A 144,179-nucleotide genomic window follows, 5' to 3' on the forward strand; every position below is an offset into this window, starting at 1 on the left:
AAGGTTACGTGACAACAATTTTACCATGGAACTTTGAACCGTGCATTTATTTGATATCGATGGGTAATCTAATATAATCCTTTTTTTATCCAAGCTTCTGTCAATGTAAGGTTCTGGTGAAAAGTTGAACCACATTTGATCAATTAAGGGTGTCAAAAATTGACCTAGTCTGCCAACTCGACCCGACCCAACTTGAAAAAATCAAGTTAGGGTTGAACGGGTCGAGTTCGGGTTGGGAATTTTGAATTAACTTAAATTTGGGTCAGATTTTGTCGGGTTCAAATTGATATGGGTTGATTCAGATTTAGGATTTAAGAGATTTTTTTAGGGGTTAAATCAAATTTTATTTTAAAAATTATGATGTTTTATGTAATATTAATATGATAATGATAAAATATTGAGATAAAAGTGAAGAATTATCAAGAAAAATATTAAAAAAAAGTTTTTTTCAGGTTAGGTTTGGATTTAAGATTTCGGATTGATTTCGAATTTGAATTGGGTTCAGTTGAGTTTTTTTAATAATATTTTTATTTTAACTCGACTCGAACTCATCCGACCCATTCGAATTGACACTCCTATGATTAATTGTACCCTGTCTTATCTTGTATTGTAAGAGGTTATTTTCGTTCCTGGGGCATGGTTGAGTTGATTACTGTGGAGTAGATTTGTTACAATGGGCAAGAGTCGAATCTCGACGAAGCCGAGATAATACCCTTCTCATAGTGGCCAACTATATGACTTCACGATTTATCTTCTCACAGATAGTCGTGAGACCGCTGAATGATGAATTCTATATATTTTTCACTGCAGTACTATAGTAAAAAGTTATTTCCGCTATTTGAACTTATGATCATGAAATCACACGATAACAACTTTGACATGGGACTTCTAACCGTCCCATGGTCCCAAAATTTTTTTTTTCTAAAATATCAGAGAAAAAATTCAAAAAGAAATCTAAAAATCAACGTGAAAATTTTTAAGTTTGAAGCTTCAAATGGCAACAAGTCAAAATGGCTCTCTCTCTCTCTCTCTCCTATAAACACGATCATCTTCCATAGACCTTTCTCACAAGAGCAAGGCTAGCTACAATCCATGGCGGCCGGAGGAGGAGGCCGGTCGATGGAGCAGACTCCGACGTGGGCGATCGCCGTCGTGTGCTTGGTCCTTGTCGTCATCTCCATCCTCATTGAGCATGCCATCCACCTCCTTGCCATGGTAACTAAGCTCATCATGCATTCAAAGTCTAGAACAAGAAAGCAACCAACAACTTTGTGTTTTAATTTCATTCCAGTGGTTGAAGAAACACCACAAACGAGCACTCTACGAAGCACTCGAGAAGATCAAATCCGGTATATCATCGAATTCGATATCGTCTTCATCGTCTCCGGCGATGGACTAATGGATCGAGTTTTTGGTTTGGCCAGAACTGATGCTGATGGGCTTCATATCCTTTCTGTTGGCGGTCGGGCAAAGCACCATCTTGAAGATATGTGTGCCTATGAGTGTTGGGAACTCATGGCACCCCTGTGACCCCTCCGAAGAGGCCGACATCATCGACGAGGACGATGCCGGCGAGAACACCGGCGGCCGGCGAAGGCTTCTGCAATTCAGACGCAGTTTAGCTGCTGGGGGCTCATCAGATAATTGCGCAGACAAGGTACATATAAAAAAAAAGATATATTTCCGGGTGTTATCGAAATCAATTTCTGATTATTATCCTGGACTATTATTTTTGTCGTCAAATGCGTAGGGCAAAGTAGCCTTAATTTCGGGTGAGGCGATCAATCAGCTTCATATTTTTATCTTCGTCTTAGCCGTCTCCCAAGTCCTCTATTGTATTTGCACATTGGCGTTGGGTAGACTAAAGGTAAATCAAGTTTTATCCCACTAGATGAGATTGATTATATGAATCTTTCTACGTCATTAGAATCTATCCTCTACTATTATATCATTTATTGATTTGTATATTTGTCATAATTTCACATTCCTTAACTAATATTATATGAGAGGATCTATAACTCATGTTAAATCAATCAAGCGTACCTCGATCGATCACAACTCTTTTAAGCTTTTATGCAGATGAAGAAGTGGAAGGCTTGGGAATTGGAGACTAGAACAGCTGAATACCAATTCACTCATGGTGAGTAAGTTGTCTGAAAGTTAAGCAGATTGTAAATGTATCAATCAACAAATCTGATTGAATTAGCTGCAATTTTGTGCTAAAGATCCTGATAGGTTTCGATTCGCAAGGGATACATCGTTCGGTCACCGGCACTTGAACTTCTGGAGCACCTCGCCGTTCCTCATTTGGATTGTAAGATCGAGTTCATTTCATTCTACTGAATGCCACTCTCTAACTTGTTATACTTTTAAACAGCTCTGTTTCTTAAGGCAATTCGCGAGCTCGGTACCGAAAGTGGACTACTTGACGTTAAGGCACGGGTTCATCATCGTAAGTCGATCGATATCACAGTCGATGAGCTACCGATGATTCAGACTCACTCACTAATGAAATCTCTCAGGCACATTTGGCACCACAAAGCTCAAGCAAGTTTAATTTCCAAAAGTACATTAAGAGATCACTGGAAGAGGACTTCAAAGTAGTTGTTGGCATAAGGTGTGTATGCCTGCCTATGAACCTTGTGATTCAAGACTCTTTGTTGTCTGTTTGATCGCTTCATTTCTCGTTTATCGTAGCCCTACGATATGGTTCATCGCGGTCGTCTTCCTGCTATTCAACACTCATGGTAAGGAAGCTTGCAGTTCATCTTCCGAAACATCGTTTAGGACTAACTGACTATGTTTTCAGGGTGGCAATCCTACTTATGGCAGCCATTCATTCCTTTGATTGTAAGTGCCACAAATATGTTATCTCTTAGTTTACTAGCTAAATATCGACTTTGAACATCGAAAATGATCACATAATGACTGAAAAACTTGTAGATAATTCTCCTGGTTGGAACAAAACTTCAAGTGATCATAACAAAGATGGCAATACAGATCATGGAACGCGGAGATGTCGTTAAGGGTGTCCCGGTTGTTCGGCCTCAAGACAACCTCTTCTGGTTCAACCGGCCGAGCCTTCTCCTCTTTCTCATCCATTTCGTCCTATTTCAGGTGAACTTCCACAAGGTACATACACATCTAGTACTATAACTAATTTATCACTAAACTTCAATGAATTTCGCTATGCAGAATGCATTTCAGCTGGCCTTCTTTGCCTGGACTTGGGTGAGTGTACTAATTCATCTAAAAAAGTCGACTCAGCCACGAACAAAAATCTAAACTTTGTTGCTTGGACAATTGACAGTATGAATTCGGCTACCCTTCGTGCTTCCACAAGCGAATAGCCGACATTGTGATTCGCATATCCATGGGGTGAGTCCCTCAGATACAAAGCTCAAATGAATATCGGGGCGGTAGGATATTCGATAAGTGCTAGATTTTAACACTTACTCTTTTGTTCAGCATTCTCATACAGGTCTTGTGTAGCTATGTCACACTGCCTCTGTATGCATTGGTAACACAGGTATGAATGGTGACTAGTGTAGTCGATATGACCGCAAAACTCATCCAAGTTGCTATGTATTCACCGCAGATGGGGACGAATCTGAAGCCTACTATTTTCAGTGATAGAGTAGCCATTGCTCTGCGAAAATGGCACCGCACCGCGAGGAAGAACTTGAAAGAGAGCAGGAAGTCTGGAAGTGTGACACCTTCAACAAGCCGGCCGATGACTCCACTCCACGGCTCATCGCCGGTCCACCTCTTGCAATACTACCAAAATGAGGTAGACTATAGTGTCCAAAACTCCCCCAACAAGTACATTGTGGATGATGATGACCAATTTGATCCCGAAGGCTTGCAATCACCGTCCAACCACCTGAATGATGAATCCTTCTCGCACTACCGGAGTGCACCACCGAAGAGGCTTGCGGATGATAACGTAGAGGTGAAGATAGTCGCCGATGACGGTGAATTGGAGTTGCCAAGTAGGAATGAGAGTGATATTGGTCGTGTAAGTAGTGTAGTGTCTGTTGATTTTTCGTTCGACAAGAGGCAAAGATAGGATAGACATTAGACATAGCTGAGTAGAATATGAGAGTTTGCCCAGTCGACTACTTTTGCAAAGATGATGCATCTATTGTTTCCATGACTATGTATGTAGCTAAATTTGTACTTAATATTGCTCTCGATCGTCAATAAAATTGATACCTTGGATGATAATCCCTCGATAGCTTAGAAGGCTTAGCTTATATGATTCGATCGTGTCACCAAATAAGATAGAGCACACATGACATTAGACGAAGTTAGCTCCTAGAGTGTTTGGCAGCCTGAGCACCTCTGTTGAGAATGTCATCAAAATCTCATATTGAAAATACATAGACAAAATCATGGACTTATAAGATAGAAGATATCTCCATTTGTACGAAGCTTTTTGAGTAAAATTCAAAAATAAATTCATTAGGGGTTAGACTTAAAGTGGATAGTATCATATCATTGTTGAGATATGTAAATTTCATTGATGGTGACATGTGGGGAACCTTAGAAAAAAAACAGAGGTAGAGGAGGTTTGGACCATGAAAATAATGAAAAGGGGATTCTCAGTAAAATTTGTGATAAATTCTCAAGACAGATGGAGACCTCTCTTGTTTGGTATTAAGTTTTAATGGTTAGGATTAATCACAACCATTCAAACTTTACCTCTCTTTAAACCCGATTTGCTATCGTACTTGGTTCGGTTCGCTATAATAAACCCTAGGAACAAAAATCTGATTCAGCTTCTCCTCCCGATCGAGCTCCACGAGGGAAACAGAGATCGCGATCTTTCTTCTCCTTCAATCAATCACGATTTCGTTAGCTTGAAAATCGTGCCGGCAATCGTGCGCTCCCAATCGTGTGGTCGTCGTGTTCCATTGGCGGTGATATCTCTGATTGGAAGGGCTAGAAGCTTGTATCTTCTCCCGAAACCTTCCTAAATCGGCGGACCTTGCTGTCCAGCCACCGGAGCACTTGTGAAGGGCTGCTGCCGACCACTAGTGAAGGGGTGCTGTTGGAGTTGTTGTCGGAGCGCCCTCACCTGGCCCCCACAGCACGGGTCAGGCCAGGCCCACCGGATTGAACCGGGCCGGGCCGGGCCGGACCAAATCAACAGCAGCCCAGCCCGTTTTACACCCCGACAGCCCATGTGAAATAGTTTCACACTTTCACTGAAATAGTAGGGGGCCCGCGGCGGATCCAGCCCTGTCAGCATGGGGCCCACGGTGGATGGATTGCGTTTGGACGAGCTGATAAGAAGCAGCAAAAATGGGCGGCGGCGGCGTCAGAGAGCCAACGGCAGCGCGCCGAGGTCGAAGAAGAAGAAGAAGAAGAAGGCAGCAGCAGAATGGCGTCAGTGTGCCTTCCCACCGCCGGTTCCTCTATCGCGCACTCGCGCCTCTCCCACGGCTCGGCCCCGAAACCTCGGCCGCAATTCCGACTCCGAGCCCAATGCGCAGGTACTTGGATTCTTGGTCAAGAAATTGGTCCCATTTTCTGGTAATCAAGTAGAGTCCGCCTCCGCTAGCCAAACCATTGAGCAACGCTGTAGGATCAGATCTTTCTTATTAAGTAACCCTAGATTTTTATTCTGGTAAAGTTGCTGCTTTAAAATGGTGTTGGACTTGTTGATAGTGTTTTATCTTGTAATCGATGTGCTTTACTGACTATGGGAAGTGGAAAAATTCAAATGAGGTAGCTTTTACAGAATGCACAACACATTTATCAAGTTGACAAGTTCTACATTCCTTTTATAAGGAGGAGGAAAGCCATTTTACAATTGATTACCACCTCACTAGCTAGCTAGGGTATTCTAGTGGACTTGGGCATCAAACGTTGAAGCAATCTATTGTGTAAAGCTTGTTCTATTGGTGCTGCTGTGGACTAATGGTATTTGTCATATAAGAGAATACACTCATTGTTATTTAGTACCATTAGGTTCAGTAGGTGATTGTTTGGGACTTTGGGGTCATTGGGCGACTATGTTGCTTCATAATCCGATTAGTACTCGAGGAATGAATTTGTTCAATTTGATTTAACCAGACTAGGAAATAGTGTATAATTTCATCATGAGATTCCTTCCAAATCATCTGGTTTACAGTGTTCTGATACAAATAAATATCTTGCACTTATGAGATTCCTACTTTCTGTTGTATAAACTACAGTTTGAATTACAGAACTAGTTTTGTTGTTATGATTTCTAACTATACTAGGTGAGAACCCCTTTTACATATCTTTTTTTATGCCATAGAACTACAATATGGCTCTCCATATGCTGAACTTTGCTTCCTGTTGTATGATTGGACACACCATCTAATGCATTCTAGCTTTCTTCAGCAACTGAAGAGCCAACAGTAGTTACCAATGATTTTGACTCCTTGGGAAGAATGAAAAATCTTGCTTGTGGACTGCTTGCCGCCTTTGCAATAACTACTAGTTCTCCCGTTATTGCAGCGAGTCAGGTTAGGATACATATACTAGTTTCTTTACATAATAGCAGGGAGATTTTGGGACTGATTTTTTCCTTCTAGCATCGTTGCTTCTTTTTAATGCTGAACTTTCTTCTAATTAAACATGGTACCCAATAGTAGTTATTTAACATTTTAAATAACCATTAACGGTTTAGTAGAACTAAAGCATTAACTTATGTATAAAGGTGATTAAATATCCATTGTTTCTTTTCTTAAAATTATTATCCTTTGTATAAAACAAGTTAGTCGACTTCTACATTTTACCAGATCGTGGTTGAAAGATCTCAAGTACCTTAATTTTCTGAACTCATACAAGCTAGTAAACCTATGCTTGCTAAAAATTTTATATGTGGTCATTGGGGTGTTGGCATCTGACTGTGATTGTCGCAGCTAGTGTCAGACATTCGACATGGTTATTTGGGGATAGTTGAAGAAGAGTTAAGCGTATGAGTTAGTAATAAAAATGGGATTATCAGATGTTAGGATAGTCTTTTTATTGTGAACGCTAAAAGTAAGCTACTAGAGAGGTTTTAAGTTTGACTTAGGAAGGGGAAATGCTATAGTGTAGTTTAAGGCATTGCCTGGGATGTGCTCTTTATTAAGTGAAATAAGTTCGTCGTAAATATTCTCCTGTGATAAGGCTATAACCTGAAAGACATGCATTTCATGGCAGATTGGTTGGTTTCATTATGGCCTACAATCTACCTTTTTTTTAGCTAATCAAGACTCCAAATTCTTTTGTCTCAATTTACCTTATATGTGTATGTAGCTAGTTCAATTGGGAACCAATCTATTATATAAATAACATGCAAACAAAATTATCTCACACATCTTCTATAATTTAGATTAGTCAAATGCAATGTAGTGTCATGTGAATTGATAAGTCAAGATATTGTAGATGATAAACCATGTTTAGCTTCAAATTTTTGATCCACAATCTTTTTTGGAAATACTGATGTTTATATTTCTTGGTGCTCCTCTTTATATTTATTGTATTCTTTCTTCGTTATTAAAATTATTTACTAACACTAATTGTATTCTTTACATTAGTGTTTATAAATCATTGCAAGAATTCACTTTTTTCTTAAGTTTTATTCTCTGAAATATAGTTTTACAAAATGTTTTTTCTGTTTTATACAGTTTGCTAAAAGTTTTCCCTTCCTTTACAATTTGGGCCATCCTTTCTTATGCTGTCTCCTTCCTTGTTCATCGCAGAGGCTACCTCCTTTATCGACCGAGCCAGATCGTTGTGAACGCGCATTTGTCGGAAACACAATAGGCCAAGCAAATGGCGTATATGACAAGCCGCTCGACCTCCGTTTTTGCGACTACGAAAATGACAAATCACACCTCAAAGGGAAAACACTTTCAGCTGCTCTCATGTCGGGTGCTAAGTTTGACGGTGCCGATATGACAGAAGTCGTGATGTCTAAAGCATATGCTGTTGGTGCAAGCTTCAAAGGTAAGAAGGAAACAAATAGATAGATCCATAAATAGCAAATTAGGAATAACACCTACCTCAAAACTGTGTTCTAAAACTTCATGGAAATCCCAGTTAGAATATCCATACTGAAAACTATCGATCATTGCAGGTGTTGATTTTTCAAATGCGGTGCTCGATCGGGTTAACTTTGGAAAGGCAAATCTTCAGGGTGCCATTTTTAAGAACACAGTGCTATCAGGTTCTACTTTTGATGATGCTCAACTAGAAGATGCTGTGTTTGAAGACACCATAATCGGCTACATCGATCTCCAAAAGCTTTGCACAAACACAACATTAGGATCAGAGAGGAGGGCTGAGTTAGGATGCAAGTGATCGTACCTTCATTCCGATATGTATGTATATATGTACGTATTCATCTACTTTTTCCTTGTCGGATACCTTCTATCGCAGGTTGAGCTGGAAACACAAGGAGAACAAACAAAATACTAAAGGAAAATGTATGTTCACTGTGTTTTTCTTAGCCATGCTTGTCTTACATTTTTGGAGAAGTTATTAAGACCCATAATTTTTTTAATGCATGTTTGCCATCAATAAAGAGTAGAACTACTAATCCTGGCCTACTACAATTTCTACGCGATGTTATGTTGGTGTAGATAGCATCAGATAATTGAACTCTTATTTTGAAGTAATCTTACACACTTGCAAGTGATCAAATATAAGCATCTAAGTTAAAGCATGTCAAACATCAAGACAACTTGATGAAACACTTCCAACTAAACTAAACAAACATTAAAATCGTCCAAAACTTTTCAACTTTATATCTCTTGATCTGAACATTCTGTCGATACATCAGACCCTCAACTCAAAATTTCTTTGAGGTGACTAGCTTATGTTTTACAAAGGAAATTCAAGTTCAAATCACAATCTCTAAATAAACATAGAAGTAACTCATTAGCATAACCGCGAACAATATCACAAAAACAAGTAACATGACATTAACAAACTCATAGCCATTGGTAGTAGTATTGAAATAAAACATGACCTTAATAACATCGCACGAGAAATGATCATATGCATGTATGTACGTATGTATATAAATGACGAAACTAAAAACAATTTAGTAGATAGTTTGCAGTGGTGAACCCACAAGATATGGCATATCTTTGTCACAGTTTCCTTCGTAGCTCTACTATTAGGGCAGGTAGTCAAGCCGAATGAAGAGTACAACAAAATTGGATCCCTTCTATGCCCTTTTCCTTTCGGTATATGTTCCATCAAATCAGTTGATTTGGATGTCCAATATCCAGGGAATGATAACAAGGTGAGTGGAAAGAAAAGGTTGGTGAATTTGATTCTCGAAGCTTTGAATTTAAGTGTCCTGCATTGCATTTTTAAACATTTGAATGATGAGTCAATCATCGTGATCCTCGGAGCTAGAATCATCGACCATCTTCTTGGCTGATTCAATGGCATCTGTTTCGGAAAGTGTGTGAATGCGAAGAGTGTCTGCATCCTCACTGCAAGGAGCACAATAATATCAACAAATGTGGTAGTGAGCAAAGCAGATCTGCAGTGGAAAAGGATAAACAAGAGAAATAGTCAATACTCTGTGACCCCGAATATTTCCTTGACGATGAGAGAGCTGTCCCTTGAGCAAAATTCTGGAAGCTGAATAAAAATGCAAATTTTGGAGCGAAACAAGTCGAGCATCAAGTTTAACAATAACAAAGTTTGTGCAGCAAACTACATAAAGAAATAGCTAAGCATGCTGCCTGACCAAACATTACAAGTAATGTCTAGTAGTCAGACTCTTCAAATATTCCTTCATACTGTGGCACACTAACATTCTAAGTTAGACACCGACATCTTCATTCGGTTACTTGTACCAGAATGCCAGTAATATGGCCAATTGATAACTTATATCTTCACCGACCGAACCAATAAATATTTCTAGCAAGAACCTATGCGGGTCATCAGGTGAACCAGAAAAGAGATCAAAAAAGAAGGCAAGAGTTCATATATTTTGCTCCATGATTTACAACGCAAAAACATAAGTTGTCTAAGTTTGAGAATTGATTTTAACAAATTTGTAATTTTTGAATGCTTCTATTACATGGATGAATAATTTACCTCAGACAAGTAAAAGATCTTTCCAAATAACGCTTGGACAGCAAGTTTTCGTTTGAAACCCTTCTCTGTGAAACCTGACAGGTCCATCACCACAGGCCCTGGGAAAAATAAAGATTTACTAAAATTTGAGCACGACTATCATCGCTCACAAATTAAATCAACTGTACAAGTCGAGGGGCATCATTCTGAATTGAAAATACTACATGATTTATATGTAAAGGAAAAGTAAGAAACATAAGAAAGCTAGTGCGGTAAAGTTGATGAGTCCTGTCTTAAATTTCCACCAAGAGGAAAACATTCAGCTAACCAATCCTTTGACAAATATATGAAAATAAATCAAATGAAATCAAATAACAGAGCACCTGTGCAACTACACGCAGGGGTTAGGAGAAAAATATTTGCTTTGTAACCGTAGCTTATGCAATTAGTTCTTTTCTATGTGAAGGATAAGGCTGTTTTCTTTCCTTTCCTTTTTTTTTTTTGACCTCACCAAACCTCTAGCTTAGTGGGAGCCTTGCACAACGGCCTTTTTCTTAATCTAAAAGACAAATGCATTAGACTTTATCCATATTCAAGCAATTGGAATAAAGGATTAATACAACACACTTTTCAGGCCCCCAGTAAGCTTTTGACATGACACAAGGAAAAAATGTTGTTATAGTCATTAAATTAAAATCCTAATGTCTCAATTATTTAAACCAAACGTAAATTTACTTCTGCAATTTGAGGCTCTATCAAACATTTTGGGTCTTTTTGAGGGCATAACCGAATTTGCTGTGATACAGATTGGGTCCAGTTGAAGCTTGGGCTCGATTCAAGTCCGAATTGGGGCTGAATCAACTCATAACAAGTGAACCAACCTTTTCTTCCATCCCACACCTGCACCTTGTTCAGGCCAAGCAGATCGGACTAAATGTGTCAAAATAGCAAGTTTGATTTAACCATGAATTAATTGATTCTCTTCCATCCCACACCTGCACCCAATTGCTTCCCTCCATGCTCACGATTTTTTTTTCTGATGGTGCAGCCCCCTTCTTCCATGCCAGTGTCCATATCGACCACTCACCTTTTATCTTATTATACTAATATTTTTATCTTATCCTTTCTAATAACTTAACACATCAATCCTAACATTCTCACCTCTACTACATTACTTTCATGTTACTTCTTAATGGCTCAATACTTTGATCCATATAATAAGGTGGATTGTATCACAATGTTAAAAAGATGCAACAATCAGAGAAGGCTCGAGAAGTTCCTCTTTATATCGGTTACTCATTCTTTATTTTATTAATGATATTATCAAAACCTTCTCGTTGAATACCAGAGATTTTATATATATTCATCTTAATTATGTCATCATTTCTTGTTACTAAAACTATAATTCATATATTCTATTTTTATTATGCTTAAATAACTTTCATGATGCATTTGGTTCACTGAATGGAACAGACAAATAAAATGTTGTTCTTATGGAGTGGAATATATACAGCAAATAGAATATGAACAAATATTCTTTAATTTGGTTCATGAAATGACATAAACGTGAGATCAGTGTACTTATTTGGTTTGTATAAAATTGCTATAACTTATAATTCTCATAATTATAAAATATCCCCTACATGAATATATTATTTAGATCGTCTAATTTGTGCGACCTACATTGACCACTTGGACAAATTGCCTGATCCAGCTTGTTCATCCAACATGACCAATCTGTCTTACACGATCAATTTGTTTGACCTGCCTGACCAATGGATCAATTTGTAATCGACGAGCAAATTCCACAAGATAATTCATAAGGTGTTTCCTCTTCTTCTTCTTCCTCTTCTACTTCTCCTCTGCAATGCTTCTAACATTACATCAACACCCTTAGTATCATACCAACACATATCATTTCGGTCAAATACCACAACCCAAATCAATTTGAACCTCGGTTATAATTAGTTTCAAACTTCTAATTTAAAACCAAAGTATTTTTTAACTTGCAATACTAAAATTCCAACTAACTACTACCATATCTAATCAAACAATATTATAAGTAGAGTATAAAATTTCAAATTGGCACTTGAACTTGGAGCCCATAATTACTTAAAGTAGTTAACTAAAAGATGCATACTTAGAATAGAAATGAATAGATACAAATTCGTTAAAGGAATGCTATACCTTTCTCTTTGACAATTCGCCTCGAAACCTCATTCAATATTTCTGCAACTTGAGCATCTTCCAGAATTGATGATTTTCTTAGATGTATGAGATTCACAACCAAGTCAGGGTTGAAGGGTTTTTCATTCAAAGCATACCTAATGTACTTTCTTAGAATCTCTTCGATGTTGAAACCTGTCTGAGAGGGAGTCAAGTTTCTTTAGTATACAAATGATATAAATATAAATACTACAATTGAGAAAAATGAGCTGCTAAAACATTGGTGTTGTTGTCTTTCCTCAACAAATATATGAAAAATGGCATAACATATGCAAAAGGTTGCATATAATAAACTTTTTGTGCGCCAACAGTTTCCTACAATGATTTGTGTTGTTAAGTGACAGCTTTACTAGTGATAGCAAGTCCTATTGAGATAAAAATTCCAGAAGATTGACTAAAGATATTGCAATCTTTCTTTGAACGCAATTACTTATATGGATGTAGAGTAGGAGAGTGGTCAAACTTCATCTAATTATTGTTAAGGACCTGCGGACCAACCTTGAGAACCATTGATCACAAGAAAAACCCCTCACCTTCTTGCTGCTGTTGCACGTCACCTGCAAGAAAAAGCTCAAAGGCAAGGTAGGCTATATGTTCAGGAGGCTCCACTAGTTCTTATTTCAGCAGCACATAGGGAATAATACCAACAACAGTGTGTAGTAGGGGATTAATTGCAGGCCTTCATCTTCTCTAGGTATACTCTCCATTCTCTTGGCTTCTTTCTTCTTACCTCTTGACTCTTGATGTTTAAAATAGGAACGAGAAATGGTAAAGCATTTAGATTAGTATTTAGATCCTCTTTCGTTTAACTGTTCACTACTTGGTTTGGAACAAAATTAAGATATTTAGATCAGTATTTAATCAGTATGTTTGAAGTGCTAACCTCTTATTATACTGATCAAATACTGAGATGATCAGTAAATGATCTGGAACACAATTAAGTCCATTAAGGCGTTATTCTTTATTCGAGATGGCTTGCTCTATAAGAAATAATATACCATTTTAAAAAGTATTTGATCACATTACTCCCTTGTTAGTTTAAATTCATGTGATAACTGGTAAATCAATACAACAGTACCAATTAGAACATTTGGAGCGTGTTTAAAGATTCTATTCCTATTGGATAGCAATTAGAAAATAGACCAAGTAATATTAGATTTAGTACTTATAACTTTTGTATGTTAATCTATCAGGATAAACTTATAGTTCTAAATATTAAAAATATGATAGAAATTCCTCTGCCATCCATCTTAGCCATCCAGTTATCGATAAAAAAAAGCCGACCACAGCAAAAATTGAATTTTGTCAAGTGGTGAAAGTATATATTGACAAATTTCAGTCATATCATCTGATCAACCTTCATAGAATTACAGAAAGTGAAAACTTGTGTACAATACTATGCAACAATAATGTGGCATTGAAGGAGAAAAATATCTGTAGCAGTACCTTTTGCATAAGCTCTTTCAGAGCCGCATTATTTACTTCATCCCTTCCCTTCAGAAACAATTCATCTATTGATTTAAGTAAGAAAGCATTCTTATTGACCTGTAATAGAACATCCTATTGAGATAATCCAAGAGCAGGAGAAGCACTGGTTACAAAAATGAGGCGTTACCAATCTCTTGCGTTGTGCTCTGGGCGAAGTGAACTTCCTCACCGCCTTCACAAAGCCGATCACGAAGGAAAAGCCTACCCAAGCCAAAGGGACTGCCAGGAGCCACGGCAACTTGCTCTGCCCAACCCTAGGCCCCGGGACAGCTTGCGTCACCGTCCCGGTGAACTCGACCAGGTCGAGCGCCTTCTCGTGGATCCATGGAAGGTCCTCCTCCACCTCCTCTTCGGCTTGTGCAGTAGGAGCACTAGATTGTTTCTCCTTGGGACTCACGGCTTGCTGTGACCCAGGGTTCCCCCTCGTACCAGCCCTCGCGATGAGGGCTGAGGATTTAGAGAGGCGCATCTGACGAAATCCAGGAGACGCGGAGATCTGGCGGAGAGGGAGAGCCAGCCGCCAAGGTCCAGCGGTGCCGCCGGCGGAGACGGGCCGGACTAGGGAGGAGGAAGCCATTGGCGCCGCTACGCTACAACCTACAGCCTACAGCCGACTGTTTATCTACTACTTTAGGGAAAATTTTCTTTTGCCTCCATTTTTTATCTGAAATTTTAGAAATACCCTTTAAAATTTTACATTTGGTTTAATTTTTTTTTTCTATTTTTTGTTTTTCATTTTTCATTTTTATTTTTTTCTGATCTAATTTGTGGAAAACAGAATATATATTTAGTATGATATACTGTTTTCTATTTTTTAGAAAAAAAATAAAAAATATATTTGATTTATTTATGAAAAATTATAAATAAAATAATTTTTTTTAATAAAAAGACCATCATTCATGAAAAATAAAAAATCATACAAGAAATAAAATAAAAAATCATACAAGAAGGGGACTAAATCTAACATTCTAATATGCAATATAAGAAACTACTTTACCACCATTCACCTGTATTAGAGTTGTGCAATCAAAATTAGGACATGTGGCGTTACTGTAGTCGGAATTTTACGTTTTCTATTTGTCAATCATAGTTTTCATTCTCTATAAAAATGATATTTTATCATTTTTTATTTTCTTAGAAAATGATTTCTCATTTTTCAAAGAATGAGATTGGAAAATAAAAGTAAATAATAATTTTTAAAAATAAAAAAAATAAAAAAAAAAAAAATCAAACCAAACACTACCTAAAATCATTTAAATAACCTAAAAGCTCTAAATTATTTTACCATTTTACTATCAGCTCCTTGATAATATCAGCTATGCCACCTTATTTGGCCTAAACTATCATAATTTAAAATGATTTAGAATTATTCTAAAAAGAAATAGACTCCTAAATGAGAATTATTCTAAAGTATAAAATTGATAATTTGTCAAAAAAAAAATAAAAATAAAAAGACTTATTAAAGGCCACTTTCAAAATATCCTCACAATTCTATTAAATTATGATGCAATTTGATAATTGTTTTTTTAGTTCGATTTAATTAAAAATATTACACATAAAATACTTTTACAAAAAATTCTTAATTATTAATTTGATTAAAATTATTTAAATTTAATTAAAATAAGTTTAATATGGTCAAAATCATTGTAAAATTGTTGTAACAACTATTAGATACTTGCTACAATAATTTTAAAAAGATTTTGGCCACGTTGAAACAATTTCAATCAAGTTTAAGTAATTTTGATTTTTTTAAAAAAATATAAAAGTAGTGTTAAAGTTGAATCGATTAATTTTAACAAGTTCTAATAGCTACTCTATAATTATTTTCAAAATGAGAAATATGATAAGATGTTGATTTAATTTTTAAAAAAATATCTTAAAGGTGCTCTTTTAATTTTTAATCTAGATCAAAAGTCTTAGTGTTAAAGTAATTTTGATCAAATTAAAATAATTTTAATTAAGATGGAAAAAAAATATTTTGATGTAATAGTATTTCATGTTAAGTAATTTTTATCAAGTTAGGATAATTTTATTTTACATTGTAGTAATTTCGGCCAAAGTTACTATAATAATAGTATTGAAATAAAAACATTTTTGAGAAAAAAATGAAACATTGTTATAATATTTTTTAAAAATATAGGGCACTATTTCAATAATAATGAAAGTAAATTCCTTTTCACTTGGCAATGACTACTTTGCCACAAGAGGGCTTAATGTCACTTAGAAAAATTATACCACGAAGAAAACAAGCATTAGAGTGTTATTTGACAAGGATTTTATGTTAAGCCACAATTACATCACCCATAATAAACACATTGTAGAAACTTTCAACATGATATGATTTTAAGAAAAATTCAAACCTTATAACCGATTTGTTCTTGCAAGAAACTGAGCAGTTGAGAAATCTTCGAAACGGCAGGGTTCCTAATAAAAGGAATGCAACAAACTGAAGCTGAAACTGAATAGATAAAAAATTTGTAGAATTGAAGTTGATAAGAAAAAAATAAAATCTGAAGGTTGTATCTCATACCTATCATCATCATTCGATTCATTCAGCCTGATGCAAAATAAAAGAATCAGAAACAATTTAGAATCTCAATATTCACCAGGAATGAATTCAAACCAAATCAATAAGCATATGTATTGACAAAATTCTCTTCATTCACTACATTATGTCAAAATGATTGTTCTGATGACAAAAAGAAGGTGTAAACTATAATTCAAAATATAAAATGAAGACTCAAATTAAATGTTGGGATTACTAAAAGTATATCTATAATTTATGAAATAAGTTGCAATAGGGACTCACATCATTTTCAGTTATTCAGTATCAATTTTAACGATGTCATCTTCAGATTCTTGATTTGTAGGTTGATAGATCTGCATATGTTCAGCAGATCTATGGATCGACTCTTTGTGATCGCTGCAGCATGAAAAGAAACAACATGTCAATGAAGAGATATAGTACATGAAGTAAGTTGCAATAAAGACTCACATCATTTTCAGTTCTTCAATATCAATTTTAGCAATATCATCTCTAGATTCCTGATCAGTAGGCTCACAGATAGCCTTGGTAGATCTCTGGATCGACTCCTTGTATTCCCTGCAATATGAAAGAGATAACTTAAAAGGAATTAAATTTGTTTCTCCAATCATAAAATGAAATATATAATTAATGATAAATTCTATAAACATTTTTTTATCTTTAACTCTCTATGCCATTTTATCTATTGTAGTAATACATTCTTCATCTTTATTATTTTCTAGACAGTAAATTATGTTTATAAACTAAATTACTTATAATAATAAAAATAGTACAACAATATTAGAACAATTTCTTTGTCCATGTCAACAAATATGTCAATTGGAAGAGAACGACGTAATTAAAACAATGATGCTTAGGTAACTCACTTAATTGATTTGCTAAGTACAAGATTTTCAATTCTACTAAGACGGAGATGAGTAAATTAAACTAACTGGCAAAAAATAACTCACATCGATTTTATTCCAGAAGAATGAATTCTTAGAATATCATCTCTGCATTCTTCAGTCACAAGATGCATTTTGGGCAGATAAATAGCTTTAGTAGATCTATGGATTGGCTCCTTGTATTCCCTACAAGAGAAAATTCAAAAAAGATCATAGCAACTTCTAAAAAGAAGAAAATTTGACAACCCATAAACTATCAAATTCTAAAAAGAGAGAAAATTTGACAACCCATAAACTATCATCCTTTGCTCGAGTTTAGACATATGACCAATATAATATGATTTTTGAAGAGATCATCCATGTAATTTTTCAATATTCAAATTGAAGACATCTACTATTAATATTGATTTTTTCCATACATCCATTAATTTATCTTGTTTAACAATCATTAATTGGCCTTTGACTGATCCAATTGGAGTTGAAACAAGTACAATATTAAGATATATATGTGTAAGTCTCAGTTTCTATGACTCTAGCATCCCTCCTCTGGATCACTACTAAAGTTATGATTGGTGCTACGCACCTTCTCCTTCCCCCTCTTTTCATAGAGTTTCATCTCCTTGCACCACAATCAGTAGACAAAGTTAATGGATGAATCACGAAATTATGATTGATATTTTTCTGATCAAGACAAGCAAAGTGCTATTACATTAGCACTTACCGGTGTAACAAAGTATTAGTATGGATTGACAGCCAAAAGAATACATTTCAACCCTATTAATTGATACTAATTGACACTTGAAATCATATTACTGTTATTTTTATGGAAATGAAAGTATTAACATTAGGAAGACAACTAAAAACCATTGGCACTTTAGAAAACAAGCCTTAGCAACAAAAAAATAAAAGAGAAAATTTGTGTAAATGGTAAAAGAAATGCACAAGAAGTTGTTGTTTTCTTCTTATTTTTCATATGCTAATTGTGTGATATTTGTTTTCTTCTCGTTTTTTTTTTCAATTCTTCTCGAGAGAAGTGGTTGTTTATGATATTATGATAGTTTCTCATGATATTATGATAACATTTAGCATAGTCTCTTCTAAATCATAATTTGCTAGTACATTGAGGATGCGAGAAGTAGTTTACAAAATTGAAAAGGTAACAAAGTTACTGAAAATAATTACGATATATGATATAGAAACATACTCCTTTTTGCATGACCTATTTGAATTCAAGTGCCTTGAGAGAGGCATTTTGCCTTTAGAAGCTTCAGAACACTTCGATGCATTTCCATAATAACTTGAATTTGGAATCATATGTTTACCCTGAAATAAAAAAGAGAATGAAACATTGTTATAATATTTTTTTAATATTTGGCATCATTTCAACTATATTGAAAATAAAGACCTTTTCACTTGATAATGGCTACTTTGCCACACTAGGTCTAAATGTCATTTAGAAGATTTATACCATGGACAAAAAAGAGCATGCAGTTAAGGGTTGTCTTAATAATAACTTGTTTTAGAAGAAAGTTAATAACAAAGCTAAAATGATAATCAAGTTACCATTGAAACTTACTTTAACCATGTTTAGACCTTTCATTGCAAAACTAAAGGATCAACATTCAAAAAATTTGACTAAAAAAGTACCTCAAACTCAAATTTCATTTACACAAACCAAAGCCCAAATGTTCATATAAGAAAGTCGAACGACCCATCATTAGATTTAAAATGATGTTGCTCATCCTTGCAATAGATTTGACAAGGATTTTATGTTAAACCACAATTACATCACCCATAATAAAACATTGTTGAAACTAATTGGAATACTATTCCATCATGATATGATTTTAAGAAAAATTCAAACCTCATAACTGATTTGTTCATGCAAGAAGGTAAGCAGTTGGGAAATCTTCGAATTGGCAGGGTTCCTAATAAGTACAATGTAACAAAAATAGAAGTTGAATTGATAGAAAATCTATAGAATTGCAATTGATGAAAAAAAATTGAAAGTTGTATGTCATACCTATCAGCATCATTCAATTCATCCAGCCTGATTTAAAAAAGAAGAATTAGAAACAATTTACAATCTCAATGATCACAAAGAAAAATTCAAATCGAATCCATGTCTTCGAAAATCTTATTACTAAACAAATATTGTAAATGCTTTTAACTTGTAAATGTGTATCAACAACATATGTATCAACAGAATTCTTTTAATTCATAGAATTATGCCAAAATGATTGTTTCGATAACAAGAACAAGGGTGCAAATCACAATTCACAATACAATTTTAGAAAACTAAAGATTTCACTTGTGGAGGAACTTGATTCTAGTAGGAAAATGAAGACTTAAATTACCTGTTGGGATTACTGAAAGTATATATACTCTATGAAATAAGTTGCAATAAAGACTAACATCATTTTTAGTTCTTCAGTATCAATTTTAACGACGTCATCTCCAAATTCTTGATTCGTAGGTTGATTGATTTGCATAGCTTCTGTAGATCTTGGTATCAACTCTTTGTATTCCCTGTAGCATGAAAAATAAAAATAACATGCCAATGAAGAGACATAGTAGATGAAGAAAATTGTAATAAAGACTCACATCATTTTTGATTCTTCAGTATCAATTTTAGCCCTATCATCTCCAAATTTTAGCCCTATTTTTTCATATGCTAGCTAATTGTGTGATGTTTGTTTTCCTCTCATTTTTTTCATTACTTCTAGAGAGAAGTGGTTATTTGTGATATTATGATAGTTTCACATGATATTATGATAATATTCAATCTAATCTCTTCTAAATCATACGTCGCTAGTACACTGAGGATGCGAGAAATAGTTTACGGAATTGAAAAGGTAACAAAGTTACTGAAAATAAATATGATATATGACATAGAAACATACTCTTTTTTGCATGACCTATTTGAATTCAAGTGCCTTGAGAGAGGCATTTTGCCTTTAGAAGTTTCAGAATACTTGGATGCATTTCCATAATGACTTGAATTTGGAATCATATGTTTACCCTGAAACAAAGTGAAATAAGTCCAAATATCAAAACAAAATCCAAATCGAACCATTTACATTATCACAAAATTGATTGCCATAATTTCATATGACAAAGTTAGGACTACAATGACAATAATGTACCTTCTTCGGAGTTTCACTAATGTTTAGGCAGTCGAAGTTAAGGGAATCTGCATCACTTGGAGAACAACATGCTCTATCGATTGCTTTAGCAATGCTCTCATCCTCAGTAGCATTAAAAATGCAGCCACGAACCTTTGCATCTTGTACTATATTTGCCCATATCGATCGACTAATACTTAATGTAGGTTCATTACCCAATATCCAAAGGCAATATCTGAAATTCAAAAGTCTTACAAAACTGATTGGGAAAAAAATGAAACATAGGATCATACCTTGCTCTGGTCAGTGCAACATTTGTGCGATTAGGATTAGAGACAAACCCAATTGAACCATCAGCATTCGATCTCACTGTGCTAAGTATGATGACATCTTCCTCACTACCTTGAAACCCATCAACCGTGCTAACTTTAACAGACATGTTTGAACTCGATGGAAGCTTGTTCCTTACTTGCTTCTCAACAGCAACAACTTGTGCAGAGTAAGGACAAATAATGCCAACACTAATTCTGTTCTTACTTCTCATGGTTGCTGCAAAAGTTCAAACAAGAGGAGCCAAGTGCTTAACTAAGAAATTAAGGTCCCTTATACAGATAAATATGAAAAGGAAATATGAAACCACTGCTCATACCTGTATGAAGGCTTCTAAGAATTTGCAAGATAACAACAACTTCCATATCGTTTTTCTTACTGTGACTAAGGCTGTCAGAACTCTCGGTTCCATCTACAAGATTTATGAAAGAGTAGGATCCAAACATCTTTCCAGGAAGAAATCTTCTTGTGTAGTCCTTTTTAATGACATTTGGTCCATTGATTACTTTGGAGTTGTAGAATCTTTCAAGAGGAAACAAGCTGATAGATGGATGCATGCGATACTGCACATTCAGAAGGTGTTTCTTGAATCCTAATTTACTCAACCTTTCAAATAGACTCCTACCAAACATCGCATTTTCTGAGACCTGTATATCCATAAGTTAGTACAGAAATACACTAAATTACAGATGACAAACTAATTTGCACCTTGCTTTTGACAAGAGCAGGCAATTGACATTCATCACCAACAAGAACAACATGGCTTATAGAAGAGATCTGCATGGGTACTAATGATTCACATTCTTTTATCTGTGCAGCTTCATCAATAATAACAATCTTAAATGGTTCCTTTAAATCCAATTTGTGTAGATTGGCCGACGTTGATGCTGTACAGAAAACAAGGTTGGCTGTTTCCAAGCAGAAATTCTTGATGCTGAACTTGTCAGATAGTGAAGGTAGATGTAACGACTGCTGGAGTAATTTTATTTTGTAACAACAATGTCTTTTCATCTTCATTAGCTTGATAAAGGTATTGGTGTTGCTACGAAATAAGTTGTTATTTTCAGATAAAGACAGACTGGATCCAAATACTTTCTCAAGATTATTGCCTGCATCTTGCTTTGAGAGAAAAGTGCTAAAGCATTCAAGGGAACAAAGAAGATCCTTTATGTGTTTACAGCAAAAATTCGACAAAGCAGCTACTGGCATATGAACACACAAGTTATTGAAACACTCTCTGCATTTCCTTAAAAGAGATGCAAAATGTTGCCTAACAAATGATAGAAAAGTCACCTCACTGTTACTTGATGAATTCTCAGCATTTGTAGTTCTTCGAACCCCTTTGCTATCCTTTATATCATCTAAATTCTTGGCCTTCTCATCCTCAATTTTCTTTTCATCCAAAAACCTTTCGTACATAAATGTAGCATGTCCAAAGAAATTTAGTAATGATCCAAGGCAATATTTCCAGCCAGTTTGTAATCCAAAGCACCCTTTTAGCCTATCTGCTCTGTATTTGAGAAACACTTCTTGCAGATCAACACCAAATCTCAACCTTTCTTCATTGCCAAACAAAACCACATCTCCCAAGCGGCATGATCTGGTTCCAGAGGATTCTTTCAGTAGCTTCAAGAAGCGCGATGCGACTTGTGTTACAGCATTATTGGTAGTTGCACAAATAAGTGTTCTACATCTCAGTTGATCTAACAACCACACTAAACCACTGATTGTTTTGGTCTTTCCAGTACCAGGAGGCCCCCAAATAAGGCTTATGGAGTGATGATCATCGCGACATTCATTAGACGGTAAGCAACTCAGTATGGCATTGGTCTGAGACTCATTCAGTGACAATTTGCTTAAACTCACTCCAATATCAGGCTTGGAGGCAAATGAAACACTACCCTTGTCATCCTGCAATAAAAACAATTCAGGACAAATTAAACACTAACAAAAATTTAAAGAATATGAAGATTTCAAGATAAAACTACTGCTTTGCATACCTCTGGCTCAAAATCTAACACCTTGTGAATAAGATCAATATTCCTACTCTCTGCGAGCTTGAAATTCAACGCATTCCAGATGCGAGAGTATGTTGTCGTGGTCAACACACAAACCACAAAAAGGCTTTTTGTTTCTTTGCAATTAGTGCTATCTATTGAAGCCTCGATGTCCTCTGATGCTCTAACTATAGAACATTGAGGTTGCTGCAATTGAAATTCATCCCAAACTACCTCGAGAAGGCAATATGATCCCCGGTCCGTCATCGGAATATACCCATCTATTGGCCTACTCTTCGACAAGATAAGAATGTCACCATTGCACGGCTTATAGACATCAGCACTTGTTTCATCAGTCGGCTGTTCGACAACCATGAAGTATTTATGTTCTTTGTGATCTCTGCACTCGAGACGCTTTATTTTGACAAAAGGAGCACGAGATAGGGTTTGGAGGTTCGAGCACATTTCTTCGCGCAGTTCTTCCAAGAGTGGATAGGTAAAGGAGCTCAAATAGTTCTCGACAGTATCGAAGGTCATGGGAATCCTCTCCACCTAAACACGAAGCCGAAGGGGCTTGAAAAACTTGATTGTCAATTACGAGTGCGAGTAGAGAAAGAGTCAAATATTTTTACCTTGTCCTGGAAGAAATCAGGGTTGAGCACATCCTCCATGGACCATGAGAAGATTTGGTCCGCTAAGCTGCCATGGCCTTCTGAGTTGGACATCGCTTGCCTTGCAGCTCTTCAGCTCTGGACGTCGATCGATCGAGTTGGGGTGCAAGCAGAGGTGACAGAGAGTTCGTCCGTGCATGCAGCAGCAGATGGCGATGGCAGTGAGTAGGAGAGAGCGTAACGTAGATAGGGAATTGCATCCGATTATATTAATCTTGGGATGATGATTAGATAATAATTTTCTATTGACACAGAGTAAATCGGTATGAATAATTATGTTTTAGTTCGAATCCTGACGAAGTCAGGCAACACCCTCCTGCGTCATGATCAACTGCAGTTTTCTAATTTACCTCCTGACAAATGGTCAGGGGGAGGGCCGATCGTGTGGGGCGGCTGGATTCCACCTTTTGCAGAAGAATAATTATGTTTTCGTGTCTGCTACCCATTCGAAGAAGATCTTGTAAATTTACTAATTTGAAATGTTAACTATCTCTTTAACAAAGGTGAAATGTGCCACACAACTGTCTTATAGAATCGGTCTCGCGATCATAGTGAGAAGGTAAATTGAGAAACTCAGTTGATCACAATGGAAGAAGATATTATCTCGACTTCGTCGAGATTTGACTTTTATACACTTCAATAATTCTGTTCTATCATAACTAACTCAATTTTGTTCGAAGGTGAAATATTAACTATCTCACCATTGCAAGAGACTGCATGTAATTATTAAAACTATGGAAAAATTGAAAATGTTATTCTTAAGTTTTCGATATTATTTTAGACTTTGCAATCTTATAATTTTGGATTATTACTATTATCAAAATTTAGAATTAAAGAATTCATAATAAAAATTAAAAATATATAAATTCCGTACAACCTTTAGTAGTACGAGTGCTCGTCTAAGTCAATTTGCTTTGATTTGCTTTGCTTTACTTCACTACCAAGAATTGCTTTGCTTCCGAGATCGCTACGAAAGTTCAAAGATAGCAAAAAGCATTGTGACTAAAGTTCATAGAATCTTTAGTAGTACTAATGCTAGCCCCAGGGCATAGTATCGAGGTAGGCGTATAGTATTATTGGCGTAATGATCAAGGGTTGATTTTAAGAAATGATGATTTAATATCAATCCCGTCATGCGCTAGCTTAATACCTGTGTACCTGCATGAATATCTCTTCATATTTTTCGTGAGACCGGCTCTAGGAGGGTGTTGTTTTATAGAGTTCGAGTCATATCATTAGATCCAAATCTGATTCGATATTTTTTTTTGAATTAGATTGAGTTTGAATTGATCTAAATTTAAGATGGAGAAGTGATTTATTGTGTAATACTTATTTTATAAAAAAATTAAATTCTAAATAATTATTTCTTATATAGAATAATTAATAATTTAGAGAATTAAACACTTAAATTTAAATATTTAAACCTTTCAAATATAATTACCATATTTAAAGGAGATGAAATTTATTATTGTGTATTTAAATTAAAATATTATTATATATTTTAAAAGTTTATGTAATTATTTTATTAAAAAATAAAAGAATAATGTCGCATAGTAAAAAATCAAGTCGGGTTATTGAGTTGGATTATCCAGGTTCGGGTTTATAATTTTCAAATTGATTCACATTGAAAATTTTTTTTGAATACCTTTCAATCTGACCCGAACCTATCCGATCCATCCGAATTGACATGAGATGTGTTTGTATTTGAAGGATTGATTAGATATAGAGGAGCACCTATAAAAGCGAGGTGGGATCTAGATGAAGTCGGTCCAAGTGATATCGATATAGAGGAGCACTTTTGAAGTAAATGCACTAATTGAGCCCTAAATGGTTTGATCAAGTCTATACCATGTCCGACTTAGTCAATCCAATCCTGACCTCATGAACCATGTCTAGCACAGTCCATGATAGTTCATATCAAACTCGACGCATCACTTAAATGGCCTAATTGAGCCTCAAATGATCTAACCAATTCCAATCATGATCTCGCAAACCATGTTCTTCGCAATCCATGATAGTTCATAACCATGAAGGAAACAACTTAAAACACACAACAAACTACCCCAAACTCAAATTATCTTTACTTAGAACACACAACAGAAGTTCATATAATTCATACAAGAAAGTCGAATGACCGGTGTTTAGATCAGAAGTGCAGTTGCTCAGGCATGAACAACAAAATGTAAGATGTTCTGCACATCCGCATGCGTAGCAAAACTGGCTCATTCCTTCTTCAGACTTTCACTAAGTTATGGGTCGGTAGGACTCGGCTCGGAAAGTAAAGGTCCGGTCCAAATAGATGGCACGTCAGACTAAAAGTTGACTTGACCTCGTGCCCGACCCGGGGACTTCGACCTGACGTATAGATTAGGTTGGGATCCCGCATCTCTCCCAGTATCTAGTTCAGGTTGGAAGCCAAATCCCTACCCCTTTAAGAATCCGACTCCTATGCGATAGCCCACTCTGAGCTTTGATTCTAGGCTACTCTACCAGATCCACCTTGTTCGGCCGCTTCTACTTAGCTCCGGCGCCCGATTGCAACATGAAAGACAGCTCAGGTCAGGGTCCAATGCCCAACCCGGCAAGTAGGTTGCACTCGGGATCGAACAGTCGATCTCTATCTCGAAGTTGAGTCTATACCCGACTCCGAGTTCCGATTCTAAAGCTCCTCTCGGTCATATCCCGCCTCCAGCTTATCTAGCACCCTGCTTAATACTCAACCGACTCCACTTCTATCCCTTAGTCAACTAGGTCGTCGCCAGAAGGATATAGACAATCATGTGATCGGTTGGTTAACCTATCCCCATTAATGTGGCATAATGATGTAGTATAATGATGGATGACATGACTTTTTGCTATTACAACGACGATGAGACACTTTCCTTATTTAGATGGGACATTTCGTCTGATAGGACCTCTACGCAAGGATATTCTCTTTAATTAGGACAAGACAAGTTTTCCTTATTCTCTTACCATCTTTTATATAACCCCCACTCCTTGCAGGCACTGGTATGCATGATCTACACATACGCTCGATTAACTTTGTTACTCTACTCTTTCTTCCTCCTGGAGACGGGGGACTGACTTGAGCGTCGGAATGGTTGAGTCAAGGCACCCCTGACCTCCTTCGTCAGTTCTTGCAATGCTATGGAGCTCATCAGGATCGTAAGGCCCGTTGTCTTCCTCTCTTCTTCCTGCACGATCAGTTTGTTTGTCAGGTGGTTGGTGACACATTTGAAAGGCGATCTCAACAGGAACAATGTATCTGTCGAAGTTGAGAGAATTCGCATCACTTGGAGAACCACACACTCTATCGATTGCTTTAGCAATGTTCTTATCCTCAGTAGCATCGAAAAAACAGTCGCGAACCTTTGTGTCAAGTACTATTTTTGCCCATGCTGGTTGACTACTAGCTAGTTAATGTAGGTTCATTACTCAAATCCGAAGGCAATATCTGCAAGGCAAAGGTCTTCAAGAACTCATTGGGGAAAAAATGATACCTTGCTCTCGTCAATGCAATGAACCCAATCGATCCAGCACCATTCGATCTCACTTTTTTCTGTAAATCCCTTGGGCCCTCGGGCTAAAGCCCGAGTGAAATAATGGCTGGCTCCGCCCTTGCTACTAAGTATGATAACATCTCACTGGAGGGAGGTAGGTGGCTTTACAAATATGGAAGTAGGTTAATTTAGATACAGATATTAAGAATATGAATGTAGATTGTCACTATAGTTGTTAAACGGATCAACTAATGTGGGAAAAATTCATCATATGATAGGATGGGATGTGCCAACCCACCAACTTGATAGATTAAGAAATCTTCAACCCAACCTAATCCAACCCAAGACGGCTTACGGATTAAGTGGACCAATCCACGAGGTTGTCAACAAATTAAAAAATAATAAAAATATTAAAATTTTTAAGTTTAAATTACAATTTAAACGAATCGAGTTGAAATTTTAAAGTTTGGATTGCAATTTAAACGGATGAAATCCACTAGTTTATTAAAACTTTTACTTTAATTTTAAATTTTGAAGAAAAAAATCACTTTTCTATAAAATATATAGAAGCAAGTGAAGCGAAGGTTTTGATAATAAATAAAAAGAGAATTCCATTTGAATGATGCCCTTTTCGAATTTTGGCCTTTTAAAAAATTCAAAATTTACTAAAAATTATTGCTCAAATTCTATAAATTTCCAATTATATATATATTTTAAAAAGTTACATTTTCAAGATATTCTGAAAAAAATACTATATTTAAATCAGTCTTGTCTAGGCCAGACGAGTCCAATGATTCGATGCAGGCTCCCTCGAACTCATTCCGTTGGCGTGGTGTCTGTGCTCGGCCCCACCATCACTCAGCGGGCCCCTTCCCATCCCTTCATTCAATTTTGTCCTGGATCCCGATTCGCGCGCTAACGAACACTCACTCCCAGACACCCACGAGCCCACCCCCTCCCCCTCCCCCTCCCCCTCCCCCTCCCCCTCTAGTAAACAGCCAACGACCCAGTCCTAGTCACGCGCCTCTCTCTGCCCTTTCCCTTTTGCCTTTGCCTTTGTCTCTGCCTTTATAAGCCACCACCACCACCACCAGCGCACAGCGGCCTCCTCCACACACCAACCGACAGCCCTTTCGCGATGCGGCTCCTCCGTCTCCTCGCCACCGCCGCCGCCTTCCTCCATCTCGCGCTGATGGCCTCCGCCGCCGCCGCCGGATCGGAGCGGGAAGCCGATAGAGTGGCGGCGCTCCCCGGCCAGCCGCCGGTGGGCTTCGCGCACTACGCCGGCCATGTGAGGGTGAGCGACCACAAGGCGCTCTTCTACTGGTTTTTCGAGGCGAAGCAGAAGCCCCAGGCGAAGCCCCTCCTCCTCTGGCTCAATGGCGGTCAGTTCGATTCTTCATCACCCCAAAAACTACAGATCGGGTCTCCTCCATTTTTTTTCTCCTTCTTCTCTCATAGTACTGGCATTGCAATAACGAATTGCCGATGTTCATGCTATCAACCTTTATTATTGCAGTCGTGAAATGGAGTAGTTGTTAAAGCATACATACAACCCTCAAAACTTCTGCTACCCATTGACTCTTTGGCAAATGCCAGTTACTTTCCCCTAAAAAAGTGATCCCTTCTGGTAAAGATATGCACAATGCTGTTAGTTGAGGATTCCCCTTCTGGTGTTAAAAGAATATCACACTGATGATGACTACAGTGTCATCATGTCTCGAACCAGTTCTTTTTTTATTTTATTTTCAAAAGGGAACGAAATAGTTTTTTGACGAGAAAGGAAAGGATAGACGTTATCCAAGTGATAGAATGTTAGATATCATTTAGATTTAAGACTTTTTGATGTGTCTGAGATCTTAGTCTCCAACATCAATGTGTTTTTTTGCTGAATAATAAATTGTCAAAGCTGCAAATATAAGGAAATTATGCAAAATTATGAATGCACACAGGAAAATTGAGAAGAGTTTAGTAAATTTGGATTTGCAGGATGTTGTAGCTTACCTACTAGGTAGGCAAACATCTGAAGCCTGGAAGAGTGCCAGTGCCGTCCCTCAGGCTGTTCTTTTTATATTCTAGCAGCTACTATCCATGTGCTTGCAATTAGATTGGCAGAATGTAAGATTCTTAGTTGTCATCCAATCTATCTTTACAGCACAAGAAATCCTAGAGCAGATTGGTAGGGAATGTGCCTTTAAATGATGGCCAAATGATGACTCTTACCTCTGCTTCCCTTACCAGGGAGAATTGTACCGCCAGTAATAATAAATGTGCATGCATGCAGGCCAGCCAAACCATTCGGTGCCTTTGGCTTTACTTGTCATTTAAATGAGCTCAGTAGAATCTGCCAAACCCAGCTTCTCGTTTTGAATAGAGAACCATTCTAATTACATTTACTTGTCGCTTTATCGTATTGGTTGTAGCTCAATTTTTGGGTCATATGTGCAGGCTTTTTTTTTTTTTTTGCATTGTTTTCTGAGTGCTTGCCTGCTTTTGATTGAACCTTATCTTGGTCAAAGTTTTTTATTTGTCAGATAACAAAATGGGAACTGTGTCTTGCCTTTGAAAGACAAGATTGATATGCTGCCTTACTGTATGTTGCAGGACCAGGATGCTCATCTATTGCATATGGAGCTGCACAGGAGCTGGGCCCGTTCTTGGTTAGAAGCAATGCTCCCAACCTAACTCTCAATCCCTATTCATGGAATAGGGGTAAGAGCCTCAAATCTAGTTTCTCAAACTAATTAATCACTAATGGTCATAATCCTTTATTAACTCATTTGTTTTCTAAGTGGCTCTAACTACATGTACTTGTTATAGTTGCAAATCTTCTGTTCCTTGAAACTCCTGTGGGAGTAGGATTCTCTTACACCAATAGATCAAAGGACTTGGAGGAGCTCGGTGATCAAATTACCGCACACGACTCCCATATCTTTCTCCTGAACTGGTTCAAGAGGTTCCCTGACTTCAAGTACCATGATTTTTTCATTGCTGGAGAAAGCTATGCAGGTATAGCAATTCTCCTATTGAATGTGTATATGTGTTTTGGTTTTCAGAGGTTTAAAACAGTACTGGTCAACTCTAAGCTAGGTTCAATTAGGTCATTATGTTCCCCAGCTTGCAGAGCTCATCTATGAAGGAAACAAGAAAGCTGACAAGGATTCGTACATTAATCTGAGAGGTTTCATGGTAAGCAAAGCTTGGCGTTTACTCCATGCTTTAACATGCTACCCCACTGAATAAATAGCATGAAAGAAACAAATACGGCTGATGTTTATCAAGGCACGGACTTTAATTGCCCTTCTTTAAATTCACAGCGAACAAGGTGAAAGAAATAAAGAAGTCTGGTTGACAGTTTTGTTTGTCTCAAAACTTTATGAGCTTTTCTTTTGCAACAAAAAGAACCATGTAGAAGAAAACATGACTAGCTAGGCAATTTCCTTCTCTTGCTCAGCTTCATCAATCTGGAAAAAAAAAAGTCATAACGGTAAAAGGAAAAAGAAGAAAGTTATCTACTCCATTTCTTTCTTGCTACCTTCTTTGATCTGTTTTTCTCTCAGTAAATTTGATTATCAATCCATCAGTAGCTTGGACTTTAGAAATTACTGTTTCTTTTGACAAAAAGTTGGCTATGCTCATTATGCAGATTGGAAATGCAGTGCTTAACGATGCCACTGACCAACTAGGGATGGTAGAATATGCTTGGAGCCATGCCATAATCTCCGACGAGCTTTACTCCACCGTCCGTAAAGAATGCAACTCCTTCAAGGAAGAAGACGAGGGCGGTCACCCTAGCAAAGCCTGCTTGCCAGCTGTGAAGGCCTTCCTTCAGGCCTACGATGACATTGATATCTACAGCATCTACTCTCCCGTCTGTCTCTCCTCTCTCTCCAAATCTTCTTCCTCCACTAGCAAACTCGTCACTGCCCCCCACTACTTCTCCCAACATGTAACTCATTTCGATCGTACATATATTCGATGCAAGCACTGTTGTTGTTTTTTTTTCTTTTTTTCTTTTTTCATTTTGATTGGTTTTGATTCAGGAGAGATGGCATGAGATGAAGAAGATGCCGAGAGGGTACGATCCATGCACAGAAGACTACGTGGAGAAGTATTTCAACAGAGAAGATGTGCAAAAGGCATTGCACGCCAATGTCACACATCTCTCATATCCTTACTCCCCTTGCAGGTACTCTTCATGAACATCATCATCTGCATTATTCATCTGCCTTCTTTTATTTCTGTTTAGGGATAATAAATTCAGCATTTATGCACTTCTGATTGCAATAATTCATTGCACTGGACATCATAGTCTTTATGAAGCTCTCATTTTTTGCCTCCTACATTTACTACATTCTGCCTGCTTCCTGCACACTTTGAATTCTCTCCATCAGAAACCTCCAGTCCCTTCCATTTAATTACATCTTGTCGAAAATTTACAGCGTTATTGTAACAAGGTTTTTATAATAACTAATACAAATATTAACATCACACTTCCAAAAGGATCACTTACAATCAATGAATGTTGGTTTAGCCTTAGTTGCTTACTAGAATGCATTTATTTATTCTGATTTAAAATTTAAAGAGAAAATGACCATATAATAATTTTAGCCAAAATTAATTAGTTGATGAATCTAGTAGTTGGTATTAGTTGTGCTAAAATTTATCATTTTACTCTTCATTACTTTTCTAAAACTTTATATTTTGTGATATTTATTTAAATTAATAATTTATTGAGCAATTGTAATCAAAACTGTTAGATGTATTTGGTAGCTATGATCAAGTTAAATCAGTTAGATAATCAATTTAATTTTTTTGTGATGAATTTTAGTGGGTTTGATGGTATTCAGAGCTTTTTACAATCTTGATCATAAATGCTACTTTGATATTTTAGAAAAATAGGAGGGCTCTTTTGCATTAATTTTTTTTATTTCTATTTGCATTATTTAAGAAAAGGAGGGATGTACTTACCCTGCAATTTAATTTAATGCGATCTCAATAACTACCATTAATTAAATCAAAAGAGAGTCATGCACAATTTTTCAATTTTGTTTTCATATATGATTGTCTAGGGTGACAGATTTATCTTTTTTGCAGAAAAGAGAGTTATGCAAATTGCCCTCGGGGTGGTGGGATGGTTAGATCCGTCAACAATAGATTAGACATTTAGAGTTTGAAATTCGATTGTAATGAATTTGTATAGATTTTCTCTCCAATGTATAGATATAGACTCTAATGGTCATTGAAAAATTTTCATAGGATAGAACAAATGAACATAGGATTAATGGAGTTGATATTTTAGAAAGAGTAATGATATGCTGCATTAGTATGACAGACACATAGGGAGAGCTTACCTGCATGCAAGTTTCTCACTTCCATGCCTATGCCTGTCATGCTATCTCTTCATGTAGCATATCATTAATCTTTTAGAAAAATAGGAGAGCTTGTTTGTTAATTTTTCTTTTCTATTTGCATTATCTAAGAAAAGGGGGATGCTTTTACCACAATTTAATTTAATATTATCTCAATAACTACCATTAATTAATTCAAAAGAAAGTTAAAATTGCTCTCAGGTATAACTGAGTTGGTTACGATAGAACAGAGTTGAGGGCAAGGGTTTGAATCTCGACAAAGCTTAATACCCTCCTCCGTCATGATCAACTGTAGCTTTTCTATTTATCTCCTTACAAATTTATTATCATGTGTTTCCAAAAGAAAGAGTTAAAATTAGTAATAGTGAGATGATTAGGTTTGTCAACGATAGATATTTAAATAGCGGATCCGAGAACATTAGTTGTTGGATTGGATAATCATCTTCACTTTCTAGATTTATCCTGATGATAGATAGGAATAAAAAATTATGCATCCTTTAATTATCATTAATTAATTTAATCCATCAACAATGGTCAATTAGCTATTAGTTTATCTTGCTTGGCTTTGGTGATTGATTTGTCTAACACAAAATGGCTATTTAATTTCCATCTTGCCACCAGCGAAATAATACACAACTGGAACGACTCGCCGGCGACCGTTCTACCAACCTTGACGAAGCTGATGAAAGAAGGCCTTCGGATCTGGGTCTACAGGTGCCGTACAGCTAAACCTACTCCCCCATGTTAGATTAGATTGAACTCGTGAGCTTAAACAGTTGATCCGCGCGCAGCGGCGACACCGACGGGCGGGTGCCGGTGACGTCGACGAGGTACAGCATCAACGCCATGAGGCTCCGGGAGAAGAAGCAGGGGGCGGCGGGGCGGAGGAGTTGGGGAGGGTGGAGGGCGTGGTACCACAAGGAGCAGGTGGCGGGGTGGGTGGTGGAGTACGAGGAGGGGCTGACTTTGGTGACCGTGAGGGGCGCCGGCCACCAAGTGCCGGTGTTCGCACCGGACCGGTCCCTCTCCTTGCTCTCGCACTTCCTCCACGGCCAGTCTCCGCCTCCTTCTCGCGCCGGCCACCGCCAGTAGCACTGGTAGTTACGTACGTTGTGGGTGCAATAAGGACTGGAAGCTGTCTTAATTTTGTATGGCATTTATCGTTATTGGTTCTTAGTCACCTGACTTAACAACGATACGACGCGCACCGTGCTCAGCAACTGTCTACTTCCCAACAGATCACTCGGTGGATGGTTAATTCTGTGTTTACTCTGAGGTATTGATGAGGAAGGAAAGAAATATCCATACGTCGGGAAATGCTACCCGTGTGCGCTGCGCGACAATCCGTGCGCGATCCGTGCGTGACTCTCTGGTCCACCGCCGCTGCCGTTGCCCTCGCTGAGCCGTTCGGCCACCGCCTCAGTCGCGATCGACGCATTGTTCACCGGCGCTTCGTCCGGTGTTAGATTCCGCCGGATAGTGGTCGGAATTCGGCCAGAAACAGGGTTGGCAGTGGCAGCGCTGTTTCCAGCTCGCACGTCGGTCCTTCCTCGGTCGGTCTTCGACCGCGATTTGATCGGAATTCGATCACGATTTGGTCGAAATCCGATCGCGATTTGGTCGGAAATGACGCGGCCACTGTCGACGGCGATCAGGTTGGATTCCGACCGAATCGCGATCAGAGACCGTCGAGGAAGGTTCGACGCCCGTCGACAGTGGGCGCGCAGTGGGGGGCGGTTGTTTCCGGTCAAATTCGTCAGATTCCGGATTCCGGCCGAAATTCGGTGTTGATCGAAACGCTGGCGAGTGGCGCGTCGATCACGGCGCCGAGGGGTGGCGGCGGCGACAGCGGCGGTGGATCAGAGAGTCGCACACGGGTCGCACAAAGGGTTATCGTACAGCATAGCAATCTCGTCCATACGTCTATTCATTATTTTATAACTAATAAATAACAGAAAGAATAAGTAATTCATCTTTTTTATGAAATAAATATTTTAAAAAAATTGTCTTAATTTTTATTTCTATCCTCTCAAGTAAACAGAGGATAAGACTAACACTCTCGTATCTGGCTGGTTGGTCTTTTTCAAACTGGACCAGTGTCCGATTTTTTTTTTCAAACCGGACCAGTCAGGTTCGATGATCTTTAAGCCGGGGCTCGCTTCTATAAATTGGTATTGTAGTGCTCCGGCCGTTTGAGGTGGTGGTTGCTGCCGGTGAGGCAGGGCAAGTGCGTCGGTTGTGCGTGTGACCGGTGGCGGCCTTGCTGCCGCCACCGGCAGGGCAGCACTTTCAGATTCCGCAGCCCGGTGGGTGCGAAAACACAGAGACACAGGAAGAAGAACAGAGAAACAAGTTAAGAACCTCTGTCCAACCCAAGCTAGCACAGGCTACACGGAACCGAATTATCGAACTGTTTAACTAATCCAGGTCCATTCGCGACAAGATGAATATATTACAAAAACATCATAATAAACTTTTAGTAACCTGATGATGTACCTAGCTTGAGAAATGTTGATCCTCAACAAAGAACTTCAAACTAATATTTGCTGATGAATAGATTTGAGTGATAGGCAGGACATATACATGAAGAAATTCTTGACAACTTTCTCTTCCCAGATGATTGTAAAGTAGTTTGATACTCAAACGACAGTAAATACTACTATTATTCGTCGTCATCTTCGATCTCGTGCACGGCCTGAAGGGGACCAGTTGCCGAAAAGAAGCCGGTCTCTGATGTATTCGCCGGACCACTTCCAAAGAGGCATATCTGCGGCTCAATCCTATTCATCCTGTTCCATTCCTCATCCGTCAGACACCAGCTGAAGATGTCTATGTTTTTCCTGATCCTCTCGGGATTTAGGCTGCAAGGCAACACACTGGTACCCCTCTGTAGCCCCCATCTTAGAATCACCTGTTAAAAAGGTCCATCGAAAAGCCGTCCATCAAGAGCTCGAACGAAAAGCTTGTGAAACAGATTGAACGAGTTACCTGTTCTGGTGTCTTATTATGGCGTTCAGCTATGTCTGCGACCACGGAAAGCTTCATCATTGGTCCGTGCACTGATCGTGATCTTCGGAATGTTAACCTAGGAGTTCCGACTTCGTCCTCTGATCCACTGTCAGAAAAACCAGGACTGGCAGTTGGGCACCCGCGAGAGGTGGGTACTCCGAGCGGTGTGTGGGCAGATACATGGATGCCTTTCTCTTGACAGAATTGCACGAGTTCCTCCTGTCTCCAGAAAGGATGCAATTCCACCTACAAATCCATGTTCCATCAGGTACAAATACAAAACTTAAAAGAGTAGAAAATCTTGTGTAGATTATACAAATACATATTTTGTCGAAAAATATGAATGAATGAACAAGATGCTAGAAAAAAACAGATAGATAAATAAAACCCCTTTACATTGCCATGGGCAATTGCATTCAGAATTATTTTATATAACTACATAATTACTCATTTTAATAGTCCTTCAACTTCCTTTCTTTAAGATATTTGGCTGATATTTGATGAAGTTCAAAGGAAGGTACAGAACAACAGTCATTTCATTTCCACTACTAAAATAAAATTGAGCATGAATCATCTACTACGACATTAATCATTTTGAACTTCGACTCTTATTATGTTGACTACTCAAATTATTAATTGTGCTCTACAACATCTACAAAAAGAAATGAAAGGCCAGCATGAATCAAATTCATTGTGACTATTCATCTTTATGTCCAGGATGAAATACCATTACAGTGCTCAAAACATGGTTTCCTGAATGTATTACAACCCAATTGAGCGAAACTATAATCAGATATCAATTGTAAGACAACAACAAAAAACATAAATTTTGATGACTTGACAAAAAGGAGCACCGCATATTAGCAACAATTACTTAGTAGGCCTGTCCCGGTGTATGACCTTTCTGTCAATGGTTCATAGAGCCTAGTGGTTGCGGTGGTGGTAGTAGCAAGTAAACAAAATAGATTTCACTAGGAATGGGTGTTTGGTGTCAACTACTTAAAGAATAACAATGATATGGGAATTTCATCACAAGTTTATGCAGCAATTCATGTAATTTGAACTTTAATCAAAACCCATATCAAGTTTTCAATTTGAGATGATGACTCTGCAACATAGTAATCAGTTTGGAAGAATTTAATTATCTTTTCTTGCATTTTCTAGATCTAATGGACTCGTGTCATCAACAAAAATTCATTAACTTATGTGTGTTGTTAGTGCAATTATGCGCTAAGAGATCATGTTCAAGTGATGTCTAGTAAAAGGTTTAAGTTAGACCACATATGTGTTTAGTATATGCATTAATATGTGCAGTAACTTGGCAAGATGTATATGGAGCTCACAAAGCTTGTGACTCAACAAGGTCTCACAATTCGATGAGTTCAAGTGTAGATGATGATTTGGCACGGCTAAGGCAACACGTCTGATGGTTTGGAGGTTCAATAGAGTTCGGAGAAGATTGCATGAGACATTTGAGGGGCCACAGGACAAGAAACATTAAAGTTGGAGTAACTCATGAAGCTTAACTTAGCGTGATCAAGTTGGCTCAGTGGCTCAAAATCCTCCGAAATCAAGAAAGATGAAATGAGACATATAAGAGACTGTGGAACAAAGAGCCAAGAGGCGCAAAGTTGATAGTAGTTTGAAGGAGAAAAATTACATAGATGAAGCGTAAAGGATAACATGTAGAGCAAGTCTACTAGTGAACTGAGTAGACTACCATGCTTGGTGCTTCGCGAACATAATATTTCTATTCAGATCCTAGTCGACTTGCTTGTGGACTAATTGAGGTCAGTCATCGTATGTTAGAATCCCATCAACTAATGACTCAGTGAGAAAGCTAAAAGTAGTCATGGATCTTGACATATTAAAGTTGCAACGGGTGGATGACCTAGGATGTATTGAAGACAACTGATGATGAAAGCTATCCAACTAACTAACTATTGACAGAGTGAAGACTGTAGCGATCAGGAAAGCAATCGACTGATGGTGGATCTAGTTGATTGATCGGCAGTAGAATAGTAAAATGGAAACTAAAAGTTTATATGTTGGAGGCTATAAAAGAGGGACCAAGAGTAGCATTCAAAAACTTACAATATATTGATCATCTAATCTCTTGAGTCTCTCTCTTGTACTCATAGTCTAGATCTTATTAGTTTCACTTTGTGTAAATCTTGTAAGAAAATTGCTATAAAGGTTCCTCCTCCTCCAAAAGATTTCTATAGCTCGTGAAGTAGGAATGAGGGTTTTAAACCATATTAAGTCGATGCGTTAGCGATTGGTATGTATTGATTGTTTGATTATGGTTTTTCGCTGCGCATAATCTGTGGGTGACCTTGCTAAGGCATTAGCAAGAGTAGAATTTTATTTGCAAGACAATCACTATCCACTTACCTTCTAGCTATCCAGCCACTATACCTACCTCACAGTCCTAACATGTATATGATCTTGCAGCCAACTAATTGACTCCTACAAATGGTGTTTCTAATCAAAGATCCTACAAATGCAGAGAGATTAGGATATGGAGATTTAAATAGTCAACCTGAACAGAATGACAACCAAAACAAAGTCATGTAAATAGAGCTCCAACTACTTCAATGTCGAGTTTCTTTATCTACTGCAGGAGAATGGAAGAATTAAAGATCACATATACCATAGATTATCGACACCTGAATAGCAGATGAGGAAGATACTGGTCAAAATAAGCTTCCATATTCAGACAACCAACAACATTGAAAGAGCAAAACTCAGGTTAGCTTGCAGGGTACTTTAATAACAACAAGAAGATGTTGATAGTTTATTTCAAACCATCACAATTACTATGATTTCATGGAATTCCCTGGTACTGATGCATGCTATTATAATCCTAGGTTTGCACCAACAACAAAAAAAACTCAATGTTCTGATCCTCAAAGACAACCAATTATCTACTTGCCATTAACTAGTGTTGACATAATTAGAACAGGCACAATGGATCAGCTTTAAGGTTAGTTCCCTATTCATATGTTGGTTGTCCTGATCTGGTAATTGTTTCTTTCTTGCTTTAAAGTTGTAAATTTGGTGTCTTCCATGGTACATAGATTTTGTGTATCACAGATTTTATAACAAAAAAAAAGATATTTGCAAGTGAAATAAATTGTCACAAAAAATATTACTAAATTCAGTGAATCAACAGATCTATAGTAGATCAGTCCAAACTAAACTGTGTACCCTAATCCATGGCAGAACAACAGTAGCTTAGAGAATCAATAGAGAAGCAAATTCAGCAAAAGCAAACAAGGTCAATAACAAAGAAACATTGAAACATTTGAATTGAAGAATGACTGAGAAGTTCATGTATACAGACTGAATATGTCATTCATTAAATATAATTTCTTATGCAATTATCAGACAAGTCAATTTGATAAATATGTCATCAGATTGGAAATAAATTCTTAAACACATAGTGGCATACGACATATTCCAAAGGTTAAATATGAAGGATTAGTAAAATATGAGGTTTATCATTAAATGACTAATCCAAACCAAAACCATTTTGTAACTTACTAGAAAACATCATCCAATGCAAAGCCACAAACGCTCACCTGATTGACTGCTGGCATGATCTTCGCAAACTGAAGTAATTCACTAATTTGCTGAATATTGAAGTTGCTAACACCAATTGCACGAACAATCCCCATCCTTACAAGACTTTCCATGGCCTCCCAGGTTGGCTTTAACCTCTGTGAGAACTGCCTATACTCACTGGCTGATTTCCAAGAAGGATCAGTTGCATCTCCAAAAGATGAGCACTCAGGCCAATGCACTAGATACAGATCCAAGTAGGAGATTCCGAGGCTTTTCAAAGAAACTCTTACAGAATTCTCAACTCTCTTATGTGAATTAGTAGCACAGTACAATTTTGAGGTCAAGAACAAGTCCTCCCTCTTGATCCCACTTTCAAAAGCCTTGGACAGAGCCTTCCCAACCTCGACCTCATTCCCGTAAAGATGGGCGCAGTCAATGTGGCAATAACCAACTGTCAACGCTGCCGCCACAGCATCGACACAGAAGTCATCTTCGTATTGCCATGTTCCAATCCCAATGGCAGGAATCTTAGCCCCGGTATTTAGAACAAAGTAGTTCTTAGCTGTTGCTCCTCCCTTCCCTCGCATTCTTCCAATCTGTTCAGCAAGAAAACATAAAAGATCCACCTTCCGATCAATTGTCAACGTTTAAGGAGAGTATCAACCCACCCCACCAAATCAGCAGATGAAAAATAAAGCAACAAGAACTAGCAAGATCAACTTGTATCCAGCGCAAATTCTACGCGTAAATCACGGGAACGATTTTTCAAAACTTTTTTGGATTACTAAAGCCCCAAAGAAAATCATAAACAATTCGATTCAACAAAGAACCGCATCAAACAAAGAAACAAAAAGGGGAAACGTATAAGGAAGAAGCGAAACAAACCAGCTAGAGGAAATTCACAAGGCACAAACTGAACTGCACAGATGCAGATAAATCAACTAACTAAAAAAGGGGAAGAGCTAAGAGCGGCGAGTTGAAGGGCGACAGTGGAGAAAAGGCGAGATTTTGAATAGAGGCAAGGCAATCCAAGCCCACACATCCATCCCCTATCGCAATCAATCAATGAAGAGAGAGAAAGATAAAGCATTTACCTTGGTCGTTTATGAGAGAGGGCAGTGAAGGTAGAGTAGGAGGAGAAGATTGCGACCCGCAACACCCAACAACCTCCACCTACCGGATGCCTTTGATCTGCAATGAGTTATCCGGATAGGAAACGACTGGGTCTGCTCTTTGCTGCTCTTCTTCCTTCGTCGATGCTTCGGGCTTAACGTGAGAGAAGCGACAGATTTGGATCGGCGGCGGCGAGGAAGAGAAGGAGGCGGCGAATTTACGAATTGACTGCGTCAAGAAGAGTTGCCTTGCGAGAGAGAACCGACAAAGAATCAACGGCGCCGTCGATGCTTTTGGAGAAGGGCCGGCCAGTGGCGTGGCGGGCCGGGCCGGCCCGCGATGCTGGGACATCCCAACTCAGCCCAGTGGGTTGCCAGTTAGACGGTTTAATTTATCAAAAAAATAAAAAAATATATAATTTTTTAAATTCATTAAATTTAAATTTTTATAAATAAATATTATAGGGAATAAATATTTTAAAGTTCGAGCGTGCATAAATTGTCATTTCAAATTTATCTAATAGAATCAAATAGGATTTATCATTAAATTTAGAATAAGATCAAAATTTTGTTTTAGATCGTTCTCACTCAAAATCGAATTTTGATTTAGATTATTGACATGAAATTTCCTCGTACACATTGTTCAGTTGAGGTGTCCTTGTACCCTAAGGCATGGCTAAGGTGGAAATCATATAGTAAGTTTGTCACATTAGCAAGGATGGATTCCTTGACGAAGTAAGGGAATTACCGTTTCACATAGGACTAACTTCAACTTTATGATTTACCTTTTTACATGTAGTTACAAAGCACTAGGGTCAACGTATGATCTTTTATCACATTTGAGATATCCATGTCCAATTGTAACTTTTCGATTTATCTCTTCACATATAATCATGAGACTGCGTGGAACTGTTGAGATGTCAAATTCACTTTTTATTGAAGTTGATGAAAAAATAAAGTACTTTTTCTTAAACAATCATTATTCAAAATTCATACAACTTATTCTATATATATATATATATATATATATATATATATATATATATATATATATATATATATATATATATATATATATATATATATATATATATATATATATATATATATATATATATATATATATATAATATTTTAATATCCCACATGTTTTATAATGCATAATTCGTTTTATAATGCGTAATTCGTCCACGATAGAATATTTGAAGTGTCTAAAGGGTTTCAAACACTAGAAACATGAACAATGATATTTTTTATTTTTATTATTTATTTTTTAAATTTATAATTAAGTTATTTAAAAATTTTTCTTTAGAATTTATAAGTTGGATTACATAAAAATTTTTAAAATAAAAAAAAAATTAAATTGAAAAAAATGGAATGTGCTAGATTGCTATCTTATACTTCTCATCCATCAGTACATGAGATCCCATGGATAACTAATTTTTTATTTCCAAAATTTTTTTATATTTGATACTATAATTAAATTTTTAAATATTTAAAAAAAATTAAATGACTTAATAGAAAAATATAAATAGCAAAGTGGTTTTCCAAATCTTTGCAAGAACTGCGCGGAGATTTTTTTGAATCGTTTCCAAAGCTGCGTATCTTCCCGTTTCCACTCCACTGCTCTCGATCGGCGTCATGTCCCCTCCTTCGCCTTCGCTCGGTGGAGCTCGAAGTCCGAAGAGAACAACCCTCAGCTTTTCCCTGCGCGCGCCACGAATTCCACCACCACCACCTCCTCCTCCTTCATCGCCTCTGCTTGCATCCCAGCACGACCGACACACCATAACTCTCTATCGACGTTTACGCTCAATCCTCATCTGCATGCATGCGCGCACGAACTCGTTACCGGATCCCATCGCTCAGAGATTGATCCGGCTTTACTCAGTGGAGTGCGAAGCCCGAAGCTAGCGCCTTTAATTCTCCTGCATGCATGTGGAAATGGAATCGCCATTTCTTCAAACTCATGGTGACACTACCTCGCTCCTCCCACAAAAAGAACTCGTCGTCTCCTACTCTGGCACCTCCAGAGCTGAAAACTGCAAGGCAAGCAATGTCTGACTCAGAAGGCCATGGCAGCTTAGCTGACCAAATCTTCTCATGGTCCATGGAGGATGTGCTCAACCCTGATTTCTTCAAGCACAAGGTAAAAATAGACTCTTTCTCTACTTGCACTCGTTGACAATCGAGTTTTTCAAGCCCTTTCCGCTTCATGTTTAGGTAGAGAGAATTCCGATGACCTTCGATACTGTCAGGAACTATTTGAGCTCCTTTACCTATCCACTCTTGGAAGAACTACGCGAAGAAATGTGCTCCAACCTGAAAGCCATATCCCGTGCTCCTTTTGTCAAAATAGAGCAATACGACTGCAAGAATCACAAGGAGCGTGTATATATCATGGATGTTGAACGTCCGGCTGATCGAGGCAAACTTCATGGTAGCGAAGCCAATGCACGCAAAGGAGGTGACAAAATGCCTGTCCGGAATTTCTCAAATAGAGGAAGAACTAGCTTTGCTAGACCACGAAAAGACGTTATTGGACCTCGGAGTTCCTCAGATGGAGGCAGAAGTGCTAGTTCCTATAGGCCACGCACCGGTGACATTCTTATCATGTCACAAAGTAGGCCATCAGATGGTTGTGTTACGATGATGGGTCAGGAATCATATATCTTACTTGAGGTAGTTGAGGATGAATCTCTAGGACTTCCACAGGGAAGTTTTCAAGTGAGAGCATCAAGAGATATTGATCTTTCAAGAGGTGGATATGAGCGCAAAGAAAAAAGTGGCTTTTTTGTGGTTTATCTATTGAACACGACAACGTACTCTAGAATCTGGAAGGCAATGAATATTGAGCTTGCAGAGAAGAGAAGTTTAGGTCTTATTTTCAAGGTGGTAGATGTTGACCAAAAGGTATGCAAATGATAGTTTCATCTTTGTAAATATATGTTGTTTTTGTTTGTATTTACTTTGTGGCAAATTGTCTTTTTGATAGGATGATATGGATGACATTTTGTTTGCATCAGAGTCTGATGTTGGTAGCATTCAAAACATTGAGATTGGATTGAATTTAACCAAGTTGTCACTCAATGAGTCTCAGACCAATGCAATACTGAGTTGCATATCGGAGAGAGAGAGTCAAAATGATACATCAATTAGCCTTATTTGGGGACCTCCTGGTACTGGAAAGACGAAGACAATCAGTGGTTTAGTGTGGCTATTAGATCAACTGAAATGCCGAACACTTATTTGTGCACCGACCAACAATGCTGTAAAAGAAATTGCATCACGCTTGTTGAAGCTACTGAAAGAATCCTCTGGGATCAGTCCATGTCGGTTGGGAGATGTTATTTTGTTTGGCAACGAAGAAAGATTGAAATTTGGTGATGATCTGAGAGATGTGTTTCTTGAGCACCGAGCAGATAGCTTAAAACGGTGCTTTGGAATTGGATTACAAACTGGCTGGAAGAATTGTCTTAGTTCATTACTAGAGTTATTTGAACATGGTGCAGTTTTGTACAAAACATTTTTACATAAAGAGAAGATGAAGGATGACGAGAATGACTACTATTTTGAGAATCAATCAAATCAGAGTGAGGAGACATTTCTATCGTTTGTTAGGAAAAAATTTGTATCTCTTTCAAAGGAATGCAGGGAGTGTTTCAATACTCTGTATGTACATATGCCCGCAGCTGCTTTGTCGGAAGTTTGCTGTAAACAAATTAAGGATCTTCTTGGTTCCCTTGAATGCTTTAACACTTTTCTCTTCAAGAAAGATGCAGGGAATGATCTGGAGAGAGTATTTAGATTCAGTTTGGAAGAACAAGACGAGTCTCTACTTGAATGTATCGATTTTGTTGGAAGCAACATCAATACATTTACCAACCTATTGAACTGGAAAATAGTTTGTTGTGGCAAAGCAAAATTACTTGAGCAGTCATTACATCTACCTTCATTTTCTGACAAGCTTAGCATCATGGATTTCTGCTTGCAAATGTCTAACCTTGTTATCTGTACAACATCAACTTCTGCAGGGTTATATAGATTGCCATTACCAAAGCCATTTGAGGTGGTGGTTATTGATGAAGCTGCACAGTTGAAAGAATGTGAATCTCTAATACCCTTGCAGGTCTCATCCATAAGCCATGCTGTCCTTGTCGGCGATGAATGTCAATTGCCTGCTCTTGTCAAAAGCAAGGTGCAAAGTAACTCTCATTTTCTATAATCTTGATAGCATTCACTTTATATCAAAATGGTCTGTAATTTAGTATATTTTCTGTACTATGTTCTGGCAATAGATTAACTTGTATATCTCTAATCATGTTGAATTTATGTTTTATCTTATTAGGTCTCAGAAAATGCAATGTTTGGTAGGAGTCTATTTGAAAGGTTAAGTCAATTAGGAAGCAAGAAACACCTTCTGAAAGTGCAGTATCGAATGTGTCCATCTATTAGTTTGTTTCCTCTCAAAAACTTTTATAACGCCAAGGTTTTCAATGGACCGAATGTCATCAAGGAGGACTACATAAAAAGATATCTTCCAGGAGAGATGTTTGGATCCTACTCTTTCATAAATATCACAGATGGAACCGAGAGTACTGACAACAATGGTCACAGTACGAAAAATGACTTGGAAGTTGTTGTTATCTTGGAAATTCTTAGAAGCCTTCATAGAGGTATGCATGTATTCTATAAGTCATAATGTTTACAGTTGTTTAATCAATCTCCAAATTCAACAAACTGCTAAACTTATATGCTTTTACCTTGAAAATAATGTAACTTGTTTTGTCTTTTCTCCCTACATTTCTCATGATTCATCGTTGTTTGTATTATTCACTGATCAATTAACTAATATATGGGTACAAGTGACCTTTTCATTAAACATTATGAGCTGCTGCCTTACAGAGACTTGCACCTATAATTTTTTAATATTTTTCTTTACATATGATACACTCATTTTGTCGCATAAATCCATCATAGCTATGTAATATAGCTATCATTTGTCTCACTAAATTCTACCAGACAACTCATAGTTTTGTATAGTAAAACTTTTTTACTTGTGTTCATTAAGTTTCTTCTGTTGTGTTCTGTTCTCATACTAAAATGAAGTTTTACTTTGTGAAGTTTATGATTGACTATTATGATGTTCTTTCAATGCTTAATGCACCAAGCCACTCTTTTCCGCAAACCTTTACACTGGACCAGCATTGGTGTTCTCAGTATTTCCCATACATTCGACAAACTTTAGTGTATATAACCTTCTATAACTGTATGCTAACTTTAACCATGTCTGTGAGTGAAACTTCTGATATTGTTGAATCCTCACTCCTTTAGCGAAGATGGATGATATGAAAGTTAGTGATACTATGACTTTCTTTGTGCACATCTTTGTTTTCATGGCAGAAAAGATCTATCTGTACTTTAGTGACAATTCTTTTTGCTACCTTTGAACTTTTGTAGCAACCTTGGAAACAATGCAAAGCTTTAGTGTTGGTGTCATCTGCCTTTACTCTGCACAAATTGTTGCTATTCAGAAGCAGTTAAGAAACATGAATCTGTCGAACTCGAACATGTCTCTTAAAATTAGCACAGTTGATGGGTTTCAAGGTAGCGAGGAAGATGTTATCATACTTAGCACAGTGAGATCCAATGCTGCTGGATCGATTGGGTTCATTGCTAATTCCAATCGAACAAACGTCGCATTGACAAGAGCAAGGTGTGTTCCTATGTTTCATTTTTTTTTTCAGTCATTGTTTCCCCAATGAGTTCTTTGAGACCTTTGTCTTGCAGATATTGCCTTTGGATATTGGGTAATGAACCTACATTAACTAGTAGTCAATCAGTATGGGCAAAAATAGTACTTGACGCAAAGGTTCGCGACTGCTTTTTCGATGCTACTGAGGATAAGAACATTGCAAAAGCAATCGATAGAGCGCGTGGTTTGCCAAGTGCTGTGGATTCTCTGAACTTCAACCGCCTTTGCATTAGTGAAAGTCTGAAGAAGGAATGAGCTAGTTTAATTTGCTACGCATGAGGATGTTCAAAACATCTTACCTTTTGTTGTTCATGCCTTAGCAACTGCACTTTTGATCTAAAGACTGGTTATTCGACTTTTTCTTATGAATTATATGAACTACTGCTGTGTGTTCTAAGTAAAGATAGTTTGAGTTTGTGGTAGTTTGTTGTGTGTTTTAACTTGTTTTCTTGAACTATATGGTTATGAACTATCATGGATTGTGACAAATGGATATGGTTTGCGAGATCATTAGCTTCTTCCTTATCAAAAGAAAAAGGGGCTCACTCAGGGATGACAATGGATCAGGTCTTGATCAGATTCAATATCCCAATGGATTGCGTCTCTCCATCCCCGTGCCATGCTTTGCTCTGCGAGGTTACGCATCGATGCCTGAAGTTAAGTTTTCCGCCGTCGCCATCGCCTTCAGTCGGCGACACGCCGCCATGAAGTCATTGTTAAGATTTAGGACAAACCGTGTTTTCTTTGCTTGCTTTTGCATCCATTTCGTTCAAGTGTTCGCTGCTTGTCCTAAATCTTAACAATGACTTCTTGGCGGCGTGTCGCCGACTGAAGGCGAAAAACCTAACTTCGGGCGCCAACGTGTAACCTCGCAGAGCAAAGCTTGGCGCGGGGACGGAGAGATGCAATTTTGGATTGGGGTTGGAAGGCTTAGGATAGGCGACGACGGCAACAATCTCTCTTGCAACTCTGTGAGATGGGGACGGGGAGGTGATGACAGCGGCGACGAACTCTCTCGTGGAGCTACGAGATCGGAACGGGGAGAGGCGACGGCGACGACGAGGTCTCTGAGATTGGGATCGAGACGGGGAGCTGACGAGAGGGGCAGGCTATGAGAGGGAGAGATCGAGATTAGGAGGTTAGGGTTAGGATTAGGATCGTGTTCACGGATTTAGATCAGAATTGGTTGCCACGGTCATGCAAATATAAGCACACAAGAGATCAAAACTATATATATATATATATAGAAATGCTATCCTGAGCATCCGCTTCCTACGCACCTGTGCGCACCTGCATCTCCACCGTCCATTTCATCGCGCGATAAACCGGAGCCGTTAAAAAATCGCGATTTGCACAGTATTTCTCCTCAGACCTTCGCTGCTTCCCGCCGCCCGTTCATCGCCGTCCGACCACCGATGGCCGCCGGACCGGACCCGTTGGAACCGCAACTCGCCGGCGGTCCGGCGGGTGCCGGATTCCGGCCCCGGTCGATGCGCCGGCGCCGGGCGCGTCGACCGCGGCCGGTCTCCGGCCCCGGTCGATGCGCCGGCGCCGGGCGCGTCGACCGCGGCCGGTCTCCGGCCCCGATTCGGCCGGAATCCGGTCGGATTCCGGCCGACAGTGGTGCCAGGCACTGTTGCCCTGGTTTCGGCCGGAATTCCGGCCGGATTCCGGCCCAATCCGGCCGGAATCCGATGCCGGAATGTGCGCCGGCGAGTCGCGATTCCAACGGATCCGGTCCGGCGGTCGTCGGTGGTCGGACGGCGATGAATGGCCGGCGGAAGCGCGTGGAGGTCGGCGGTCGGTGCGCACGGGTGCGTAGGAATCGGGTGCTCAGGATAGCCGTTCTCTCTCTATATATATATATATATAGAGAGAGAGAGCAGCTATCCTGAGCGACGGGTTATTACGCACCCCGTGCGCACTCCTCCGACGTTCGCGCGCTTCCGCCACCCGTTCATCGCCGTCCGACCACCGTCGGCCGCCGGACCAGATTCGTTGGAACCGCAACTCGACGGCGCACATCCCAGCATCGAATTTCGGCCGGATTGGGCCGGAATCCGACCGGAACTCCGGCCGAAACACGGCAGCAGTGGCTGGCGCCGCTGTCGCCCAGAATTCGGCCGGTGGCTGGCGCCGCTGTCCCCAGAATTCGGCCGGATTCTGGCCGAAATCCGGCCGGATTCCGACCAAATCGCGGCCGGAATCCGGCCACCTCAGGACCACCGGCGAGTTGCGGTTCCAACGGGCCCGGTCTGGAAGCTAACGGTGGTCGGACGGCGATGAACGGGCGGCGGGAAGCGGCGGAGGTCCGAGGAGAAACACTGTGCAATCGTGATTTTTTGGACGGCTGAGATTGAGCGCACGATCGGATGAACGGCCGGGATGGAAGTGCTCAGGAAATCGGTGCTCAGCATAGCACTCTTATATATATATATATATATATATATATATAGAGAGAGAACTGATCTCCTGCGCTCCGCTCACCTGCGCTACCCGTGCGCGACAGCCGACCTCCTTCCGTTCATCGCCGCCGTTCTTCGTCGTCCGATCACCGTTGGCCGCAATCCCGGACTCGTTGGAAGCGCAACTCGACGGCGCACACATCGGCACCGGATTCCGGCCGGATTGGGCCGGAATCCGGCCGGAATTCCGGCCGAAACAGGGCAGACACGGTGGCGCCCGCTTTCGCCGGAAATCGGCCGGATTCCGGCCGAATCACGGCCGGAGACCGGCCGCGGTCGACGCGCCGGCGCCGGGCGCGTCGACCGCGGCCGGTCTCCGGCCGTGATTCGGCCGGAATCCGGTCGATTTCGGCCGGAATCGGCCAACAGTAGCTGTTGCCCGATTCCGGCCGAAATTCGGCCGGATTCAGGCCGAATTTGGCCGGAATCCGACCACCGGACCCGGCGCCGGTGAGTTGCGCATCCATCGGCTCCGGTCCGGTGGCCGGAGATGGCCGGACGCCGGTGAACAGCTGCGGTGAAGGAGCAAACGTCCGAGAAGAAACACTGTGCGTCGATCGGAGAAACGGACGGTCTCGATTGTTTCGCGCACGAGGAGCGCAGGATAGCGGAGCGCAGGAGATCAATTTCCTATATATATATATATATATATAGAGAGAGAGAGAGAGAGAGAGAGAGAGAGATAGAGAGAGAGTTTTGCTATGCTGGCGATGATTGTCGACGGCGTGGAGCGGATGACGGCGATTTTGGAATCTCGAATCGGTTTGGAGCAGACGACAGGGAGGGAAACTATTTTAGGAGAAGGCGGGATTTTGTTTCGTTGCCACGGTAGATGCACGCGAACGGAGAAATCCCAACCACATCAGCGCGTCGCGGACGAGTCGCGCACAGCTCGTTGCGCATGCAGCATAGCAACTCTAATATATATATAATTTTATTGATGAATATAATTTATAAATATTATTCACGGATTAATAAATTAAACATATTTATTTAAATTTATTTATTTAATTTAATAAATTATATATTCAAACTCGATCACGGCAATGGTCTTATGCATGCATGTAGGAAATCATAAACGTATCTCCATCCCCACTCACCTGTGGGAATGATCCAGGTTTGCTCAGTGGAGTTCGCGAAGTCCGAAGCGACGACTCTGCTTCTTCTCCTTGACCTTGCATGTGAAATAATGGATCGAATCGCCATTTCTTCAACTTCACGATGACACTCACCTCTAACACAATCACCAGAGCTGAACAGGTGGTCGCTGCACCTTCAATGGCCGACGTAGAATGCCATCGTAGCCTAGAGGACACAATTCTCTCATGGTCCATGGAGGACGTGCTAAACCCTCATTTCTTAAAGAACAAGGTAATTAAACAGTCTCTCTAAGTCAGTAAGTCTACTCGCCCCTCCTTCCTTCATGCATGTTAATGATCGAACAGTCTCCTTCATGTTCAGGTGGAGACTATTCCCATGGCCTTCGACGCCGTCGAGAACTACTTGAGCTCGTTTACTTATCCATTATTGGAAGAACTACGCACAGAAATGTGCTCTAACCTGCGAGCCATATCCCGTGCTCCTTTTGCCAAAGTACATAAACTACTCAAGTGCGCAAATCGCAAACAACACACATATCTCATATCGCCGAGCATAGATGGAGGCAGAAGTAGCAGTTTTTATACGCCCCGTAGAGGCGATATTGTTGCATTATCAAAAGGTCGGCCATCACATGGTTCTGTTCGGATGGGGATGCCGGGTTGGGAATTCAGTTGCCTTCTTGAAGTAGTCGAGGGTAAGAATTTTGAAGTCAGAGCATCAGAAGACATCGATGTCTCTAGCGATGGCAATGACTGCAAAGAAACAAGTAGCTATTTTGTGTTTTTTCTACTGAACACGATAGCATACTCTCGAATCTGGAATGCAATGAATTCTAAGCTCGCATAGGATGGAAACTTTGGTCTTCTTCACAAGGTGTTGGATTTTGTCCCAGAGGTATATATGCTAATAGTATGTAACATATTCTTTTTGTTTGCATTTAATTTGTTGTGAATTGTTTTGGGGGCAGGATGACAAGGGTAATGTTTCATCTGCATCCGATTCTGCCATTGGCAACATCCAAAACATCGATATCCGATCGAGTTTAGCCAAATTGTCACTGAATGATTCTCAGACCAATGCGATAGTGAGTTGCATATCGGCAAGAGAATGCCATGATAAACAACAATCCATCAGCCTTGTTTGGGGACCTCCTGGAACTGGAAAGACCAAAACGATCAGTGGTTTAGTGTGGCTATTAGATCAGTTGAGATGTAAAAGGAGTTGTGTCGAGCTTGCTGAAGCTACTGAAAGAATCCTCTGGGATCGATCCATGTCGCTTAGGAGATGTGGTTTTGTTTGGCAATGAAGGAAGGATGAAGATTGGTCATGATCTGCGAGATGTGTTTCTTCAGCACCGAGCAAATACGCTAAAATGGTGCTTACAAACTGGATGGGAGTCTTGTCTTAGATCATTACTGAATTTCTTCGAACATGATACAATTCTGTACAAAAAGAAATTGGATAAGAATCCATCAAGTCATAGAGAGGCGATTTTTCTGTCATTTGTTAGGCAAAAATTTGCATCTCTTTTAAAGGAATGCAGAGGGTGTTTCAATAGCTTGTGTGTTCATATGCCAGCAGCTGCTTTGTCGAACGTTGGCTGCGAACACATGAAGGACCTTCTTTGTTCGCTCGAACGCTTTAACACTCTTCTCTCAAAGAAAGATGCAGCAAATAATCTTGAGTATGTATTTGGATCCAGTTACCAAGAACAAGAGCTGTCTTTGTCTGAATTTGGTAGCAACACCAGTACCTTTATCATGCTACTTGAGACGAGAACAGTTTGTGTTAACAATATAAAATTACTCGAGCAATCTTTATGCCTACCTTCATTCTCTAACAAACTTGCCATCATGGATTTCTGCCTGGAATCGGCCAACCTCGTTTTCTGCACAGCATCAATGTCTGCCAAGATATTGAATTTAAAGAAACCATTTGAGATGGTGGTAATTGATGAAGCTGCTCAGATAAAAGAATGTGAATCTTTAATACCCTTGCAGATCTCTTCTATAAGCCATGCTGTTCTTGTTGGTGATGAATGTCAATTGCCTCCTCTTGTCAAAAGCAAGGTGCGAATTTCCATGTCTCTATCCAAAAGTATCTGCTTATGGCTATACATTAACTTGTATATCAATCAGGTTGCAGAAAATGCGATGTTTGGTAGGAGTCTATTTGAAAGGTTGAGTAAATTAGGATTCAAGAAACACCTTCTGAATGTGCAGTATCGCATGCATCCATCTATCAGCTTGTTTCCTCTTGAAAGATTCTATAACTCCAAAGTAATCAATGGACCAAATGTCATTAAAAAGGATTACACAAGAAGATTTCTTCCTGGAGAGATGTTTGGATCCTACTCTTTCATAAATATTGTAGATGGAACCGAGAGTTCTGACAGCCTTTGTCACAGGAAGAAAAACGACATGGAAGTTGTTGTTATCTTGCAAATTCTTAGAAGCCTTCATTCAGGTATGTGTTGTGGTTTCATATTACTGACTATCAATCAATCAGCTAGCTTTATATATACTTCCTAGTGTTTACAGTAGCTTAATAAATCTGATAAACTGCTAACTTTTGTAGCAACCTTGAAAAGTATGAACAGAATTAGCGTCGGTGTTATCTGTCCTTACTCTGCACAAGTTGTTGCAGTCGAGGAGCAAGTAAGGAAAAAGCTTCCATTGAGCTCAAACATGCCTGTTAAAGTTAGCACAGTCGATGGGTTTCAAGGTAGTGAGGAAGATGTTATCATACTCAGCACAGTGAGATCCAATGCTGGTGGTTCAATTGGGTTTGTTTCTGATCCTAATCGCACAAATGTTGCACTGACCAGAGCAAGGTATGATCCTATGTTTCATTTTTTTCCCAATGTGTTTTGTAAGACTTTTGAATTTCAGATACTGCCTCTGGATATTGGGTAATGAACCTACATTAAGTAGAAGTCATTCGATATGGGCAAAAATAGTACAAGATGCAAAAGATCGTCGCTGCTTTTTTAATGCTACTGAGGACGAGAACATCGCTAAAAGAAATCAACAGAACATGTTGTTCCTCAAGCGCTATAGATCCTCTCAACTTCGACGGCCTACGCATTTAGTGAAAGTCCAAAGAAGGTACATATACACTGTCATATGAAATTATGACAATCAATTTTGTGATAATGTGAATGATTCAGTTTGCATTTTGTTATCATATTTATACTTATTTCACTTTGTTTTTGGATGAACATATGATTCCAAACTCTAGTCGTTATGGAAATGCTTTGAAATATTCTGAAGTTTCTAAAGGCAAAATGCCTTTCTCAAGACACATGATTATTTCAAATAGTTCATTCAACAAAAAGTCTGATTCTGTGTTCTTGTAGTTGTTGTCTATTTATGTTGTTGTTGATGATATGATTTTAAGTGTTGAATAATATCAATTGACATGGTTGAAATGTATTCTTTTGGCCATCAATCAATACCGATACTTTGTTCGCACTTGAAAGTGTTAATGTGATAACACTTTGCTTGCCTTGATCGGAAAAACATCAACCATATTTTTGTGATGCATCCTTCGACTTTGTCTACTGATTATGCAAGGAGATAAAATTTTATGAAAATAGAGGGAAGGAGAAGGTGGGTAGCACCAATTGTTGCTTTAATAGTGATCTAGAGGAGGGATGCTAGAGTCATAAAAACATACTTATACATAAATATCTTAATATTGTAATTGTTTCAACTCTAGTTGGGTCAGTCTAAGGTCAATTAACAATTGTTAAACAATAAGATAATGGATGTATGGAGAAATCAATATTAATACTAGATGTCTTCCATTGGATATTGGAAAATTACATCGATGATCTCTTCGAGGTTCTACAACAGCCACCACTTCCATTTGATTTAGGATACTAATTTTGGTTGTAGTAAGATATCATCATGAGTTAAGATGTTAGTAGTATTTTGCAACTTATTAAGTGTTAAATAATTTTAGGATTAGAACTCATTTGATATTTTAAGAATTTTAACGTGAGTTGTTTTTTGTTAGTTAGCCTTACCCATCTCTATGTAGTCTTGACGCAATGGTAAAATTGTCAGCATGTGATCTTGTGGTCATGGTTTGTGTCGTATAAACAATCTTTTTCAAAATGCAAAGTAAAGTTGCGTATAATAGACCCAATGTTATCTGACCCTTCATGGAGGCCCCGTACTGATGGAAGCTTCATGCATCGAGCTGCCCTTAGTCTTACCCATCTCCATCTTAGTAGGATTAAAAATGTTGTACTTAGTATATCAATTAAATGAGTTTCCTATGCACTATTGTTTTGCTTGCATTGTTCTCTTAGTAGGAATTGTCTTTAAAATGGTTCAAATATTATTGTACTATTTCTATAAGTAATTTAGTTTAGAAATATAATTTATGTTTAGAAACTAATAAAGATGAAGAATGTACTACTAGAATGGATAAAAATGGCAATAAAGAGTTGGAGATAAAAAATCTATTTCATTTTAAGATTGCAATCCAATCTATGTAGAAGAAATAATCCATAAGCCTTATCCCCACGTCGTTATTTATTCGTTTATCTTTTGATAATTTTTATCCTACAACGTAACGTTAGTGGTTTATCATTTCCTAGTTTATAGCTTACGTGGCATTTAGTTTGTGGCTTAAGTGACGTGGATTCTTATCTCTTTTGGTGTATAAATACACCTCCGAAGGCTGTAACTTTTCATTCATTGAAATAAAGCATTTCCTCTTTTCGTTGCTTTCGTTATTCCTCGCTGCCTTCTTCTTTTCGGTGTTTTTTTTCTTTGTGCTGCTGTGGTTTTGTAGATTCTGAGCCAACAATTGGTATCAGAGCCTTGAATCCACGATTCTACAAACATGTCGGGCATCCCACAAGCTGCTGCGAAGGAGAACGGCGGAGTGCCATTTCTCTATCCGATGCTAAGCCCTCACAATTACACTGTGTGGGCAATCAAGACAGAGGCGATTCTTGATGCCCAGGGAGTCTGGGAGGCGGTAGAGCCAGCAGAAGGAGCCCAAGTAGATGCAAAGAAGGACAAAAAGGCACGTGCATATATCTTGCAGTGTGTCCCCGAAGACATCCTTCTCCAAATCGCAAATAAGAAGACGGCGAAGGAAGTCTGGGATAGCCTCAAGACGAGGTATCTTGGTAGTGATCGGGTGAAGAAGGCACGCGTACAAACGTTGAAGAGCGAATTTGACGCCCTCCGGATGAAGGAGAACGAGACGATTGATGAGTTTGCTGGGAAACTCAGTGCCATGAGCAGCAAATTCTCCACCCTTGGTGCCACACTTGAAGATTCCTCTCTGGTAAAGAAGTTACTCGATTCTGTCCCTGACAAATTCTTCCCTATTGTTGCCGGTATTGAGCAGTTCCACGACCTTGAGACTATGCCGTTCGAGGAGGCTATAGGGCGATTGAAGGCGTATGAGGAACGAACACTACGATTACATGGCAACACCAACAACACTGAAGGTGAGCTCCTACTTACTCATGCCGAATGGCAAATGCGACAGAAGGGGAGAAATGTGGACACTTCATCAGGAGGCAAGGGGCGTGGATCCAGCAATCCCAGTCGTGGCAATTGGCGTGGGCGTGGGCGAGGGCGCGGACGTGGCCGTGGTACGCAGCGCCAAGACAGTGCAGAAGGCACTAGCGGCAACAACAGTGGCGCTCGTGACAAGAAACATATAAAATGTTTCAATTGTGAGAAAATGGGGCATTATGCGTCTGAATGCTACAACAAGCGTCGTGATGAAGCTCACCTCACTTGTGCCACCGATGAAGAGCCAGCACTGATGATGACCGTGTCCCACGAGGAGTCTCACACAAGGCGTGAGCGGCAGGATATCATTCTACTCAGCGAAGAAAGGTTTCTACCGGATATGTATCGTAGCGAAACAAAAGGAGAAGATAAAGACGTCTGGTATCTTGACAACGGTGCCAGCAACCACATGACCGGCCATCGCGAGAAGTTTCAAGAATTAGATGAAACCATCACCGGGAGGGTGAGATTTGGCGATGGATCAACCATTGAGATAATGGGCAAGGGAACGGTTGTGTTCGAATGCAAGAATGGCGATCAGAAGGCTCTCCACGAGGTATACTACATTCCAAAACTTTGTAGTAATATTATGAGTCTTGGTCAATTGACAGAAACTGGGAACGAGGTGCACATGGAAGGAGATACCATGAAGGTGATTGATAGGAGCGGGAAGCTCTTGATGCGGGTAAAGCGAACACAAAATCGCTTGTACAAGATAACCTTGAAGACATTCAAGCAAGTATGTCTCATAGCAAGCCTAGAAGACCCAACCTGGTTATGGCATGCAAGACTCGGACATGTCAATTTTCAGGACTTGAAGCTTTTGGGGGAGAAGAAATTGGCAGTTGGTGTGCCACTATTGCCCCAGCCAAACAAGCTTTGCGAGGTGTGTGTGATGGCCAAGCATGCAAGGTCACCATTCCCGTACCAAGCAAATTTTAGAGCAGAGAAGCCGTTAGAACTCCTCCATGCTGATATTTGCGGGCCAATCTCGCCATGTACACTCGCCGGTAACAAGTATTTATTTCTGATTGTTGATGATTTCACAAGGTGGATGTGGGTGTTTCTATTGGCAGCAAAGAATGATGCATTCCAAGCATTCAAGAAGTTCAAAGTCTTAACGGAGAACAAGACTGGATACAAGATCAGAACACTTCGAACAGACCGAGGCGGCGAGTTTCTATCCACGGAGTTCACTCAGTTCTGTGAAAATGAAGGAATCGAGCGGCATCTTACGGCTCCCTACACACCCCAACAGAATGGTGTTGTGGAGCGCCGTAATCGCACCGTGATGGCCATGGCAAGATCGCTCCTCAAGGGTACACATATGCCGGCAAGGTTCTGGGGAGAGGCGGTTAGGCATGCTGTCTATCTGCTAAACCGTCTCCCAACTAAGGCGCTAGGAGACCGTACCCCATTTGAAGCTTGGATGGGGATGAAGCCACATCTTGCCCACTTGAGGGTGTTCGGTTGTGTTGCATATGTGAAAAACACAACCCCTCACCTTAAGAAACTTGACGACAGAAGTTCACCCATGGTATACTTGGGTGTCGAGGAAGGCTGCAAAGCTCATCGGCTATTTGATCCAAGGCGTGGCAAGCTACAAGTAAGTAGAGATGTTATATTTCAAGAAAATTGTGAATGGACATGGAATGCAGGTGCTAACAATGAAGAAAATTTGCCGGAGTTTATTATGTTGGATGCATCCTATTCCGACGAGCCGATTGTTGCAGCAGATGCTGAGGCAGGAGTGGAAGAGGTCGCACCAACACCAGAAGCCGTGGTGCCCATGACAAGTGTGTCAAGTCCATCTACACCATCATCGAACGCCGATGCAGCTACCTCATCTTCGGAATCAAATACACCCGAGTCTTATGAAGGACCAGTCCGTTATAGATCCCTTGCCGATATCTACGCCAACACTGAGGAAATTGTTGGTATTAATGAAGAGGTGATGATGGTGCTGTCTGAAGAGCCGACATGTTACCAAGAGGCTGCAACCGAGGCTTGCTGGTACAAAGCAATGGAGGAGGAACTGAAGTCTATCAAGATGAACAAGACTTGGACCCTAACTGAACTCCCATTAGGCCACAAACCTATCGGCCTAAAGTGGGTGTTCAAACTGAAGAAAGATGCAGATGGGAAAGTCATTAAGCATAAAGCAAGGTTAGTGGCGAAAGGCTATGTACAAAGACACGGCATCGACTTTGAAGAGGTATTTGCACCTGTCGCTAGACTTGATACTGTTCGAGTAATTCTTGCGCTTGCAGCAAATCAAAGCTGGGAGGTACACCATCTAGATGTGAAGTCAGCATTTCTCAACGGAGAGTTAAAAGAAGAAATATATGTCACTCAACCGGAAGGGTTTGAGGTACCAAATCAAAAGGATAAGGTGTACAGATTGTCCAAGGCCCTCTATGGACTGCGGCAAGCTCCACGAGCCTGGAACATGCGACTGAACAGGAGCCTAGAAGAGCTTGGCTTCAAAAAATGTACGCAAGAACATGCAGTATATACAAGGCGTAAAGGAGAAGTAAGTATACTTGTTGGAGTATATGTCGATGATCTCATCGTGACAGGAAGTAGCACAGAAAACATCAACAAGTTCAAACAACAAATGATGGCAGAATTTGAGATGAGTGATTTGGGTCTTCTCTCCTACTACTTAGGGATTGAAGTGGAGCAACAGAAGAGCCGGATTTTACTTAGACAATCAGCTTATGCCAAGAAAATTCTATCTCATTTCAAGATGGCAGACTGCAACGCTACAAAGCATCCAATGGAACCCAAGACACAGCTGCATAAGGACTTGGAAGGGACTCCAGTTGACGCCACGGAGTATAGACGCCTCATTGGTTGCTTGAGATATTTGTTACACACACGGCCGGACCTGTCATATTCTGTCGGAATGGCGAGCAGATACATGGAGAAGCCTACAATCATGCATCATAAGGCGGTCAAACAAATTCTCAGGTATTTAAAAGGTACAATTTATTTTGGGCTTGTTTACATAAAAGGACCTCAGGAATTTGGTATATTCGGCTACTCGGATAGTGATTTAGCCGGGATCTCGATGGAAGGAAAAGCACAAGTGGAATGACTTTCTATTTTAATGAAAGTCTGGTATCCTGGAATTCACAAAAGCAGAAGACAGTGGCACTTTCATCTTGCGAAGCAGAGTTCATGGCAGCCACAACTGCGGCCTGCCATGCTTTATGGTTAAGGAGCCTTGTCAGCGAACTAACTGGTGTAGAGCCGAAGCCGGTAACATTATTTGTTGATAACAAATCTGCCATAGCTCTTATGAAGAATCCGGTATTCCATGGTCGAAGCAAGCATATAGATACAAGATTCCACTTTATCAGAGAATGTGTTGAAAAGAGGCAGATTGAGGTTGAGTTTATTAATACCGGAGAACAGCGAGCCGATGTATTAACTAAAGCATTGTCAGGAGTGAAGTTAGCTGCGATGCGACAATTACTCGGCGTCCGTGATTTACAACCATGTCAGGATTAGGGGGAGTAATGTGAGAAATAATCCTGATATGATAAGCCTTATCCCCACGTCGTTATTTATTCGTTTATCTTTTGATAATTTTTATCCTACAACGTAACGTTAGTGGTTTATCATTTCCTAGTTTATAGCTTACGTGGCATTTAGTTTGTGGCTTAAGTGACGTGGATTCTTATCTCTTTTGGTGTATAAATACACCTCCGAAGGCTGTAACTTTTCATTCATTGAAATAAAGCATTTCCTCTTTTCGTTGCTTTCGTTATTCCTCGCTGCCTTCTTCTTTTCGGTGTTTTTTTTCTTTGTGCTGCTGTGGTTTTGTAGATTCTGAGCCAACAAGCAAAGAAAGATGCAGCAAATAATCTTGAGTATGTATTTGGATCCAGTTACCAAGAACAAGATCAGCTGTCTTTGTCTGAATTTGGAAGCAACACCAATACCTTTATCATGCTACTTGAGACGAGAACAGTTTGTGTTGACAACATAAAATTGCTCGAGCAATCTTTATGCCTACCTTCATTCTCTAACAAACTTGCCGTCATGGATTTCTGCCTGGAATCGGCCAACCTCGTTTTCTGCACAGCATCAATGTCTGCCAAGATATTGAATTTAAAGAAACCATTTGAGATTGTGGTAATTGATGAAGCTGCTCAGATAAAAGAATGTGAATCTTTAATACCCTTGCAGATCTCTTCTATAAGCCATGCTGTTCTTGTTGGTGATGAATGTCAATTGCCTCCTCTTGTCAAAAGCAAGGTGCGAATTTGTTTGTCTTCTATAATCTTAATAATATTCACTCTCTATCAAAAAGTATCTGTAGTTATGGCTATGCATTAACTTGTATATCAATCAGGTTTCAGAAAATGCGATGTTTGGTAGGAGTCTATTTGAAAGGTTGAGTAAATTAGGATTCAAGAAACACCTTCTGAATGTGCAGTATCGCATGCATCCATCTATCAGCTTGTTTCCTCTTGAACGATTCTACAACTCCAAAGTAATGAATGGACCAAATGTCATTAAGGAGGACTACACAAGAAGATTTCTTCCTGGAGAGATGTTTGGATCCTACTCTTTCATAAATATTGTAGATGGAACCGAGAGTTCTGACAGCCTGTCACAGGAAGAAAAACGACATGGAAGTTGTCGTTATCTTGCAAATTCTTAGAAGCCTTCATTCAGGTATGTGTTGTGGTTTCATATTACTGACTATCAATCAATCAGCTAGCTTTATATATACTTCCTAGTGTTTACAGTAGCTCTTGTTTGAACTTTTGTAGCAACCATGAAAAGTATGAACAGAATTAGCGTCGGTGTTATCTGTCCTTACTCTGCACAAGTTGTTGCAGTCGAGGAGCAAGTAAGGAAAAAGCTTCCATTGAGTTCAAACATGCCTGTTAAAGTTAGCACAGTCGATGGGTTTCAAGGTAGTGAGGAAGATGTTATCATACTCAGCACAGTGAGATCCAATGCTGGTGGTTCAATTGGGTTTGTTTCTGATCCTAATCGCACAAATGTTGCACTGACCAGAGCAAGGTATGATCCTATGTTTCATTTTTTTCCCAATGTGTTTTGTAAGACTTTTGAATTTCAGATACTGCCTCTGGATATTAGGTAATGAACCTACATTAAGTATTAGTCAATCGATATGGGCAAATATAGTACAAGATGCAAAAGATCGTCGCTGCTTTTTTAATGCTACTGAGGACGAGAACATTGCTAAAAGTTCATCGCTGTTGTTCAAACGCTATAGATTCTCTCAACTTCGACGGCCTACACATTTAGTGAAAGTCCAAAGAAGGTAGGTACATTATATATTGTGTAGTTACCAACTGCAAATCCATTATATACTTTGTCATATGAAATTATGAGAATCAATTTTGTGATGATGTAAATGATTCAGTTTGTATTTTGTTATCATATTTACACTTATTTCACTTTAATTTGTTTTAGGATGAACATATGATTCCAAACTCTAGTCATTATGGAAATACTTCCAAATATTCTGAAGCTTCTAAAGGCAAAATGCCTTTCTGGAGACACATGATTTCAAATAGTTCATGCAACAAAGAGTATGATTCTGCACAATATCAGTCATTTAAATTAATTCTGTCATCCTCAGTACATCTGACTTATGATTTAGAAGATACTACATTGTATATGTATTGTGTTCTTGTACTTGTTGTCTATTTATGTTGTTGTGGATGATATGATTGAAATGTGTTCTTTTGGCCATCGATCAATACCAATACTTTGTTTGCACTTGAAAGTGTTAATGTAATAACACTTTGCTTGCCTCGATTGGAAAACATCAACCATATTTTTGTGATGCATCCTTCAACTTTGTCTACTGATTATGCGAGGAGATAAAACTTTATGAAAAGAGAGGGAAGGAGAAGGTGGGTTGCATTAATAGTGATCTAGAGGAGGGGGGATGTTAGAGTCATAGATTTATATATACATATCTTAATATTGCATATTATTAAACAATATAAGTTAATGGATGTATGGAGAAATCAATATTAACACTAGATATCTTCCATTTGGATATTGGAAAATTACATCAATGATCTCTTCTTCAAGGTTCTACAAGAGCCACTGCTTCCATTTGATTTAGGATAGTAAATTTGGTCGTAGTAAGATATCATCATGAGTTAAGATGTTTGTTGTATTTTGCAACTTATTAAGTGTTAAATAATTTTAGGATTAGAACTAATTTGATATTCTAAGAATTTTAATGTGAGTTGTTTTTTGTTAGTTAGCCTTACTCATCTACATGTAGTCTTGACGCAATGGTAAAGTTGTTATCATGTGACCTTGCGATCATGGTTTGTGTTGTAGAAACAATCTTTTTCAAAATGCAAAATAAGGTTACATATAATAGATCTAATGTTATCTGACCCTCCCCAAGGCCCCGCACTGACGGAAGTTTCGTGCACCGAGCTGCCCTGGTCTTACCCATCTCCATCTTAGTAGGATTAAAAATGTTGTACTTCACATATCAATTAAATGAGTTTACTATGCACTATTGTTTTGCTTGTATTGTTCTCTTAGTAGGAATTGTCTTTAAAATTGTTCCAATATTATTGTACTATTTCTGTAAGTAATTTAGTTTAGAAATATAATTTATGTTTATAAACTAATAAAGATGAAGAATGTACTATTACAATGGATAAAAATGAAAATAAAGAGTTGGAGATAAAAAAGAATTTTTATAGAATTCGTAATCAATTTTCTATTTCATTTTAAGATTGCAATCCAATCAAGGGAGAAACAAATTTAATTTCTTTTTGGGTATCTCTTTGAGATTGCAATGAATACAAGGAGTGAATCAGGAATTTATAGATGATATGGCTAAAATTAAAATAGTATTCTACCTAGTTTCTAGAATGTTTTCTTATGGGTGATATTATTGTGGCTTAACATAAAATCCTTGTCGAATCTACCTACTTTCTTATATGAACATTTGGATAAAATTGAAATTGCAATAAATTAAAGGACTAAATGTGGTTAAAGTAAGTTTCAATTGTGACTTGATGATCATGGAACTAACGCCCTGTATTAAAAAAATATTATAACAATGTTCCATTGTATTTTTTTTCTCATTTTTTATTGCAACTAGTATTTCACGTGCAATGCACGTGACGTTATTTTATATAATTAACAATTAAAATTAGTAAGTATGAGTGTTTGAATAAATAATTAAAATATAAATAAGTTAAATTGGCTATAGATTGTATAATTAGAAAAAAAATTTATAAATTTTGAAAAACCTCCTTAAATACAAGGTTTGTTGTTGAATTTTTCTGTTTGCTGTCACTATCACATATCAAAATTTTTAGACCCATGGGATTCGTAACTCTGGATAAGACTTGAATTCATAAATCATCGATGGAAATGTATCATCAAAAATTTCACATACATGAGTTTTTGTAATAAAATTAATCTTGTATTTATTTGTTGTTGTTTTATACTTCATTCGATTCTCTACAACAATGATATTTTTTATGGCAAATACATGACCTTCTTTGAGAATGAGTTTCACTCTCTTCATGATCTGACGTTTTATTGTTCCATGTATGGGTTCATCCTACAAATATATAGAAAGAGTAAATATTTGTATTTTCTAACAGTAATCAATTATATACGTAAAAAAAATATACAACATCTTTATCATGAAAGACACACTCCAAGCTAAAATATCCGTTGTTTCTATATGCAGGTAGATCATAACAATTAACTAATCGGAGTTTCAACGCCCATTGCATTTTCGAAGGGTTAACCTCTCGAATGAGATTAAACAGAGGAGCTATTTTTTTATTTCAGCCTAAAGTGAGTGAGTGAAGATATTGCAATCCTAATTTATAGAGTGTATGCAACCTCACTCTCATTTGTAATATGTGGTATTTATAGCATCAAAGTTATTCAATATGTTTTGAAATATGTGGTATTTGATAGGATCTTTAAATTATTCAATATATTTAGGAATATGTGTTTTACCATTTAATTAATAATAACAAATCGAGCATTAAAGTTTATGCTTAATATGGATTAAAATGCATTTAAAGATCTATGGTATTAATATAGATTAATATGGATGAAAAGTTGTATTATTAATCAATTATAGCTGTGTAAGTTTGTTTCCGTATAAATAAATATGTCTATTTATAGAAATGATATTTAGGCGGGAAATTTTTAGACAGACAACTCAGTTTTTATATATATATAGATATTATATATATTATACTTTGGCCAAAATTGCTATAATATAAACAAAATTATCCTAACTTGATAAAAAAATATTGAAACATTGTTATATCAAAATATTTTTTTCCACCTCAATCAAAATTATTTTAATTTGATCAAAATTACACTAACATTAGTACTTTTGATCAAGGTTAAAAATTAAAAGGACACCATTTAATCATGTTCGTCAAAAGATATCTCTCTTTTGAGCATGGTGATAGAGTAGTTAATCGAATAGTTAAAAATAACATACAATCAATAGTTATAAATATACATCTAATAGTTATAAATATACATTATAATAACATACATATTAAACATATAATCATATGAATTATATTTTAAATTTTTATATAATTTAAAATAATTAACATGTTAAATTTGAGAAAAACATTTATATATTTTACTACAACAATCTATTAATCTATGGAAAAAGATTAGTATGCTTGGAGGGGTAAAGGATGACACATTAGAGCAAACTTAGAAGGTTCGGTGCATCTGAGGGAGTAACAGTCTAACATAAGGTGGATTTAAGGATAACAAAGATAAAAACTGAAGGCATAAAAGCTACGAAAAATATAAGAGCAAAGTGAAATTTTGGTTTGACTATTGGGGAGGAAGAGTGATGATTTCTTACTCTTTGTAAGTGCATTTTGGTCTTTTTATTCCTTTTTTTTTGTCTCTCCCTCATGTCTAGATTTTCAATGAGCTTCTTCTTTATCAAACAAGGAGAGGCTAACTTAGGGATGACAATGAGTCGGGTTTGATAAGATTCAATATCCTTCGTTTCTATCCTCATCGGGTATTCAACTTTCATCTCCATCATCATCTCTATCGGATATTCATCCTCATACCCATCAGAGGATCGAATATCCATCCTCATACCTATTAGAGAATCGAATATCCTCTATATTGTAGGTAAAATTATAGGTCCAAATGATTTTCTATGGTATTGGATTTCAAATATAAAAAAGAGAGGCTAACTTAGGGATGACAATGAGTCGGGTTTCAATCAGATTCAATATCCTTTGTTCTCATCCTCATCAGGTATTCAACTTTCATCTCCATCCCCATTTATATCGGATATTCAATTTTCATCCTAAACCCACCGAAGGATATCTTTAATACCCATCAGAGGATCGGATATCCATCCACATACCCATCAGAGGATTAAATATCCTCTATATTGTAGGTAAAATTTTAGGTCTGAATGATTTTCTATGGTGATGGATTTCAAAATCCAGCACCACAATTGGTATTGATTTTCAAATATCAACACCACTTATATATATATATATATATATATATATATATATATATATATATATATATATTATTTAATCGAGTATTCGGGTAGGATATAAGTAGAATTTTATCAAATCCACCTTTATACCCAAATCTGAAAATTTAATCAGTTCTAAAAATTCCTGCATATCCTCCTCCATTTGGGTTCGATATAAGATCCTCCATCGAATTCAGAGAAAATTATCATCCCTACCCTAGGTTAACGGATTCCACTTCTCGCTTGCTTGCCTTCATTGGCAAGGTAAATAAAAAAGTGTGTAACACCGATTTGCTCAACTCTCTCTTCCTCCTCCTTCGAGAAGGGCAGATAATGAATAGTGCCGATCGAGACCCTCTTCCTTGCCGCCTCACAGAGAAAGTATGTAAAGGGTGTAAAAGAGCATCCAAATCCACGTAACAAACCAACCAACAAAAGGAGAAGCATAAAAGATCTCACTTTACAAAGCAAGTGATCATCATCATCATCATCTATCTCAAGGGAGATGATGTATTTATATTTGTAAAAGTATATCAATGATATATAATTCTTTAATATTAATTTTGAAGGGATATGATTAATAAAAGATTTTTTTGAAAAAAATATATTAAAAAATCAGAAAATATTGGAAATTTTAAGAAATTAGGAAAAAAATAAAAGGAAAAAAAATTAAAATAAACAAATGGATAATCAATCTAATTTTTAATCAAATATTTATTTTTAAATATAAATTTAAGGCAATTTATATATGTATATTATATTAATTTTAAATAAAAATATTTATATTTGTAATTTAAAAACTTTTTGGTGTTCTTCTATGGTTGTCTTCTATCTTATATTACCTTATTGCGATGGTGAGCCCTTTAATATTCGAGATTCCACACTAGTACTACTAAAGGCCTATGAACTTTAGTGACAATGCTTTTTGCTATCTTCCAACTTTAGTAGCAACCTTGGAAGCCAAGCAAAGCATTGGTCTTTTTCACAACCTTGGAAGCGAAGCAAAAAAATTTAATTGAATTAGACGAGCACTAATATTATAAAAAAAAACAAACTTAATATTCGAGCTAAGCTCCACTGAATTGAATTAGACAAACACTAGCAATACTAAAGATCGTATGAACTTTAGCAAAGCAAAGCATATGACTTTTTCACAATCTTGGAAGCGAAGCAGAGCACTAGCACTAACACTCACTGCAAAAATAACCTCAAATAGTGATGAATTTAACAATCAAATTTATATCGACCATTAATTTTGCAATTAATATTGTATTTCAATCGTTAAATAATGATCGAATATATTTCAATCGCTATTTTAGCTACCGACCTAGATACGATCACAAAATAGCAACCAAATCTAGATTCGGTCATTAAATTAGTGATCTGAATCTAAATTCGATCTCTACATTACTGAATCTAAATTTCATCGCTAAATTTGGATTTGAGCGGGATGGATCAGGGTTTAGGGTATGATGAATTGAAATTTAATGATCGAAACAGGTTTGGTCGTTGTTTTAGCAACCGAATCACGGTTCGATCGCTATTTTTAGCCATCGAACCTGTTTCAATCGCTAATTTTAGTGATTGAACCCGATTCGGTTGTCAATTCTAGCGATCGAACTGGGTTCGATTGCTACTTACTAGGGTTTGGGAGAAGAAATGGGGGGGGGGGGGGGGGGGGGGGAAGGGGGGGGGTGCGCGTGATATGCTTTTAGGGAAATATTAGCGATTGGACCTTGGTTCGATCGCTAATTTTAGCGACCAAACCTTGGTTCGGTCGCTAATATTTCCCTAAAAGCATATCAAGCGCACCACCCCTCGATTTCTTCTCCCAAATCCTAAAAATTTCTCCTAATCTCCGATCTTGTCTCCGACGTGATATTTCTGACGGGATTTCTCTGTAGCGTTGCAGGGTGGGGTGGCAGCTACTTTACTTTGATGGCGGTGGCAGTAAGCTTCTTTACTTTGATTTTGTTTTTTTGTCAGTGGAGCGCGACAGGGGTTGTCATTGGGTGACGTCAAGCTGGTGCTGTGGTCGAGGTGGTGACACGATTTGGGTGGGATGGATATAGAGAAAGTCTCTTATACAATCAATGTCTTCTGAGTAAATCCCTTGGCAACAAGACGAGACATATTTATACTTTTCAACATTGCCTTCATCAAATTTTTGAATGGGACACCTACTTGGTTTTAAATATCCATTTACAACCAACATTGAGAAATACAATTTTTATTTCTGATGTACTCTCAAAATGGGCAATTCGACAGGTGAGAAAGTTCTCAAATGTCATTGTCTGCCATAGACTTCAACTCTTCTTGCCATATAACGTTAATCCACCATTCAGAATTAGAGCATCGTTTGACTTTTTTGAAAGATGCAAGATCATTTTCCAACCCAATATCAAACTTGTGCTCTTGAAGATAAATATAATCATGAGAAATCATGGATATCTGTTCCCTCGTAGATCACCTTAAAGGTACTTATTCTTGAGGTGATATATTGAGGTACTTGCTCATCAATATGCGACAATATCTCACTTTAAGTGGAGAGACCCTACAACTACATTGGAGATGTTATGAGAATATCTTGGTTCATTATTCCTTCTAGATGTGCAATATCCATGATGTGCGGTATAATAACTATATCGCTAATGATTGCACTAATAGTGATCATAGGAGGATTGCTTACACTTTCCTAAAAAATATTTTCCTAACTTTATCACTCCTACTGCCCTCAATAAATTTGACATTTTCCGTTTCAAAGAAGGATCTGTTAGAAGGATCATAAAATTTATACCCTCTAGACTTTTCAGAATAATCCACAAAATTACAGCTCATAGTTTATGAGCCCAGTTTCTTTTCATTAGGCTTGTAAGGCCTAGCCTTAGTTGGACACCCCTAGACGTGTAAATGTCTAATACTAGGCTTTCTACCCGATCCTCAACAAAATGGTCTGCTAATTGGCTAAGGAAACTTCTAGCATCTTCTCCTTCAGTAATAGAGCCTTTAATTAGTGCCGATATAGAAAGCTTCATTATACTTAGACACATGCGGTTTGATCACTCTCACTTTTCAAATTCAAACCTCTGCTCTATGGTGTTAGTATTAGTCAGGGTGCAAGACATTCATATATCAATACATAGTCCAACTCCATACAACCCAAGACTACGATAACGTGCTCTTTTCATTCAACAAAATTAGAATCAATTAAATGTTATTAAGATTAGCAGTTATTGATTGCACTGAAATAATAAAAGAGAAAAAATAATGTAAGCTCACGATTTAATTAATACTAAGAATATATATATATAAAATATGCAAATAATGCATATGAGCTATTTATGAGATATCAAATACAACATTATATTTTATTCCTTGGACTAAAATGCAGTTTATTAGTAGTACTCTCTAATATAACTCAAACTTTTGTTGGCTACATAATGAGTCTTCCTTTGGGCCGACTCATTATGCACATAATTCGACATTTTATATGAGTTATATATTGGTCTATAACTTACATCAACCATAATTAGCCACGCAATATGTCTTTCTTTGGGCCGACATATTTTGTGCACGATCTGAACAAAATAAATTTGTTCTATAGTTGTAAGCTACCTTGAATATATATCTGGCATAAAAGTAATTTTTCTTTGTGTCAATTTCTTTTAGCATAGATATATGTCTATCGACACAAAATGCACTAAATCTATCTAATGTGTCTTTCTTTGGGTCGATATAATAGTTCAATTTAGTAACACGTGTGTAGATAAACCCAAGAATACCCAAAGAACTTTAACCGAACACTTGATCAACCTTTATAGCTCAAAACATTAGACTTATCAATCGATTAATACCCTATGACAATCGATTGATATCACTCAATCGATTTGGAAGTCTACCGTATGCGACTTCAAAATCATCAATCGATTGATGATGAATATCAATTAATTGGTGTCAACCAATCGATCTCGCTAATTGATCACAAACCCTTATGTGTTCGACATCTAACTCATCAATCGATTGCTGATTCATGATAATCAATTGGGGTTACCAATAAATCACTGAAATTGATTATTAAAAGCAATCAAGTCAAGTAACCGATTAAAATCGACACACCATCCAAGTTTTCCAACCAACGGTGGATGAGTGCTCAAACTTGTTCCAGGACAAACAGATTGTAGCATTAGATAACCATAAGATCCTCTTCTTCTGCAAAAAGGTGGATCTGCCACCTTAGCGGCCCCACGATCGGCCCCACGACCATCTGTGAGGAGGTAAATCGAGAAAGTGCAATTGATTACGACGCAGGAGGGTATTGTCTGGCTTCGCCAGGATTCGAACCCTTGCTCTCTTCTGCAAGTCTGCTGCGTCGTAACCAACTCACCTATGCCCCGGGGGGAACCATAAGATCCTCAGTGTTATTATTGGACAGCAATCCCATTATCTCATTTATCAAACATCAAAACACGTTTGGTCGTTAAATTAATTTAACGACTGATTAGCGATCAAAATTTTGACTAGTTATTTTTTAGCCACTTCGATTCTTTTTTTGCTATCTTTTGACTTTCAAAGCAAAGCATAGCAGAGCTTGAGCGTTTGAGTGCTAGTGTGAAAGCTTAATTGAGACTTATACACTAATGAGAATTGTCCATATCACAAACAAAAAAAAAATGATAATCCCAGTTAGTCGCATTGACTCAATTCTTAGAGGATGATAGGTCCGGTCCTACGGAAGTTTCCCAGTCGGCCACTAGAGTAAATCGGGAAGCACACACAGCGGCCAACCCAGATGCCCCAGCATCCTTTGATTGCGATCCCCATTTGGAGGAAAATTCCTGCAAATACGTCTTAGCAACAAAAATGATAAATCCCAATTAGTCCCATTGACTATCTCTGGGGTGACCGGCCCAACCCCACAGAAGTTTCCCACCGGCCACCAGGGTAAATTGGGAAGTGCACGCAGCGGCCAGCCCAGACGTCCAGCATCCTTTGATTGCACTCCCCATTTGGAGAAAAATTCCTGCAAATACGCCGTAGCTAGGGATCGAATCGTAGATGTCTGGGTGACAACCTGGATGTTCTACCGCGACACCATTGCCCCGGGGACAAAAACTGTAGTGGGTAAACTTTTTATAGTGACCGATCCCGACCATCGAAATGACCTTGTATCAGAAAACCCCCTAAGAGATTTTTTGAAGGCATGATACTACTAGGTTGATAAGAGCATACTGCCTCAATAGCACCTCAGCCAACAAATACATATTCCTAAGACTTGAATCGCACAATACCTCAATCAGCAAATACATATTGCTATGAGGATTCAAACTTAAAACCTCAAGCAACACATGTCTCCTTACTTAATTTTGATAAATTAATATGTCTAACTCATTATAGTTTTCTAAATTAATTTTGATAAATCTAATTTTAAGATTCGAGATTCACTTAGATTGAATTAGACATGCACTAGTTTAATATTCGATGCCTTTTTGCTATCTTCTGACTTTCGTAGCAACCTTAAGCAAAGCAGAGTATCTGCCTTTTTCACAACCATGGAAGCGAAGCAAAGCAGAGCTTGAGCGTTTGAGTGCTAGTGTGAAAGCTTAATTGAGTTCGAAGACCGAAGCGCCTTTAATTCTCCTGCATGTGGCCATTTCTTTAAATTCATGGTGACACTACCTCGCTCTCCTACTCTGTCACCTCTGCTTGCACACCAACTCGATCGACGTCCAGAGCTGAAGAGCTGCAAGGCAAGCGATGTCCGACTCAGAAGGCCATGGCAGGCTACGGACCAAATCTTCTCATGGTCCATGAAGGATGTGCTCAACCCAGATTTCTTCAAGCACAAGGTAAAATTAAATAGACTCTTTCTCTACTCGCACTCGTTAACAATCGAGTTTTTTCAAACCCCTTCGGCTTCATGTTAATTTAGGTGGAGAGGATTCCCATGACCTTCGATACTGTCGAGAACTATTTGAGCTCGTTTACTTTTCCACTGCTGGAAGAACTACGCGCAGAAATGTGCTCTAACCTGAAAGCCATATCCCTTGCTCCTTTTGCCAAAATAGAGCAACACTACTGCATGAATCACAAAGAGCGTGTATATCTCATGAATGTTGAACGTCCGGCTGATCGAGGCAAAGCTCATGGTAGGGAAGCCAATGCATGCAAAGATGGCGACAAAATGCCTGTTTTGAATTTCTCAGGTAGAGGAAGAAGTAGCATTGCTAGACCACGCAAAGATGTTATTGGACCTCGGAGTTCCTCGGATGGAGGCAGAAGTGCAAGTGCCAATGCATGCAAAGATGGCGACAAAATGCCTGTTCGGAATTTCTCAAGTAGAGGAAGAAGTAGCATTGATAGACCACGCAAAGATGTTATTGGACCTCGGAGTTCCTCTGATGGAGGCACAAGTGCAAGTGCCTATACGCCACGCCTGGGTGACATTCTTATCTTGTCACATAGTAGGCCATCAGATGGTTATGTTCCGATGATGGGTCAGGAATCATATTGCCTTCTTAAGGTAGTTGAGGATGAATCTCTTGGACTTCCACAAGGAAGTTTTGCAGTGAAAGCATCAAGAGATATTGATGTTTCAAGAGGTGAATCTGAGTGCAAAGAAAAAAGTGGCTTTTTTGTGGTTTATCTATTGAACACGACAACGTACTCTAGAATCTGGAAGGCAATGAATTTTGAGCTTGCACAGAAGAGAAGTTTAGGTCTTATTTACAAGGTGGTAGATGTTGACCAAAAGGTATGCAAATGGTAGATTCATCTTTGTAAATATATGTTGTTTTTGTTTGTATTTACTTTGTGGCAAATTGTCTTTTTGATAGGATGACATGGGTGACATTTCGTTTGCATCCAACTCCGATGTTGGTAGCATTCAAAACATTGACATTGGATTGAATTTAACCAAGTTGTCACTCAATGAGTCCCAGACCAATGCGATACTGAGTTGCATATCAGCGAGAGAGAGTCGCAATGATACGGCCATTAGCCTTATTTGGGGACCTCCTGGTACTGGAAAGACGAAGACAATCAGTGGTTTAGTGTGGCTATTAGATCAACTGAAATGCCGAACACTTATTTGTGCACCGACCAACAATGCTGTAAAAGAAATTGCATCGCGCTTGTTGAAGCTACTGAAAGAATCCTCTGGGATCAGTCCATGTCGGTTGGGAGATGTTATTTTGTTTGGCAACGAAGAAAGATTGAAAATTGGTGATGATCTGAGAGATGTGTTTCTTGAGCACCGAGCAGATAGCTTAAAACGGTGCTTTGGAATTGGATTACAAACTGGCTGGAAGAATTGTCTTAGTTCATTACTAGAGTTATTTGAACATGGTGCAGTTTTGTACAAGACATTTTTACATAAAGAGAAGATTAAGGATGACAAGAAGGACTACAATGTTGAGAATCCATCAAGTCAGAGCAAGGAGACTTTTCTATCATTTGTTAGGAAAAAATTTGCATCTCTTTTAAAGGAATGCAAGGAGTGTTTCAATACTCTGTATGTTCACATGCCGGCAGCTGCTTTGTCGGAAGTTTGCTGTAAACAAATTAAGGATCTTCTTGGTTCCCTTGAATGCTTTAACACTTTTCTCTTCAAGAAAGATGCAGGGAATGATCTGGAGAAAGTATTTAGATTCAGTTTGGAAGAACAAGAGGAGTCTCTACCTGAATGCATCGATTTTGTCGGTACCAACATCAATACCTTTACCATGCTACTGAAGTTGAAAATAGTTTGTTGTCGCAATGTAAAATTGCTCCAGCAGTCGTTACATCTACCTTCATTTTCTGACAAGATTAGCATCATGGACTTCTGCTTGCAAATGGCTAACCTCGTTTTCTGTACAGCATCAACTACTGACTGGTTATACAGATTGCAATTAGACAAGCCGTTCGAGGTTGTGGTTATTGATGAAGCTGCACAGTTAAAAGAATGTGAATCTCTAATACCCTTGCAGGTCTCATCCATAAGTCATGCAGTCCTTGTTGGCGATGAATGTCAATTGCCTGCTCTTGTCAAAAGCAAGGTGCCAATTAACAACCATTTTCTATAATCTTAATAACTTTAACTTTGTATTGAAATAGTTTGTAATTTAGTATATTTTCTGTACTATGTTCTGGCAATACATTAATTTGTATATCTTTAATCATGTTGAATTTATGTTCATCTTATCAGGTCTCGAAAAATGCAATGTTTGGTAGGAGTCTATTTGAAAGGTTGAGTCAATTAGGATGCAAGAAACACCTTCTGAAAGTGCAGTATCGCATGTGTCCATCTATTAGTTCTTTTCCTCTCAAAAACTTCTATGACTCCAAGGTTTTCAATGGACCAAATGTCATCAAGGAGGACTACAGAAAAAAATATCTTCCAGGAGAGATGTTTGGATCCTACTCTTTCATAAATATCACAGATGGAACCGAGAGTGATGACAGCCTCAGTCACAGTACGAAAAATGACATGGAAGTTGTTGTTATCTTGGAAATTCTTAGAAGCCTTCATACAGGTATGTATTGTGGTTTCATAGTGCTGGCTATTAATTTGCTAGCTCTATGAGTCATAATGTTTACAATAGTTTAATAAATCTTCCAAACACAACAAACTGCTAAATTTATGATAGACTATTATGATGTTCTTTTGAGGTATAATCCATTACAGTGGCCTGACATTGGTGTTCATTAGTACTTCCCATACATTTTACAAACATTAGTATTATAAACTTTTATAACTGCAGGCTAACTTTAATGATGTCTGTGAGTTAAGCTATCGATATTGTCAAATCCTCATTCCTTCGGCAAAGATGGATCATATGAAAGTTACTGATACTATGACTTTCTTTCTGTACATCTTTTTCTCATGGCAAAAAAGACTATCTGTACTTGAGGCCTCGTTTAGATAGTAATTATTTTGCTATGCTTTAGTGACAATTCTTTTTGCTACCTTTGAACTTCTGTAGCAACCTTGGAAACAAAGCAAAGCCTTAGTGTTGGTGTCATCTGCCTTTACTCTGCACAAATTGTTGCTATTCAGAATCAGTTAAAAAACATGAATCTGTCAGACTCGAACATGTCTCTTAAAATTAGCACAGTCGATGGGTTTCAAGGTGGTGAGGAAGATGTTATCATACTTAGCACAGTGAGATCCAATGCTGGTGGTTCAATTGGGTTTGTTTCTGATCGTAATCGTACGAATGTTGCACTGACCAGAGCAAGGTGTGTTCCTATGGTTCATATTTGCAGTTATTTTTTTCTGGTATGAATTTTTTAAGATTTTTTTTTATTTTCAGATATTGCCTTTGGATATTGGGTAATGGACCTACATTAAGTAGCAGGCAATCAGTATGGGCAAAAATAGTACAAGATGCAAAAGTTCGTCGGTGTTTTTTTAATGCTACTGAGGACGAGAACATTGCTAAAGCAATCAACAGAACATATAGTTCCTCAAGCACTATAGATTCTCTCAACCTCGATGGACTACACATTAGTGAAAGTCCAAAGAAGGTACATTATTGTCTGATCCTAATTGTAGTTAGCAACTACAAATCCATTATATACTTTGTCATATGAAATTATGACAATCAATTTTGTGATAATGTAAATGATTCAGTTTGCATTTTGTTATCATATTTATACTTATTTCACTTTGTTTTAGGATGAACATACGATTCCAAACTCTAGTCATTGTGGAAATGAATCGAAATATTCTGAAGCTTCTAAAGACAAAATGCCTTTCTCGAGACACATGATTTCAGATAGTTCCTGCAACGAAGAGTATGATTCTGTGCCATATCAAATTTATTTTTAGTAATTTTGTTACTTTTTCAATTATTTAAACTGATTCTGTTAGAAGAGACTACATTGTTTTTGCAATGATGTGAACATTTACTATAACCCATGAGAAACTATCATAATATCATAAACAACCACTTCTCTTGAGAAGAAATTAAAAAAATAAACAACACACATTTAATATATGAAAAATAAGAACACTTGCATTTCTTTTACCATTTATACAAACTTTATCTTTATTTTATTTTTTATGTTGCTACTTCTTGTTTTCTAAAATAACATTGTTATGCATTGTGTTCTTGTACTTGTTGTCTATTTATGTTGTTGTTGATATGATTTTAAGTGCTGACTAATATCAGTTGACATGGTTGAAATGTATTCTTTTGGCCGTCGATCAATACCAATACTTTGTTGGCACCCAAAAAGTGTCAATGTAATAACACTTTGCTTGCCTTGATTAGAAAATTATCAACCATATTTTTGTGACTCGTCCAGTCATCCTTCAACTTTGTCCATTGATTATCATGCAAGGAGATAAAACTCTATGAAAAGAGAGGGAAGGAGAAGGTGGGTAGCACCAATCGTAGCTTTAACATCAACCTAGAGGAGGGATGCTAGAGTCATAGAAACATAGACTTATTCATACATACCTTAATATTGTAATCGTTTCAACTCCAGTTGGTAATGAATGTATGGAGAGATCAATATTAATACTAGATGTCTTCAATTTGAATATTGGAAAATTACATCGATGATCTTTTCGAGATTCTACAAGAGTCCATGCTTTGATTTGATATAGGATACTAATTTTGGTAGTAGTAAGGTATCATCATGAGTTAAGATGTTTGTTATATTTTGCAACTTGATAAGTGTTAAATAGTTTTAGGATTAGAACTAATTTGAATTGATCATCAAACACTTTGAAATATGTGTAGTGTTGGTATTAAAATCATACTATTTTGGCCATATGTCTAAACTCAAGCAAAGAATAACAATGTTATAGAGTCTTCAACGTTAATCTCCAATTAGCCTCCAACGTTAACAAGCCATGCATGACCAATTAAAAGCCTCCAACGTAATTGGTTCCAACATGCACCAATAAAAAGCTCCAACGTTATGCATGGCTTAATTAAAAGTAGTCATGCACCTCTAATCGTTAATAAGCCATGCACCTTTAATTAAGCCATGCACAAACGTGGCCAAGCTTGATCTTATAAGTCAAATGTTGACTTGGTAAAAGTCAACTTAGTTGACTTTTTGTAGGTAGATCGGTTGGGTGATTTCTGGCCAACCAGAGTTAGGCTCACCCGAACCCGACTCCGGCCTTTCGCCCCTCGAGCATGCTTCCTCCCGGCTTCTCGTCCCTCGGACATCGCGCATGTCCTTCTCGCTCCACCGGCGTACTCTTCCGTAGCTTCCGCGTCCCTCGGATTGCACCGAGCCCGTCGGCTCACTTCCCCGCGCATCCCTTCTCGTCCGCTACGTCTTACGCTCGACTTCCTCCGTACCTAAGTTCCTGCGCACTTAGCAAAGGGATTAGAATAACACAGGACCTAACTTAACTCGGTTGATCACATCAAAACTAACCGAGGCACCAACAAGAATGAAAGTTTATGCCTTGCTTAGCAATACCACAAACAAAAAAAACTTTTGAAGAACCAAAAAGTAACAACAAATTGTTGTGTTGCTTCCAATAAAGGCCTTGCCAATTTTTATTTCAAATTTAGATAGTATTGAAAACCACACGAGGACACAAATATTGTATGATTTATTTATTATTTAATGGCAATAATTTGTCTATTTGTTAGACGTTCCTCTAATCCTCGAAGTCCTTTGTGAATTTTCTCATGCAGTGGATATGCAGAGTCAGTCCATGGATATGCTAAATCTATTTATCAGCCCAAAATACATCTTGTGAATGAAGAATGCAGTGATGATATTCTAAGAATTCGTTATTCTAGAGAAAAATTGATGTGAGTTGTTTTTTTCAGTTAGCCTTATCCATCTCAGTCTTAGTAGGATTGAAAATCTTATACTTCGCATATCAATTGAGTTTCTTAAGTACTATTATTTTACTCACATCGTTCTCTTAGTAGGAATTGCCTCTTAAATCATTCCAATATTGTTGTTATATTTATATTAAGTAATTTAGTTTAGAAACATAATTTACTTCTTGAAAACAACAAAGATGAAGAATGTACTACTACAATAGATAAAATTGCATAGGGAGTTCATTTTATGATGGTCATACAAACTATGGAGAAATAGATTTAATTCTTTTAAGGTATCTCTTTCGTATTGCAACGAATACAAGGAGTCAATCCAGAGATCTGCAAAAGCTATCTGTCTACCTATTGATCAGGAATTTAGAGATGATATGGCTAAAATTGACATTGAAGAATTGAAAATGATGTGAGACTTTATTGCAATTTTCTTCATCTACTGTGTTTCTTCATTGGCATGTTGTTTTTATTTTTCATGCTACAGGGAATACAAAGAGTTGATACCAAAAACTGTAGAAGCTATGCAAATCTATCAACCTATGAATCAAGAATCTGGAGATGACTTTGTTAAAATTGATACTGAAGAATTGAAAATGATGTGAGTCTTTATTGCAACTTATTTCATAGAGTATATATACTTTCAGTAATCCCAACAGTTAATTTGAGTCTTCGTTTTCCTACTGGGATCGAGTTCCTCTGTACATGGAATCTTTACTTTTCTAAAGTTGTATTGTGAATTGTGATTTGCACCCTTATTCTTGTCATCACAAAAACCATTTTGGCATAATACTGTGAATTAAGGGAATTATGTTGATACATATGTTGTTGATACACATTAACAAGTTAGAAACATTTACAATATTCGTTTAGTGATAAGATTTTTGAAGACATGGATTCAGTTTGAATTTGTTCCTTGTGAATATTGAGATTGTAAATTTGTTCTAATTATTCTTTTTTGAATCAGGCTAAATGAATTAAATGATACTGATAGGTATGAGATACAACTTTCAATTTTTTTTATCAACTTCAATTCTATAGATTTTCTATCTATTCAACCTTAGTTTTTGTTGCATTGCCCTTATTAGGAACCCTGCCGATACGAAGATATCCTAATTGCTCACCTTCTTGCAGGAACAAATCGATCATAAGGTTTGAATTTTTTAAAAATCATATCATGTCGAAATAGTATTCAAATTAGTTTCTACAATGTTTTATTTTGGGTGATGTAATTGTGGCTTAACATAAAATCCTTGTCAAATCTATTTACAGAGATGAGCAACTGCACTTTAAATCTAATGATGGATCGTTCAACTTTCTTATATGAACATTTGGTCTTTGTTCTGAGTAAATGTAATTTGAATTTGGGGTAGTTTTTAAGTTAATTTTTCTGAATGCTGATCCTTTTAGTTTTGAATGAAAGGTCAGTAAGTTTCAATGGTGACTTGATTATCATTTTCGCTTTGTTATTAGCTTTGTTCTTAAAAAAAAAAGTCGGCCACCTCAGCAACCTCTTAGAGTCAAGTAGGGAGGTAAATTTAAGTATATAGACAAAAGACGCATAGTGAGGTGAAGTCCAAGCAAGTCATGAGTTCCAACAAGATTTGACCTTTATTTATTATATCAAAAATATCATGCGCCTATCGTATACGTACTACGCCTTAGGGATAGTTTTGTTCTAAAACAAGTTATTATCAAGACGACCCCTAACTGCATGTATGTGTGTTTTTTTTTTCTCATGATATAAATCTTCTAAATGACATTTGTACTTAATAGCCATTATTATGTGAAAATGTCTTTATTTTCATTATCTTTGAAATGATGTCATATATTAAAAATATATATTATAACAACGTTTCATTCTATTTTTTTCTCAAAAATATTTTTATTTCAATGCTATGGTAGTAATTTTATTTAAAATTGGCATAATGTAAAACAAAATTATCCTAATTTGATAAAAATTACTATATATGAAACATTGTTATATTAAAACTCTAGCATGTCAAAGTTAATTGGATGCTAGATAATGAGGAAGTCTCCGACAGGTTAAGATTGATAGGATATCGAGCAAAAGAAGTCTTAATAGGTTAAGTTCAAATGGATAGTAAAAATGTAAAAATTCAGCTTTGTTAAAATTGAAACATAATTATTAGCCAATTGATAGAGTATATCAATCGACTAATGAGTATAAACCCTCAAAAATAGAGTTGATACAATAATTGTGCTACAATATTTTGCTGCAGTACTCTGAACATTAGCTTGCTAGTACCAATTGACTGATGTATCTGATTAGTCAACTATGGCTTTAAAAATCGAACAGAAACTAATTGGTTGAATTGATTTGGCTAATTGAGAGATAGTTGACATCAATCAATTGATGTCAATTAGAAATAGAATAAAAGTTGACGTTCGACTCGACTAATAACATTAGTGGATTGATATTTAATATCAATTGATTGATGTGAATCAGGAGTTGAACAGAAATAAATTGATTTGACTATGAGACTTGACTAATTGTTATTAATTGATTGCTAGATGAATTAATCAATTGATATTAAAATAATCAATAAAATCATATTTCAGAAGGTTTAGAGACTATTCAATTGTAGAAATAATGTCGGAGACTATATTAATCGACTGATGGATAAGATCAAGTAATTGATAGATGAAAATCAATCCCGATCTACAGGCTTTAAAAGAGACATTTCAAGACGATTTTCAAGGTTGGATCTTGTGGAGTTGGAGACGAAGTGTTGCTGTATTTTCCATCATCAAGAGGCAATTCAAAACAATAAACAAACATTTAAAGTAAAATTTATCAATTGTAAAATGTCTTCGCTTTCATTTCTATTTATATTTTATATATCTTGTATTTGCTTATAACAATTAATATTATAAGAAACTTCTCCGCCTCTAGAATGTATCCAAGAAGGAAACTGTTATAATGATAATAGATCACTAGGACTATGCTTTGAAGTAGTCTTGGGAGACGGTATTAAATCAAATAAAATTAGTTTGTCTTTGCTTGTCTTTTCTTTTATTGTATATTTTATTTTCATTGTGCATTAATATTTTATAGACAAGCATGAAATCATGATGGAACGATCAAAGTTATTCACCCCTTCCTTTCTAATTTATACAAGTGTGAACACCATATTATATATATATATATATATATATATATATATATATATATATATATATATATATATATATATATATATATATATATATATAGTAAACGAATAAAAGAGAAAGTATAAGATACCATAAAAATGAGATATTTAAGAAAAATGTATGATAAAAAATTAATGATTTTAAATGTAAAAAAATTATGCCCTTTATTATATACCTTTTTTGTGGACTCTTATAATATATACTATTTTATATCATGTATTTTTTTATACTAATTTTTGGAATTTTTAACCTCTAGGTTATATTTACTCGTCCACTTAACTAATTATAGTGCCATCTGACTATATTTCATAATATTGACTGTAAATAAAATTTAGAATTGATTGTTCTAGTGTTCTTGCGTTCTTTCGGTCGCCGAATCGTATCTGCATGCATGTACGCAATCATTAACGTAACTGCATCCCCACTCGGCCACTCACCTGTGGGAATGATCCAGGTTTGCTCAGTGGAGTTCAAAGTCCGAAGCGATTCTACTTCTCCTCTCTGCATGTGGAAATGGAATCGTCATTTCTTCAAATTCATGGTCAAAAAGAACTCCATCTCCAACTCTGTCACCTCTGCGCTCTGCTTGCACCCCAACTCGATCGACCTCCAGAGCTGAAGAGCTGCAAGGCAAGCAATGTTCGACTCAGAATCAGAAGGCCATGGCAGCTTGGCGGATAAAATCTTCTCATGGTCCATGGAGGATGTGCTCAACCCTGATTTCTTCAGGGACAAGGTAATTAACAGGATTTGACTCTTTCTCTACTCGCACTTGTAATTGACAATCAAGTTCATGTTTAGGTGGAGAGGATTCCCATGACCTTCGATACTGTCAAGAACTATTTTAGCTCCTTTACCTATCCACTCTTGGAAGAACTACGCGAAGAAATGTGCTCCAACCTCCAAACCCTATCGCGTGCTCCTTTTGTCAAAATAGAGCGTCTCGAGTGCAGAGATCACAAAGAACATACATACTTCATGGTTGCCGAACAGCCGGCTGATGAAACAACTGCTGATGTCTATAAGCCCTGCAGTGGTGACATTCTTATCTTATCGAACAGTAGGCCAATAGATGGGTATATTCCGATGACGGACCGGGGATCATATTGCCTTCTCGAGGTAGTTAGGGATGAATTTCAATTGGAGGAACCTCAATGTTCTATAGTTAGAGCCTCAGAGGACATCGAGGCTTCAATAGATAGCAATAATTGCAAAGAAACAAAAAGCCTTTTTGTGGTTTGTGTGTTGACCACGATAACATACTCTCGAATCTGGAATGCGTTGAATTTTAAGTTCGCACAGATAAGGAATATCGGTCTTATTCACAAGGTGTTAGATTTTGAGCCAGAGGTATGCAAAGCAGTAGTTTTATCTTGAAATCTTCATATTCTTTAAATTTTTGTTAGTATTTAATTTGTCCTGAATTGTTTTTTTTGCAGGATGACATGGGTAGTGTTTCATTTGCCTCCAAGCCTGATATTGGAGTGAGTTTAAGTAAATTGTCACTGAATGAGTCTCAGACCAATGCCATACTGAGTTGCTTACCATCTAATGAATGTCGCGATGATCTTCACTCCAACAAGCCTGATATTGGAGTGAGTTTAAGCAAATTGTCACTGAATGAGTCTCAGACCAATGCCATATTGAGTTGCTTACCGTCTAATGAATGTCGCAATGATCATCTATCCATAAGCCTTATTTGGGGGCCTCCTGGTACTGGAAAGACCAAAACAATCAGTGGTTTAGTGTGGTTGTTAGATCAACTGAGATGTAGAACACTTATTTGCGCAACTACCAATAATGCTGTAACACAAGTCGCATCACGCTTCTTGAAGCTACTGAAAGAATCCTCTGGTACCAGATCATGCCGCTTGGGAGATGTGGTTTTGTTTGGCAATGAAGAAAGGTTGAGATTTGGTGTTGATCTGCAAGAAGTGTTTCTCAAATACAGAGCAGATAGGCTAAAAGGGTGCTTTAGATTACAAACTGGCTGGAAATATTGCCTTGGATCATTACTAAATTTCTTAGAACATGCTACATTTTTGTACGAAAGGTTTTTGGATGAAAAGAAAATTGAGGATGAGAAGGCCAAGAATTTAGATGATATAAAGGATAGCAAAGGGGTTCGAAGAATTACAAATGCTGAGAATTCATCAAGTAACAGTGAGGTGACTTTTCTATCATTTGTTAGGCAACATTTTGCATCTCTTTTAAGGATATGCAGAGAGTGTTTCAATAACTTGTGTGTTCATATGCCAGTAGCTGCTTTGTCGAATTTTTGCTGTAAACACATAAAGGATCTTCTTCGTTCGCTTGAATGCTTTAGCACTTTTCTCTCAAAGAAAGATGCAGGCAATAATCTTGAGAAAGTATTTGGATCCAGTCTGTCTTTATCTGAAAATAACAACTTATTTCGTAGCAACACCAATACCTTTATCAAGCTAATGAAGATGAAAAGACATTGTTGTGACAAAATCAAATTACTTCAGCGGTCGATACGTCTACCTTCACTATCTGACAAATTCAGCATCATGAATTTCTGCTTGGAAAGAGCCAACCTCGTTTTCTGTACAGCATCAACGTCAGCCAAGATACACAAATTGGATTTAAAGAAACCATTTAAAATTGTTATTATTGATGAAGCTGCACAAATAAAAGAATGCGAATCATTGGTACCCATGCAGATCTCTTCTATAAGCCATGTTGTTCTTGTTGGTGACGAATGTCAATTGCCTGCTCTTGTCAAAAGCAAGGTGCAATTTAGTTTGTCTTCTGCAATCTTAATAATATTCACTCTATCAAAAAGTATCTATAATTTAGTTTATTTCTGTACTAACTTATGGCTATACATTAACTTGTATATCAGGTCTCAGAAAATGCAATGTTTGGTAGGAGTCTATTTGAAAGGTTGAGTAAATTAGGATTCAAGAAACACCTTCTGAATGTGCAATATCGCATGCATCCATCTATCAGCTTGTTTCCTCTTGAAAGATTCTACAACTCCAAAGTAATCAATGGACCAAATGTCATTAAAAAGGACTACACAAGAAGATTTCTTCGTGGAGAGATGTTTGGATCCTACTCTTTCATAAATATTGTAGATGGAACCGAGAGTTCTGACAGCCTTAGTCACAGTAAGAAAAACGACATGGAAGTTGTCGTTATCTTTCAAATTCTTAGAAGTCTTCATACAGGTATGTGTTGTGGTTTCATATTACTGACTATCAATCAGCTAGCTTTATACTTCATAGTGTTTACAGTAGCTTAATAAATCTCGAAATTACTTTTTACATTCCTTTTTGTATTTATCTGTGTAAGGGACCTTATTTTCTTAGTTAAGCACTTGTCTCCACTTGTTTGAACTTTTGTAGCAACCATGAGAAGTAAGAACGGAATTAGTGTTGGCATTATTTGTCCTTACTCTGCACAAGTTGTTTCTGTTGAGAAGCTAGTACGGAAAAAGCATCTGTTGAGTTCAAAAATGCCTGTTAAAGTTAGCACGGTCGATGGGTTTCAAGGTAGTGAGGAAGATGTTATCATACTTAGCACAGTGAGATCGAATGCTGATGGTTCAATTGGGTTTGTTTCTAATCCTAATCGCACAAATGTTGCACTGACCAGAGCAAGGTATGATCCTATGTTTCATTTTTTTTCCCAATGTGTTTTGTAAGACTTTTGAATTTCAGATACTGCCTCTGGATATTGGGTAATGAACCCACATTAAGTAGTAGTCGATCAATATGGGCAAATATAGTACAAGATGCAAAGGTTCGTGGCTGCTTTTTTAATGCTACTGAGGATGAGAGCATTGCTACAGCAATCGATAGAGAGTGTTGTTCCCCAAGTGATGTCGATTCCCTTAACTTTGACTGCCTAAACATTAGCCAAAGTCCGAAGAAGGTACATTATTGTCTAGTCCTAACTTTGTCATATGAAATTATGACAATCAATTTTGTGATAATGTAAATGGTTCAATTTGCATTTTGTTCTGATATTTGTACTTATTTCACTGTGTTTCAGGGTAAACATATGATTCCAAATTCAAGTCATTATGGAAATGCATCGAAATATTCTGAAGCTTCTAAAGGCAAAATGCCTCTCTCAAGGCACTTGAATTCAAATAGTTCATGCAAAAAAGAGTATGTTTCTATATTATATATCATATTTATTTTTAATAATTTTGTTATCTTTTCAATTCCCAAAACTAATTCTCGCATTCTCAGTGTACAGACTTATGATTTAGAAGAGACTACATTGAATGTTATCATAATATCATGTGAAACTATCATAATATCACATACAACCACTTCTCTCTAGAAGTTATGAAAAAAAATGATAGGAAAACAAAAATCACACAATTAGCAATGAAAAATAAGAAGAAAATAACAACTTCTTGTGCATTTCTTTTACCATTTATACAAATTTTATCTCTCCTTTTTTTTTACTAAGGTCCGTTTTCTAAATTGCTAATGGTGCTTATTTGTCTTTGTAATGTTAATACTTCCATTCCCATATAAATACATTAATATTATTTCAAGTGTCATTAGTTTTAGTTGATAGTGTACTTGAAATGTATTCTTTTGGCTGTCGATCGATGCTAATACTTTGTTGGCACCAGCAATTATCAATGTAATAAAATATTGCTTGTTTTAGTCAGAAATACATCAATCATTTTATTGTGACTCATCCTTCAACTTTGTCTACTGATTATAGTGCAAGGAGATGAAACAATATGAAAAGAGAAGGAAAGAGATGACGTTGTTAAAACTGATACTGAGGAACTGAAAATTATATGAATCTCTGTTGCAATTTACTTCATGTACGGTATCTCTTAATTGTCATGTTGTTTCTTTTTATGATGCAGTGAATACAAAAAGTTGATCCAGAGACCTACAAAAGCCATGCAGATCTATCAGCCTACAAATCAAGAATCTGGAGATGGTATAGTTAAAATTGGTACTGAAGAATTGAAAATGATGTGAGTCACTATTGTAATTTATTTCATAGAATTATATATACTTTCAGTAATCCTAACATTTAATTTGAGTCTTCATTTTCCTACTAGGATCAAGTTCCTATGTATGTCGAATCATTAGTTTTCTAAAATTGTATTCCCAATTGTGAGTTGCACCCTTGTTCTTGTCCTCAAAAAAATTATTTGGCATAACACCCAAAATTAAGATTATCTCGTTGTTACATATGTTGTCGACACACATTTACAAGTTAGAAGCATTTACAATCTCATTACAGTCTTCGTTTAGTAATGAGATTTCGAATTTGTTCCTTGTGGATATTGAAATTTTAAATTGTTTCTAATTCTTTTTTGAATCAGGTTGGATGAATTAAATGATGCTGATAGGTATGCCATACAACTTTCATATTTTTTTTTATCAACTACAATTCTACAGATTCTGTCGATTCAGCTTCAATTTTTGCTTCATTCCCTTTATTAGTAACCCTGCGGATACGAAAATTTCTCAACTGCTCGACTTCTTGCGGGAACAAATTGGTCATAAGGTCATCTTGCTGTAGTAGTATTGCACCTAATTTCTACAATGTTTTATTATGGGTGCCGTAATTGTAATTAGTTTAACATAAAATCCTTGTCAAATCTTTGCAGGGATGATCAAATCTTTGCAGGGATGAGCAACTGCACTTTCGATATAATGACAGATCAGTCGACTTTCTTATATGAACTTTTGGTGCTGTAATTTTGGTCTGGTCTGGTTATTCTACACAACAACATTTACATTCAGTAACAAGCTAAGAGGGTAGATTATAGTAAAGTGTTAGCAGCAGTTATGAATGAGCATGGTGAAACATTTGAAGCTAGCTCTCATCTTTCACTGACATCATAACACCTCAGTTTCGATAAGCACCAACGAAGAAATATTCACTACAAAAATAACCAGTATTAGCGACGGAATATTTCATCGCTAAAATGCGTTAACGACGGAATTTTTCCGTCGCTTTTTTTATCGCTGACGTCATCATTGCAATGGAAATTTAATTTCCGTCTCTAATTAGCACCGGAATTTTAGCGACGGATTTTTTTAATCGTCACTAAGATTAGCGATTGAATTTTAATTTCTGTTGCAAAATTTAGCGACGGAAGATTATATTTCCGTTGCTAATTAGCGACGGAAATTAAAATTTAGTCGCTAAAATTACAACCAAAATTACTATTCCTTCAATGTTTTTGTGATGGAAAATTATAATTCCATCACTAAGTAGCAATGGAATTATAATTTTCCGTCGCTAAATTAACTATTAGCGTTGGAAATAATAATTTCGTCGCTAATATTAGCGATGGAATAAACTTCTATCATTAATTCCGTAGCTAGCTATTTCAGGATTTTCTTGTGGTGATATTGTTCAGGTGTTGTTTAACATACATACAGTATGGTCGATGCAAGTAAACAAGGCTTCACAAGATGGTTGTGCTTGTGAGACCACCTCGCTTTCCCTTTGCATCTTCCTTTGAGACCTTTTTTAAGCTTTCAAAGTCTAGTTCCTACTTCAGCAATCTCCATTGCATCTTCCTTTATTTAATTCTTAAATTTTGTTTCATTTACTTGCCTTTTTATATTCCTTGATTTAATCCCATTATATAGATGTAATTTTGTTCTTAAATTAATGATTTTATTCTCTATCAAAAGCATTGAAGAAGCACTAATCATATATATTCCACTAAACAAGTTCATTGCATTTCCAAAGTGAATGAGCAACACATGTAAACATAAAAGCGACCGAATCAAAATGAATAATTAAGGAATACATGTGTATCAATTAATGCTTTAAACTTGGTTATTATCGTTTAAAGCAAAATAAAAGGGACCGACTCCAAAGGCCCCTCCTTGTCGTGGACGCTAAATCCGATTAACGACCGATTAACGACCGAAAAAAAATCGTAAAAAAATTCATCGTAAACTGATTTAGCGACCGAAATCGGATTCGGTCGCTAATTAGCGACCGAATTTGATTTCGGTCGCTAAAATTACTGACCAAATTTGATTTCGGTCGCTAATTTTAACGACCCAAATCAAAATCGGTCGCTAATTAACGACCGAATCCGATTTCATTCGCTAATATTGGCTGTCCGATTTCGGTCGCTAACACCGCGGTGAGATGGTTGCGGTGGTCTGCGCCCGCTGCCACATACTGGTGATGATGAGTAAGCCGGCCGGCCTTGTCTTTCCCATGCTTCTCCACGGCGATCAAGCCAGCGGTAAAGATTTTGTGCTGCAAGTATTAATAAAGTTGCTTGCTATGTTATCCATATGCTATTCCTCGCAATTCAATCTATAAAGCTGACACCTTTAGATTGATTGAGGACTTCATGCTAGTGTGAGCATTGCAAGTAGAATAGCCCTGTTTGATAGCTTTATATTGCATGCAGATGCATAGTTACGTTGTAGGCCCAATCTAATCTATGTGCTTGTAACTATAACGCTTTATTCGAAAAAATGATAATCCCAGTTAGCCTTATTGACTATCTCTGGAGGTGACCAATCCAGTCCCACGGAAGTTTCCCACTGGCTACTAGGTAAATTGGGAAGCGCACGCAGTGGCCAACCCAGACGGCCAGTATCCTTTGATTACGCTCCCCATTTAAAGGAAATTTCTTGCAAATACGCTCTAGCCGGGGATCGCACCGCAGGTGCCTGGGTGACGACCTGAATGTCCTACCGCGGCACCATTGCCCCAGGGACTATAATGCTTTATTAAGGTGAAAAAAGGAGAGAGGGAAAGATAAATAAGAGAACGGAGAATTTTTACTCTTATTTGGGATGAAATAAGTTAAAGAGGGAAAAGGGAGAGAAGGGAAAGATAAGTTCTACCTTTTTCATATTTTAGAATTTTTTTACATTCTGATTTAGAATATAAAAAGGAGAATGGAATTTAAAAATATTTTATTCTAATTTTATTTTTATTTTAAAATATTAATTCTTAAATTAACTCATCTATTTAGATATCTTATTTTTGTGTCATCGTTACGTTCCTTACACAAAGTGCGTCATCACCATCCAGTGTTTAACCGCTCACATTCCACGATGTCGTAAATATCATCGTCGATTGACAATGAAATAATTATTTATCGCTAAGTTTGTTGCATATTTGTAATGAATTATTTTCATCGTTAAAATTTGTCACTAATCAACTAATTTTGTATAGTGATCGTGTATCGAACAAAGGAAATTCTAATAGATTGAGATAACTGAAAATGTGAAAATTCAATTTTGATAAGATTGAAATAGAATTATTAACTGATTGATAGAGTGTATCAATCCACTAATGGACATAAACTCCCAAAAATAGGATTGATATAAGTGATTGTACTATAGTATTTTGCTATAGTACTCTTGAAAATTAGCTAGATAGTACTAGTCGACTGATGTATCCGATCAGTCGATTGATAGTTTTAAAAATCAAACAGAAGCTAATCGGTTGAATCGATTTGGCTAATTGATTGATAGTTGACATTAGTTGATTGATGTCGATTAAAAATCGAATAAAAGTTAATTGATTCAACCGTTCAACTCGACTGATAATATCAATTGATTGATATTTAATATGAATTGATTGATGTTGATTATAAGTTGAACAGAAATAGATTGATTTGGTTGTAAGACTCGACTGATTGTTATTAATTTATTGCTAGAAATCAATCAATTGATATTCAAATTATCGATAAAATCAGATAAATTTTAGAAGGTTAAAAGGTCGTTCGTTCAATTGTAGGAATAGTGTCAGAGACCATATCAATCGATTCATAGGGAAGATCAGATGATTGATAGGCGAACATCAACTCCAACCTATTTGCTTTAAAAGAGACATTTCGAGGAGATTTTCAAGGTTGGATCTTGAGGAGTTAGACATGAAGTGTTGTTATATTTTCCACTATCAAGAAGTAATCCAAAGCGACAAGCAAACATCCAAAGCAAAGTTTATTAATTGTAAAGTGTATTCGTTTTTCATTTCTATTTGTATTTTATATTGCTTGTATTTGCTTATAATAACGGGTGATATACAAGACTTCTTTATCTATAGAATATATTCGAAAAGGAGAAGATTATAAGGGTGGTAGATCACTAAGACTATACTTTAGAGTAGTCGTCTTGGGAGGCGGCACCAAACTAAATAAAATTTGATTTATTTTGTGTTTGTATTTTTTTATTATGTATTTTATTTCTTCTGCACATTAATAATATTTTATAGATGAGTATGAAATCGAGACTAAGCGAACCAAATTATTCCTTTCTAACTTGTACAGATCTAAACATCATATTTTTTTTTATCTATATATATATTATTAGATAGATTGAGTATCTATTATATATATTATAATATATTTGTAGATTGATTGATAGTTTAAATTATGAATATTGATAAACGAATAAAAGAGAAAGTATCAGAGAGATGTTTAAGAAAAAATTATGATAAAAATTTATGATTTTAAATGTAAAAAATTATGACCTTTATTATCTATCTAGTTTGGACTCTTATAATATATACTATTTTATATCATGTATTCTTATTTATACTCACTTTATACTTTATACTAACTTTTAAAAATTTTTACATCTAGATTATGGTTAATTATATGTGCATATTAACTCCTCTGACGGATCTACTAATTAATTATAGTGCCATCTGACTATATTTCATAATATTTACTGTAAATAAAATATAGAATTGATTGTTCTGGAGTTCTTTCTGCATGCATGTACGCAATCATTAACGTATCCCCATCCCCACTCGATCACCTGTGGGAATGATCCAGGTTTCCTCAGTGGAGTTCGAAGTCCGAGGCGATTCTACTTCTCCTCTCTGCATGTGGAAATGGAATCGTCATTTCTTCAAATTCATGGTAAAAGAAGAACTCCATCTCCAACTCTGTCACCTCTGCGCTCACTTTGCACCCCAACTCGATCGACCTCCAGAGCTGAAGAGCTGCAAGGCAAGCGATGTCCGACTCAGAATCAGAAGGCCATGGCAGCTTGGCGGACCAAATCTTCTCATGGTCCATGGAGGATGTGCTCAACCCTGATTTCTTCCGGGACAAGGTAACAGGATTTGACTCTTTCTCTACTCGCACTTGTAATTGACAATCAAGTTTTCAAGTCCCTTCGGCTTCGTGTTTAGGTGGAGAGGATTCCCATGACCTTCGATACCGTCGAGAACTATTTGAGCTCCTTTACCTATCCACTCTTGGAAGAACTACGCGAAGAAATGTGCTCCAACCTCCAAACCCTATCGCGTGCTCCTTTTGTCAAAATAGAGCATCTCGAGTGCAGAGATCACGCAGAACATAAATACTTCATGGTTGTCGAACAGCCGGCTGATAAAACAAGTGCTGATGTCTATAAGCCGTGCAATGGTGACATTCTTATCTTATCGAACAATAGGCCGATAGATGGGTATATTCCGATGACGGACCGGGGATCATATTGCCTTCTCGAGGTAGTTTTTCAATTGCAGGAACCTCACTGTTCTATAGTTAGAGCATCAGAGGACATCGAGGCTTCAATAGATAGCAATTATCGCAAAGAAACAAAAAGCCTTTTTGTGGTTTGTGTGTTGACCACGACAACATACTCTCGAATCTGGAATGCGTTGAATTTTAAGTTCGCACAGAGTAGGAATATCGGTCTTATTCACAAGGTGTTAGATTTTGAGCAAGAGGTATGCAAAGCAGTAGTTTTATCTTGAAATCTTCATATTCTTTGAATTTTTGTTAGTATTTAATTTGTCCTGAATTGTTTTTATTGCAGGATGACATGGGTAGTGTTTCATTTGCCACCAAGCCTGATATTGGAGTGAGTTTAAGCAAATTGTCACTGAATGAGTCTCAGACCAATGCCATACTGAGTTGCTTACCATCTAATGAATGTCGAGATGATGATCACTCCACCAAGCCTGATATTGGAGTGAGTTTAAGCAAATTGTCACTGAATGAGTCTCAGACCAATGCCATACTGAGTTGCTTACCATCTAATGAATGTCGAGATGATGATCACTCCACCAAGCCTGATATTGAAGTGAGTTTAAGCAAATTGTCACTGAATGAGTCTCAGACCAATGCCTTACTGAGTTGCTTACCATCTAATGAATGTCGAGATGATGATCACTCCACCAAGCCTGATATTGAAGTGAGTTTAAGCAAATTGTCACTGAATGAGTCTCAGACCAATGCCATACTGAGTTGCTTACCATCTGATGAATGTCGCGATGATGATCACTCCACCAAGCCTGATATTGGAGTGAGTTTAAGCAAATTGTCACTGAATGAGTCTCAGACCAATGCCATACTGAGTTGCTTACCATCTAATGAATGTCGCGATGATCATCACTCCACCAAGCCTGATATTGGTGTGAGTTTAAGCAAATTGTCACTGAATGAGTCTCAGACCAATGCCATACTGAGTTGCTTACCGTCTAATGAATGTCACGATGATCATCAATCCATAAGCCTTATTTGGGGGCCTCCTGGTACTGGAAAGACCAAAACAATCAGTGGTTTAGTGTGGTTATTAGATCAACTGAGATGTAGAACACTTATTTGCGCAACTACCAATAATGCTGTAACACAAGTCGCATCGCGCTTCTTCAAGCTACTGAAAGAAACCTCTGGGACCAGATCAAGTCGCTTGGGAGATGTGGTTTTGTTTGGCAATGAAGAAAGGTTGAGATTTGGTGATGATCTCCGAGAAGTGTTTCTCAAATACAGAGCAGATAGGCTAAAAGGGTGCTTTGGATTACAAACTGGCTGGAAATATTGCCTTGGATCATTACTAAATTTCTTTGAACATGCTACATTTTTGTACAAAAGGTTTTTGGATGAAAAGAAAATTGAGGATGAGAAGGCCAAGAATTTAGATGATATAAAGCATAGCAAAGGGGTTCGAAGAATTACAAATGCTGAGAATTCATCATGTAACAGTGAGGTGACTTTTCTATCATTTGTTAGGCAACATTTTGTATCTCTTTTAAGGAAATGCAGAGAGTGTTTCAATAACTTGTGTGTTCATATGCCAGTAGCTGCTTTGTCGAATTTTTGCTGTAAACACATAAAGGATCTTCTTCGTTCGCTTGAATGCTTTAGCACTTTTCTCTCAAAGCAAGATGCAGGCAATAATCTTGAGAAAGTATTTGGATATTGAAAATAACAACGTAGCAACACCAATACCTTTATCAAGCTAATGAAGATGAAAAGACATTGTTGTGACAAAATAAAATTACTCCAGCGGTCGATACATCTACCTTCACTATCCGACAAGTTCAGCATCATGAATTTCTGCTTGGAAAGAGCCAACCTCGTTTTCTGTACAGCATCAACGTCGGCCAAGATACACAAATTGGATTTAAAGAAACCATTTAAGATTGTTATTATTGATGAAGCTGCACAAATAAAAGAATGTGAATCATTAGTACCCATGCAGATCTCTTCTATAAGCCATGTTGTTCTTGTTGGTGATGAATGTCAATTGCCTGCTCTTGTCAAAAGCAAGGTGCAAATTAGTTTGTCATCTGCAATCTTAATACTATCCACTCACTATAAAAAAGCATCTATAGTTTAGTGTATTTCTGTACTAACTTATGGCTATACATTAACTTGTATATCAGGTTGCAGAAAATGCAATGTTTGGTAGAAGTCTATTTGAAAGGTTGAGTAAATTAGGATTCAAGAAACACCTTCTGAATGTACAGTATCGCATGCATCCATCTATCAGCTTGTTTCCACTTGAAAGATTCTATAACTCCAAAGTAATCAATGGACCAAATGTCATTAAAAAGGATTACACAAGAAGATTTCTTCCTGGAGAGATGTTTGGATCCTACTCTTTCATAAATATTGTAGATGGAACCGAGAGTTCTGACAGCCTTAGTCACAGTAAGAAAAACGACATGGAAGTTGTCATTATCTTGCAAATTCTTAGAAGTCTTCATGCAGGTATGTGTTGTGGTTTCATATTACTGACTATCAATCAGCTAGCTTTATACTTCATAGTGTTTACAGTAGCTTAATAAATCTCGAAATTACTTTTTACATTCCTTTTCGTATTTATCTGTCTAAGGGACCGTAATTTCTTAGTTAAGCACTTGTCTCCTCTTGTTTGAACTTTTGTAGCAACCATGAGAAGTAAGAACAGAATTAGTGTTGGCATTATTTGTCCTTACTCTGCACAAGTTGTTTCTGTTGAGAAGCAAGTACGGAAACAACATCTGTTGAGTTCAAACATGCCTGTTAAAGTTAGCACGGTCGATGGGTTTCAAGGTAGTGAGGAAGATGTTATCATACTTAGCACAGTGAGATCGAATGCTGATGGTTCAATTGGGTTTGTTTCTAATCCTAATCGTACAAATGTTGCACTGACCAGAGCAAGGTATGATCCAATGTTTCATTTTTTTCCCAGTGTGTTTTGTAAGACTTTTGAATTTCAGATACTGCCTCTGGATATTGGGTAATGAACCTACATTAAGTAGTAGTCGATCGATATGGGCAAATATAGTACAAGATGCAAAGGTTCGTGGTTGCATTTTTAATGCTACTGAGGATGAGAGCATTGCTAAAGCAATCGATAGAGCCTGTTGTTCCCCAAGTGATGCAGATTCCCTTAACTTCAACTGCCTAAACATTAGTGAAAATCCGAAGAAGGTACATTATTGTCTAGTCCTAACTTTGTCATATGAAATTTTGGCAATCATTTTTGTGATAATGTAAATGGTTCGATTTGGATTTTGTTCTGATATTTATACTTATTTCACTTTGTTTCAGGGTAAACATATGATTCCAAATTCAAGTCATTATGGAAATGCATCGAAATATTCTGAAGCTTCTAAAGGCAAAATGCCTCTCTCAAGGCACTTGAATTCAAATAGGTCATGCAAAAAAGAGTATGTTTATATGTCATATATCATATTTATTTTCAATAACTTTGTTACCTTGTCAATTCCTAAAACTAATTCTTGCATCCTCAGTGTGCTAGCAACTTATGATTTAGAAGAGACTACAGTGAATGTTATCATAATATCATGAGAAACTATTATAATATCACAAACAACCACTTCTCTCTAGAAGAATTGAAAAAAAAATGAGAAGAAAACAAACATCACACAATTAGCATATGAAAAATAAGAAGAAAACAACTTCTTGTGCATTTCTTTTACCATTTACACAAATTTTCTCTTTTTTTTTTGTTGCTAAGGTTTGTTTTCTAAAGTGCCAATGGTGTTTAGTTGTCTTCCTAATGTTAATACTATATGATTTCAAGTGTCGATTAGTATCAATTGATAGGGTTGAAATGTATTCTTTCTGCAAAAAGGTGGATCCGCTCGGCCCACACGGTCGGCTCGATACCAATACTTTGTTACACCGGTAAGTGTCGATGTAATAGCACTTTGCTCTCAATCCATACCAATACTTTGTTACACCGGTAAAAGTGTCGATGTAATAGCACTTTGCTTAATCAGAAAAATATCAATCTTAATTTCATGACTCATCCTTCAACTTTTTCTACTGATTATGGTGCGAGGAGATGAAACTCTATGAATAGAGAGGGAAGGAGAAGGTGCATAGCACCAATCATAGTTTTAGTAGTGATCTAGAAGAGGGATTGCTAGAGTCATAGAAACTGAGACTTACACATCGATATCTTAATATTGTACTTGTTTCAACTCCAATTGGATCAGTCAAAGGCCAATTACAATTGTTAAACAAGATATATTAATGGATGTATGGAAAAATCAATATTAATAATAGATGTATTCAATTTGGATATTGGAAATTACATGGATGATCTCTTCAAGATTCTACAAGAAATAATGCTTCCATTTGATATTGGGTACTGATTTTTGAGTAGTAGTAAGGTGTCATCATAAGTCTTTTTAGGATTAGAACTCTTTTGAATTGATCATCTAGCACTTTGAGATGTGTTTAGTGGTGGTATTAAAATCATATTTTGTTGGCCATATATCTAAATTCGAGCAAAGAATGATAGTTTATGCGTTGCCAAATTTTCTCTGTTTTTGGAAGTTTCTCTGATCCTTTGTGAATTTTCTCCTATAGGGAATACAAGGAGTCAGTCCATAGATCTACTAAAGCTATCTATCAGCCCAAAATGCATCTTGTGACTGAAGAATGCAGAGATAATATGCTAAGCATTCATTCTTCTAGAGTAAAATCGATGTGAGTTATTTTTTGTCAGTTAGTTTTACCCATCTCTGTCTTAGTAGGATTGAAAATCTTGTACTTAGCAAATCAATTAAGTGAGTTTCTTAAGCATCGTTGTTTTAATCACTTCATTCTTTTCCAATTGATATATTTGTTGACATAGACAAAGAAATTGTCTCTAAAATTATTCTAATATTATTGTACTAATTCTCTGATCCTTTGTGAATTTTCTCTTGTAGGGAATACAAGGAGTCAATCCATAATAGATTTGCTAAAACTATGTATGGGTCCAAAATGCATCATGAGGTTGAAGAATGCAAAGATGTAAGAGAATGTTGTTGATACACATTTACAAGTTAGAAGCATTTACAATTACATTACAATCTTCGTTTAGTAATAAGATTCGAAGACATGAATTGGCTTTGAATTTGTTCCTTGTGTTATTCTTTTTTTTGCATCAAGCTAGATTTGTTATTTATTTTTACCCATCTCCGTCAAAGTAAGATTGAAAATCTTCCTTGTTCTCCATGCTCCAGCAACTGCACTTTCTATATATAATGACGGATCATTCGACTTTCTTATATGAACTTTTGGTGTTTGTTTTGTGCAAATGAATTTTGAAATTTGACTTTCATATCCATCTGTGCATCCGAGACCATCTTTTTTAATTAAGCTTCCAAAGTTTAGTTCCTACTTCAGCAATCTCCATCGCATGATCCTTTAATCCCAATATTCAGATTTTGTTCTTAAATTTTGTTTCTATTACTTGCCTTTCTTATATTACTTTAATCCCATTATATAGATTTAATTTGCTTAGGCATGTATGTTGTTTATAAATTTTTATGCTGTATTTAGATATTTGTGGATACATTTTTAAGTGAAGTTGATCAAACATGTCTTAAGGTCAAACATATATCAAGTTTGAACTTGTGAATTTTATTTGTTGGTTTAACACTTTATTTACGTCAATGAAAGGTGAATTTCATTTTCAATTTTATAGATATTTATGATATATTAATTTAATTTTTATAAAATAAAAAATATTTTATTACATCATAATACAAAAATTGTGAAGTCATATAAATAATTTACTTTGTCAATCAATATAACATATGAAGTCATATATGATCAACTATTTCAGTAGAAAAAGTAAAAGAGTCTTTTTATTTTAAAATCAATTCAGTTTCAATCGGTTTGGACTTGACATAGACTTCGGTAATTATTTAGTGAAGTAAAAATTGACCATTTTATTTCAAGTGCGATGTAAGTTTACATCAATAATAATTATTTACTTTTTACTTTGTTGAATTTCAGAAACCTATATCTGATTTTCACATAGTGAGCGAAGGAGGGATGACTGAATAGATTTAGATGAGTGAAAATTTCAATCTAATGTGGAATTGACTTACGGTGTAATGTTTGATCTCTCTAGATCTAATGGATAAATAATTTATATTTTTAATTATATGTTTATTATTTTTAATTTAAATTTAACACAATTTATATAAGTATATGATATTTTAAATAAAAATATTTATGTTTGTAATCTTTTTTTTTTGGTGTTCTTGTAGGATTGTCCTTGTAATTTCTTTGAAATAATCAAGATCAATGTAATTCTATCTTATATTTACTCTAGTGAGACGATGAGCCCAACCAAAACGGTGAGTATGAGTGAAAGGTGCATGGGACATTCTTAGTTTAGTCCTACTAATAACATCATGGGTGTAAATAAGTCAAAAAGAGCCAAACTTGGGATGTTCAAATTTGTTTGATAAGATTATCGAGCTAAGTCGAGTCTAAAATGAATCAAGTCATTGAAATAATTATTAAAATTTAGCTTAATTTATTTTTTATGAGCATGGTTCAAGTTTGCCATGAGTTTGGTTCATTTAAATATTATCGAACTCTCAATTCAAACTTATTTTATTGTTTGAAATTTTTGTTTATTTGATTAGTTAATGAGTTTGATAATTCAAATAAAATTATTTATTTATTTAATATATTAATAAGAGTTTTATTAATGAACATGGTTCATGAATATTATTCACAAATAAACATGGTTCATGAATTTTTGTTTAAGTTTGTTTACTTTAATGAATTGCTCAAATTTTTTAAATTTATCAATTTTTAGTATCACAAACAAACAATAATGGCTAGTTTTTTTTTTATCAAACCAATATGTCTAATTCATTATAGTTAATTTTCTAAATAAATTTAATATTGGAGGTAGGCTAGCTCCACTTGATTGAATTAGACAAACAGTACTAGCACTACTAAAGGTCGCATGAACTTTAGAAAAGCAAAGCAAATTACTTTTTCACAATCTTGGAAGCGAAGCAAAAAAAACTGAATTGATTTAGACTAAAGGTGGGTTGTATGTATGTATGTATGTATGGAATATGTTATGTGGGACTGTTGGATAGCAGATTTTATTTTATTTTTCAAAAGAATATGTTCATTATTCTCGACTGTTCACAGTAACATGGTCCATGAGCATAACTCGATGGTAATGGAATATATATATTTTTTATTTTTTATTATGGATTTTTAATTCTAAATATTTATTAATTATATATGGTAATTGAATATGTTCCTTCCTCTCTCCTCCTAAAGTACCCCGGGGCAATGGTGTAACGATAGGATATCCGAGTTGTGACCCAGGGACCCGCAGTTCGATCCTCAGTTACGACGTATTTGTACGAATTTTCTTTCAAATGGAGAATGCAATCAAAGGATGCTGGGCATCTGGATTGACCGCTGTATGCGCTTCCCGATTTACCCTGGTGGTCGGTGGGAAACTTTCGTAGGACCGGACCAGCCACCCCCAGAGATTGAGTCCATGAGACTGACTGAGATTTATCATAATGGATAAACAATTTATATTTTTAATTATATGTTTATTATTTTTAATTTAAATTTAACATAATTTATATAAGTATATGATATTTTAAATAAAAATATTTATATATGTTTGTAATCTAATTTTTTTTTTGTTTGGTGTTCTTGTAGGATTGTCTTTGTAATTTCCTTTTTAAATCATCAAGATCAACTTAATTCTATCTTATATTTACTCTACTGAGACGGTGAACCCAACCGATACGATGAGGATGAGTCAAAGGTGCATGGGACATTCTTAGTATATAGTCCCACTAATAATATCAGGATTGTAAATAAATCAAATCAAATCAAATTTTGGAGTATTCAAGCTTATTTGATAAGGTCATCGAGTCGAGCCAAGTCAAGTCCAAAATGAACCAAATCATTGAAATGATTATTCAAGTTTAGCTTAGTTTATTTTTTATGAGCATGGTTCAAGTTTGACATGAATTTGATTCGTTTAAATATTATCGAACTCTCAATTCAAACTTATTTATTTTATTTATTGTTTGAACCTTTCGCTTATTTAATTAGTTAATGAATTTGATATTTTAAATTTATTTATTTATTTTATAAAATTTTTTATTTATTTAACATGTTAATAAAAATTTTATTTATAAAATTAATTAGTTAATGGTTCATTAATAATTAAATAAGTTGAACATTATGTGTGTTTTGTTTGTTTATTTTAACGAGTTGCTCAAACTTTTTTTTTTTATCAATTTTTAGTATCACAAACAAACAATAATATAATGGCTAGTTTTTTTTATCAAACTAATATGCATGTCTAACTCATTATAGTTTTCTAAATTAATTTTGATAAATCTAAATTTAATATTCAAGCTAGCTAGGCTCCACTTAATTGAATTAGCTAGACAAGCACTAGCACTACTAAAGGTCGCATGACCTTTAGCAAATTAAATTAAGCAAAGCATATGATGACTTTTTCAGAATCTTAGGGGCGAAGCAAACAACTGTATTGAATATTATATTTATATATATATATAAATTTTTATTAATTATATATGGTAATTAAATATGTTCCTTCCTCTCTCTCCTCCTATAAGTAGCACTACCATTGCCACGGCCACTGCCACTACCACTCACTCTCCATGGGTAATGCCAGCCACACTCAGAGAGGAAATGGCGATACGGGGCTATGGGCAGTCGGAGCTGCTGTGGCTGCGCTGGGGGCCGTCTGTTGGCTTTTCCGCGGCGTCCCCGACGAGGGCCCGATGATGAGAGCTCCTGGGCGCAGGGGCCAGCACATTCGCAGAGGCGTCTTCGAGGCCGATCCCAAAGCTTACTTTGCTAATCTCAGGAAATAATATTATTTTTTTAATTAATCAATCGATCGATGTACGTCGTCGTCGTATGTTAATCGTGCTGTGCTTAGCTTGCAATATTATGGACGAAATAATATGATCTATCTTCAATCTGAAACTGAATCGATCACTTTAATTTTTCAGTAGAAAATTAATGCAAATCTACGAGAAATTAATTAAGAAAATCCGGCCGTTCAAGTATCGGATTTTATAAAATAATAAGGATCCATTCCTTCTAATTAAGAGCATCAACTCTCTCCTCTTCTTCTTCAATGTTCCGGTTAAAATATTATGGATGATGAAGTCATCAGCCAATGAATTACTGATGTGTATTAATTCTCCTTGAAGATAGTCATTCAGAGAAATGAAAAGAATTGAACAGTATTCAAAAAGAAAATTAAAATGATGTCAGCGATAATCCCGACAAACTACTTCGACATTTAAATTAGGATTTTACATCAAGAAGAAGTTTAATGATCATTTTACATAAGGATTTGTAATTTCTTTGAAATAATCAAGATCAACGTGTAATTCTATCTTATATTTACTATAGTGAGACGATGAGCCAACCAAAACGGTGAGTATGAGTGAAAGGTGGATGGGACATTAATCTTAGTTTAGTCCTACTAATAATATCAGGGTTGTAAATAAGTTAAAAAAGCTAAGCTTGGGATGTTCAAATTTTTCTTATCATCAAGCCAAACTGAGTCTAAAATGAACTAAATCATTGAAATAATTATTCAAATTTAGTTTAGTTTATTTTTTATGGGCATGATTCAATTGTTTGGCGTGAGTTTGATTCGTTTAAATATTATCGAACTCTTAATTCAAACTTATTTTATTGTTTAAAACGGTTGCTTATTTGATAATTAGTTAATGAATTTGATAATTCAGACTTATTTGTTCATGTTACAATTTTTTTTATTTATTTAACATATATATTAATAAGAGTTTTATTAATGAATATAATTCATGAATATTATTCACGAATATTAACGAATTAATGAACATATTGTATTCAAGTTTGTTTGTTTACTTTAACGAATTACTCAAACTTTTTTTTTTATCAATTTTTAGTATCACAAACAAACAATAATGGCTAGATTTTTTTTATCAAACCAATATGTATAACTCATTATAGTTTTCTAAATTAATTTTGATAAATCTAAATTTAATATTTGAGCTAGCTAGGCTCCACTTAATTGAATTAGACAAGCACTAGCACTACTAAAGGTCGTCGCATGAACTTTAGCAAATTAAAGCAAAGCACATGATGCCTTTTTCACAACCTTGGAAGCGAAGCAAAAAAAAACTTAATTGATTTAGACTGAAGGTAGTTCTATGTATGTATGTACGGAATATGTTAATTATTATTCTTGACTGTTGACAACAAGATAGCGTAACTCCATGGTAATGGAATATATATTTTTATTTTTTATTATGATTTTTAATTCTAAATTTTTATTAATTATATATGGTAATTAATTGAATAGGTTCCTTCCTCTCTCCTCCTATAAGTAAACCACTAGTTACCACTCTCTGTCCCCGGGGCAATGGTGCAATGGTAGGACATCCGGGTTGTGACCCAGGGACCCATGGTTCGATCCTCAGCTACGGCGTATTTGCAGGAATTTTCCTCCAAATGAGGAACGCAATTAAAGGATGTTGGACATTTGGATTGGGCGACGTATGCACTTCCTGATTTACCCTGGTGGTCGGTGGGAAACTTCAGTGGGACCGGGCCGGCCACCCCAGGGATTGAGTCCATGAGACTGACTGGGATTTATCACTAGTTACCACTCTCCATTTCTTTTGAAAAAGATAAAATCTGCCATCCAACAGTTTTTCATTCACGATTGACTTCATGACTATTTATGAGAACTTGAGGAGGTAAATCGAGAAATTACAATTGACCACGACGAAAAAGGATATTGTCCTCTTCTATAAATCTATTTCGTCTAGATGAAATAATATTATATATATATCTTCAATCTGAAACTGAATCACTTTAATTTTTCAGTAGAAAATTAATTCAAATAAATCTATGAGAAATTAAATAATAATAAACTCGTCTAAATTAAATAAAAATAAACTTGTCCTCTTCCAACTATAGCAAGTATTATCGCTGTTGTTCATTGCAGTTGTGGTTTCATCAATGGAATTCATCATTCCCTAACTGCTCCATATGGTCAATTTCACGATCATTTGTAAGAAGATAAATCGAAAAATTATAATTGACCACGATGAAGGAAGACATTATCTTGGCTTCGCTAAGATTCGATCCTTGCCCACTTCAATAATTCTGTTCCGTTGTAATCAACTCAACTATGTTTCAAGAGCAATCAAAAGAATATATATATATATATGCTATTGTAATTAATTGATTTCTATTTGATCGGTTATAAATATTCTAATATAGGAAATGAGAATATATCGATATATATATAGTGAAATTAATTATGATTCGATTAGTCAAGTTAATTAAATTTTAGTCATTTATTATAATTTTGTGTTCTATTTTTATTTTATCTTTTCACATATGATCGTAGAACTGATCATATAAGACAGTTGGAGTGACGAATTTCATCTTTTACTGAAGTGTTCTACCTTTATTAAATATTAATTATATTCTAAATCATTTTTATATTTTACTTGTAGATATGAATTAGAGCGGAACCTACCGAGGTTCGAAGCTTTTCTTGTAAATAAATATGGGTCAATTTTATCATTTAATTTAACTCGGTATACACTTACATGTGGTTGAATAATTAGATAAATTGATTATGTATGTTTACATAATTATTTTTAAAAATAAAATTAAAATTATATTTTAAAATAGAAAAATAAATTTTAAAATATTTAAACTATTGAAGAATAAATCAATTGATGTTATTTCACGTTCATATGTATTTCATATAGAGATTAAAATGAAAAAAATTATTTTAAAAATTAAAATAAATATTCTAAAGTACCTTCTATTAATACTTATTTTTATATTATTTGACCTTCCATGCTACTTGATATTCTATATGTTGATACTTGTAGTTTCGTGTTTTATAACTCAATTTTACCTGTGAAATTAAATCTATATGATGAAAAAGTTGACTTGATTGATCATTCATACTAACCAATAAAATATATGAATTTGAATTGAATAATTATGATAAATAGAGAAAATAAAATCTTAAAAGTGAAAATATTTTGAGCCTAACTTTATATCATAATGCACGGGACCTTCTAAATATTATTATGGTAACGCTGTTGTTTGCAGTCTAGAGTATCTGACGCCCACATATATATTATTATGGTAATATAGTCGTCCACGGTTAGTGTTTATTATATAATATTCTATGGGTAAAGAGCTTTTAACCAATTCGTTAGATGACATTATTACATTTTGAGAACACTTATTTTAGTGATTCATTTCTTAATTGATTCATCAACTTTAGACTATTGATATACACATTGATATCCACCTGATTTATGATATTTATCGGTATCAAAATTAATTATACCTTTGATAAAATAATAAGAATTGAAAGTTTATCCTAATTAATTGATGATAATTCTGAATTGAAACTTATACACTAATGAGAATTGTTAGTATCACAAATTAACAATAATGGCTAGTTTTTTTTATCAAACGTATATGTTTAACTCATCATAATTTTCTAAATTAATTTTGATAAATCTAAATTTAAGATTCAAGATTCACTTGATTGAATCACACATGCACTAGTTTAATATTCGATGCTTATTTTTTGCAATTTAGTTTAGCTTAGTTTATTTTTCATGAGCATGGTTTAAGTTTGGTCTGAGTTTGGTTCGTTTAAATGTTATCAAATTTTTAATTCAAACTTGTTTTATTGTTTGAAACTTTTGCTTATTTGATTAGTTAATGAGCTTGATAATTCAAATTTATTTATTCATTTTATATAATTTATTATTTATTTAATATCTTAATAAGAGTTTTACTAATGAATACGATTTATGAATATTATTCATGAATATAAATAAACTTTTACTAAGTCAAACACTAAATTTATTCATAAACGTTTGATTCATTTACCATTCTACCTACTATATATCATTTGCACCGACTTCATACTCCTATTCTTTTGCAATACTATTACTTGCAATAAAAAATTAAGACTTAAACACTAATTAATTAATGAGCTAGAATTGTTAGTATCACAAACAATACCGGCTAGTCTTTTTTAATATATATCAAACCAATATGTCTAGCTAATTCATTATAGTTTTCTAAATTAATTTTGATAATTTTAAATTTAATATTCGAGCAAGGCTCCACTTAGACAAACACTAGCACTACTAAAGGTCGCATGAACTTTAGCAAATTAAAGCAAATCATATGATGACTTTTTCACATTCTTGGGAGCGAAGCAAAAAACTTAATTGATTATGTTCATTATTCCTATTCTGTTCACATGCATGCAACAAGATGGTCCATGAGTATAATTTATTGCAGATGATTGTGGAACTGATCATATGAAACTGTTTGGGATGATAAATTTTATCTTTTGTTGAAATGAACATAACTTTTTATTGTAACGCGCGATCCGGCCCGTCTGTCCGTAGGAACTCTATTTATCCCGATCTCTATTTTTCTGTGGGTCATGGGCCGTTGACCATCGACCGTGCCGTTACCTACTAGGACTTTTCACCCTGCCCAGTGGATTTTTGCCTTCCCAGATTCGAACTCTAGACATGCAAACTAAAGTACTAAAGTTCCTTTAATCTGTTAACTAAGTGAGAGCTAAAGTATTAAAGTTCTGCTTCTCACTTGGTTACCAGATTCAAGGAACTTTAGTACTTTAGCCTGTAGGTCTAAAGTTCGAATCTGGGGAAGGCAAAAATCCGCTGAACAGGGGTAGAAAGTCCTAGTAGGTAGTCATCGATTCGACGGTCCATGACCCACAGAAAAATAGGGGTCGGGATAAGTAAAATTTCCACGGGCGGACGGACCGAGTCGTTACAATAAAAAGGCGATGATAATGAAATATATATTTTTATTATGGATTTTTTATTCTAAATTTTTATTAATTATATATGGTAATTGAATATGTTCCTTCTTCCTCGCTCCTAATCCTATAAGTAACACCACTACCACTCTCCATGGTAGTGCCAGCCACAGAGAGAGAGAGAGAGAGAGAGAGAGAGAGAGAGAGTCGTGTTGATATGGCGATGTGGGCAGTGGGAGCTGCGGCTGTGGTTGCGCTGGGGGTCGTCTGTTGGCTTCTCTGGAGCAGCCCCGAGGAGGAGGAGGGCCCGATGATGAGAGCTCCTGGGCGCAGGGGCGAGTACATTCGCAGAGACGTCTTTGAGGCCAATCCCAGAGCTTACTTTGCAAATCTCAGGAAATAATAATATTAGTTACGTTAATCAATCGATGTACGTCGTCGTCTTATGTTAATTGTGCTCAGCTTGCAGTGAACGAAATAATATTATATGTATCTCTTCAATCTGAAACTGATCATCACTTTTATTTTTCAGTAGAAAATTAATAATAAAAATATTATTATTATTATTATTAAACTCGTCTAAATCCATGGGATATATATATATATATATATCCATTCCTTCTTAAGAGCAGCTAGCAGCTCTCTCATCTTCTTCTCCAACGACAGCAAAAACTGCGCGCAGCCTTTCTTCACTACGCCGGCCCTCTTCCAACTATAGCAAGAGTATTATCGCTGCTGTTCATTGCAGTTGTGGTTTCATCAATCAAAGGAAAATCTCAAGATATATTTATGCTATTGTAATTGATTTCTATTTAGGTCGATCGGTTATAAATATTCCAGTATATATATATAGGAAATGAAAAATGTTACGGTCGTAAGGATACGGGTACGGATCCGACTGAGAGGAAGCGGCCGAGTCGAGTCAATCATCCGGGTGCACCGACTAGGGCATTAGGGCCCGAATCCGAGTCCCGGGGTAACCGCCCGAGAGGTCTCCATCCAAGCCCGATAGCCCGGTGGGATCCGCCGAGGATACGAATAACCCTACCTAGCCGACTCCCGGATAATCCGAGTGGGTAGCATACCCGATTCGTCCTAGGGAGTCGGAGCTCATCAACAGAGGATACGGATAACCCCGCCGAACCGACTCCCGGATAGCCCGACTGAGCGGTGTACCCGACTCGACCTGGGGAGCCAGGGCCGAATCGCACTCTCTGTCACTGACCACTCCATTCCTTGTCCTACTGACCACTCTAACTGACAAGCACGCCACGAGGTATGGCGACGCGCCGCCTGACGTACGCCCCTGACAACAGTGTGTCCCCGGCATTAAAGGCGTCACTCCTCACCCGTACGGAAAGTACCTTCACAGTAAGGTTCCCCTTGCTTTGCCCGTGGTACGGGCCTCCTCTTCCTTATATAAGGCGAGCCCCTGTGAAGGGGCCAGGTATGCTCACTGTTCCTCACTATTTCCCATTCTCGCTTTCTCTTCTGCTGCAGCTGACTTAAGCATCGGAGTGGTCGCGCCGGCCCCGCCGGCCTTCCTTCTCACGGTGTCTGTGGTTGCAGGTCGCCGGTGATCTTCAGCCGTCTTCCATCGTCTCCGCCGCGTAGCATTGCTGAGGACGTGTCGCGCGCCCAGGAGCGGTTCTTGACGGGAACATATTTTGGCGCCGTCTGTGGGAACACAACAAGTCCCGAATCAAGACGCGCTCATGGGCGAACCGCCACAGCCTCAGCTCATCACCATCACGCAAGAGGAACTAGATCGGAGGATAGCCACAGCAGTTCTCGCCGTCACTCGGAGTCAACATGAAGCCACTGCTCAGCCCTCGCGAGTGCATACTCGTGTCGAGGAGCCCCCCCCAGCTGCCACAAGACAACAGCGAGATCCGCCCGAAGGCCCAAGAGCCCCTTCCCTGAGGCCCCGGGAGGAGGCTGATGACTATGATGCTTCCATGGAGTCTGCAGCAGAGCAGACTCGGGCAGATTCTCTTATAGCTGACATCGAGGAAACCCGCAGCACCTTGAGGCAATACGGGCTCAAACTGAACCCGGCTAAGTGTCTCTTCGGTGTTCGAGCCGGGAAGTTTCTCGGTTACATAGTCACCGAGAAAGGAATCGAAGCCAACCCAGAAAAATTGCAAGCCTTAGCTCAAATGGCCCCTCCCCGAAACCTAAGAGAAGCTCAGAAGCTGGTCGGGCGCATCATGGCTTTGTCGCGATTCATCTCTCACTCGGCGGGACGAAGCCTTCCCTTTTTCAAAGTTCTTAGAAAGGCTCAGAAGTTTCAGTGGAATGCCGACTGCGACCAGGCCCTGGAAGAGCTGAAGACTTATTTAACCCAACTCCCCCGATTGGCAAAGGCGCTCCCGGGTGAACCACTCTTGATGTACCTTTCTACCACCGACTCGGCAGTCAGCTCGGTTCTGGTAAAGGAGGAGGGGCAGTGCCAGCAACCGGTATATTTCTTCAGTCGGCTGTTGAAGGACGCCGAGACCCGATATACCAGCTTGGAAAAGCTGGCCTGGACGGTAGTCTTGTCGACTCGGCGACTTCGGCCTTACTTCCTCTCTCACCCGGTGACGGTCTTGACCAACAGCAACTTGGGAAGAGTGCTCACTCAACCCGAGTTCTCGGGACGCCTGGCGAAATGGACAATGGAGCTCAGCCAATATGACATTCAGTACCAACCTCGCGCAGCCATCAAGGCGCAGGCGTTGGCGGATTTCCTCGCGGAAGCACACCAAGGCGAGGCCGAAGAAGAGTGGAAGGCATATGTTGATGGTGCTTCCAACAAGCAGGGAAGTGGAGTCGGAGTGGTCTTGGTCTCTCCCCTAGGAGAAGAAATACGGCTGGCGGTACGGTTGGATTTCAAGGCCTCAAATAACGAGGCCGAGTACGAGGCAGTTCTCATGGGCCTGCAGGCGGCCAGAAGAGTCGGGGCCACCCGAGTGCAGCTCCTTTCGGACTCCCAGTTGGTGGCCCAGCAAGTCGAGGGGAACTACGAGATCAAGAATGATCGGCTCCGTCGGTACGCGGAGGTCTTTGCAAAATTAAAGATGGAGTTCAAGGAAGTTACTCTCAGCAAGATCCCTCGAGGCGAGAACAGCAAGGCTGATGAGCTAGCCAAGTGGGCGAGCTCAATTACCGAATGGACGGAAGAGAAGCCGATCACGCAAGTGGCTTGGATAGCGCAGATAGATCAACCCCCCGAGACGACCGACCCGGACGACTGGAGGAAGCCGATACTCACTTTCCTCCAAACCGGTGAAGTACCTGGCGATCCCGAGCAAGCCCGCCTCCTCAAAAGACGCGCCACCCGATTCACACTGATTGGAGAGAAATTGTATCGCCGAGCCTTCTCTCGGCCGTTACTCAGGTGTCTCGGCCCTGAAGACGCCGAATACGTACTGAAGGAGGCCCACCAAGGATGTTGCGGTAATCATGCGGGAGGACGATCCCTGGCCCGGAAGATCCTCCTAGCCGGTTACTTTTGGCCGACTCTCCAGGCGGACGCGGCGAAATTGGTGTCTACTTGCCTCCACTGCCAAAAGTATCAGCCGTTTCAAAGGCAGCCAACGGAGCAGTTGAAGACGGCCACCACTTCGTGCCCATTCGACCAATGGGGGATGGATATAGTCGGGCCCTTCCCGACCGGACCTCAACAGAAGAAGTTCTTGTTAGTGGCGGTCGACTACTTCTCAAAGTGGGTGGAAGCTGAAGCCTTGGCCCGAATCACTGAAGATGTGGTGCTCAAGTTTCTGTGGAAGAACATCGTGTGCCGCTACGGCATCCCGCATCGGCTTGTCTCGGATAACGGCCGTCAGTTTCAAGGCAGAAAGATCCAGGAATGGTGCAAAGGACTCGGCATCCAGCAAGCCTTCACTTCAGTGGCTTACCCGCAGAGCAATGGTCAGACAGAGGTCATCAATCGGGAAATAGTGCGAGGACTGAAGACTAAGCTGGATCACGAAGGCGGGAGTTGGGTGGAAGAGCTACCTTGCGTCCTTTGGGCATACCGCACCACTCCGAAAGAAAGCACCGGGCTTACCCCGTTCCACTTAGTGTATGGGGGGGAAGCCGTAGTTCCCATGGAGGTGGGCGTCGAGTCGGACCGCAGGCAACACTATGACGCCGACAACGACGGCAAGCGACTCATGGAGCTGGATCTCATATCCGAGACCCGAGACCGAGCAGCCGCTCGGTTGACCGCTTACCGGCAGCGCATGTGCAGTGCTTATAATCGGCGAGTCATCCCTCGAACCTTTCAGGTGGGAGACTTAGTTTGGAAGAAGGTCAAGCCCGTGGGAGATGTCGTCGGCAAACTCGAACCACCTTGGGAAGGTCCCTCTCGAGTAGTCAAGAAAACCAGCTCAGGCGCATACTACCTAGTGGACGCGGCCGGAAAAGAGTTGGTGCGACCTTGGAGCGCCACTCACCTTCAACCTTACCGGACTTAGCAACTGATCGGAAGTTTTTCTTCTTATGATCGCCTGTATCTTTGGTTGTAATCAAGGCTGATAATGAAATGACTTTTTCAGGCGTCACTCAATTTCTCGGAGGCAAAAAACTCTCCCGACTCGGACATAGTCGGGATCGAGCAATCAGGTCTCGGACCTGCTCCTTCAGCAACCGCCCTTCTCAGGGTCCAAACTCTCCCGACTCGGACATAGTCGGGATCGAGCAATCAGGTCTCGGACCTGCTCCTTCAGCAATCGCCCTTCTCAGGGTCCAAACTCTCCCGACTCGGACATAGTCGGGATCGAGCAATCAGGTCTCGGACCTGCTCCTTCAGCAAACGCCCTTCTCAGGGTCCAAACTCTCCCGACTCGGACATAGTCGGGATCGAGCAATCAGGTCTCGGACCTGCTCCTTCAGCAATCGCCCTTCTCAGGGTCCAAACTCTCCCGACTCGGACATAGTCGGGATCGAGCGATCGGGTCTCGGACCTGCTCCTTCAGCAAACGCCCTTCTCAGGGACCAAACTCTCCCGACTCGGACATAGTCGGGATCGAGCAATCAGGTCTCGGACCTGCTCCTTCAGCAATCGCCCTTCTCAGGGTCCAAACTCTCCCGACTCGGACATAGTCGGGATCGAGCAATCAGGTCTCGGACCTGCTCCTGCGACAATCGCCCCTTTGCAAGGCGGGATTGAGTAGTCCTTCAAAAATGTCAACTTCAAAATCCAACACAAGCGCTCGGCAAATAACAAGGCAAAAGAGGTTTTCATTTAGCTTCACGCAAGAAGAGGAGTACAGAAAGCGTCGAAGCACTAGATGAACGTTACAGGGCCTAATGGCCCCTCCTATCTGCTTCAGGCAGCGCCGACCACACTTTGTTTATATCAAGGAATTCCAGCGAGGTCCCTTCCGGAAACAGGCCCGCCTCGTACACCTGCTTCAGCGCCCCGTCGTAGCCATACTCCAGCATCCGGGCGGTCTTCTCCTGGTACTGATCAAAGTATTCCCGAGACGCCAGCCAGGCTTCTTGCGCTGCTTTTGCCCGTTCGGACTCTTTCTCTTTGTAAGCAGTGAACTCATCCTCTAAAGCTTTCTTTTCCACGGCCAAGTCCTCCGCCCGTTTCTTCCATGTGGCCGACTCCTCGAGCGCCCGAGACAGCTCCTTGCCCCTTTGAATCAGCTGCTCTCGGACTCTGCCTCAGCTCCTCTTGCTCTTTAGCCCGAGCCGAAGCAGTCTCCTGCTCAAAGGTCTCCGCCTTCTCCTGGGCCTTCAGCAATTCGGCTCGATATTGGGCGGCCTCTTCGCCACTCTTAGTCGCTGCCGCCTTCGCCTCCGCCAGTTCCCGCGCGCGATCGGCATCCTGAGCCTTTAAGGCTTGCATCTGCTGGTCGATCACCTTGACCTCGCGGTTCAGGTAAAGGAAGCGGGTGTGCATCTCCATGTGCTCAACCCACATCTGCGTAAGAAAGGTCGGTTAGTGACGAAGGGGTGCAAAGAAAAGACAGGTTAAGAGAAATCAGAAGCACTCACCCGCAAAATGTGAAAATTCCCCCGATAACTCAGCTCGGAGGTATTAATCCCCCGGAAGGAGTCACCGCTTCGGATCGCTCGGACCCGGTTCATCAGATCCTGCACCTCCTCCGGGTTGAAGGGCTCATCGGCGGCCACTCTAGTCAGCGGCAGCGTGTAGAAGTCGGCTCCGGCCGTCGACGGGCGCCCGAGCCCCGAGCCAGCCGACCCCGAGCTGGTCGGCATTGCAGCTCTCGAGGAGGATCCTCCAGTCGGGGGTACCACTCCCTCAGCTGGCCCCTCAGCCTGGGGAGCCATGGTCGTCCCGGCGGCTTCGGTTACCAGAGCCGGCTCGGACAGCGTCGGTGCCGCTCCAGCAGAAGTAGTCGGCGCCCCCACAGCGCCCGAGTCCACGGCAGTCGCCTCAGTCGGAGCCGGCGGTACCGGGGAAGTGGTCTCCTGGCCCCGGTCAGGCACGCTCGCGCCGGCAGCACTCGAGGCAGGAAGATGCCCCTTGGACGCCTTGGACTTCTTGAGCCGCTTCTCCTCGCGGCGGATCGGGCTGGACTTCTTCGACCGTTTCCCTTCGCGGTCGGGCGAGCGGGAACGGCGGTGCTTCTTCTTGGAGTGGGAAGAGGAGGACTTCTTTGATCGACCCTCCTCCTCCGCCGTCTCTTTCCCTTTGCTGGCCGAAGGAGGCAAGTCCCCCGGCTCCGCGATCACGGACTCTCCTTCCCGAGTGGCGGTCTCAGGCCCCGCGGATACGGGAAGATGACCCTCCTCCTCGGGTACCACCGTCGCCAGCGGCTCCACCAACTCGGGCTCGAGAACGCCGAAGCTTCGGCTGCCTCCGCGGTGGTCGACTTCTGGGGCGTGACCAGTGCCTCCAAGTGCGCCCGAGTCCATTTCAAGCACTTGTTCACCGACGTGTCCATCCAAACGTCGTCTGCCAGAAAGAAAAGAAGAGTTGGGTTAGTCATTACAGAAGCCCGAGTGAATAAACAACTTACCGAGTGCTGCCGAAAGCTCGGCGACAATGGGACTCAAGCCGGCTCGGAAGAGAAGCCCCTCTTCCCCGATCAGCTTGTTGACATCGAATTGAAGGCCCTTCAACACCTCAGAAGCCTCCAAATAGACCTTGTTCTTCTTATAAGGCTTTAGAACGGGCAAAGCCGAGAGCTCATCCTGCCATTCAGTCGGGAACTCGAAGGGACTCGGGGGGGACAGGTAGAAGAATTGGGGATGCCAACCCTTGTTGGAACTCGGATACTCGGTCAAAAAAGGAAGGCCCGGTCTCGAGTTGAAGAAGAACACCCCCTCCTTCTTCATCTTCTTCGGGTAAAAGAAAAAATGAAAAACCGCGGGGTCTAGAGGAATTCGGTACATACGGAAGACCAAGACGACTCCACAGAGGAGTCGGAAGGAGTTCGGAGCAAGTTGGTTTAGGGGAAGCTGGAAGTACTCGGCTATTTCCTGGAAGAAGGCAGGAATCGGGAATCGGAGCCCCCCCTCTAGTTGACCCTGGAAAAAGGTGACGAAACCGGGGGGAGGAGTGTGAAGGCGATGGTGACGCTCGGGGACCTCGATCCTATACTGACTCGGGATCTCGTACTTCAGACGAATTTTCGAGCGGGATCTCTCGGTGAAGGTACTGACCAAAGACTCATACCACGGACTCGTGGAGGGAACACTCGCGGACGGTGCGTCTGTCGATGGCACAGACCCCTCGGAAGCCATCTCTACAAATCGACCTCGCTAAAGAAGAGAAAAAAGGGCTGAAACGCAAGGAGAAAGCTTACTTGAGGCGGACGAGAAAGGAGAACAGCGACAGACACCGGAGAGAAGAAAGCAGAGAAGAAGACACTGACGGCGGAGAAGGTGCAGGGCGTCCACCCCCCCCCCCCCCCCCCCGCCTATTTATACTTAACCCTAGCGAAGCTCAGCCATCCGATCAGATGGACGAAAAAAGGCGGGATCCACTGACCGCCGTCCGATGAGGCGCATTTCCGAGGCAAGATCCTCCGTCATTATGGTAACGATTCGGCTGTCCCATCGGACACCCCGCCGCAGTAAACCATGCCTCGGAAGTCATCCGCACCCTGCCGATCACGTGCTTGCCGGCCGAACCATCCAATGTCTCCCCGACACGTGGCAGCCCCGCACTGGTAGCCGATCGCAGGAATATCAACCGGCACAACTCGACTCGGACTCGGTCTAGTCAGTCGAACACACGTCTCCTTCGACTAGACTAGTGGGAAGGCTAGTGTTACGGGCGTAAGGATACGGGTATAGATCCGACTGAGAGGAAGCGGCCGAGTCGAGTCAATCATCCGGGTGCAGTCGACTTGGGCATTAGGACCCGGATCCGAGTCCCGGGGTAACCTCCCGAGAGGGCTCCATCCAAGCCCGATAGGCCGGTGGATCTGCAGAGGATACAAATAACCCTACCTAGCCGACTCCCGGATAATCCGATTGGGCAGCATACCCGATTCGTCCTAGGGAGTCGGAGCTCATCAACAGAGGATACGGATAACCCCGCCGAACCGACTCCCGGATAGCCCGACTGAGCGGTGTACCCGACTCGACCTGGGGAGCCAGGGCCGAATCACACTCTCTGTCACTGACCACTCCATTCCTTGTCCTATGACCGCTCTAACTGACAAGCACGCCACGAGGTATGGCGACGCGCCGCCTGACGTACGCCCCTGACAACAGTGTGTCCCCGGCATTAAAGGCGTCATTCCTCACCCGTACGGAAAGTACCTTCACAGTAAGGTTCCCCTTGCTTTGCCCGTGGTACGGGCCTCCTCTTCCTTATATAAGGCGAGCCCCTGTGAAGGGGCCAGGTATGCTCACTGTTTCCTCGCTATTTCCCATTCTCGTTTTCTCTTCCGCTGCAGCTGACTTAAGCATCGGAGTGGTCGCGCCGGCCCCGCCGGCCTTCCTTCTCACGGTGTCTGTGGTTGCAGGTCTCCGGCGATCTTCGGTCAGCCCCTATCGTCTCCGCCGCACAGTGCTACTGAGGACGTGTCGCACGCCCAGGAGCGGTTCTTGACGGGAACAAAAAATCTCGATGAAACCAAGATCATGCCCTTTCTGATCGTAACTAACTGTAACTTCTTGATTTATCTCATAATAGATGGTCGTGAAACCGATCGTGCGAGGCCGCTGGGTGGCAGATTCCACATTTGATTAAAGAAAATGAGAATATATATCAATATAGTAAAATTAATTATAATTCGATCACTCAAGTTAATTAAACTTTAGTCATTTATTATAACTTTGAGTTCTTATCTTTATGCCCATGGACATAATTAAGTTGGTTACAATTCACAGATGAATGTGGGACCGCCGGGATGATACACCTTTTTTGTTGAAGAGTTTCTACCTTTATTGAATAATATTTTCTGAATCATTTTTATATTTTACTTGTAGATATGAATTTGAGTGAAACTCGGTGGGTGACCTACCGAGGTTCGAAGCTTTTCTGGTAAATAAATATGGATAAATTTTATCATTTGATTTGGTATACACTTACATGTGCATGAATAATTAGATAAATTCGATTATGTATGTTCATCCAGATGAAGATTGCACAAAATAAGTTGACTTTATCACAAAATAAAATATCTTTCCCTATAACACTTTTATGGTAATGCAGGATTCTCATAGCAGCTATCCGATGGTCATGATATGGATTTGCAAATGAGATTTTAGATCTGGCTATGATATAAGTTTTTTTATTCCTACAAACCTAATTTCCAAGGGTCAATTGCGTCTCTTCCTATCCTAATACTAATTTAACATTAGAATCCGTAGGATAATATGTTTCACTAAAACCACCACAATGATAGTGACATTTTGTAAGCATTTTTAGTCAAAGAATGTCATTTACAAAATTCTCTTCTTTCCTCTATTTTCTTCATCACTTTTCTTATTGAATGAACAAGATATATAATTGATCTTCAATGAGTTTGACATTTAGAAATATTTGTTTTGTCTCGTATGTCTCATATTCTTCTCCTTGGTAAACCTTTCTCAATAACTCCTTCTCAAGCAACAAAAATGAATACAAATATGCCTGTTACTTCTAAGGATGATTAATGTACATCCATTTCAATATTGAGTCACGTACCTGTTCCAATGTGGCAATTCTGGATGGCAACATTAGTTGAATCAGTAATGTGAATACCATCTGTATTGGGGCTATCTGATGGGGCAATTATGTGCACTCCAGATATTCTTATGGCTTCAGAACGGGATATTGTGAAGTGCATTTGCTGAGCAAACTGGATAGTGAGGTCTTTCACCCTTATCCCAGAGCTTGAATCAATTGTAACTGCCTGTAACATCAGCAATTATCAATATGATAAACAAGTGCACAAATGTATCTTTTTACGGAAGTTAGCAAACTGAACTTGTTTGTCACATTTTCATAGTCATCATAGAAAACGTTGCTAAATATTTTCCCAGCATAGGCCACGACAAGACTTGCAATGAATATCATGAATTAAAATTCATGATATGTTTGCCTTGATGATATTTCTAAAATGTTACCATATCACAATTTTTTTTCTTGTGTTACTAATTTGACAAATTTGAAAATGTATAAATGATAATTATCTTGCGTAGTTCAATTGCTAGCATAATTAAGTTGGGATGTTAAAGATATCCTGAACTGAAGATTTCCAAAACATATACACTCCATAACCCACTCATCGCTGCCTAAAGGTTGATCAATCATTCATCAAAATCTGACTTGAAAATAGTAAAGTATCGTGGAATACAGTAGACCATTAAACCCCTGGCGAATTTTTGTTGGAAACATCTTGGTTGACAAGACCTTTGGCCAAAAAGGCATTCGTAGCAATACATGTTCTACGTTTGCATCTTGTTTTGATGAAATATCAACCAAGTAAATATTTGCATACACAAATCTTACCGTAGGAGCCCCTTTGCATGGCTGTAAATAGAGAAAAAAATTAAATGAGATTTGAGGATAAAGTAAAATACCAAAATATTCAGACATATTAGATATTTCATACATTTTTTTTGTTGATTTTGCAGGAAGCGGCCCACCATTTGCTACCAGAACCATCAATTATGCCACCTCCCTGAAACTTGACTCCATTTAGCTTCGAGAAAGAGAGCCAAATTTTTGAATATTTGGGATTCCAATCATTGGGCTCTTCTGGTGCTACTATTATCCCACTCACCTGATCAATTATATATACGCCATGATATCTCAGGCAGATAAGTTGTACATATTACATTTTAAATAACTTTAAAAATAAAAGTTAATTGTTCATACATCATGATAGAAATTACAAAAACAAAAAGTCTATGTTTTGGAAATTCACATCATCATCAAGCCATGCTTGTCGCAACTATTTGGAGTTAGCTACATGAATCTTATCCCTTCACAATTATATTAGTAATATTAAAATTTATTAAGCTATTTTTTATTACCTGGATTATTGTTTTCTTTTGTCCCTTTCTATTCTATATATCATCCATTCTAGTTTATTCTATTCTTTTAACTATATAATTTTATTGGTTGCCTTTAGACATAACAAGACCATGTCAACATATTTTCGCTTTTTGATCATCTATTGAAGCTACACCTAATTGTTCTTGAATATTAATGTTTTTTCCTTTATCCTATCTACTAAATCCACATATTTATTTTAGCATTATGTTGCTTCTTAACATCTCGACACAAACATCCATAAAGTATAGTGTGTCATACCACAATTATATAAAATTTTACTTTTAGCATAAGGGGACATGATGACGACATGACTCCAAAAGCTCCTCTTGATTTAGACCACCTACTCTTTATCACATTAATAATATGTTCATCAATATCTCTTTTACAAGGAACAATAGTCATAAGATATCTAAAGCTCTTAGTTACATGGATTTTAAGTCCATCCATCTTTATTATTTCATGAATTTTTTCTTGTTACTAAACTATATTTCTTCATCATCAATTTAGTTTTAGTCCTATTATCTTAAAACCTTTAGTTTTTAAAACTTTTCTCTACAATTCAACATGTGAATTTAATCGATTAACAGGTTTATCATAAATATGATTGGTTAGTTCATCTAGTACCATTCAGTACTAATGTGAAAATATAGACTTAAGTATAATATTATGTATATCTTGCCAAGGTGCCAAATAGAAGTAGAATTAGTACCTGGATAATTAGATTTTTCTCACAAGGTCCTACGAATTTTGTGGCGTTAACCTTATAACGGCGGTTCTCTGGCACTAGGAAAACTGCATCTTTCAAAGAGCATGCCTCATCCCAAGCATTTTGAAAGGCCTAGCAAAAGTTTTAGAAATGAAAAAGATTAAACGCAAGGAAATCGAATCAATGGTGCAACAATCAAATAATATTATATTATACTGGAACAGTATGAGGGACTCCCAAAACAGTTGCACTGAAATATCACTGAGTTTTGAAATCTTCAGAATTCAAAGTGAAAATATAGTTGCTGAAGGGCTGAACCTACAATTTCTATAACCCATTAACGAAAATCTTTAACCACATTGGGAAATGAACTTAGCATGACAAATCTTTCAAGCAGATGCTATGTTAATATGAAAGATCTCTCACAATAATTTTTTTTTTGTGATAGTGGCAATATGTGCTTATGTAAGTTTGAAAATGAACTTTTAAATTGGTTAGTTACTAAAATCTAGAAAATTATTGGAAATATTCATAGAGCTGTGTGAAGTTATGCCAAGATGATAGAGCAAATAGCAGTATGAAACATCAAACTAGATAGTGGTGACTTTAAACAGTTTCAATTATTAAGAAGTTCCTATGAAAAGTATAAATTATAGATGCATTCCAATGATAAAAATAGATTTCCAAAAATGATGCAAACTAAGAAGCATGTAGAATGCTCACAAAATAGAATAAAAATGTTCAGTTTTTGCCCCAGAATATATCAACCGGATGTCAAAGTAGTTTTTCAAGCAAAAGATGCTAATGCAAGAACTAGTTACACTAGCTGGTGTAGCTCCACCTGAGTGTCATCTGCTACTCCATCACCAACAGCTCCAAAGCTATCAACGTTCACAGGAATGCGTGCCCCCTTTTCACTTTTGAGCATCAGAAATGAATCCATTTCGTCCTGAAGTTCTCCTCCATATTCTTGCTCTTCTTCTCCATAACCATCAAACCAAGGTTGATGCTCTGAGGAGAGGAACTCTCCTCTCCGCTACAGCTCACATTTATTATCAACAAAGGAATAATTAGAAGAGTAAATAAGCCTAGTATTTTCTCCATGCTCTTAGGAATTTGATCGGCAATTCAAGCTACGCAATAAACAACTGGAGTTTAGTGGTCTAATATAAACCAAGAGACCATACGAGGCAAAAAGAGAAAGTTGCTTTAAAGAAAAAAAGCAAGATATGGAGGTGCTCTCATGCGTTCACAGTAGAAAAATCTTGGCTTGGCTTCGAAGGTTGGAAGACAATCATGATGGCGGTCTCCTTGTGACTTGAAGTATAAGAGAATTAGCAGCTGACATTCCACACCTCAAATGTATGCTTTACTCCTCCTCCACCACCTCCTGTTCCAGGATAAGCAAAGATCCACGATATTCTTTTGCCGGTAATAATGGGAAAACAGGTGTGGTTTCCTCTTGCACCACTTTTTGGCGTCAATCGTAGGTGCATAGCCTTAGCCGTCATGGCTTCCTTCTTCTTTACTCCAGAACCTTGCGGTGGAGGAGTATAAGGTGGCGACAGTTGGTTGGGAGCTTGAGGTGTCGGTGGCGATGAACCAAAGGTGCGGCAGGCGGCAGCACAGACAAAGGGCACAGTCGACTTCATAGGAACTCCGATACCACGCATTCCGTGCCCTAATGGAACAGTGTTAAGACGAAGTAGACGAAGAGGAGAGACGGCGGAACAGAACGTTACGTTGATCAGTGTTTAAGACGAAGGGTCAATTTTGTGTCTCCCAGTCCCAACCGCCTGGAACCCTGACCCAACCTCCAAAGACTTTGCAAGTTTAATGGTCCAAACTCTTCAGTAAAAGCTGCTCTAATGAAATTGTCATTCCAATCTATAAAAAAAATAATTAGGTTTCATTACAATCATCTATAAAAAAATAAATAAAAAATTAAAAATTATAATCTGATTTAATTTTAACCATTATATTATGACAAGGGCATTGTCTCAACTTCGTCAAGATTCAATTTTTACCCACTTTCAACAAGTCTGTTCAATAGTAACTAATTCAATTATGCCTCGAGAACTTAATGGTTCAAACTCAATGACGGAGAAAGCATACATTATGTATTTATATTTGTAAATAATTTTTAGAGTAGATATATAAATTGGGGGGAAAATTACATTTGCTAAATAGTTTTTAGAATAGAGGTTGAAGCAAGTTAAATAATTATATTAGCATTTTTTTTTTGTCTTTGCATACTCTTAACATAAAATGCACATAAAGACAAGCATTCATTGTTTATCTTGCTAGAAAATAAAATAATTTGGACCAATTATTCATCCCTCCTCCGATTGAGTGATCATCAATGATTTTACAATTAGTATCAAAGCCTCCATTTCAAAAGCACTAATTACCTTTGAGAGATGATCAACATTTTTATCTCAACTTTGGAGTAATTTTGAATTTTACAATGCAAAAATGGAATATTATCTCAATATTGGCTTTGATGTATACGGCAATAAGCATAGACTTTAAAGCTAGCTCTAATGAACAAGAAAAAGAAAACAATTAAGAAAAAGAAATGGAATGAACAAAGTGAGGGGTCCTAAAGTGAATGAGAAGGCAAAGAAGACCTCAAATGAGGTATTACCAAATGAATTTTTGTACAAAATTGAAAGGTGGTCAAATGCCATAGAATTATGGAACACGATGACCAACCTTAATAAACAATTCAGGTTGAATCGATTATCTATAGGATTAGTCAGTTCAAAAAATTAGATACTGAATTATTAAAAAAAAAGACCGACCTTAATAAACAACCCTTGCAAGCACAAGAAAACCTTCAAGTGTTGAATTGAATGAAGATAAAAAAAACAGAGTGGATGAGAAAATTGAATAGGAGGAACCACAAGTCAAATGGGAAGAAAAAGTAGTTCATAATTTGATTGTGGATAGAATTGTGAATAGTGAAGATGAGAGATCATTTCCATCTTGTAAATCCTTGGAAAATGAAGGCTCATACTTCTCCTCCATAAGTGAACCCATTACAAGAGCACAAGATCAAAAGGAAGAATCAAGTTCTAGAACCTTGAATTAAGAAGATACTCATAATGAAGAGTGATCAGGACTTATATAGTCAAGTTCCTTAGTTTAAAATTGTGAAGCCAACACAAAAAAAGATATCATATATTTCAAATACAATGAAAGGGACACCTCAAGGCACTCAAGAAGAATATAAGCAAATGCTTTAGGTGCGATGAGAGTGGACACCTCAAGAGGGATTACCATATATCCAGAAGAAGGAAGAGAAAAAGAAGGAGAAATCAAGAAGAACATTAAGTGTTTAATGTTGCAACAAAAAGAACACTATAAAGAGTCAATTGTTAGAGCAATCGTGCTCTTAGTGATCAAGATCAATCATGGTTTTTGTTTTTTACATAAAAAGTTCAAATTAAGATTATATTTACATCTAACATGTATATGAAGTCGTGTGAAGACTTGGTTAAAATACACATGGAGAGTTGGTGAGACCAACGTTGAAAATGACTCGATGTTTATAGATAAGAAAAGGATTTTATGGGATATCTAATAGATTGAAGTTCATGGAGCAGTTAAGTAAGAGGAGGCAAATTATGTAGGCGAAGTATGAACGATGACAAATGAGTGAGTCGAGGATTCAATGCATCTAAGGGATGTTGGTGTAATCGACCAAGGTCAAGGTTGACCAAGTTGACCATGCTCAAGTTGACTTGAGTTGGAATTTCGATGTTTGATCAATATGTTAATTGGTCGAGATGTCAAGTAGGTCAAAGTTGACTGAAAATTTGACAGTTAATCAATATATTAAGTTGGTTAAGCAAAAAATCAAGTAGATTAAAATTGATCGGATACTTGATAAGATATGAAAAGTCTAAGTGGGTCGTGATCGACCAGATACGTAGCAGTTGAAAGTCCAATGTAGAGTTGACACGAGATAAAAAGTTCAAGTGGATCACGCTGCTAGATTTGAGAGGTGTCCTAAGATAATCATCTTAGATTTTATATTATTTATTAGAGAAATAAAATCACTATTTGAGTATATATTCTCTAATTATTTGATTTGATCTTAAACTCAATTACTGATATCCACAATATAATACATAGAATGAGAGAAATTATGATTGAATCACAATTAGTGGGTATTTCTACATGTGCAATTATGTACGTATTGAAACATTCTCTTATCGATGAATTGATGAGATTGAATATCATCAATTTTGTGAGACTAGCATATGTTAGACTCAATTTTACTAAGCAGTTGATCCTCACTGGCTGAAAGTATTGGGATGTTAAGAGTTAATATATTGATGTTGGTTAAGGGTAACTAGTTTATTAGAAGTGACCTGTCATGAGATTTTATATGGTTCTAATGAATGCCTATGAAGATCACATTGCAACTCGAGTGTATGGAAACTTATACTTTGACATCTTAAGCAAGCGTCTCTATGGAGGTGTTGACCCGGGATGATTGGATATAAACCGAAGTGCCCGAAGGTATTTGAGTAGCCAACAGAGGATTCACTACTCCTTTAATTAGAAGATGTATACCCTTTGACCACTTATTAGGATTGTTACTTATAAGTTTTTAGTCAAAGTAATAACACGTTAAGAGGATGATCCTCTTGGACAGTTTTTTAAGTAACTTAAATCCACAGAACAAGGAAGTATAGCTTGGACTAGGTGTGACGTAGTCAGCCTAGTGAGGACTGATATATAAATCATGTCTCAAGCTAAGCGGGTATAAGATAGTGAAGGAATAGAGGCACGATCAATCGTAGCTACTGAAGGATTTAGAAGTGATTCTAGAATTAAATTTATGTATGTAAATTATTTGCATTACATAATTAAATTCATCTCTCTTATGTATGCTCAATTGTGTATTTCTAGGTTAATAGGATCAACATCACTTTTTTGAATTTTCACTCGATTTTGAAAATCAATAAACTGACTAGACCGAATTTCTTGGACTGGCTTCGAAACCTAAGAATTGTTCTCAAGGATGAGAAGATAGCTTATGTCCTCGATGAGCCTTTTTCCCCGAGACTAGCTAATGATGCAACATCAAATCAAAGGTTGGTCCATCAAAAAATACGACTGATTCTGAGCATGCCAGTTGCATTATGCTAGCCTTAATGTCCCCATAATTGCAAAAACAACATAAGTATACAGATGCTCATATGATTGTTTACCATCTTCGTGAGCTGTTTGATGAGCAAGCTAGATTCGAAAGGTTCAAGATCACTAAGTTTCTCTTTCGCTTAAAGATGTAAGAGGGGTCATCTGCAGTACAATTTGTACTAAAGATGAATGGCTACATTAAGCGATTGGGATCACTTGGACTTATCATGGATCATGAATTAAATATTGGCTTAATTCTATATAGTTTGTCTGATAAATATTCGTAGTTTGTAATGAACTATCAGATGAATCATCTTGAATTCACGATTCCATAGCTGATCAACATGCTCAAAATAGTAGAGCAATCTGTTAAGAAAAAAAATAGAAAGTTGTGATGGTGATTGACTCTACAAAAAAAGTTTCTAAGAAGAGGAAATCAAAGGATCAAGCTAAGGGAAAGAAAAAGGCTAAGAAAAAAGAACTGACACCAAAGGGGCATGTCACCATAGTGGTAAGATGGGGCACTAATGAAGAAACTGCTAGATTTATCTTAAGTCCATGAAGAAGAAGGCATCCGATGCCCCATCTCCTTCGAGCGTGCTCAAAGAAATGATCGATTAACTTTCTACATGTGGCATTGTCGCCTTGGTCATATAAGAAAGAAATGCATGTCCGAGTTACACAATGTGGAATTTTGGATACATTTGAATTGGATTCATATGATATATTTTAAGTGATGACAATCTTACAACTATTTGGTCTTGACTTTTGAATTTTATGTAAAATTCTAGGTTAGACCGACGCTTACTGTCCCCATAAAGAGAGCACGTCATCACTCATTCCTCTCAAGAGAGTTTACCCCCCCCCCCCCCCCCCCCCCCCCCCCCCCCTTCCCAGTCTTTGGTCTGACATGATCTTGGTCCTCCAGACCATATCAAGTCCCTCCACCTAGTGTCTCTCCTCCTATTAAGATTTTCTTGCCTAGTCATAGTCCAACTGAACCATTAGGATTTTCCCTTGCCTAGCCATAGTCCAACTAACCCACTAGGGCTTTTCCTTGCCTAGCCATAGTCCAGCTAACCCACTAGGGGTTTTCCTTGCCTGAGCCCTAGCTAGGACTTTTCTAGTTGTGCTACCTACACACTTGGTTAACCTTGTTAGATTACAACATAATTTAACTTTGAGCCTTTACCATAATCAAAACGTAGGTTCGATTATCTGGTGCCCCTTGCACCAACAATGAGAACTATTGCATTTTTAAAACTATACCCAAGTTCTCATGGAGCAGCAGTGATCTTTATTGAGACATTACAGTCCAATCCTACAATGTGTTCTTTTCAAAGAATAACCTAGCATTAGCACAATAATTTGATGAATTCATTCATATAACATCTGTTGTATTTGAGAGGTGCCCTAAAGCAATCATCTTAGATATTGTATTATTTATTAGATAAATAAAATTATTATTTGAGTATACATTCTTTATGTATTTGATTTGATTTTAAACTTAATTAATGAGGTCCATAATGCAATGCGTAGTATGAGAGAATTTGTGATGGATCATAATTAATGGGTGTCTCTACATGTGTAATTATATATATATTGAAATATTTCTTAGTCAATGAATTGATGAGACTAGCATATGTTAGAATCCTTGATTTTACCAAGCAGTCGATCTTCATTGGCTGGAAATATTGGGATGTTGAGAGTTAACATATGGATGTTGGTTAAGGATAATTAGTTCATTTGAAGTGACCTGTCATAAAATTTTATGTGGTTCTATAAATGTCTATAAAGACCTCATTGCAGTTTAAATACAAGTTTCCTTCGACTTGAGGTATTCAAGCCATCTTGATCATGAAGACTTATACTTTGACATCTCAAACAAGCATCTCTATAGAGGTGTGGATCTGGGATAATTGGGTATGAGTCGAAGTACTCGAAGGTGTTTGAGTAGTCAATAGAGGATTCACCACTCCTTTAATTGCCCTATGACTACTTGTCAAGATTGTTACTCATAAGTCTTTGATCAAAGTAGAAACACGTCAAGAGGATGGTCCTCTTGGACAATTATTTTTGAGTAACTTGAATCCGCAGGATAAAAAATTATAGCTTGGGTTAGGTGTTATGTAGTCAACCTAGTGGGGACTGACACATAGACCATATCCTAAACTAAGCAGATATAAAACATGTGAAAGGAAAAGAGATACGATCAACTGTAGCTGCTGAAAGATTCAGAAGGGATTATGGAATCAACTGTGATTTTCTGATTAATTGAGAGTCATGATCTACTACTAGGTATCACTCATGATCAATCTATAATTAATAGTTAATTATGGACGATCAATATAAATCGAGAACCTATAAGGTCACATGCACTATGAGTTTCTTCAAAAAATATAAAATGAGTTTAAGAATTGGATCTTAGATCGAGAGAGATTGAGTTCGATTAGATCAGACGAAGGGCAAATGTGAAAATTATTTTATCAAAAGGGAAGAATGGGTAGGTCACGTCTTTTGAAGATAAAATGGGCCCTCTTTGATTTAATTATAAATCAAATTGGTTTGATTTAAATTAAAGGTAGTTTGATTTTGAACCAACCCAGTTTGGTTGTGAACCAAACCTGAGGCTAACAGATTGGAGTTTAGTTTAATAGATTCTATTTTCTTTAACCAACCAAATTCGTTAAACATCTATAAATATAACTAAACTCTATAGAGATTAAAAAAAATCAAATTGTTAGGTTTTAAATCAGGCACCTAAACCTCCTCTCCTTCTCCTTGCCACCGCCCAACACAAGAGTTTCTTCTTGTGTTGCCACCGCCCACCTTGGAGGAGGGCTTGTTACCACTGGCCATTGAGGGACTTCCAAAGCTCACCACCGGTCCTTAATCCTCTTAGGATCAGTAGCTCCTAAGGGTCGGCCATTTCAGAGCCAAAGGAAGTTACAACCGGCAATGGAAGCAAGGAACACAAGGAGAAGCAATAGTTACTTCTCTATCGAAAGGTATCACTTCTTCCTTTCATTTTAGTTTTTGTTTCAGGGCAATTGTTGTCGTTGAAACAACCATATCATATAGGTTCATTGTCCCTTCTTGACAGTGAACCATACAACCTTCGAACGGTGGTGTGATCATCTCTGTTCAATCTGATTCATATCGTCGGGTTGCTTCAAGCCGCTGGATACAAAATCGGACCATAGGTCCTCTCTCATATTGCTTGTCTTCCCCCTTCAACTAGTATGAAGCAGAGACACAACATGTGACTTAGGAAATTCGTCTCAAGGAGATCTCAGCTTAGATACGAGTAGAGGCAACCTTTCTCAAGGTTGCTAATTAATGTCGTTTCTACTTTGCATCATCCAAAAGTTATAAATGTGTTTATGTCTTATTTACGAGTATGTTTACATGCGTGTGTTTCCTTAAGTGGGTTTTATGCATTGTCAATGATAAATATTAATTACGTTTCCACTATTACATTTTATATATATAAGAAACTTTGATTAGTTCGTTGTTATGATCTACCTGCATATGAAAACAATGGAGATTTTAGCTTGGAGTGTGTCTTCCATGATAAAAAGTTATATATTTTTTTTACGTATATATCTGATTACTGTTAAAAAATATAAATATTTACTCTTTCAATATATTCGTAGGGTGAATGTATACATGGAACAATAAAACGTCCGATCATGTAAAGAGTGAAACTCATTCTCAAAGAAGGTCATGTATTTGCCATAAAAAAAATATCATTGTTGCAGAGAATCGAATGAAGAATAAGACAACAACAAATAAATACAAGATTAATTTTATTGCAAAAACTCATATATGCCAAATTTTTGATAATACATCATATCGATGATTTATGAATTCAAATCTTTTAGTAAACTAAAGAAGATAGATTTTGTTGATGAGAACATACTTTTTGATAGGTTAATTTATTTTTTTATTCCATGATTAATTGATCGAACATTTTATCTTATAGCTTAAAAATTTTATGAAATATAAAAGTTTAAATTACGCATATTGAAACCCTACAACATCGCATATGTTTAATGTTAACTGACAACCTAACATAATCCTTATAGACTTGGGACTTGGGGACTAACAGTGGTGGTTTTTTTAGATCTTATTTCATTAATTTTATAAAATATACTCCATTATTTAATTATATTAAGATGTGATCATAATTAAATAATAATAATTTTAAACCGTCTAATTTAATTTTTTATATTTCTTAATCTATCTTGCACACAAATTCAAAATATGACATAACATAGAATATGAAAAGATAAACATAAATAACATATTGATATACAATTTTAAATTCTTCAATATTTGAAGTATTAAAATTTATATTATCAAATGAGATTAAAAATATTATAAAAATTAATCCATATTCTTCTAAATTAAATACATCACAAACCCTTAATATATTATTAAACAATTTTTAATTGATCAAGAGTTGACAATCCAATAATATATATATCACACTCATATATAAATTTATTAATGATCACTTCAAATATTAAAACATAATTATTATTTAATCTATTAAAATTTTTAATTAAATTTTATTTATTTTTTTATTATTATTTTTTAATTGTATGAGAGAGTATGATTCTAAAAATCTATTTAGTAGCTTAGTTAAATCATTCTTAATAAAAATTTTCAATTAAAGACCAACCAAACTATGTCAACTGTCCCTTTAACTCGGTCATGTCCAGTAGTGCCATGCTGACTTAACTGACCGAGTTGAGTCCCGAACACGTTAGCTTGACTTGAGGAGGGGGGGCCAATGATACCCAATGATATCAATCAATCAATCCATTCGGCAGGCAGCCAGGCAGGCAGGCCATACTACGTTGTTTACTTTAGGATGTTTTCGGTTATACCTAACCTAGGAGGGAGGGGAGTTCAGAGAATAACTCACTAACAAAATACATTTTAGAATATCAATCATACCATAATAGTCAAAATTTTAATGTAAAAAAAATAATCCACGTTTTGCATTAAAAATTCAAGATTAACATTCAAACCTCTTTACATAATTTTTTACATATTGTATATATCATATGACCTTTTTAATAAATAAATAAATAAAATTTAACAGATGTTATATTTAATAAACAATTATAAACGTAATGTTAGATATGAAAAATATAATAAGCTATAATTTATTTATTTAAAAGAAAATCAAAAAGTTATAACAAATTTATGCATTAACTCATCTGACAATTGAATCTACAGAATTTCAATGCAATCAAACTTTGAGGAATTCAACTGAAAATTGTCTATCGGCTAAAGAACTGCATGTTAGATTTAAAGCATTGCACAGCCCGCCCAACAAGAAAAGTATTCTCCATAAACTACTTTCAAAAGGAAACAAACATATAAAAATGTTAAGCTAAAAGCAATTGGTGCAGATGAATCACAATTGTACATAACATTATTATGCATGTCTTGCAAACACCAAACAGAAGTAGGTAGATTGTCTTTACATCACATCCTGCAACTAGTAAAAGCATTACAAAGTACTAGAGTTCCGAAAGAGCACACTACCAAGACGCCCTGCTGAGGCAGATTCTGGTCATTTCGCATGTCACGCCCCTGTCCTGAAAATTAAGTTCATTAAGCAAAGAGGGATGAGTTGAAGCTGTGAAGGCGCAGGAACACCTGGACCTGCAAAACTTGTAAAGAACATAAGCTCATTGAATCTAAAAAAAAAAACAAAACAACAAAAAACAAACTGTAAAACAAACAAAGAAACAGGCATTGTACGTCCAATCATTGAACAAGGCTAGCGAGAAAGAAAGAAAACACAAAACCTACCTGACAAAAACGGAGAGCATGGGTCTTTGATTATTCATGTGGCAGTTATAAAATAATCAAAGTGCATCCTTAGTTTAAAAATACTTTTAACAGAATGTAGGCCTGAAGCATGATGATTAATTAAAGAATTCAAATGAAAATTTGGCATATAAGCTGCAAAGTGGCTAAAAAGAAAAATAAGAAATGGGTAAATAATTAATGAATGGTCGACAGATGAATTGGATGCTAGGCATCCCTGCAAAAGCCAATTTACCTAAATGGTGCAGTTTTAAACCAAATAATAAAACCAAACAAATGCAGGCAAGTAGGTGATTGTTTTGAATTTCTCTAGAGAGGTTTTTAATTTCTTTTTAAATATTCCACTGAACAGGACTTTGAACCTGCACACCACCTGCACAGTGGAAAATGGACTGTAAGCTATATTTTTGTGAACAAGTAGTTACGAAGAGGCAATCTTACTCTAAGACAATCAACAAAATCAAAGAAGCAAGTAACAAACCATTGAGCCATCAATCAACTTTCTTGATCCTGATGAGGATAGTCATTATTCTGCTGGCCATTTTGAGTGTATTCGTTGTTCCTTCTAGCAGCTTCGGTCTGTTCCCTTTCCCGGTTCCATTGCTCAATTTTGGCCCTTCGCTCAGCACTTCCTTCTCTAATAGGACTTTTGTTCCTTCTTCCTCCAGGACTTCTACTGCGGTTCCTCCTACGACCAGGGCTACGACTCCTGGGCTTCCTGATACGTTCTTCAGAGTATTGATCCCTGTCAGAATGACGCCTACCATGACCACGGTTTACAGGACGATCTTCATAACCACGGTAGCCATGAGGGCTTCTGCTTCTACTATGACTTCTGCGTTGCCTCCTGTTTCCCCCAAACAATTTCCGCCTCAATTCCCTGGCAATTAGAGAAAACATCACAAAACCAACTAAAATTCTAAAATAGAAGTTATCAGACAACAGAGTGAAATACCTGCTAATTTGTTTCAAATGCATAAAATTGCAATATCCACCTCGATTGCAGGTGTTTTCTTCATATTGCCTACATGTAGCCTCTCGGAAATCAGTAACAGGAGAGAAATCTACAATAATTGGACGCCCTGCAACATAGAAAAACCAGTGAGAAGACAGAAACCTACAATAATTGGATATCAAGCGACATGAATTTCCATTTTAGAATAGGAAAAGGAATAAGACAGGATAATAGCTAAATATTAAGTAGTGAACTAGAAGCTTAACGAAAATGAACAATAGCATGCAATGTAATATTAAGGATAAAAATACCTGCATAAAACCTTCCAGTAAGGTTGCTAAGTGCATTTGCAGCATGCTCTTCCTCTCTAAACTGAACATACACATTACCAACCTGAAAATGAAAGAAAGTGTAAGACAGTTCTATCATCAACAAAGTGGATTCAGTCCTCAAATTACAAGTAGATCAATTTTTCTCTATAATAGTATAAGATTAAACAAGCATTGAATGCAGTAGTTGATTACCATGTGATCAGCCAGATTGTCACAAACATTAAGGCTTTCAATCTCCCCATACTTGCTTAGCTCCTCAAAGAGATCTTCATAAAAATTCTGTAAAAAAAAACTTTGTAAGGCCACATGTGCGAATAAAAAAACACATGTGAGAATAAAAAAACATTGATGCCAAGAAAAAAAAAAGTATCACAAGAAACCAATATATATCCATCTTAACAAGAAGTGGCTACATTAGTTTCTACTAATTGAAAGTTATCCGATTATTAATTCTATGCGTGCAATATTTTCAAATCTCTTATAACATTTTTAATTTCATTAACTAAAGTTTTCTTCTGTTTCCCTCTATTTTCACAGCTTTTACTCTAAATGATCCAACTTATCTAAGATAATTATATAACTAGCTATTGTCCTTGAAGATGCATATAGCATCTTATCATTTTCTTTTATCTATTGGAGTTAATCGATTAAAGACCGTATTTCTAATTTTATCTGAACACTGCTAATTTGTAATAATGGTAATTTTATGAAGTATGAGGGATGATGTGATCCCTTGTTCATAGAATTGTAACATGCATGAGCAACATATGCAAGTATCAGATATATATATATAGATTATTAAAGGCTATGTGAACAGTTAGGCTTCCTACTTTGTTATAATGTATAAACTTAAGATTCAATTGAAGACATCTACATTGATTATTATCATCCAATGGACATGTGTCCTTTAGCATACAATTAATGTCCGTGATGTGTCATCATGGTTGCCAACTATTAAATAGGGGCTTTGGGAACTTATACTCAATCCTAATAGTTATTCTTTATGGTCATATTTATCCATGGATATCTTGTCCATAGATTTGACCTCATTAATTTTAATTTAATATTACTATTGATTTAATTGCATACTGTATTTCTTTAATTTATGACAAATGAATAATTTTTCCATTATTAAAACTAAAATTATTTATAGAAAAAATATTTTTTGTATACTATTTTTTAATCAAGAATTCCTAGAATTTAAATATAATTAACATGCTCTCTATGTCTATCTACATGTAAAAATATTTTTTCGAGTCCATATTATTTCAGTGTTTAAAAAACTAAGAAATAATAAATTTGAAAAATTATTTCAAAATATTAAAATTTTGGAAGATAAAAAATAGTAAATTTTATAAGCTCAACAAGTGATAATATTAAATTTCTAAAAAGAATTATGAATCTTATGGTAAAATAATTTTCTTATGTATTTTCACAATTAGCATGAAATACACAGGTCATCAACTTGTTTAAGATACGATCAATTCATGATTGCCCAAGTGGCTAAAACACCATTCAATAAGGTTAAAACTATGGGTTTGATCTCTAAACAACACACTGCAAAATCCAGCTCCTTTGGGCCACCTTTTTGATAAAAAAATGCAGAAATATCCTTAAGGTTTATATTGAAAGTTCACTGTTTATAAAGCATAGTATCTACATGCCTCATTCACAACATTGCAGCTCAACCACAAGTTTCTTAAACCATTGAATGAATTTGTGAAATGGAATGCACAAAGCTATTGCAGGCATAAATAGTGTAAAAATAGTCATATCCATCCAGCATCCAACCAAGAACCCTTGAATAGCTGCTTGGTACAAACTCTTGCCTTTCTAATGCAGTAATGAATCGCTGAATTTTTCCTCTTGTAAGGATTACAAGTCAATGTGAGGGCTTAATGTCCCTAAGAAGGATCATTATCTCTTTGCCTTGGTATTCCTAAGAAAAAGTAGGATGAAAAGGTCTCCTTTTTGGTTAATAACAGAGAATAACCATGTTTAGAACTAAAAATCATCAGTCATCACTTGAGATTAACTACTTAACTTTATCAGGATGGTTGTTAAAATGAGCATTGGTATAGGATTGCATAAACAAAGAATCCAAGCATTGGTAGACACAACTTTCAACTTTATAAATCCACATGTTAGGTTCGGTATGTGGAAGCCAACAGTAAAAAATTCAATCAATTAGGACCCTATTGAGTGGACTCAAGTGCAAGTTCAGTCATCTCAAGCTCAACAGAGAGAATTGTATTTTTAAACAAAGAGTTTATAATCGACTCAATAATCAACTCAAAACTCCAGTTGACCAGGATCATCTCCAACCGACTCAATATGATTAAAGATCTCAATTTCACTAGTCTTATGCCTTTGTAACCTATGCAAAATTCTAAGCTTAAGCTTAATCGCAGACTACAACAGAAATCTATTGCTCCTTTATTGAAGACCTTGTAAGCCAACTAAGTAGCCCCTATCTAGTTTTACCCATATCAATCCCTAATGATGTTATCCAAAAGCATGAACTGCATATTACATTTACACACCCAAAAGTGTCAACATCCACATCATCCTCGATGATGTTGCTCAAAGCATCCTCAATGATGTTAACCAAAGCTCCATGCTCTAGGACTTTGCATGCCCAAAGTGTCCATGATCCAGGTCTTCAACCTCCACATCATCGGTGATGGGTGTTCCCTAAAGTTGTATGTTTTAGGTCTTTACTAGGCGTCTTTACTAGACTCAACCACAATTCAAAACCGACGGTTCCAAGAATATCGACCATTAACCTTAACCTTCAAAAGTGGTTACAGTTCACGGTTCAGAACTGCCAATTATGATTTGGTTCATGATTCATGACGATTCAAAATTATTATTATTTTATTTAAAAATATTTAAAATTTTAAAAAATATAAAAGGACTTGCACTTATCTATATATTCCCTTCGGATATAGAGGAATCAAAGCTCACGTAATTCACTTGTTACCTTAGGAAGTGGCATTGTTATTAACTTTCATTTCCCGTTCTCATAGTATTAGTTCCTTCAGTATCAAACTCTTCTACCTTATCATTTGAAAGTTGCATTCTTTGTATTTTTTTTTTTTTGCAACTCTTGTCCATTCATCAAAAAATGCTTGCTTGTGCTTTCAGGAGATAAAATAGATCGTCTTTCATTCAATATATTACCTCCAGAACTACATGTAGTAACGGTTGACACTAAATAAATTAGAATTTTGTTTGTTATAATGGAGGATGGGAAAACTTTTAGTCTTCTACGACTAACACTATAGAATATTGAAATTCACATCGCTATCTGTTTTACTAAAATCAAAAGAAGTCATAAAATAATTCTCAAGTTACTGTCTGGAACTTGAGGTTCATGGGTGTTTGTTCTTTTCTCTTAATAAAAGTTATGCTTTTTAAACTATAAGCTTTATAAATATCATATAAATTATTTTTAATATTTTACATAATATCATATAACTAACATTTGATGTAAAATATATAATTTAAATCTAGGATCTAAAACAAATGCAACTAAATAAATATCAAGAATATAATAAAAATATTTAAGAAACAACAATTTTAATTGGTTTAGTTTAATTTTTTTATTTTTAATCCATCTTAGATGCATAAATTTAAAATATGACATAGAAAGTGAATATGAAAAAAATAAACCACCAATAGCAGATTGACATATAAATTTAAATTCATCAATACTTGCAGTATTAAAACTAACATTATCAAATGAAATTGAAAATATTTTATAAATTAATCAATATTCTTATAGAATTAAACATAATAATTGAGATATAATGTATGTGTGCTTCATCAAAGACTCGATATGCTAAATATCATTTTTGAAAGTCACGCGTATATATGAATGAATTTGCCAATGGTTACTCTAAATCAATTAAATCTTTTTTCATGCCCCACTAATTTTTTTAATTGTACAAGTGTAATTCAAGGAACATGTTTAGCAAATAAGTCAATATTCAAATGTACATTTAGACCCAAAACTAAATGAAAAATGTTCAACATAAACAAATCTAGCTAATAATTATCTTAATTTAATATCAAAATATTTAAATAAACTTGAATCGACACCTCCACTAGTCGATGATCTAAACAATTGTGTTTGAGAATGTTCAACTCCAAATTCCGTCGGATGCTTCGTTTCGACGTGTCACTTCAATGACCCGTAACCGCCGCCCGATTGAAATTTATAAGAGATTTTGTAATACTTATATTTTGCACGCATTTCTCCGGACAGAAAAGTGATTTTCTCAAAATATTTAATAAAAATTGATGATTTTAAAAGTAGCACATCCTGAACTTAAGAAATTTTGATATTTCCTTGTGTCTTGGTTGTCAGAAGTTGCTCTGATTCATCATCGATATTGAATATCGTCGAGATCAACATTCGGACCAACTATTTTCTTGCCCTTCCAAGCTCGAGATGACCTGCTTCCATTAGAATTGGAGAATTGAAGTTGAAAACGATCAAGATCTTAGAATTCAAAGCCAAGAGTAGGGAAGATAGTGTAAAAAATAAAATGAGTAGCCTATTTATAGAGTTTGGAGAATAACGATCACTAAATTGTAACTATTGATAAAAAAAATCAAATAATCTCAATCGTTCAAAAACAACTTTCAAAAACAACTAAAAAATTAAAAATAGACCTTTAAACGGTTAGAACCACTAATTCCAACAGTCAACGATCAATGGTCAAATAAAAAAAGAAAAAATAGAACTGGCAGTTCATAGCCCGTTTAACTAAGTCAATGGGTAACTGGCCCATTGACCCAGTTACAAATCCAAGCAAAGTCTGATTCAGACCCGACCCAGCCCATGGTCGGATCTAATCTTCACCACTTGCCTAAAGGTCTCACCTTAAAGTCTTTAAACATTTGACTAGAGAGGCTATGCCTCAAAGTGTTCAACCAACATACTTGACTTTGAGTCATGAGCTCCATATGCAATCTGTCAAGATCATGCAAACTTTTTTCACGTATATCAATATCACATCACAGACAAGCCTAACTTACACCCTTTGTCAAACACATTAAACCATCCTAAAACCAACATGATAAAATTGAACCGCTTAAGAGCATTATTGCATAATCAATCTCAAAAACCAATTAGGAGCATCATTCCACCAATATGTAATTGCAATTTTGTAGCAACTCTCACTTAACCATCAAAGTATATGTGTACCATAACAGATTCTAGAATGAAACATAGCATGGAGTCATATGCCATTATAAGGCCTTATCTTTGGAAACTAAGAGATAGGATAAAATTATGAAATATTTTTCATCTAATCATTTCAATTGGCAGAAGGAACGAGTAAAGTAAATTTTTTAATACTTGACTCATTGATGATAAAAAAAATCATAAATCAGAAATAGATTGAAATGAAAAAAATTATTCTCATATTTAATCTTCATCACATATAAAAGTGAGTTTTCCACCCAAATTGAACAAAAGCATATACAGGAAAACTAAAAAAGATCTATCAATCTTGTCCTTCTATTATATATATCATATTTTGATTTCATTTAAATTTTAAAATGAAATTCATTTTAAATTTTAGCAATTAAATAAGCTAAACCAAACCAACATCTTACTTCTACCAGCTCAACTAGGGTCAAATTAGGATCTTTTGAAGTCTAGCTTGTAGTGCATTGTGATTAGGGTCATGTGGGTTCAAATAGAGCCCAATTAATACTTAGTTTGGCCAATTTGAAGTTGAACCAGGCTTGTTTAGGTTTAATCTGATTTTTATAATTGTATTTCCTAATTCAGTTAGCAGAATTTCAGAATTGGATCTATTTATTTATTTTCTTCTCTTCATGCTTTTGCTCCCTCTTCTCTTGATCCCACTTACCTCTTCACATTACCACCCCATATTGCCTTCTGATCTTGATCATAGTGCACAGTTGAAGCTGTCGGCAAATTTCCGATGCCTCCTCCCATAAGAAAACCAGCCCTTCTGCTTTCCCTCTTCAAATCTCGCTATTCGTGATCCCCCCACCCTGTCGCTGTAAGCCTATGTTGCGATGTCACACAATCGAACCTCAGCCGACAATCGATGGATCTCATCCACTTCCAGTCAACATTAGTTAATTTCCATTTTCTCTGATCTCCTGTTCCCTTTTGATTTCTCTCTTGTCTGATCTCTTTCACTTGTTTATTATTCACAGCAGCTACAAGTATTAGTGTAGTCGAAGACGTTGAACGAAGTAGTCTATGCTCTTCTTTTTTATCTTGATTCCATTTAGATCCCTCTTGATTGAAGATTTAAGGTTTAAGCAGATTTCTTGATCTGGTCTAGTTGATATCTTGATTGAAAGTCATTGGGAAACCAATTAAGCTAGGTAAGTTTTCTTCATTCCTATTTGATCATGATGGTTAATTGCTAGATAGATCTTGAACTTCTTGCTTTTAAATTGCTCCTAGCAATATTGTTCTTGACTTGGCTTGGATTCATCTCTACATCCAGATATGAACATTGGATGAGGAGTAAGCTATTGTTTATCGCTCTTCCTTGTAGTGGTGTATTCACAGTTTGCTAGTCATCCTAATGTGTGTTGATTTGCTTAGTAATGGGTAAATCTCATATTCCTCCATGTGCTAGTACATTGGATCATGTGATCCTGATTGTCCCTTCTGATGGGTATGCTTTATTGGCTAATTTAAGAGTTTTAAGGCTGTTTTGTAAAATTAGGGTTACACTTTAATATGCATTGTGTTAAATGGATCAAGATTAGATCCAGTAATTTAGAGTATGGTTTGATCTTAGGAATTATTGTAGTTAAAGTGGTATTAAGCTCCTTCTGTTGGGATCGTCTCGGTACAATGCACGTGTTTACACGTTTTGCAAACGTGCGCAGTGGAAATAAACAAATAATTACATCTAATTATTACAACACACGCATGCAAAACAGGAAATAACAAATACAAGACATGACTGAAAATTAAAATTTTATAGAAAAGTAAATAATTCTGTACGTACCTTATTGATAACGTTGAGCGAAGTTGACATTAATCGAGTGGTCCTTGTCGAAATACCGCCTCTACTGGTGATCCACGCCAAGCTCTCGTCTGGATGGCTTCCAAAGTCATGAGTCGCATCATCGTCTTCAGTACTAGCCGATGATCGATAACGGTCGATTCGAGAGAAAATCTAATTCCGGAAACAGGCAACAACATTTGTTGCGATCGTTTTTGGGATTTTCTAACTATCACCGAAAATCGTATTCCTGATGTAGTTTTCGGTGGTCAACCTTTGACCGTCAATTTAGGACAAATGGTCAGAACCTTTCCGACGTTGATAGAACGATTTCTGGAAGCTAACTCTAACATCCAACCTAGCAATCAACCTCCAGCAACGAAAACAAACCCCGATAGCAAACCCAAACCACAACCCACGACTACTCCGGCATTCCGACAGCATGTCCAAGGTTCCGTCCAAGGCTCCGATAGCTTCACAGCATGTCCAAGGTCTCCGACGGCTTCACAAGCCGTCTCCGGTGGCTTCAAAAGTCGGCTATTGTGAGAGGTTTGCTCCGACAGTTAACTCCGATGGTGGTGGCTCTCGGAAGAAACAAACAGCCGTGGACGGTAAGCTCCGACCGTGGTCCACGCTAACTGCCGACACGAAACAGGCTCTTATCTTCCTTCTCCTCCTCCCCCACGCGGATAGAGCTCGAGCTTCTCCAACGGACAGCGAGCTCCGACCGACAGAAGCAGAACACCGCCTGAAACAGAGGTGTGCGATGCGTTGCTCGACGGTGGGAGGAAGAAGCAAAAGGTCGATGGCGGCTAGGGTTCTGCTCTTCTCCACGCAGTGGCAAAGATCCGACGGCAGCAGGCGTTGCTCTTCTCCACGTGGTGGCAGAGGAATCCAGCAGTGGCTGGCGCTGCTCTTCTCCACGTGGTGGCAGAGGAATCCAACGGCGACGTCCAACGCCAGCTGCAATGGCGACTACGGCAGCGCCCTCATGCGGACAAAAACAAGGGGCATCGTGCGGTCGAAGACCTCGCGAAGGCTCACCCTAGGGCTTTGCCTTATCGCCAGCTCTTAAAGTCCGATCATCCCGATCTTGCCGCCGGCAGATCCGGGATCGCGAGCGGTAGAAGCAGGCTTTGCGTGGGCGTGCGAGGAAGAAGCAGAGCCGCGATGAAAATCGCGATCCGAATTTTTTGAGAAGCTACAGTACTTTTAAATCGGGATTTGGGTTGAACCAAATTTTTTTAGGGTTTTCTCATTACTATAGCGAACTCGATTGAACTGGTACTGTAGCAAACTGGGTTCAACTTTGGTTCAAAACTAAATCGCTTGGTTCACTAATCAAACGATCTCCGATTTGATCCAAACCAGTTTTGTTCATTTCGTCTTTACAAGACGAAACTCGCTCCTCATCTCTTCTATTTTGTCAAAACCTCTTCCATCATGAACCAAACCAAGTTGGTTCAATTTGGTTCAAAACCGAATTGTTTGATTCAATAACCAAACGACCTCCGATTTAAACAAAATCATGTTCGTTTATTTCGTCTTCATAAGACGAATTCCATCATTTTGTCCGTTGTCCGATCCAACCAGACTTTATTTCTCTCGTTCTGAGAATCCAATTTTCAAACTCGTTTTAAATCCTTCAGAGAACTTGTAGTATATGTAACCCAATAGGTTCCCGATTATGTTAGTCGTCCATAATTAACCATTAATTACGGAACGATCATGAGTGACACCTAATAGTACATCATGATTCCCAATTGACCGAAAAATCAACGATTGATTCCAAAACATTTCTAAACCCTTCAACAGCTCCAATGAAATGTGTCTCGTTCTTTTCACGGTCTTATACCCGCTTAATTCTTGTCCTGTGAATTCAAGTTACTTGTACATGTGTCCAAGAGTGTCATACTCTTGACATGTATTGTTTTGGTCAAAGACTTTTAGTAACAATCCTGACAAGCGATCGTATACATCTCTTTTTTAAAGAGTAGTGAATCCTATGTGGGCTATTCAAACACCTTCGAGTACTTCGACTTATACCTAATCATCCCATGTCCACACCTCATCGGAGATGTTTTCTTAAGATGTCAAAATAAACCTCCATGACAGGATGACTTGAATACCGCAAGTCAAACGAAACTCGCACTTAAGCTGCACTAAGATCTTCATTGACATATGTATAAAACCATATGAAATCTCAAAGCAGGTCACTTCAATGAACTGATTACTTTTAATCAGCATCCACGTTTAACTCTCAATATCCAATGCCTCCAACCAACGAGATCAACTACTTGACTAACCAAGGAGTTCAAAACGTGCTAGTCTCGACAGAATCGATGACGTCCGTACTCATTAATTCCTCGACTAGGGATAATTTCAATACATTCATAATTGCACATATAGAGATGCTCACTAATTGTGATCCAATCACAAATTCTCTCATACTATGAATCGTATTGCGAGCATTCAATAAATGAGTTTAAGATCCAATCAAATACATAACAAATGTGTACTCAAATAGTGAATTGTTAGTTATGCAATAAATAGTATAACTATAAGACGATTATCTTAGGACACCTCTCAAATCTAACACCTTCTCAGTCGTTTTTTTGGTTGTTGTGTAGAAGTTTATCTAGGACTTTGACCTCATTTGATCGTTGATTCTACTTGAGGTGAGTAAATTGTTTTCTTTATCCTAACATTGTATCCTTGAACTTATAGTGTGCATTTGCTAGAATTTTATATGCTTCATTATTTAGTAAATTCGGCAAAGGAATCACATGAATAATTAGTAGGTAAAAGAATTAGGCCTACAAATTAACGAGCTTGAGACTCATACACAACTTTAACTAGACTACGACCATGACCAACTTACAAAATTATTGAAAGCAAATTCAAAAAATTTGCAAATAATAAATCCCTAATTTTTCTCCTACTAGACATTTAAAACCCCCTAAATTGCAATTGACATCCTTAGTTTCTCCATCATACTATAAATGGAAGGCAAACAATGACTTAAGTTGGGTCTAGAATAGTTTCTATAGGGTTTTCTAAAAAATTAGCTAATAAAGTTCACGTGTTGCTCCATGATACTATATATAGGCAACTCCGACAATCTAATTAATTTCTCCTCTAAAGAAATGGCTATTTTGGATATAATGTTGGTTTAATTATATGATATAAAATGTGTCATCTTTGAAAATGGTCTACCACTGCAAAAATAGAATCATGGGTTCAATTTAGTTTGGAATAATCACAAAATGAAATTCATGCTAATGTTTTTTTCTAGGATTCATGTGAAGTGGATAATGGCATCTAAAGACTCATGGGTTACCTAGTTTTCTTCGTCATTTAACACGTGTGCCCTTGTGATACGATTTGAGCAGCATCTTCATCACAATAAAGGTCAATAGAATCGACCTAGAATAACAACAATGATCTTGGCTTTCCCAAATTGTATGATTAAGCCAACTATGTGTATTTGTCAAATGAAGAAATCTCTAAGCAATGTCCTAGAAATGCATGTGTGCCCCTAAATAGTGACAATCTCTAATCACAAAGTCAACCTAGTTATGATGATCTTAATTGCTAACATCCCAAATAATTATCTCAAAGTTAGGACAAGTGCAGTAATCATCTTAGAAATAAATCCTACTTATTGTTGTGGTCACTGAAGACTTATCATGCGCACCAAGTCAATGTTGTAGACAAAAGTATACTCTTACAGGAATTTGACCAACCAAGAATGTTGAATAAAGCTCGGTGTCTTGTGGTCAAAATGCAAGATGAATTAATTAGAAAGTAGGTATTAATATCAATATTTATTGACCTGTATGATAGCGTAAATCACTTTAGCATGGTTGAATAACGTTGTCGAGTTTCATTGAATTTTTTCACTAAAGAATGGACTAGGATGCCCTTCTTGACTTAGTCTTCCTCTTACTCCAGATGCATCATAACCTCAAAAGGTTTGAAAAGGTAAGGAAGTCTACGAATAGAAACATTTGTCATCCTTTTCTTAATCTCCTGAAGGTTGCAAGGGGGCCTTAGTTAACCTTATCTTAATCTCCTTAAATGTTGCTAAGGCGAATCTAGACCCTTGAATCCCTTCCTGCTTAAAATAGTTTGTTGTGGGAGTTGTAATGGTGTTAAAGTTCTTAAAGAATCATCTTCTATACAAAGCTACAAAAGCTTCAAGTCTCTAGGCCTGGGGTCAGTCTTTCATTGCCCTAGTTTTCTTGGGTTTGCAAAAATGCTTTCTACGCAAATTATAAAACCAAAGAAGAGGATTTGGGGTTGCAAGAAAAAACACTTCTTCAGGCTAGCACACTTTTTTTTCCCTAAAGATCTCAAAAAGAAAACGAATATGTTTCGAGTGGGTATCATGTGTCTATTGTAGATCTAATCAAAGTACACCAAATTTTCCTATAAAGGATTTCAAAACTTGGTTCATTTTCTACATAAAAGTATTAAGCATTTGAAAATAGGGTATGATCATTAACATATATAACTTATCTAATGCATTAAATGTGATTTTTCACTCGTCACCTATCATGATTCTAGTTTGGTGATATTTATTGAACAAGTCAACTATCAAGAACGAATATACCCTCGTAATCAAGTCAAGTGTATCATCAATTCTAGATAACGGAAACTTATATTTGATTGTGTTCTTAGTAATGGCATGGCTATCAATGCACATTCTCCAAGAGACAACCCTTTTAGGTGTCAATAATGTGGGGTGGAAAAGGACTCATACTCTCCCTAATGAAGCATTTCTAAAAGAGTCCTTCGACATCTTTAATTAATCACATTCTAATAGGTTCATGCAATAGTGTCGTAGGTTCAATAATGTGATCCCAAAACCAAATCGATGGTGTGCTAAATCATGCACTTGGAACTTCTCTAGGATCTTTTTAAGGGATGGTTGTTTGGTAAGGTACTATTATTATCATCCCTAATCCTCACCTTCTTTCTCAAATTTATGTGTTAGAAGGTGAAATGGTTGCTTTAAGGGTTGACCTTATTTGGTTTTAGGGTTTATGTTAGGATTTGTTTGGATTGGTTAGATTCAACCTAACATTTCATCCATTATGACTAAAAAATAAACATTTTCTCTTCCATAATGAGTAAAAACAAGCTTATAAAAGCCAAGGTCCGCAAGGATGATAGGTTACACTTATAGGGAGGATTAAGAGGCCTATTTTACACAATGCAATATTGATTATACATTTTGTACTCATATTAACTAAGATTGCTATTTTTGTTCCAGGGTAGGCTTAGGCCAAATCATACGTTACATTGCTTCTATTCTTTCCTTGTGTGCTTATTTTTTCTATCTCACGCAACTAAGCTTTATCCCACTAGGTGGGATCGGCTATATAGATTTTTTTACGTCATTGGACTCTATTGTCTACCATATCATCATTTATATTTAAATAACTTTTGTTTTATTATTGTTAATCAAGTATTTTTTAATCATGATATACATTTGTCATCGTTTCACATTGTCTAACAAAAGCATTTATTGGTCGTTTATGTACATATTCGTACCATCTTAAACATGTCTCTTAGAATTTTCCCTCAATAAGTGCAATCCTGACTTTCTGTCTAATATTTTCATTTCTTATCTCGTCCATCCTTATATGTCTGCACATCCACCTTAATATTCTCATCTCTACAACTCTCATCTTCTATTCATGTGCTCGAGTCATAGTCCAACATTCCACTTCATAGAACATAGCAGATTATGAAACTTTCCTTTAAGTCTTAGAGGTATTTTACGATCACACAGAATACCTTACGCTCCTCCATTTTAACTATTTTACTTGTATTCTATGTAAAACATCTCTCAATCTCTTCATCATTTTACAAAAATAATTCTAAATATTTAAAACTCTCAGTCTCAGTTACAAACAATTAATCATCTCCTATCTTAATAATTGTCTCATTACGTCTAATATTGTTAAACTTAAATTTCATATATTTTATTTTTACTCTACAAAATCTAAAACTTTTCACATCTAGCATTTCCCACCAAGATTCAAATTTAGCATTTACTTCTTCATGTGTCTCATCTACCAAAATAATATTATTTGCAAACAACATGCATCACGGTATCATATCTTAGATGTATCCAGTGAGTTCGTCCATAATTAATATAAAAAGATGGGGGCTTAGAGTTGATCCTTAATGTAACCTTATCCTTATGGGAAACACTTCAATTAATCTGCCTAAAATTTTCACTCTTGTCATTATATCCTCGTACATATCCTTAATTAGTTTAATATATTCTATGCTAACACCTCTCTTTTCTAGAATTCTCTATATAATTTTTCTTTGAATTCTATCATAAATTTTTTCTAAGTCAACGAATATCATATATAAATCTTGCTTTTGTTCTCGATACTTTTCAATTAGTTGTCTGAAAAGATGTATAACTTTTATTGTTAACAGTCCAAACATAAATCAAAATTAATTTTCGATCACTATGATCTCCTTAGTCTTTGTTTTATTACTGTTTCCCAAAATCTCATATTATGACTCATTAATTTAATACTCATATAGTTTGTACAATTTTGCACATCTCATTTGTTCTTATATAAAAGAACTAGAGTATTTACCCTCCATTGATTAAGTATTTTTTCCGTTTTTAATATCAAATGGAATAACTCGTTTCCCTAAACAGTTTCATACCTCTATTTGAATATCATCTAATCCAACTACTTTTCCATTATATATCTCATTTAAAATTTGTTCTAATTCTAAAATTTGAATTTTACGATAAAATTTAAATTTCTATACTCATTAAACTTACTTACATTACCTAAGTTAAGTTGATCACCTAAATCTTCATTAAAAAGTTAATGAAAATACTTCTTTCAACACTCTTTTATTTCTTCATCATTTAATAATACTCTATTGCATTTATCTTTAACACATCTTATTTGGATGAGATCTCTTGTATTTTCTCTCTCGCTTTAGTTATTTTATAAAGGTCTCTTCCCTTATTTTATATTTAATTTTTGATATAAGCATACAAAAGTTTCATTCTTGACTTCATTCATTGCTTTCTTAGTCTCTTTCTTGGCTATTGAATTTTTTTAAAATTTTTCTCATTCTTATAAGTGTATAATATCTTATAGGCTTTGTTTTTTCTTCACTTTCTTATGTACTTTCTCATTCTACCACCAAGATTCTTTACATAGTAGTACACATCCTTTTGACTAATCGAATACACTCTTGACTACTATTTTCATCTTTGATATCATCTTATCCCATATCGTATTTGAATTGCCCTGTATTTCTCATAATACTTATACTACTAGTTTCTCCTTAAATATATTTTGTTTCCCATTCTTTAACTTTCACCACTTAATTCTAGGAGTCTTCATGTACATTTTCCTTCTAATGATATTATGTTTGAGGCGTAGATCCAACAGTACTAACACATATTAAGTAGTATAGTTTTCTCCAAGGTTGACTTTGTAATTTTTATAAATATTTCTATCCTTCTTTCTAACAATAAGAAAGTCAATTTGTGACTTATTATTTTCATTTTTGAACGTGATCAAGTGTTATTCTCTTTTCTTGAAAAATGTATCAACTAATAGGTCATATACTATCGTAAAAACCAATATAGTTTTCCCTTCTTTATTTCTTGTTTTAAACCCATAACTTTCATGCACCCTATTATATTCCTCATTTTTCACTCCTATATACTCATTTAGATCTCCTCCTATTAAAATCATTTCAATTGGCAAAATATTTTGTAACATCTCATCTAAGTTGTCTCAAAACATAAATTTAGTGTGTTTATCTAATCTTACTTAAGGTGCATATATGTTAATTATATTAATAGTTTCTTTCGTCACTACTATCTTAAGAGTTATAATCTTATCCCTTTTCTAACTACTACTATTTCATCCTTTAATGAACTATTTACAACAATACCTACTTTATTTCTTATTTTACTCATTCTTGTGTATCATAACTTAAAATCAAAATTCTCTATCATTTTTATTTTCTCTCCTACTCATTTTGTCTCTTGTACATACAAAATATTAATTCTTCTCCTAATCATCGTATCTACTACCTCCATTACTTTACTAGTGAGCATTCCTAAGTTCCATGTTCTAAATTTTAGACAATTAATTTTTTTATAATATTTATTTTTATCCAATCTATTATGTGAGAATTCTTACATATTTAACACAACACCCAATTTATTATAAAGATGTAGCAGTCCTTACCGAGACGTTACAGTTAGACCCTACAATGCGTTCTTTCTGAAGAACATCCTAGTATTAGCACAATAATTTAATGGATCCATTCATTAAATATTTACATGAAAATCAACGTTGGCTCATCCAACCCTCACTTTTTTTCTACCATAGGAGATAAAAAAATCACCTACGATTCAAGGTGAGTGCATTCTACATTCAAGGGAACTAGATTTCAATCTATAGCAGATTCATGATGAAAGTAATTCCACATTCTATATGTGTTTTTGATTTACATAGTACAGAATATGAGGCATTGGATTTTATTATCGATTCTATTGGGATTAAATTTATCAATGTTATTCTAATTAGTGGTGTCAAGGAGCCATGCCCAAGAATGGCATGTGCTGGGTCGGCCCTTTTAGTTATTAGGTCAAGTTAAGTACACCACATTAGTAAGTTATGTCAATTACAGCATGTGACATCATATTTGGTCATCAAACTAAAAAGATATTTTTAATAATAATAAAAATATCATTAAACTATTAATAGATATATATATATAAAGAAAATACAAAAATTAAGAAAAGAAAAAAATCATTAAAAATATATTTAAAAATAAGCTTTTTAATTTTTAGGGAAATTTTAAGTATTTATTGGAAATTTTTAGAAACTTTTAGAATGTTTTGAGATCAATTTAGTAATTTTAAGTAAACTAAAATAACCACAAACTCTCTATTTTACTGTTGGAAATACCCCTAACATTCTAATTGTTGCAGGTCCAGCAAGCAGGCTGAGCCTTTGTCACTCGACCCAACTGATCTAACCCAACCAATTGTCCAGGCTGAAGAAGATA

The 144,179-nt window shown here is 37.2% G+C and overlaps 11 protein-coding genes and 2 pseudogenes across 14 annotated transcripts in view; 8 read left to right on the forward strand and 5 right to left on the reverse strand.

Moving 5' to 3' along the window:
* The first annotated feature begins 1,092 nt into the window (after positions 1-1,092).
* Positions 1,093-4,069, forward strand: LOC141844042 (MLO-like protein 6). Its single transcript, XM_074732030.1, has 15 exons — positions 1,093-1,215; positions 1,292-1,349; positions 1,425-1,657; positions 1,751-1,867; positions 2,080-2,140; positions 2,226-2,314; positions 2,378-2,452; positions 2,523-2,617; positions 2,698-2,747; positions 2,810-2,850; positions 2,944-3,117; positions 3,196-3,231; positions 3,311-3,378; positions 3,469-3,529; positions 3,599-4,069. The coding sequence occupies exons 1-15, from the start codon at positions 1,093-1,095 to the stop codon at positions 4,067-4,069; spliced, it is 1,752 nt and encodes a 583-aa protein (XP_074588131.1).
* Positions 4,070-5,338: 1,269 nt separating this feature from the next.
* On the forward strand, positions 5,339-8,525 carry LOC141844045 (thylakoid lumenal 17.4 kDa protein, chloroplastic). The gene is made up of 4 exons (XM_074732032.1): positions 5,339-5,498; positions 6,376-6,500; positions 7,725-7,971; positions 8,102-8,525. The coding sequence occupies exons 1-4, from the start codon at positions 5,387-5,389 to the stop codon at positions 8,323-8,325; spliced, it is 708 nt and encodes a 235-aa protein (XP_074588133.1). The 5' UTR covers positions 5,339-5,386; the 3' UTR covers positions 8,326-8,525.
* A 453-nt stretch (positions 8,526-8,978) lies between these two features.
* Positions 8,979-14,353, reverse strand: LOC141844043 (uncharacterized). The gene is made up of 6 exons (XM_074732031.1): positions 13,904-14,353; positions 13,735-13,833; positions 12,250-12,427; positions 10,084-10,181; positions 9,560-9,621; positions 8,979-9,470 (listed from the first exon to the last, which is right to left on the reverse strand). The coding sequence occupies exons 1-6, from the start codon at positions 14,351-14,353 to the stop codon at positions 9,365-9,367; spliced, it is 993 nt and encodes a 330-aa protein (XP_074588132.1). The 3' UTR covers positions 8,979-9,364.
* A 1,793-nt stretch (positions 14,354-16,146) lies between these two features.
* Positions 16,147-23,476, reverse strand: LOC141844021 (uncharacterized). The gene is made up of 12 exons (XM_074732010.1): positions 23,290-23,476; positions 22,661-23,209; positions 21,369-22,571; positions 20,980-21,307; positions 20,624-20,879; positions 20,352-20,565; positions 20,109-20,227; positions 17,272-17,391; positions 16,772-16,879; positions 16,586-16,699; positions 16,307-16,333; positions 16,147-16,200 (listed from the first exon to the last, which is right to left on the reverse strand). The coding sequence occupies exons 1-10, from the start codon at positions 23,380-23,382 to the stop codon at positions 16,597-16,599; spliced, it is 3,093 nt and encodes a 1,030-aa protein (XP_074588111.1). The 5' UTR covers positions 23,383-23,476; the 3' UTR covers positions 16,147-16,200; positions 16,307-16,333; positions 16,586-16,596.
* A 4,490-nt stretch (positions 23,477-27,966) lies between these two features.
* On the forward strand, positions 27,967-33,384 carry LOC141844022 (serine carboxypeptidase-like 35). Its single transcript, XM_074732011.1, has 8 exons — positions 27,967-28,213; positions 29,433-29,540; positions 29,649-29,837; positions 29,929-30,017; positions 30,475-30,777; positions 30,872-31,017; positions 32,822-32,914; positions 32,992-33,384. The coding sequence occupies exons 1-8, from the start codon at positions 27,967-27,969 to the stop codon at positions 33,290-33,292; spliced, it is 1,476 nt and encodes a 491-aa protein (XP_074588112.1). The 3' UTR covers positions 33,293-33,384.
* Positions 33,385-34,711: 1,327 nt separating this feature from the next.
* LOC141844225 (NADPH-dependent aldo-keto reductase, chloroplastic-like) lies at positions 34,712-40,140 on the reverse strand. 2 transcript variants are annotated; one of them, XM_074732256.1, is made up of 4 exons: positions 39,871-40,140; positions 38,794-39,372; positions 35,189-35,455; positions 34,712-35,111 (listed from the first exon to the last, which is right to left on the reverse strand). In XM_074732256.1, exons 2-4 carry the CDS (start codon positions 39,361-39,363, stop codon positions 34,863-34,865), a joined length of 1,086 nt encoding a protein of 361 aa, XP_074588357.1. In that variant the 5' UTR covers positions 39,364-39,372; positions 39,871-40,140; the 3' UTR covers positions 34,712-34,862. The 2 variants fall into 2 exon arrangements, with proteins under 2 accessions (XP_074588357.1, XP_074588356.1); XM_074732255.1 differs by lacking the exon at positions 39,871-40,140 and adding an exon at positions 39,662-39,826.
* A 1,804-nt stretch (positions 40,141-41,944) lies between these two features.
* LOC141843952 (putative ATP-dependent helicase C29A10.10c) lies at positions 41,945-45,898 on the forward strand. The gene is made up of 7 exons (XM_074731962.1): positions 41,945-42,037; positions 42,112-42,316; positions 42,455-42,801; positions 42,884-44,086; positions 44,237-44,564; positions 45,349-45,604; positions 45,679-45,898. Exons 1-7 carry the CDS (start codon positions 41,945-41,947, stop codon positions 45,896-45,898), a joined length of 2,652 nt encoding a protein of 883 aa, XP_074588063.1.
* A 3,431-nt stretch (positions 45,899-49,329) lies between these two features.
* On the forward strand, positions 49,330-60,690 carry LOC141843953 (helicase SEN1-like; annotated as a pseudogene).
* Positions 60,691-69,880: 9,190 nt separating this feature from the next.
* Positions 69,881-77,363, forward strand: LOC141843954 (uncharacterized; annotated as a pseudogene).
* Positions 77,364-79,899: 2,536 nt separating this feature from the next.
* Positions 79,900-84,888, forward strand: LOC141843955 (uncharacterized). The gene is made up of 12 exons (XM_074731964.1): positions 79,900-79,998; positions 80,064-80,612; positions 80,702-80,746; positions 80,846-82,015; positions 82,129-82,456; positions 82,634-82,889; positions 82,949-83,162; positions 83,283-83,401; positions 84,127-84,240; positions 84,595-84,621; positions 84,716-84,779; positions 84,883-84,888. Exons 1-12 carry the CDS (start codon positions 79,900-79,902, stop codon positions 84,886-84,888), a joined length of 2,991 nt encoding a protein of 996 aa, XP_074588065.1.
* A 4,342-nt stretch (positions 84,889-89,230) lies between these two features.
* The window catches only part of LOC141843956 (uncharacterized), a 58,775-nt gene continuing 3,826 nt past the window's right edge, over positions 89,231-144,179 (forward strand). The window contains 9 exon segments of the mRNA XM_074731965.1: positions 89,231-89,329; positions 89,409-89,948; positions 90,038-90,082; positions 90,626-91,774; positions 91,890-92,217; positions 92,395-92,650; positions 92,709-92,922; positions 93,043-93,161; positions 94,333-94,452. Coding sequence (XP_074588066.1) covers positions 89,231-89,329; positions 89,409-89,948; positions 90,038-90,082; positions 90,626-91,774; positions 91,890-92,217; positions 92,395-92,650; positions 92,709-92,922; positions 93,043-93,161; positions 94,333-94,452 — 2,870 coding nt within the window.
* Positions 113,605-116,895, reverse strand: LOC141844435 (polygalacturonase ADPG1-like). Its single transcript, XM_074732490.1, is given in 7 exon segments — positions 113,605-113,642; positions 113,730-113,937; positions 114,537-114,557; positions 114,640-114,810; positions 115,795-115,923; positions 116,633-116,817; positions 116,820-116,895. Coding segments are annotated over 7 exon segments (828 nt in total).
* LOC141844111 (splicing factor U2af small subunit B-like) overlaps positions 126,367-144,179 on the reverse strand; it is an 18,576-nt gene continuing 763 nt past the window's right edge. The window contains exons 2-6 of one of the 3 annotated variants that reach the window (XM_074732112.1): positions 128,275-128,361; positions 128,062-128,143; positions 127,751-127,877; positions 127,277-127,675; positions 126,367-126,560 (exon numbers count right to left, since the gene is read on the reverse strand). In XM_074732112.1, the coding sequence (XP_074588213.1) occupies positions 127,291-127,675; positions 127,751-127,877; positions 128,062-128,143; positions 128,275-128,361 (681 nt within the window). In that variant the 3' untranslated portion in view covers positions 126,367-126,560; positions 127,277-127,290. The other 2 variants (XM_074732113.1, XM_074732114.1) reach the window with 2 other exon arrangements.

The sequence above is a fragment of the Curcuma longa genome, chromosome 13 (assembly GCF_044706935.1).
Source record: "Curcuma longa cultivar G26 ecotype Majalengka, Jawa Barat chromosome 13, ITB_CL_G26_1.1, whole genome shotgun sequence".
Taxonomy (NCBI): domain Eukaryota; kingdom Viridiplantae; phylum Streptophyta; class Magnoliopsida; order Zingiberales; family Zingiberaceae; genus Curcuma; species Curcuma longa.

What these genes read in the sequence shown, in the direction of transcription:
- LOC141844043 (XM_074732031.1), bottom strand. Translation starts at nt 14,353, where the DNA reads ATGGCTTCCTCCTCCCTAGTCCGGCCCGTCTCCGCCGGCGGCACCGCT. An exon ending in GAGCACAACGCAAGAGATTG is followed by an intron (nt 13,834 to 13,903) that starts GTAACGCCTCAT and finishes GTTCTATTACAG; the next exon opens with GTCAATAAGAATGCTTTCTT. An exon ending in AGATCTTTTACTTGTCTGAG is followed by an intron (nt 9,622 to 10,083) that starts GTAAATTATTCA and finishes ATTTTTATTCAG; the next exon opens with CTTCCAGAATTTTGCTCAAG.
- LOC141844021 (XM_074732010.1), bottom strand. Translation starts at nt 23,382, where the DNA reads ATGTCCAACTCAGAAGGCCATGGCAGCTTAGCGGACCAAATCTTCTCA. An exon ending in TGTTAGATTTTGAGCCAGAG is followed by an intron (nt 22,572 to 22,660) that starts GTATGCAAAGCA and finishes TTTTTATTGCAG; the next exon opens with GATGACAAGGGTAGTGTTTC. An exon ending in TCTTAGAAGCCTTCATACAG is followed by an intron (nt 20,880 to 20,979) that starts GTATGAGCAGTG and finishes GAACTTTTGCAG; the next exon opens with CAACCATGAGAAGTAAGAAC.
- LOC141844022 (XM_074732011.1), top strand. Translation starts at nt 27,967, where the DNA reads ATGCGGCTCCTCCGTCTCCTCGCCACCGCCGCCGCCTTCCTCCATCTC. An exon ending in CCCACTACTTCTCCCAACAT is followed by an intron (nt 30,778 to 30,871) that starts GTAACTCATTTC and finishes GTTTTGATTCAG; the next exon opens with GAGAGATGGCATGAGATGAA. An exon ending in TATCCTTACTCCCCTTGCAG is followed by an intron (nt 31,018 to 32,821) that starts GTACTCTTCATG and finishes TCTTGCCACCAG; the next exon opens with CGAAATAATACACAACTGGA.
- LOC141844045 (XM_074732032.1), top strand. Translation starts at nt 5,387, where the DNA reads ATGGCGTCAGTGTGCCTTCCCACCGCCGGTTCCTCTATCGCGCACTCG. An exon ending in ACTCCGAGCCCAATGCGCAG is followed by an intron (nt 5,499 to 6,375) that starts GTACTTGGATTC and finishes AGCTTTCTTCAG; the next exon opens with CAACTGAAGAGCCAACAGTA. An exon ending in TGTTGGTGCAAGCTTCAAAG is followed by an intron (nt 7,972 to 8,101) that starts GTAAGAAGGAAA and finishes CGATCATTGCAG; the next exon opens with GTGTTGATTTTTCAAATGCG.
- LOC141843952 (XM_074731962.1), top strand. Translation starts at nt 41,945, where the DNA reads ATGTCTGACTCAGAAGGCCATGGCAGCTTAGCTGACCAAATCTTCTCA. An exon ending in TGAACGTCCGGCTGATCGAG is followed by an intron (nt 42,317 to 42,454) that starts GCAAACTTCATG and finishes CCTCAGATGGAG; the next exon opens with GCAGAAGTGCTAGTTCCTAT. An exon ending in CTGCTCTTGTCAAAAGCAAG is followed by an intron (nt 44,087 to 44,236) that starts GTGCAAAGTAAC and finishes TTATCTTATTAG; the next exon opens with GTCTCAGAAAATGCAATGTT.
- LOC141844042 (XM_074732030.1), top strand. Translation starts at nt 1,093, where the DNA reads ATGGCGGCCGGAGGAGGAGGCCGGTCGATGGAGCAGACTCCGACGTGG. An exon ending in TGAATACCAATTCACTCATG is followed by an intron (nt 2,141 to 2,225) that starts GTGAGTAAGTTG and finishes TTTGTGCTAAAG; the next exon opens with ATCCTGATAGGTTTCGATTC. An exon ending in GTGATTCGCATATCCATGGG is followed by an intron (nt 3,379 to 3,468) that starts GTGAGTCCCTCA and finishes TCTTTTGTTCAG; the next exon opens with CATTCTCATACAGGTCTTGT.
- LOC141844225 (XM_074732256.1), bottom strand. Translation starts at nt 39,363, where the DNA reads ATGCGAGGGAAGGGAGGAGCAACAGCTAAGAACTACTTTGTTCTAAAT. An exon ending in TCATGCCAGCAGTCAATCAG is followed by an intron (nt 35,456 to 38,793) that starts GTGAGCGTTTGT and finishes ATGGATTTGTAG; the next exon opens with GTGGAATTGCATCCTTTCTG. An exon ending in ATAATAAGACACCAGAACAG is followed by an intron (nt 35,112 to 35,188) that starts GTAACTCGTTCA and finishes CCTTTTTAACAG; the next exon opens with GTGATTCTAAGATGGGGGCT.
- LOC141843955 (XM_074731964.1), top strand. Translation starts at nt 79,900, where the DNA reads ATGTTCGACTCAGAATCAGAAGGCCATGGCAGCTTGGCGGATAAAATC. An exon ending in CTGATTTCTTCAGGGACAAG is followed by an intron (nt 79,999 to 80,063) that starts GTAATTAACAGG and finishes GTTCATGTTTAG; the next exon opens with GTGGAGAGGATTCCCATGAC. An exon ending in TGTTAGATTTTGAGCCAGAG is followed by an intron (nt 80,613 to 80,701) that starts GTATGCAAAGCA and finishes TTTTTTTTGCAG; the next exon opens with GATGACATGGGTAGTGTTTC.